The sequence below is a fragment of the Haliotis asinina genome, chromosome 15 (assembly GCF_037392515.1).
Source record: "Haliotis asinina isolate JCU_RB_2024 chromosome 15, JCU_Hal_asi_v2, whole genome shotgun sequence".
Taxonomy (NCBI): Eukaryota; Metazoa; Mollusca; class Gastropoda; order Lepetellida; family Haliotidae; genus Haliotis; species Haliotis asinina.
The window spans coordinates 25,678,876-25,823,054 of record NC_090294.1 but is presented as its reverse complement, the minus strand read 5'-3'; the positions used below and the strand labels follow the sequence as shown (position 1 = coordinate 25,823,054).

Sequence of the window (144,179 nt, the reverse complement as noted above, 5' to 3'; positions counted from 1 at the left end):
TTCAACTATTAACTGTACCTTAAGACAACATAAATATGTTTGCATCAAATAACCTTAACATTGTGGCGACGTAAGAATGACGCACCACAACGTCAGTCCACAACGTCAGTCCACAACGTCAGTCCACAACATCAGTCCACAACGTCAGTCCACAACGTCAGTCCACAACGTCAGTCCACAACATCAGTCCACAACGCCAGTCCACAACGTCAGTCCACAACATCGGTCCACATCAGTCCACAACGTCAGTCCACAACCTCAGTCCACAATGTCAGTCCACAACATCAGTCCACAACATCAGTCCACAACGTCAGTCCATAACGTTGTGACAACGTGAAATGAAGTCTACAGAAGATAATGACGAAATCGTACACATATCGTCTTGATAACGTGAAATTGTGAAGGGAAGGGATTATACACTGTACTTATTTGTTCGAAAGATAAAATCATTTGAGAATCATTCCTAAAATCAGCATGTCGCTCACTATATTTGCTGGACTTGAAAAATGAATAATATTAACCACGTATTAATACAGGACTAAACTTTAAGCATCATCTTTCAGATCTTACATTGAAGTATTATTGGTCACAAAAACGTTTATTACTGTATGGGAATGTTTCTGTCAGATTAAGTAGTGAGTGAGTTGAGTTTTACGCCGCACTCAGCAATATTCCTAGCTATATCACGACTGTCTCTAAACAATCGACTCTGGACCAGACAATCCAGTAATCAACGACATGAGCATCGATTTGAGCAAGTGGGAGTCGATGACATTTGTCAAACAAGTCAGCGAGGCTGACCACCCGAGCCCGTTAGTCGCCTCTTACGACAAGCATAGTCGCCTTTCATCAAGCGTGGGTTGCTCAAGGCCTATTCTACCCCGGGAACCAAGAACTGAGGGTAGGTAACTAAACTGGGGAACGATATATCATTTGGGTCAGAATTGGGGGAATGTTCTAGATGGAAAGGGTCCCACTTCATGTGTTAATGGGATCTGTGAAGGTTCGGGTTAGAATTTGTGTTCATGAATCAATGTGTATCATTTAGGTGGCTAAATGAATCGGGTATTCGGGCTCGCTGGATAGATCTCCACGATACGTTATTGTCAAGCTTTCCACTTCAAAGCTATCCGCATAGCTCAATCCTATGTTATTTGTTATACTTGTTCAAAAAGAATAAAAGATCTATTTTACATACAACTAAATATGATTTTCTTCGTACGAAACATTAAATTATTTGTAAAAAAGAAGACAAGTCATCAAAATTTCCCGCAATATCAAAATACTCTTCATGAGCACACACACACACACACACACACACACACACACACACACACACACACACACACACACACACACACACACATATATATTCTAATTACGATTGTGTCAAACGATCTGCTGTGTACATGGTAAAATGGAAAGAGAGGACTGAAAGGTTGTTATTTTGTGCTCCAGAATGGAGAACTACTATCAAATTCAGTCGAAGATAAAATTGTTGTTATGCACATACAACAAAATATTTTGGTCAGAATTCCAACAATACCGAAGGCACCAGTACACCAACAGACCGATCCATGTGCCAAGTTTGGTGAAAAGTTACAGTTGACGGTTATAGGTTTCTACTAAAAGACAACAACAGCAACCACTTTTTTTATGTCAAACGTGTTGCCAAGGAAATGCACAAAATATTTGTTCAGAATTCTACCAACAGAGGACAGTACCGCCAGATCTCTCTATGTGTCAGGTTTTCTCTCCATATGCCAAGTTTGATGAAGAAATAGAGAAGGGTTCTGAAATTCTGCTCCGGTAAAGACGAACGTGCAAGGACGTACGGACGGAGTTCATTTAAGCATTAACAGCAGATCTGCAAATTCAGATCAGAGACCAACATTCGGTAAATAACACCAGACACCTGTTTGTGAAGTTCATGTTTACATGTCCAACATTTTGTCACGATCACCTTAGACTATTTGTATAATTTAAATTATAAATTTTATATTGCTGAGCGCAGCGTTAAGGAACAAACAAAGAACATGATTCAAGGGATTGAAGTTGGGAGGGCACAGCTGAACCCTGACCAACATGGGGGATTGCAGACAAGGTCTTACTACTGGTCAGATTGTACAAAGTCTGTTGCAATGAGGGTCCCTATCCACGAAACGTTCTGAAGCTACGGCATTCATACGTCTCTGCTAAATTACTAGGTTACGAAATGTAAACATATCTTATATTTGGGATTGCACTTTCTTAGTGAAGTACAAATTCTAGGAATTTTTAGGTTGAAAAATTAGGTTGAAAATCCCGTCCGGGATTAGAACCCGCACCCTCAGAGTCAGACACCTAATCGTCAGCATAAAAGCTCAGTCGCCTAACCCGTTCAGCTACCTCGACAGAAAATGTGCAGAACTAGAAAGTGTACTCCCAAATATGACATATGTTACATTTACCCAGTTTCTAAATGGCATTGTGTCATTAAATATGTGTATACGACATATCGTAACGTACTTCAAAGATAGGGACTTTTGTCTGTGATGTTACTGTGAAAATTCAAGAGTCTGAGAGTTCACAGTGACAGCAGTGGAATAAACAGACTTGGACCAGCATACAGACTGCAGTCACAAAAGGTTGAACACATGTTTAATGACAGTGAACGCTACTGAACTATTTCCATATGTATATGAAATTTCTAACAAGGCTGAGTCAGTCCACACAAAACGTTTTGAAAGAACTGTTGGATTACTCGCAACTAGTCATATAGTAAGTGTGAGAAAGTGCTCTTTCTCACCACTAAGAACCCTTAAAACATAATAAAATGATAGTTAAAGATGAGGAGTCGCTGATGTAGTTTCCACCGTTTATTCTGGAAGTGTGACCATTACAACACAATACACAATACACATCACAAACTCAGATCTCTTCATTATCATATACATTTACCAATACACAACTCATTAACAATTACTTCCCATATCCAGTATCAAATATAATTTAAAAGATAACATTTCATTTTAAACATTCACTTTGTGTTATTCAATATAATACAATTGATGGTAAATGTAATTATGACTTGGAATATATTTATCACAACCCACCTGCAAATATGAAAGAATGAACAATTATCTATGATATTTTGTTAACCTTGCATTGGCATTTCAATGTAAAGACGATGACAGTTTTGTACACAGTAGCCATATTAATATTTACAGTTAGTTGGAATATTTACTAAGGGAGACAAGAAAGATAATTATAATGATTCGTCCCTTAATAAATAAAACATATATACATAAATAACGTTTCACACAAACATCAAAGACTGAAAATAGAACAATAACATTATACCTTCATATAAATTTATCCTGTCTGACTTAACAATATGTCAAGAAACTTAATTGATGATTGAAATAGACTAAGTTACGAAAGAAAACATAGTTGCTTACCTTAAGACATAATAAAATGATAGTTAAAGATGAGGAGTCGCTGATGTAGTTCCCACAGTTTATTCTGGAAGTGTGACATAGGTTGCACACAGACCCGACTTTTATAGGTCCTCACAGCTAAGCTTTAAGGAGACTGCGTCAGCAGACTCAGTTAAGCTACTTATAATTTAGACTTTTAACTTAACAATTAAACCTAACTACAAGCTTTTGTTAAACAATGGCATGGAGAACTCTGAAATAATACTAATTAATTGAATTGGCGGTTGATTAGGTGAGCTATATTAATCACAAGCTTTTTACCTGGCAACCTCTTGTTGTTACAAGAGATTAACGGATAAGCGTCTGCCAAACTTGAAACATATGACAATAAAAGTGAACAATATAAATATATACACAAATTATATTAAAATATTACAGTAAGATACTCTAAAATACTTGATATTAAAATATGAAAAGGGTACACATTTTGTCACTGGGACAAGTGCAAGGGACAAATCAAATGATTGGACATTAGGGCATTGGATGTTTGACTTCATTTCAAGGTATGCAAACACACCGAAATAACACGTGCAGATCCCCAACCAACCGCTTTGTCACATATGACGAAATGTTCTGGTGAAAAGAGTAAGGTTATGTCTCGTGTAAGCTAGCAATCTCTCTTTCTCCTTAACGTTCTGGCCATGGAACCCATTGGCCATGTGTATGTATTGTACGTGCAGATGTTCATGTATTAGAGCCTACTTGTTCTCCTCGTTGATTTGCTGCTGAAGGATATCTTGAAGCTGATTGGAGATTGTCCAGATATAAAGTCCCCTGCGCCAGTCGAAGTTTGCCACAAGGTTGTCAAAAGAAGACAACATAACAGAAGACACATACGAGTTGATCTGCCTGTGGTAAGTTTGTCTGAGATGTGATTATAGCACATTCATGTTTGTACGTGATCACATGAGCAATTCAGAGATTATAAGCATCTTGGAATTCAATTTACAAACAATAATTTGTCTAAAGTCATTATTAATTCTTTCTGCGTAAATTTGTCATGGAAATAATGTCTCTTTGAAACATGGTTAAAACTATTCTGTTATATATCTAGGGTTTTGAATATAGTATAGTTATGGAATCTATGAGCTTTCTGCGCAAAATTATTTCCGTCAAGTGAATCAATTGATTAGACATTGCATACATCATATGTAGAACTAGGAATGGTACCCCTAATTAGCCATATGAAATGTTGTAAGGTATGTTTCTGGGCGAAACCCATATTCCTCAAAGAACGGAAGTTGTCAAGAATCCTATACCAAACGTTACATACTTAAGTAATATATGTATAAACAATAGCATTTAAATATGGATAAAATATGTGGAAGCCGTTTTTAATACCGGCTACAAAGTCAACTAGCTGTCTTTCCTAATGAAATTAAATTTATTATCTCCCTGAGGTTACATGATATATTAAATCAAACATGGCGCACAGACCTCTCGAATTCTTCGCATATTCAAAGCTGAAAAATATGTTATGTATATCCCTGTCGTGACGGCTCTTAAATTCCTTTTGTTTAAAACTTCCTGCCATGGTATAGAATTGGGTAGGTGGTACAATCGTCCACTCGAAGAAAAAACGTGTAACCCCTGCGCTACGTGTGATGTTTTTTATGGATTTTGGGACACATGTCTCTGCCCTTTCTTAAAACATCGGAAAACTGATATCCCAAACAATTATGTAAAATACATCCAATGTATTAAAATGTAACAAATTGTTTAACTGGAAACAACTTAGTGTTTTCAAGAAAGCGTGGTATATTCTGTAATTATGATGACTGCACCACCTTCCATGTCAACCACCTCGTCATCTTCTCTCAACCATATATTTCTAACTTTTGTATCCTGGCCTAAGAGCAAATGTTACGTTGTGTTCTGCTGATATTGATACTTGACCAGCATGTTGCTTAGCGGGATAATGGGATTTAATAACACGTATTGCTAGTGATAAACCTCGCATATAACATATTAACCAAATCTGACCCAAATAATATATCGTTCCCGAGTTTAGTTATCTACCCTCAGTTCTTGGTTCCCGGGGTAGAATAGGCCTTCAGCAACCCATGCTTGCCATGAAAGGCCACTATGCTTGTCGTAAGAGACGACTAACGGGCTCGGGTGGTCAGACTCGCTGACTTCGTTGACACGTCATCGGTTCCCACTTGCTCAAATCGATGCTCATGTTGTTGGTCACTGGATTGTCTGGTCCAGCCTCGATTATTCACAGACCGCGCCATATAGCTGGTATATTGCTGAGAGTGGCATAAAACTCAACTCACTCACTAAAAACGAAACAAAAAAACCCAAACTTTATTACATGTGAGGAATAGTATTTTCTGTGTGTATGGGTCGTTTTCTATGTTTGTTTGGTAGATCCACAATGATGAAACAGGCAGGACTGATTTCCCATCTGACTCTGCTGATAGTAATGGCTATAGCTGATGCAAGCGAGTCCCCACCCACCACAGAACAGCTCAGATTTGCTTTGACTCAGGCCCAAACTGAGCTTGAGGCGGAATGGAGTCAAGAAAGTGCCTTTGCAGAAGCAGGTAGGACACATATCATATGGTAAAATATATAGTATGTGAGTTTCTTCATGAAATATACGACTGTTTCTATTGGTTATAGTACGCGTCATCGGCATAGTGAATATCAGCTCTTTAAGACGCTTGGTGTGTTTGCTTTTGACCGTTGTCTGTAACGCCGTTTATGTCTTGATGTTTATATTTGTCACATTAATCCTGTTAAAACTTGAGTAATAAATGATATATGAATAAATCACAACATCAAGAAAGAGGGTCCATTAACATCACATACAATTTAACTAAATCAGACACCTTGAACAGATCCCTTTAGCGTCCAGTCCAACATATGCAGTAGTCTTTGGCAAAGAATAAGAAACATGTACGGCACATATACATTGACCAATATTTCCTGTCACTGGTGTCGGCATTTAAGTCACAAAGAATGAATTTCTTCACAGAATTTCTTTGACATCATACCAGCACAAGACGTTTTCGGTTGTTTTTGTTTTGTTTTTGTTGACGCATGAAGACCATAGTTAAAATTGGTCTTTGGCGAGTAAGGAGCCAATGACGTTGGTCACTGGAGTGTATTTACAGACTACCATCCTATAGCTGAAATATTGCTGATCGTAACATTACATATCAAACCAACCAACCAATCAACAAAACAAATCCTTCTCCTCATCATCCTATTTCTGCTCCTCCATGTAGGACAATGAGCTACGGCTGCAACAAAAGAAACCAGTGAACCACAACATAACAGCCATTGCTGACTTCATATATTCATCGGTGGTGAGTGAGTGAGTTACTGAGTGAACGAGTGAGCGAGTAAGCCATTTTTAGGATCCTGAACATGCACACACCAGTTCACGTCAGTCTGGCGTTAGGTTTGAAGGGGTGCTAATCACACTATACTCATAAACTAAATATGGGTGGGCATTTCGATCTCACTTAAATATTCGCACATATAAATGCAGGTGTGTTATAGCGATATACACAGTGACGTTTGAACTCTTTCATGCTGTCACAGCAGACCCTTGTAAGTGATCGAATTATTAAACCACGAGTTCACAAGCAGTCTTGTGTATTCGCTGGTTTGAATCTTTTGAAAGGTATTAGCATGAGCAGGGTTGTGAGCATAGAATGTTTGAAAGAGTGGAAATGCCCACGTACCGGCCCTTTATCACATAATGTGTTCTTCTGTGTCAGTTCAAGCGTCATCTTCGGGCGTGAAATACAACTCAGCTGAAAAACCGATCACCTGTGAAAGGGGATCTTCTGACTGGCATTTTAAAGAGTGCAAAGCAGGTCAACTAAATCAGCAAGCCTTACCTTACGATCCCATCCCATTTTAAGAAATGCATAGGTTGGCGAATCTTCAGGGGTCTGTATTTGTGCCATGTGTCTGTAGAGAGTTATTGATAAATCAGCTGCCTGCGAAAGAACTTACAGACTCAATATCCTTGAGATGAAGGATACAATAATGAATACAATAATGAGAACCTTTAGGGACTTTAGGGACTTCGTAGACCAAACACATATTTGTGAATACATTGTATATGTGACGTCGTAATATTAATGCCTTTGGGCAAAACGTAGAATAGCATGCCAATCTGCCGCTCTTATATGGCAAGTTCCGACTTCCGTTTGTGTAACTTGTGTAAGATACCGTTTTGAGGTCGCATTTAACAGATCAGTACATGGTCTCAGTAATCTCAGAATCAAAGAATACTATTCCACAACAACGCTGAAACGATAAAAAATAGTATCTGTACAAACAGATTTAAGGTTTAAGATGATTATGAAACTTATAGACAAAATAAAAAATATGATGAAGCAAATATGATATGAAGCATTTTTTGATACAAAATGACAACACTTTGTATAAGAGTATAGTAATCCTTCGTTCACAGATCTTACGTTATTGTTAAGATGTACGGTTTTACAAATAATACAATAATTAAATCATTAAGTTCATTACTTCAAACGTATAATTTCAGTTCCATGTACTAGGTAGTAACATAAAATACTGCGATAAATATACACACAATCACTATAAAGTTCATTTTACATTACGTGTGGTGGGTTTTCATCTACGAAATGCCTGTTTAGATATCACACCGACTGACGTGAGTACAACTCGTACCCTTCAGACAATATAATATTTTCAGATAATTAGAGGAACGGTAATGACAAATATAAACCAGAAATATACACTCATGAGAAGTTGGAATAGTTTGAATATATCCCCAAAGTTTGGTTTCTAACACATTAATACAGCTTGTTTACATATATTTTGCTATATGGAAGAACTAATATTCCCCAAGCAGACATAACGACAAGACTCCGTCTTTCTAACTTTGGGTTATTACAGTTACTAGTCATAGATCATAAACTAAGTCTGTTTGCGGAGAGTCAGTTTACACTTTACAGCTGAATATCGACTCCACCATTCCTCACCTTTATCTGCAATGAGTAGGTTATGAATTTAATGATAGGTACGAACTTGAAAGAAGAAACTGAATAGAAACATCAATAGCTAGACTTCAAAAAAACACATGTATGTTCTGGCCCAAGAAATGAAACAGTCACAGATTGAACTCAAGGTAGTGTCGCCAAAATCTTCAGTCGTATTTGAGATCACATCATTTGAATGCCCAACAGCCTATTCATCTTATTATGTGAATACGCTTAAATGGACAAATTAACATTGCCAGCTGCTATGAATTGAATTCCATGTTCGTCTATCGCTAACTACATGGTTACAAGTACAACCATCTACCTTCCAGGTCAACGCTCTCTGGCAGAGAGCCATATAATATTCTACTACTGACATATAAAATATATCGCTTATGAATTCTCGATTCTGCTGACTCAAACAAAATTACCCCGTGCAAATAAAATTTAAGAATAGACACTATTTTCATTGTTACTTCATAACGGTTTTCTTTCATATCTGTACACAACAGATCGCATTAATTATTTATAAGTTTCAATGATATCTACAAAATTAAATTTCAGTTCATGGAAGCACCACTCGTGGTATTCACATCATAGCAATGCTAGCCAAACCAATGTCATTCAAGAAACGATTTAGATGTAGATCTTTACAAAACCTGGGACATGAGGAGTCGAAGAAACGCTTCTCACGACCTGCAAGTAGTACAATATTTGTAATTCATATGTATTGTGGGTGAATACGTGTTTCATGTTATTCACATGTAATGCGATAATACCGTTAGTAGGCCTATTATTTTCACTGATTTGATATCCTGCAGTTTGCAGACCACGAAAAGGCCGAGTAGTATTGGGATACAATTTCATCAAAAGAAACCCCATCTGCTCAAGTTAATTTGTTAACTGGAAAAAGGGTCTTCAGCGTTGGTAATGTGAGCGCCGAAATAGGAATTCAAAATGTGTCTTAAAAGGAATTGACACCTGATCAATACAGGACAGCCTGTATGATTTTTGTGAATGTTCATTTAAGACCGAATGTACTGTTAGATATAGAACATTATGCTTTCAAAAATACATACATAGATAAACAAAAACCGTCGACGTTAACACAATCAAGACGCAGAATTATTATTAAATATTTTTGCTAATTCGAATGAGACTTAACATCTAATAATTATTATGATTATTATTGTTCTACTTAACATATATTTATATCTATGACATATAAGTCAATATGTCCACTGTACCTTCTAATTTCTCCGTGCAGAATATTTTATATATGTTTCGGTCAAGCACTAACATTGCCGCCTTGTCAAATTGTTGCATGTTGCATACCTTTCCAAGCTTTAATGTCTGAGGCAGAATCTTCTTACATTCTCTGAAACGGAGATGTGTATAAAACTATTATTTGTGTCTGATACACTGTGATTTAATAACATAAGAACGCTTTAGACAGCAATTCACAATATCCTTGAATATGAACAAGTGGAAAGAGCCCGAAGTTTTTACACCCTTAAAGTATCACGCCATAATCATCTCCAGATGACATACCCCAGAAGGTGCTTTAAGTGCAATTTACACTTGAAGGTACAATCGAAACTTCGTTCATGAAAATATCAAATATTGAAAACTTCGCTTCACACAATGTAACCATGTTTGAAATCGAACCTATGTGTTCGTCGTGACGAGCGAATGCAACTACACCATCACCCAGATTCACAAGATAAATGATTGATTGATGTTCACTTATAGACAATTGTTTTCGAAAATGATTCCTCAAAAAGACATGGATACTTGTTGATTTATTATTGTTATATATATGTTGTCGATGATTGTTGAAGTCGTAACGTCAAATCAGTAGTCACTATATCGTTCACATATCGCAGTGTCAATTTATATTTTAATGTCTGGGAATATAATCTGTGAAACAATGTCCTTCACATGATTATTGGGTATCTCATTGCATTGTCTCTTAAACGCACAATGTCACTCCATAACAAAGGAATAGTAAACAATGCGATAATACTGCTAGATCACCACGACTTAGTTTAATATCACAAAGTATCGATCTTTTACATGACATGATGGGTATTCATGGATAATGATATCAACAGACAGACAAGCATCAGAACCTGGATCCACAACGGTACAGCACGACAGGGTCACATTCTCATCACTCGAAAGCATTGAGAAGGGAAACAAACATCGCATCTATGTCCTCCAGGCTAAACAGTTGCTGAAGATGTAAGTATAATTCACATTTGAATTATTCACTGTAATCCTTTTCTAAAAGGTAGCATTGCAATCATAAAGTTAGAATAGCCACAATTAAAATGTATGCACGTGTGCGTGTGCGTGTGCGTGTGCGTGTGCGTATGCGTATTATCTTCGTGTCATGAAGCTTGGATATCATTGGAAGCTTGGGGCATTGGTCTGGGATATCTGTAGCTGTGTCAAAGCAAATTGTGATATCTTTAGCTATGTGTCATGAAGCATTAAGTTGAATGTCATTATCTTAGTGCCTTTAACCTTTGATATTCCACTAAAGTGAGACGGTTGGTGAAGATCATGGTGACAACATGTAAATTTGAATCATAGATCAGAAGTCGATGAAGTTGTTCATTGCAGATCACAAATTATGTTCTGAAATATGAAAAGTTACGTTTTGACATGAGTTTCACAGATAAATGTTTTACTACCCACGTGTATACTAACCCGAATTATCAATTCAAAAGTCATCAGACTCGTTTCAGAAGGGCAATTTATTATCGTGATGAAGACTAACAGCTTTGTCCTAGCAATGTAAAACTATGATAAACAACACCGAAAACAGTAATAAACAACGTGATGCTCACAGCAGCGTTTCTTTTCATGGAACTGAAGTGTTGCTTGGTTTACTGATGCAGGGCGAATGCATCATCACCAACTGCTATTCTCCCGATGATGAGGAGTAGTGTTGCGCCAGCATTCCAGTGCCAACCAAGTCCTACCTGTGACCCGTCCGCCCAATACAGGGCAGCTGACGGTTCCTGCAACAACTTAGCGCACTCACGATGGGGCATGGCATCCATTCCAATGAGACGCTGGTTGACACCCGCATATGATGACGGTTAATGTATTCACATTTCAATCCTTTTCAAGTATAAACTGGGCGTGGACTGTCGTCCACGAATACCTTGAGCAACGATGCAAACTTTCGTCTTGCCAGAAATAACCGTGTGTTACGATTCCAGTATTACCACGATATCATCTGTGGGCGTGTGTGCACCTTACAGGGTTGGTCTTGAGGGATTATAAGTTGGGAAGCCATGTTAGTAATCGCTTTGATATCCTATTCTCGATGTTTGTTTCATTAATCAGGAATCTGCTTTAGGTATCTCCTCCCCACGAGAAAGAGCTTCTAATTTCTCCTCAAAGCTTCCCAGTGCACGACTGGTCAGCACGATCGTTCACACCCCGTCAACAAACGATGACCTGCATGCCAAGTTTACCCACATGCTGATGCAGTGGGGTCAGTTCCTGGATCACGACTTCACCAGCACGCCCATACAGCAAGCAGGTAACTGTGAAAGAGTTCTGTGTAATTATACAACCATCTCTATTAAAAGAGGGTTATTGTCTCAAGGTGATTGTTTTATTCATGTGCTTTTGATTAACACAGAGAAATATTACGACAAGGAACCATCTGCCCAAGACAGATGCCCAAGACCACTTTCTCACCTTCTGTACATGAATGACATTGAACTCGTTGACGGATGACGCCCAACTGTGAAGCATATTCTCATAGTCGATTTCTTCTTCCACTGACATGTCCTTAGTGCGCAACAAATGCAACATTCTCCGTGTGAAACCTGGCAAGGTAGAAGAGACGGATCGGTCCAACACGCCGACAGTCAGCCTAAAATGTAGAATACATGTGTCGTCTTCAGAAAATCTACTCTTTGTATCTGTCGATTACATGTAGCAGGAAGTAGCTGAGTCATATCAGACAATTTATGTCTCTATGCGACACATACATACATACATACATACATACATACATACATACATACATACATACATACATACATACATACATACATAGAGAGAGAGCACGTGTATTATGACTCATATGCAAAGTCCTCTGAAATATCCTCATAACAGTAAAGTGTAACAAAGCGCATCATTTAGCAGTGATCTAACCGCAACGCGTAACAGTAGAGCAAACCGAACGCAAGACAGTAAAATATAACGGTCGACCCAACACATGACATGTGGAACAGTTAGTTGAACATATAACCCTAACAGTGAAAGAAACAGTAAACTCTGATAGTAAATGAAACCCCTATAGTAGACTCTAATAGTAAACGAAACTAACAGTGAATGAAACAGTGAAACAGGAGATTGTTCGCGTGTCTGGGGATTTAACTCTGCCATTTCAGATTAATCTGTATGAACACATATCGATCATCTCCTCCAGGAGATAGGATATACCGTACGTACCATACGTCAAATATCTACATATGATATACCATGACCTACGCAGGGGATATTAAGTATTAAGCAGCAGATAGTATGTCCTACTATACGTAGGACTTAATAAACCCTACCTAGGCGATACTATGGCCCGTAAAGGTGATACTAAGGCCTGCGTGATACTAAGACATAGTATCTCCTACGATGGAGATTATGAGACTAAAACATTTTTCACTATGGCCCCACTACACTTCCGTACTCAGGCCAAAAACTGACCTTGTCTTTTTCCTAAACCACTGAAATAGCATGTCATTGAATACTCTGCTCCGTTTGACATTAATGTGATTGCCAAGATTCAGCAAACAGAAAACAAAAATACTTCGCTTGTTGGATGTCGGGCATGCATCTATTCCCAGCTGCCCGACTCCTAATTGTTCTTGGTGTCTTGGGTTTTTATACCGCCAAATCCCTTGACTGACATTGGGAGAGTACCTTGATCTGCTGTCAGGAACACAGTACTTCTAACACTCCCGGTGATATTAATGTTAATAATCATAATACAAATGTGATGGCATACGCCTCAGAGCTGTGGGTTTGTGTTGGGGAAATTCATTGCCCTGAACTAAACGAAGATCGATGGACAAGGACATTCATTTACATAATCATAGTAATATTGTCCATTGTACATTTCCGATTATCACTAGCGTGTCTTATTTTCAAGAAAATCCTTTGTTTTATAGGTTCGAATAGTTCTGTTGGATGTTGTGGTCCTGCTCGGAGGGGGAAAAGGCGCGCATCTGTGAATCCATTGTCATCTCCCTCCAACAGGTTGGCAAACTGGATTTATGTCTCGGGTCCAAGTTATTACAATATAGTCCGTATATGTTTTTTTCGCATTTCACGGAATCTGTTTCTATTGATGTTCTCCTTCACTTACATTAAATATCAACGCTCTGTACGATACGTTTGGTCTTTGTGATCGATGATTACGTCACCTAGGGTTGTTGTATCTTGACAATTTGTATTTAACGTACGGAGACGTACGAAACATAGCAAGTGAAGACTGCGAGGACCTTTGTTTTTACTTCTTATTAGACAGATTATGGTTACAGTAATACGATGACCATTGATGTGTATAAAATCCTAAGCAAAAGCGTCCGTGCCAAGCAAAGAAATGTCATTTTAAAACCAAAAATGATTCCTTGTCTTGGAGATATTCTGTGAATGCATTTATGAATTCAATATGATATTGTTATGTTACGCATATAGGCATGTCCTATTTTTGATCACAGTGAAATACGAACCTGACAAGCAATCACATTAGTTAAAGTTAATACATAAATTTGCCCTTCTAATTTTAGTGATATTTGATATATATGTGAACCGTAGCAGGTCCAGAAAAACCCTTATGATTCTTCAACTTCACAAATCAGAGCCGATCGCATTGTTGTTGCAAGTATCAGTATTCGTTTTTCAGACCCCAGTGCTTCCCCATCGCCATCCCTGATCGCGACAGACGCTTCACGTCCACCTGTATGAACTTCGTGCGTTCAGTTCAAGTAGCGAACGCTGAGTGTGAACCAGGTAATCTCTTCACAGACACACCGAAGCAGGTAATATCATCAGTGAGGCACAGGCAGGTAATAACATCAGTGACACACACAAGCAGGTAATGTTATCAGTCACACACACACAAGCAGGTAATATCAGTCACACACACAAGCAGGTAATGTCATCAGTGACACACAAGTACGTAATGCCATCAATGACACACACATGCAGGTAATGTCATCAGTGCCACACACACGCAGGTAATATCATCAGTCACAGACACACACAAGCAGGTAATGTCATCAGTCACACACACACAAGCAGTTAATGTCATCAGTCACACACACAAGCAGGTAATATCAGGCACACACACAACATGCAATGTCATCGGTGATACACACAAGCAGGTAATGTCATCAGTCACACACAAGTACGTAATGTCATCAGTGAGACACACACAAGTAGGCAATGGCATCAGTCATACACACATGCAGGTAATGTCATCAGTCACACACAGAAGTATGTAATGTCATCAGTCACACACACAAGCAGATAATGTCATCAGTCACACACAAACAAGCGGGTAATGTCACCAGGGGTACATACAAGCAGGTAATATCATCAGTCACACACACAAGCAGGTGTATCATCAGTGAAACGCACAATTCCCACAAACCAAATGTCATAATCAGTGCTAATCAAAGATAGGAACCAATGATCATATGATCGAGCAGCAGAAAGACAAACGCCCAATATTCCAACGCCATTATCTGGTTGTTCCAGTTCCTGTGGACCAGCTGAACCAGATCACAGCCTGCATAGACGCTTCAAATGTGTACGGGTCCTCACAGGCGGAGCAGAATGAACTACGGACATTTGTGAATGGTAAGGAGAGCGGTATTTCAGTTGGAAGAATGAGTTAATCCAATTCCAGTAAAAGATGACTAACTTGTTACACAGTCATCAGTCGAGCTTTCGCGGACAATGAACGTAAATATTATAGCATTCTTATAGACAACGTACACAGATGTTTTTAAATGGTACCTGTGGTAAAGTTATAGTCCATCCAAGTTTGAAACGTGAGGTAAGATTGGCGGGGATCTTGTCATCTCTTATGTATGATCTGTTGCTGAATCGACATTGAGTAAAGCCTCACACTACGTCATAGAATGACTGTGATAGTCATCTGACGCTTGTTTTAGAGAAAGCAGTGAAATGAAGCCAAAGGTTATTTCGAAACCATTGGAACAATATGGCATGAGCTAGGCAAAAGTCAAAAATAGTTTCCTATTGGCTATAAACGCCAAGAGAAAAATTAGCCTCCGGTATTAACTGTCGTAAAGAGAAAGGTGCTGTGAAACCTAGTACATAAATGGATCAATGAAATTCGCATATGATTATCGACACATGCTACATAAAGAAATAGGAAATGAATTAATTGTTTAAGTTAAACATTTTCTGTTACTCGTTCAAACCTTTATAGAAGTTTTCTGCATAAATACATGGCACCTTGTTGCCTCGTGCAATGTCATGAACAGTGACTGTGGTTACTATTATTATAGAGAACTACACTCATTTGAAACTTCCAAATTGTGTGAGCTAGCCATAAACCAGGTTGTAGTGAGTCCTGCCAAAAATAGTTTCTGGTTCAATTGGTTTTACGACTTTTGGTCATAGAATTGCAGTAAATGTTAACCATCATTTCAAGAAGGTTTTGACACAGATAGTTGGTGCTTTGTTGCAGGTGAGCTGAAGATGAGACGTTATTTTTTGCCTAAAGATTCGCAACCTAGTTGTGCCACACCAGACAAACCTAGCTTCTGTTTCCTGGCAGGTGAGTAGAGAGTGTGTAGCTTCTACACTAGCTTCTATCACTACTCAAGGAGGTAGGTGTTGACGACAAACATCCGTCGTCAGAACGTTCACGTTTGTGAATCAGTGCATAGAAAAACGGTAGCGTCACACACGTGTGTGGGTGATTTGGGCCCTCTGTGGACGATCCTATTTTCATGTCACTCTTATCAATTTCACTTGTCATTCAGTTGGTAATTACTTGCTTTCTGCCAACAATTGCGTATAAACTAGCAATGAAGCGGTTACGTACTGACGTGCTCGAAACAACGTTTGAAATCAAAAGGTAATTACATGTCAATGATATTAAGAATGTTAGATCATGTGATCCGAAACAAACTCAAAGGACGATTCCGAATGCTGCAGGCTTTCATAGCCATTACATAGTGTGTGTGTGCGCGCGCGTGCGTCCGTGTCTGTCTATGTGTGTGTCTGTGTGTGTCTCTGTGTGAGAGAGTGTGTGTGTCTATGTGTATGTCTGTGTGTGAGTGTCTGTGTGTGTGAGTGTCTGTGTGTGTGTCTCTGTGTCTGTGTGTGTACCAACAAAATACGAAATAAGGAACAGAAGCATGATACTTTTGGAACCTCTAGAAACCTATATTTTCATCTCTCAAGGCGATCATCGAGTGAATGAAATCCCAACTCTTCAGAGCATGCACACCATCTTTGTGAGAGAACACAACCGTATAGCTAAACAACTGCAGGAGCTGAACTGCGATTGGAGTGATGAGAAAACATTCCAGGAAACCCGAAAGATAGTTGGTGCCATCATGCAGGTGTGAATATTACTCTTTTCTAGATTTATCTTCATTTACGTCTCGAACAGATTCCTTAAATGAAATATATTTTGACTGATAAGATGACACGGTGATCTAATCTGAAAACCGATCCCACGTTTGCTTCGTTTCTTGTGTATTGCGAAATTAATGAACATGTACTAAAATTTGCATCGCATGTAACTCGAAATATACCGTGTATATTGAAAGTGTATAAATTTAATTGGGATTTCAGAAAATCACATACGATGAGTACTTGCCTATCATCCTGGGTCCACAAGCTATGAAGAAGTATCGCTTACGAATTGGATCTGGGACTGCTTACACCAACGTCTACAGCACAACGACAGACCCCAGCATCAGAAACGCCTTTGCTACTGCGGCTTTCAGGATGGGACACTCCATGATCCACGCCCTCTTTTCCAGCTTCAGCTCTTCACATAATTTCCTTGGCCAAGACCGACTAAGCGAGATCTTTGGTGACACGAATCTCATTCTGAACGTCATGAACAGGACGGTTGGTCATTACTGCAGAGGATTGGTAAAGGACAGTGCTCAGACTGTCGATCACAAACTGGCAGAGGCGGTAACAGACTTTCTGTTTCCTGACAGTAGAGGGGACAGTATGGACTTGGCAGCTCTCAACATCCAGAGAGGAAGAGACCACGGGCTCCCATCTTACACCAAGTGGAGGAAGTTCTGTAACATTCCAAAAGCTGAATCCTTCTCTGATCTCGCATCCACCACTCACACAACTGATGCGACAAACCGTTTGGATGAGGCGTATGAGTGAGTTATATTCAGATGGAAAAGCTTTGTATAATAATTGCATTAACTAGTGAAGTGCCAAACTGCTTTACAACTACTTCCTTTGTATACTGAAGCTCTAAAGACACTTTCTTTCCTGATTCCAAAATACATTCTCATGTATGTCAATTTTTCAGTTTTGGACTTGTGTGCGGTTTGTTTCATATGGCTCGGTACGTGCCTACGTACGCGCGCGCGCGCGTGTGTGTGTGTGTGCGTGCACGCGTTTGTATGTGATGCTTCATATCTTGAAGGAAGCCTATGAGTGGGTTATTTTCGGATTGGTGATTGAGTTTACTTTAAAGCCACTTGTAGCAATATTCAAGCAAAATCACGGCGGGGCACATACGAAATGGGCTTCACACATTGTACCCATGTGGGGATCGAAAACCGATCGTCCACGTGACGAGTTAAGGCTTTAATCACTATACAGCCCTACCAACCCCTCGCCAGACGAAAACAAACGTTTACTGCATTAGCTAGTAAAATACGTAAATTTGACTGAAGATACTGAAGCCATACACGACTTTTGTTTAATGATTTTTAGCAAATAGACATATCAGCGATGTATCTCCATTTTGCAGCTTGTGTGTGACTTGTATCATATAGTGCGTGTGCGTGTACGTGTGCGTGTGCGTGTGCGTGTGCGTGTGTGCCTGTCAAAGGTCACATTGATGGACGAGACAACAGTGTTTTCCCTTCATGCAAATTATTTGTACAAATAAAATTTAGAAGGACACATTTAAAGGCCAATAAAATAGGGATGGTTGTTTTCTCATCTCTCAGAGTTATCATCGATGAAAATCCCTACTTTGCATACCTTATGCGTACTGAGCGTAACGTGTGCAACGAAAGTCAAAAGCTTGCCCTAAAATGTTATCCAGTGTCACATATCTTGGATCACACTGATCAGTAGCTGTATCTGCCTCTTTCCAGTGACGTCCACGACATCGACCTGTTTCCAGGGGCTTTGTCGGAGACACCTGTTCCGGGAGGACTTCTGGGACCCACATTCACTTGTCTCTTGGGGAAACAGTTCCAGGCACTGAAGGAAGGAGACCGATTCTGGTTTGAAGAGAATAACGCCTATGTTAAATTCACTCGGAGTACGTCAACATAAAATACAATGTTTTTTAAACAACCTCGAACTATAGAGCACATTTTAAAAATCTTTGTCGCTAGTCGTTTTGACGTCTATTTTGTTTTTGTTTTAAGCCTGACTCAGAAATATTGCAGCCAAATGGCGGCGGTTTTAACCGTTTTGAAATGACTAAATGTACATGCCATATGCACATAATACTCAGCAATGCAGATTGTTCAAAAACTGACAGACAAAAACTGAGAGACGAATTCAGACTATATTACACAAATTACCGTTTTGAATGTAGAACTGAGTATATTTTAAGGACGTTAGTATGAATACAGAACCGCTGAAGCTGCAATTCCGAAGATGTTCCAGGAAGTTATACACGTAAAACGTGATGAAAAATGGTGATATTTTATGAATATACAACTTCTTTAGTCTGTGAGAGGCGACGTGTCGGCACAAGTTTTGACGTCCACATTAGAATCTGTCAAAACCTGTCAAACGTCAAACGAAGTTGTATATCTATGGCATTACCATAATTCTTCATCACTTCAACTAAAATGACCATCAAGGAAGTACAATGTGATTCTTGGAATCATAACGTATGGCTTTACCAACATGCACAGCTTCGAGGATTGACTTTTTCATCAATGGTTTTCGTGTTAATGAAACGAACATTTAATCGGTTAAAACCGCTTTGAGACATACTATGTATCAAGTGTACATCAGAAAGCTTGCTCGGTTAGGATAAAATATTTCCCAAATTTATTGAATTATTGTGATTTATTATCAGAACAACTGAGGGAAATTCGCAAAGCCAGTCTGTCGAGGGTCGTGTGTGACAATACCGATACCTACCAAATTCAGCGAAACGCTTTCATCAAGGGGTCTCCGTAAGTACATCTCGACATTTCGTCTTGTGAAAATATAATAATAAAAAAAAATGATTTATGATGTCGGAAAATGTATAACAATGTGAATTATTTCTTGGACGCTTCCAAGTTCACAACAATAAACACATCTTTAACCATCTACGTCCATAACAGAACGACTTTATAAAAAACCCAAAACCCAAAACAAAACAAAAGTGCAAAAAAACCAAAAAAAATAATAAAATAAAATAAAAATAAATACAAACATCAGACACTCTTACGAATCCAAATCTGTTAAGGACATGCGTCAATATCATATAGAGACCATGCTTGAATGTTCACCAAGATGTGAACTTAAAACGCCCGGAAACCAGTGACCTTTGGTTTCTTTTCCAGAGCAATGATGAACTAAAAATGGCAATAGTTTCCATACGACATGAGACATGTCATGACAAACCCAGTCCATATACGCTCAGGTTTCATCATAAGCATGTGTTTATGAATCACTATCAAATATTGATGAAATGAAGTGACCGAATATTATAGAACCTATACTTGAATCAGTTCTGTTTCTCAGTAATAGTGAATAAAAATGATCATAAGAAATTTCACTAAAATACAATAATAAAATAAAATACATTTCCATGTTTCTTTGACCATAGTATAAGCATGTGTACCGAAATCGCTATCAATTAGCGAAATAAACTGTTTGCGAAAATGGGATCATATCTCTCCAATCTGGCATTATTTGCTTACCGACTCTTCAAATTGCGCATGTCAGGCATAAATGTTTAAGTTTTACTGATGTCTTCAGTATTGAAAATTTTCCAGGGTCTCGTGCGATTCTTTGCGTGAAATTAACCTCAACAAGTGGAAAACAGAGTGCAGTTGGGGCATTTGGACTGCATGGGGGAAATGCATCGACGGTATTCAACGTAGGTCACGCAGCGGCAAAAACTGTGACTGCACAAGACGGCTCAGGTGTTCCTCAGAGTCTGATGAATCTGAAGAGAATGAGTCGAAAGAGAGAGATTCAAAAGAGAGCGGATCAAGAGAGAGAGGTTCGAAAGAGAGTGGGTCAAGAGAGAGAGGTTCAAAAGAGAGTGGGTCAAGAGAGAGAGGTTCAAAAGAGAGTGGGTCAAGAGAGAGAGGTTCAAAAGAGAGTGGGTCAAGAGAGAGAGGTTCAAAAGAGAGTGGGTCGAGAGAGAGAAATTCAAAAGAGAGTGGGTCAAAAGACAGAGGTTCACAAGAGAGTGGGTCAAAAGACAGAGGTTCGAAAGAGAGTGGGTCAAGAGAGAGAGATTCAAAAGAGAGTGGGTCAAAAGACAGAAGTTCACAAGAGAGTGGGTCAAAAGACAGAGGTTCGAAAGAGAGTGGGTCAAGAGAGAGAGATTCAAAAGAGAGTGGGTCAAAAGACAGAAGTTCACAAGAGAGTGGGTCAAAAGACAGAGGTTCACAAGAGAGTTGGTCAAAAGACAGAGGTTCAAAAGAGAGTGGGTCAAGAGAGAGAGGTTCACAAGAGAGTGGGTCAAGAGAGAGTAAGTTGAAAAATTGTAAGCCGAAAGGGAGTGGGTCACAAGGAAGTGGATCGGAAGAGAATGGGTCGAAAGAGAGTAGGTCGAAAGAAAGTGAGTGGAGAAAGTGTAAGTCGAAAGGGAATGATTCGAAAGAGAGCGGACCAAAAGAGAGCGGGTCACAGCAGAGAGAATCGGAGGAAAGGAGCGACAATTGGAAGTTTGGAAAGTGATATCACAGTTGAGTAAGCTTGTATCATGTATCTGGTTTTACTTGTTAGTTATCGAGGTTCTAAAAGCTTCTGTGTGATCTTCCTACCTGTATTCATAGAACTATGAACCATTAATCATTAAAATATATAAACAAAATCCAAATTAAATAATGCAGGAACGATGCACAGATTCGATAGCACGGATTCGCGTATCTTCAGTTTTGTAATGATGTCACATGTCCATGCTATTGTGAATGGAAACGACATATTGAAGGTTTTAGGCCACTCCAACTTGTAGCTTTATCAATAAAAACAAAAACTCGAAGTTGTTTTGGTTCGTTGTTGAACGCTGCATTCAGGGACATTCCCTGATGGCGGTGGTCTGCAAAGAATTGAGTGTGGACCATACAAGCCAGTGACCAACTGACCCACAACACAAGCATCACCCTACGCATATAGGGTACGGGGGCGCGTGTCTACGAAGCCAGCAAGGAGATCAGAAAGAGCATGGAGAAGAAGGGGAGAGTAAGAAGTGGACCATATTATTTCCGACATGGGTGTATGTATGTATGTATGTCTGTCTGTCTGTCTGTCTGTCTGTCTGTCTGTAGGTACGTACGTACGTCGTACGTACGTACGTACTTCGAAGGAAATTGGACAGATGACGGTGGATGAGTGAGTATGGTTTTACGCCGCTTTTGGCAATATTGCAATAAAATCACGACGGGGGACACAGATATGGGCGTCACACGTGGGGAATCGAACCCGAGTCTTCAGCGTGTAGAGCGAACACTTTAACCATTAGGTTACTCCATTGCTCTTGGAGATTCAGTCAGATACAGATAGAGATACATGCATAGAACCAGGTGAGAGCGACGGAGGAAGAAAGCATGAAGAAGAGGTAAAGAAGGGCAAAGATGACAGACGGATATAAATGTACAGAAAGGGGCAGCTTGCAGACCTGTTATAAGAGCAGCGTGGCCTCCCTCCCTGACGATATATCCCGATATATTGGTAAGGAACCTGCGAAACAATTATTATTCGGATACAATTGTGGAGATACGATACGTATCGTGATACAGTGCAGTTTCTAAGAAACATAGCATACATGATACAAGTAATGACTGAACTGTATTTGTCACACAGACACACACACGCGCGCGCGCCACGTATATTTGATATAGCATATCTAACATATATATCTGTGCACATGAACGTCTGTCATTACTGCAGATACTATGTGTGCGTGTGCGTGTGCGTGTGCGTGTGCGTGTGTGTATGTGTGTGCGTGTGCGTGTGCGCGTGCGCGTGTGTAATGTTTTATGGAGAAGATAATGTTAAACTAAACAAAAATCAACTGCTACTGCTATGACTGGTATTGCTGCTGCTACTACTACTGTTACTGCTACTACTACTACTACTAGTACTACTACTACTACTACTACTGTAGATTTTAAACTGAAATTTCCCATGGAAGGTTGTGTTTCTGCTCCAATGCTTTCACAAGCAATTCAATGTAATTTTTATCAGAATTTAGAATCACTCTTAAGTTTGCATTGTAATTATTATCCTTTCTTTGTCCTCTCCCTTAATAAACCTAAGACAGTCTACAGTTTATAGAGTTTGAAAAATGTTCTTTCACTTGTACACTAACTCCTTTGTTCATGTAACAAAGACAACAGACACGAAGTTCTATCTTTCAATATGTTCTTGAAATTCAGATTAATCATTTCAGAACTTACCTAATGCAATAAACCTTACAACTCAAGTAGCATTTAAGTTGTTTCAGTTGTTGGTTTCAACTGTATAAAAAGGGGATGAATAATTTACAGGGGATCCACATCAAATTCTATTTAGACGTGAGGTTTTCAAGAATGTTCTTCAGGAACAACAAATTGCATGCTGATACAACGGGCTCTCTCTCTCTCTCTCTTTCTCTCTCTCTCTCTCTCTCTCTCTCTCTCTCTCTCTCTCTCTCTCTCTCCTAAGAAATAGGAATATTTTAACGAAACGCCAAACTGAACCCGAGGTGTATGGCTGACTCTAAATGTTCATCTTTACAATGGAGGGTTTGTGCAGTATGTACATGACTCATGTTTTATGTTTACGTACAATGTACAGAATCCTCTTTGACACATTCCATAGCTAATGTTATAACCATAATAAATTACACACAACAGTATTTCCATTCACTGTAAGCCGTAAGTGGTATACTTCATAACAACTGACAAGAAATGATAACTTTTTAGATATACCACTACATAAGCGCTCCCCCGCGATTAAACAGTTTTTCATTCCGATCCAAATAGCATTATACATAAGACATAGATTCAAATACATAAAACATATTTTCAAGATATACATTTTCCGGAGGACTGGAAACGATGGTCGACGGGACATGAAAAAACTGTTCCCCACACAAAACGAGGATGTTCAATCCCTCAGTCCTATCACGCGTGAGTGGGCTTAGCGTGACGCTGCTCACAGCACTATGCCAGCAATATCATAGTTGGGGACACCATAAATGGGCTTCGCACATCGTACTCATTAGGGGAATCGAATTCGGGTTTTCGTCGTAACGAGCGAACTTTTTAAATAACTACAAGGCTACCCACAAATGTCTATGGGGTTTATTTGAGAGGGTGCGGTAAAGGGTGCTCGAGTCGACTTAATGCAACGTTGCATTGTTTCTTTTTTAACTTGATAATTTAATATCGTAATCTAAATATGTAATATTTTTGGAATAGATTATAAGGTAGCTTCCCCTGGGGTTGGTAGCTGAGCTGAGAGAAATGCTTTGTTAGTGCGGTGTCGTATAGTGCCCTGGAGGCCGTAAGATCTACTGAGAGAGGTTCAGGCGCTGGTATGAACTGTCATGTACAGCATTCCTACTGATGGATTTATCTGGGTTTGAATTTAAAAGAAAATGTTTCCTCCTCCATGAAAATACTATATCTCTGCATGGAGCATTCAAAGTGGAGATAGCTATGAATGTAGGCCCGGATCGTCTAAATAATCATGTCAGTATTGGTCGTGATAGAGTGATTTTGAAGCCCCTCGACAAATCTGACAAAGTCTTATCATAACAGTGTATATTAATCAAGTCATAAGAATGAAAACCATCGTGGGTGGGGGCCATCAGATCTGTTCTAATGGGCTTACCAAAGTCTTATGCCAGCTTTACTTACCATGAAGATCCAGGTTAGTCTTGATCTTCAGGAACTCCAGCTTGTCGTAGGAGGCAAACAATGAGATCGGGTGGCCAGGCTTTCTGACTTAGTTGACGCATATGTATCGTGTGTAAAGATTGATGCTCATGCTGGTGATCACTGGATTGTCTGGTCCAGACTCTATTGTTTACAGACCGCCACCACATAGCTGGTGTGTTAAGCCCTATAACTGGAACATCCATCGTCAAAGCATGTAAAAACAGCGTTGCATCCCAATCTGTCGACCACTAAATCGTGATTGTTAGTTTCCTTTTAATAACATCATTTTTAACGAATATCGTCGTATTAGTTTGATATTTCGCAACATTAATAACATTTAAATATATGTAATATTTCGCACACTAAGGTTCAAGCATTGATTTCTTTAGTTATACGCTATCGCTATTGACTGCAAGTAATCCTCCTGAATGTAGCGTTGCGTTTGTACAAGAAGGGTCGACATTCCCAGTGTGTGGTCCTTGGTACGATAAGGCTATATGTACGATGCTCAGTCACTGAATTGCCTGACTTACAGAGTGCGTGGCATAGGATGACTGCCGACGCGGCATATAACAACCAATACACAATGAGTATGGACCCCTCAAATATGTTCTATGTTATTTATACTCTATTGACTTGAAGTTAAGCAGCGATTCATATACTATACAATAGATACACGTTGTAAAACTGTGTTCTTCACTCTCGGTGACATAAGCTAGAAAACATTTTCCACACCCGTAAGAAACCTCTGCTAAAAGCGGATGCGATTGTACAATACTCTGTTATGAGTACATATTTGTTTCAGTAGTTTTACAGCTGTATGATGTTGTTTGTAAACAAATCGAGTCTGGATCAGTCGATCAAGTGTATGTCCTGATTCGAGACGATAACAGAGCATGTGTTTAAACGCCTCCATATGCTATGTAATTTATACACGTTTTCTCTGAGCTTTGCGTTCCACCTGTGTACCTTTATGTAATTATTCACCTCATGATAAATATCCCCGGACATATCTGTTACTTATCAATGATTGTACTTTCTCTGTAGGGATCTGTCTGTGTCATTTCGGTGCACGTGTTATCGTCGTGGTCCATATAGAAAAATCTTACGAGTTTCAGAAATATACGATTATGGGTTCGAATCCCAGGCCGTGTAGATTTGTCAGCACCTGTTTGAGAAAGCGAATTACAGGATTTTTTTCATGTTTTTTTCTGAAAAGTGTATGTATTTAATACACTATGGGAGATGTTTGATCATCATCTCCCGCACCTTGTGATCGGGGTGGGAGTGAGATGGGGTGGGGTGGGGTTTCGGGGACTTACGTGCACACCACCCTGTGCAATAAAACAGAAAAAAACAAAAGCAAAAACAAAAACAAAATAAAAAAACACCACCACCCCTAAAAAACAGTAAACTTGGACAAAGTACTGTGTGACTACGTTTCCAAGTCCAAATAGGTCTCTCGTACATGACGCCTATTAATTGGCTGCAGTTGTATGTGCCCAGGGAGTTGAGATTGATAATACGGTGTGCGCTGAGACTGACATCCAGTGATCGCGAACCCCCCCCCCCCCCCCCCCCCCAAAAAAAAAAAAAAACAAAACATCAGCGCCTTGAGCATGTACAAGTTGTGTACATATGTGCATTCTGTAGACATCCAACAACAAAACTAATACTAACATCAAAGGAGGCGTCACCTTATATTGACCCATATACGCAATGCGCAGCTCGTATCGTCTGTCAGTCAATCCGCAACGCCATCTGCAAGGTAAGGTATTCGCATTAGTGTTTAGGAAAATATATACTGATTAGGTATTGTGGTAGTTATTTTTACATTTGAGTATGATATACTCGAGCCGCAGAATAGTATTTTCGTACTTTGATTAAACATATGCCCATAGCGAATCCATCAGGGCCGAGAACACTCGCCAAGCTTCAAATATGTTTGGTAATGCTGGTTAGGTAATGCTGGCAGATAGAACACTCGCCAACCTTCAAATATGTTTGGTAATGCTGGTTAGGTAATGCTGGCAGATAGAACACTCGCCAAGCTTCAAATATGTTTGGCAATGCTGGCCAGGTAATTCTGACAGATATGCGCTTGAAATGTATTCAATCGATCTACGATCCAAGAAGTAGTTTCCTGTTGGTGACGACTCTCGAGTCCCTCGGGGCGTATATGGAAATCCACGAAAATACTTTAATAGCTTCCTTTTAAACCTTATGGAGAAGGGATACCGGACTCGGATGTATTCTTATTGAAAAATATACATGATCTTTTGTTACAAAAAATATTCATCCACACAATGTTATTACGTTGTTAAGGATATGCCCAGTGCCCATTCTTAAGATATAATAAAGAAGTATTTATAGATGTTTCGTCTTAGCGAGCACCTTTGATCTTGAAACACGTCTATTTTATAGCGTTCATGTAAGAAGAGAAAGCCCGTTTTGCCCGTACAGGTGGTAAATAAAGTTCTCATATTCGCCACGATGGGATACGTGTGACTCAGGACTGTGTAGCTAATTACAGCTGCTAAATAACATTGTGTCATAACTTTCGAGCATGGGAGCCATGACAGGCTCCACTTTCTGAGGGGTACACAGAGTACCTATGTTGATGACCAGTTTTAAGATATTTTGTAGAACTAGCGTTGTCTGAGTGGGTGAGATGGCTGACGTTGTATCATGACGCATTTGTTCCAGAGTGTGGTTCGCATCCATGATGAGACTCAACACAAAAAGGTCTTTCTTTACTGAGATGGTGCAATCCCACATATAATCTGCGGTACACACTGGAATTAATTCAGTGTCACAAAGGGCATACTGACGTGCTTAACGATTAGAAAATCGTAGATGCAAATTTTGTAACAGTAACTCCGTCGCGGACGAGGCTCATGTGCTTGTTAAATGCCATTTTTACAATGAGTCAGACATGAAGTTATAATAAACTAGATATATATGATGGGTCCTTTAATGTCCTACCTTCAGCTGATAAAGCATTACGCACTATCCAACAAATGTTATATAAAATCCAAAGCCGCAACTGTTTTTACCACGTTTTAAAAGAATGTTCACAATAGAGCCATTTAGTGATACCATTTCACTGGTCTTTGGGTTTTGCTTTATTTTACGTATCTCTTATCTATGAATATGTTTTGCAGTATTAATATTCTGACATAGTACTATTATGCACAATGTATCTTACATGTATTTAGAGTCTAATAGGTCAACTTTCAATGAGTGAATGAGCTTAAGATAAAATAATTTTCTTTTATCTTTCTTCGCCTTACAAAAAACAATAAAAAACCCAAAAAAACCCCAAAAAACAAAATAAACAAACAAAACAAAAAAAACCCCAAAAAAACCCCAAACACACACACAAAAAAACCCATAAAAACAAAACAAAATAAAATTAAATAAAAAACATACATACACAAAACGCGTGCACGTCTCTTAATTTATTAATTTATGTAAATGTCTGTAAATGTCCCGAGTTCTTAGATATCTGTAATGACGATAAATCAGTTTTACTTTTTAAACATCATGTATATTTCAGAGCCAAACCATGCTTTTATATTTTACAAAGAAGAAATCATTTTTCTATAGATAGATTTTATACTGTATACAACTATCCCATTGTTTTTTTAGTGCTTACAATACATAGCAGTCTCCTATAAGCCTTAAGGGTGGCCCACTTGTATGTGTTAATTTATTAATATATTGTTGTATGTGTCCGTTGTCAGGTAATACTGAAATAAAATATCTGTCTGTCTGTCGTGTACACATAGTGTTGTGTGCAATAGCACTGCATTGCTGGTGGAGTTTTATACAATGTATTCCTTTGAAATAGGCATTCCGCATGTACGGAAGGCCGTGCATAGTGGCATTTGGTATCTTTACTAAGTCAAATATACTGTAAACTCCAGATCCAAAAATGTCAGTTTTGTCTCTAACACAGAATAGTTACAGTAAAACCTATCCAGATTAAGGTTACGTGTGCCCGATTTTGTTGAACCCCATCCTTTTATATGACACACATTCTCCAGATCTCAGCTATCGTCACCTACCTCTCGCTGATTTGTCCCCAGACACGGATATGTCCGCGATGAGAAGCATGAGCCATCTGATTGGTGTTTACAGAGATATAAAATCCCTTAACGCAGGCTAGAGGCTAATACAGAAGACACCTGCATGCAAGAGTTACAACTCTGAGGTGAGTACTGTGTGTTTGTAAGTGAATGATTAGTTTGTACTATTTTTTTGGGTGGTAGTCTAGAAGTTGGTGGTATAGAGATGACAATACCTTATTGAGGATCAACTTCTTTAAATTGATCATTCATAAAGGTTTGTCATCTCTGGATTGTATTTCCAGGATTGCACAGTGTTTTAATTAACATTTGTACTTATGCATGTGCATGAAGGTATTTTGGACATGGGGATTTAAGGTAATTGTTATTAACGTGTGTTTGGTAATATACTCTTAAAAAGAGTAGGGGATCTTCTTTTTTTATTTACGATTAATAATATTTAGGAGATTTATCGGGGTCAAACAATGTTGATATGATGCTATTGAATGTTTTGAGATAGTTGTGGTGCGTTCGCAGGATGTCTGTCCTTGAAACGTTTGTTAACGTTTACACTTCCTATCCAGAATGGAAAGTTTATTACCCGTACGTTTTTGAAGAGTACAGTTTGGTCATACACGTATGTTAAGTATCTTCTAAACTGAAAGTTAGACATTTAGCTTTAGTATACATTAACAGTGCATCGTGTTCTTAGGCTTCATCGCATCACATTTATCATGTTTGGTGCTACACCAATAAAATAAGGAGAACACATCCATTGGGCGGGACGAGGGCTTACGTCTCATGAGAGGCGGTATACTGAACCTACTTTATAGAACATATACAAGAGTATCTGCTGCCGTTCTTTTTGATACCTTTCATTCATGAGAAAACGCTTTGACGTTCATGTACAGTGGCTATAGACTACAGCAAATAATAGGATGAATCAGAAAAAGGATCCTCGAAATTGTTTGCTTAAACTAGAGAAACAAATGGAGTAGGTTTAACCCAAAGTTCCTCGTGTGCTAAAATTAAACACATGGAGTCAATGTCAGTTTTCTATTTGACGGGAAACATTCAATGAATGTGTAAGGTACTCTGGAGTCTGCGGTGCTTTCTTGGATAATGAACAAGCTTATTGAAATATTTTGAAGGAAATAAGGGATTGCATGAAGCAACAAGTGTTCCCTTATCTTTTTTCAGCTAGGCTATGCAAGGCCCGTGAAGAAACCAGAGAAAGATTAAAGGAACACGTACGCTTTCATGTTTTCCTTACAAAACGTGCAATGACAACATTAGATACCAATACACTAACAACAAACATTACATGCATGTTGGCCCGGTCGCAGTGTCGACATACGGCAAATAGTGTGACATAACCACAGCAACATTCCAAACACACAATCTCCATCATCAGGTATGGAACCGCTGTCCGACACGAAAACCAGAGATCAAAAACTACATTCAAGAGAAAATTACTCTGGACCGTGTTCTCCCAACGAAAACCAAATAAGCAAATAAACGTATTCTGAATAAGAAACTTTAGTACATCATTAGGCTCACTTGCTAGATCGATCATACAAACAGATGTAAGTCAACTGTTTAAGCTTCATTAGAAGCTTCCTTCCTTCATATTCCGCATTCCGTATTATCATGACTCGACAGCCAAATAAACAAAAATAGTTATAGAATGACTCGTCAGTCTGAATCTGAATAGAGAAACTTTAATGCGTGATTAGGCTCACCAACCAACTCGACCATACAAAACACAGGTCGACCCGACAAGGGAAGATCCACACGCACGAGCATCACTCGACACGTCAGATGTACAATCTGAAAATAGAAATGATATTAATATTTTGTAACACTCACACATTTACAAAAAAATGTAATATTAACACTTCCGTCGTGATTAGGGAGAGAGGAGACCTATTGTCACACACCTCTTTATATAGTATTACCCCTAATTCTCCCCCAAGTAATTACCTCCCTTGACATTGCATACCACTAAGGAAGTGGTTTCTCTCTTATTCACAATGTATTCAACCGAGAGAAACATCATTGATCCCTTATGTTTTCCCAAAGCATATAGCACGATAAACTATTTTATGAACTGCATGAACTTGGTAGCTGAAGACATACATGGAACTTACAACCTTGTGTGTTTTTTTCTGCAAAAGTTACTGCTTGGATATCCTACAGTGGCGAACGATCCACTTGATTTTCAGTTTAACAAGGCACTGGCCAAGGCAAAATAATTTCTGCTTGATTTGTTTTTGTCAATTATCTTTTCCAGCCTTCACACATGGAAAAAGTGGCATGCAAAATTTCATTTCTTGGTCGTTAAGACACCTTGACCAGTAACAATTTTGTACAAATATTTGTGAAAGTCATTTACAAGCCTGTCAAAACGCAGACATTTCGCGGAGAACTTTGCAGACAATTCGCCGCTCCAAAACATGGGTATACAGAATGTCAAGTCACAAGAATACAAATTCGAAATTTCTCAGTTCAATATTGTGTATGGCCGCCCCCGCGCATTCACCACTGTCAAGCCCGATCTCCTCATCGACTGACTGATGCTTGTGAACATGTGGTTGGGATTCTGCGCCAATGCTCTTGCAAGGCAGCGCCAAGTTCCTGCACATTCTGAGGTTGGTTCCAAAGCCTTCTCCCAAGTACATCCCAAACATGCTCTATTGGATTAAGGTCAGGGGACATCGATGGCCTGTCCATGACGTTAATTTCAGCGTTTTGAAGGAAATTCGCGGTATGCGATCGAGCATTATCATGCTGGAACTGTAGATCTGGACCATGAGCCGCCATGAAAGGAACGACTTCAGGGGGGAGCACCCTGTCGTGGCAAGCAGCAGCTGTGAGGTTTCCACGGATGACCAGAAGTCGGGAACGGTTTTTCCCACACAACGCGTCCCATACCATGCAACTTCCGCCCCCGAATCTGTCGACTTCCTGTACACAACCTTGGGCATACCGTTCACGACGTTGTCTCAAGCCCCTATGCCACGAATCTGAGGGTAAACGTGGATTCATCGCTAAAAACGATTCAATTGCAGTCTCTCTGGTTCCATCGGAGGTGACGCTAGGCTCATAGCAGACATTGACTTTGATGAAACGGCGGCAATACTAGTCCACGATATGGACGTCGAGAATGGAGATTGGCAGCCCGTAACCGATTTCGAATGGTCTGTGAGGACAGTCGACCTCTAAACATCTCAGCCCTGGTTCGTGTAGTAGGCAGAAATCTGTCAGGTAGGTGACGTAGGACGATTTGACGGTCTTATGCTCGTGACGTCACACGTGGACAACCCGACCTTGGACGGTCAGAAGTGGTGCCAGTTTTTTGTAGACGGCCTCGCAAGTCATACAGAGTACGGTGGCTGCATCACATTGCTCTTGAGACATCAATAACTGATCTTCCCGCCTGTAACATGCCAACGGCACGTTCACGTTGCACATGTGACAACCGGGACATTTTAAGTACCGTTAGGACTGTGGTTTAAAACTGTTTCCAATTCTTGAGGCCAATGCAAACAAGTGCAAATGAAGGAAACTTCGATGCTAAGATCACATGATCAACTGCACATGCAAAACCTGATTTGGCACTATCAAATTACCACTGGTTTCCAGATGTTTGTAGATGAGGTTCAGGAGAGTAAGCGTAGCGTCGTCTGTACCCGTCTTTGTCTGTAGGCAAACTGGAGTGGGTCGAGTTGGTCTTCTACTTCTCGCATTAGTAGCTTTTTGATAATCCGTTCAAGACTCTTCATGGCAACAGACGTAAGGGCAACTGGACGATAGTCATTACACACTCTGGGATTTTGTATCTTCGGAAGTGGAACAATGTGAGATGTTTTCCATATGACAGGTATCTGATGTTGGAGAAGAGTTTTTTTGAAAACACATTGAAATGTGTCGCATAGCTGATCACAACATTCCTTAAGAATCACAGGAGCCAATTTATCTGGACCGGCACTTTTGCGACCGTTCAAGTTTCTGAATGTTTCTCTCACGTCGTCAGTAGAAATGTCAAGATGATCACTGACAGCCAGGTTATCCAGAATAACACTTCTTTCATCCGAGAAATCATTAACATCGAAACGCGAATAAAAGTCATTAAGCTCGTTAGCAAAAGCAAAACTGTCACTCACATTGATCTCCGATTGTTTCTTATTAGTTCCCAGAATGGTTTTGAGACATTTCCATCCGTCCCGAAGATTGTTTCCTCGGAATTTAGATTCTAGTTTTTCCTTATAACGAATCTTACACTCCTTGGAACAGCGTACAATATCCTTTTGCACTGATTTAACTCCAAGTTTGTCTCCAGCACAGAACGCACGTTTCTTCTCACACAACAAAGATTTCAGTTCTTTTGTCACCCATGGTTTGTTGTTGGGGTAGATCTTGATTGTTTTAGATGGTATAATAGAGTCCACGCTGAAGTTTATGTAAGAGGTTACAACATCACACAGTTCGTCAACACTATCTGAGTCCTGCTCGAATACATCCCAAGCTGTACTGTCAAAGCACGCTTTCAACTTACCAAGGTCTTCAGGGGAATATATTTTCACTGATTTCACCACTGGTTTTTCGGATTTAAGTTTCTGTTTGTAAGCTGGGATTAAATAAACAGCGTGGTGGTCCGATGTTCCTATAGGTGGCTGACAACACCATTTATAGGCATTCTTGATAGTCCCATAACAAAGGTCAATTGTTTTCTCACCTCGTGTTTTACAGTTCACATACTCATATAGGTGTGGTAGCGATGACTTTAGACTACAGCTATTAAAGTCCCCGAGGATAAGTTTGGGAGCATCCGCTGATAGCATATCCATTTTGTTCACAGACTCACACAATGATCCCGTTAGTCGCCTCTTATAATAGTCGCCTGTTATGGCAAGCATGGGTTGCTGAAGGCCTATTCTATCTCGGGACCTTCACAGGTCCGTTACGTGTGGCGTGACGCCGAGCAGGGCTGAAGTTTGGCAAAATGTCGGACACAGCAATCAGAGATGGCGTTACGGTCACTGGACCGTGAAAATTCTGTTTGTTCGACCCGGTGACACAGTTTCACCGTATTTGTTTTTTATCGGCGCTTTCGGCAATTATACAAAAACAGGGCGGGGAAGAGATTTATATCTCAGGACATTAACATAAGGCCTCAAATCTCTGAGGTCTTGGTAAGATTAAAACTGAACACGTTAAAACATTTTCGAGAGAACAGATTATTCCGTGTCTACTTCTTAATTATATGATCACATGCCACTGCAACGTGTGTACCACGTATAAGTGCTTGTGCAGAGTTGCGTTTCTTTGCTTCACCAGAACACTCTGACTGAAGGTTCGAATGAGTGAGTGATTAAATTTAGTTTTACGCCACACTCAGCAATGTTACAGCTATATGGTGGCAGTCTGTAAATATTCGAGTCTGGAACCAGACATCCAATGATCAACAACATGAGCATCGATCTGCGAAATTGGGAACCGATGACATGTGTCAACCAAGTCAGCGAGTCTTACCACCCGATCCCGTTAGTCGCCTCTTATAAACCAACCATAGTCGGCTTTTATGGCAAGCAGGGGTTGCTGAAGGCCTTTCGCATGTTCGTCCACCCTGATTATGTGTCTGAAAGTCAGCATAACAGTGGTAGCCTTGATGACTTCGTGCCGGCGACGTGGCAGGTGGTTGACTTCCTGCACTTCCCTAATGACAACTGATGTACTGCTGGGTGTGGCGTAAAACAGCAAACATTCTTACATCTTTACCTCTATTGAGATCCCTAAGCAGGAAACTCCAGCCAAAATGTCACAGGAACCTTTGCCTAATGCACAAATTACTAATCAAATCAAATCAATATGAGTTCACGACCAATCACAAAAATTAAAATAAAACAAATGATTCACTGCAAAAGTAGATACATATATAGTTTCCTGCAAATATGTCGAACCGAAACGTGAGGCTCATTAACCAATTCAGACGATGACCTACTTTTCAGCCAATCCCAAGTTTCTAGTGTATGAAAGTGAAAAGGGATGCTACAGAGAACCATGGTTACGCTGAATTCAAATTCATTGTTTAAAAGGAAAATCGTATTAACAAATGACTTTTAATTTTAAACCTTAAAATAATCGTTTTTAATTGTATGGAGAGATTTCAGCAGCATGGCGGTAACTAAGACGTCACGGACTGACCCTGTTCAAAGGGGTCATACAGTCATTCAAATTCATCTGGCTCATTGGCTACTCTTGTATGTGTCTCTGCGCTTATTAAGTGTACGTTTGTCAAATACAACGTGCTTGATAAAATATCAAGTCGCACCAGACCGCCAAACGTTTCTAGCGGCAGAACCTCGTTTTGAGATTGCCTAGATTTCAAGATTTCAGTTTGTAGCACGTAGCACGTAGCACGTAGTGTTGCAATACTACAAGTGATTAGATGTAATTAATGTTTGGACTTGGTCATGCCCCGCCAAACATTTACAATATGCAAACTGCCGGCGAAAACGAATGCCAGATCAGTGTTTAATGATGTATTAACATGAAATATATAAATACTTTTCATCGATAAAACGACTATATCAAACTCCTTATACATCGGGAAGTGACATCTTTCATATCATATAAGACAAGTTCTGATGTGTTCATCAGATATACGAAGCGGAATTGATTTTAGGATTAATGTCTCATGTGCTTAAAGGATTACAGAAACTGATTTGTTTAATCACCATTTTGATTGACGTTACACAATGATAGGCGGGAGTATTATTTTTTTTAAAAAAAATTCAATTTATCGACGTACGATAATCTTCTTCGTGCGACAGTTTGTAAACGAACAAAAACAGTATTGGACCAGATGGTTGACGACGTCAGTTGGTTAAATGTCCATACCATAAATTAAATATATAATTTCAAAATCTTCTTTGACAACACTTAATCCTGCCAGACGATGTCAAGTTAAGACAATAATTCCGTTGCAAATACAAGTTAAGATATAAAATTTATGTCAACACACCTTCGGTTGTAGTGTTCTTGTTTTTGTATGCAGCTGAATGATTGTGACCAGTAAATAATCAATCCCAGATGAAACAATCCATTGATTAATATCAAAGATGAACGCCCGAGGAATACTATGACACTTTATCATACAAACGCGCTGAACTGACCAAATCATTAATTTGATCGACTGCCTGCTGGTTGTCACAGAGGTTTGTTCCTGAGATCACTGTCACTAAACTAGTGAGTGAGGGAGTTTAGTTTTATTCCGCTCTCAGCAATATTGCAGCTATATGGTGGCGGTCTGTAAATAATCGAGAGTCTGGACCAGACAGTTCTGTGATCAACAGCATAAGTATCGATCTGCGCAACTGGTAACCGATGACATGTGTCAACCAAGTCAGCGCAACTGACCACCCGATCCCGTTAGTCGCCTCTTACGACAAGCATAGTCGGCTTTTTATGGCTAGCATGGGTTGGTGAAGGCCTATTCTACTCCGGAAAAGAAATACTAGAAATCATGGTAGAAGGATAGAGGTATATTTAGCAGCTGAAAGTAACTGAAAAAACAGACGAGAGACCAAGACCGTAATCATTTCTGACAAAGTCTGCCGATCAACCTAGAGCAAATATACAAAGTTAGCTACAACCAGTCTCTGACAAGTTCTTGGAAGGCATTTGCAAGTTGGGCGAACATATCTATGAATTTGTTTTAAGTTTCAGAACTAATCTCTGCTCCTTCATCATCATTCACCCGGTGAAGGAGCAAGAAGTATCTCTTATAAAGAATACCAGAAGTTGTTATCCGGAAAAACGGGTTGTGTATTCACATTTTCTGGGCAAGACAATTAACAAGATGCTTATATAAGGAGCAAGCTCTTATCTGTGGTTTGATTGACTCGGTGTTTAGTAGAGCGAGTAACCAGTGTGTTGTTAGTTAGGTACAAATGAGCACCAAGAGCAAAGATTGTTCAAACAACGGCGAGCGGGACTGGACCCGGAACCTTTAGGTGACTGGACCATGAAAAGCGTTGATTTATGACCCTTGACACAGGGGACAAAGCACATGTAAATCCACAGGGTTATTGAATTTTAGAGATAGCAAATATAATGTGAACATTTTATATATTCTTAAGATGTTTTGATTTGTGAAGGGATTTGTGATATCTATCTGTAAAGTTTAGCAGAAACAGTTGATATCCCTTATGTTCAAATATACCTGTCATCTTTGAAGCACGCATGCATAGTTCAAATCTCTGAAAACGCATATTCATTTACGGTAAATCGATAATATGCTGTTTGCAATAACATGCTGTTTGCATAATGCAGTTCAGTAAAAATGCACGTGATGTTATGAGCCAGTTCTATTTATTGTATTTACTGTATTATTTTTATCCTATTTGTTTCTATTTTTGAAGAGGTTATTTGCGTTACATTGTTCCTGATGCAGTTCATTCGAGCTCAGTTGTGTGCTAGTCGTTGTAGCTACTCGAGTCACCGCATGTTCTGGAAGTTTCTAGAACATCTGAAATATTCAAGCAAGTCTGTGATAATAAGTTGGAGAAAATTCTAGAATAAAACTTCAGAATTCTTACTGTACAAAACGGGTGCGCTCTTGCCTCAGTTTTCTCACATTCCATCCCACACTACAAAGGTCAGAAGAGTCACGATCTCTTATCACCCAGGATTACCAGCCTAGGTGGTATTTGATGCTAAACGCATTTGTACCGTGATCACCTACTTTGTTCCATTATTGTATTATCTGCTTTAAATGCTAACAGTGTTCTATTTTCATCACCCAGAAGCACAATGCTGAAGCCGGCAGTGCTAACTGCATCGTTGATTGTGTTGCTGATGGTAGCAAACACTGATGGAGCATTGTCCTCCCTAGAAATCGAAGCTGCGAGCGTCAACCTTGCCCCAGTCAAACAACAAGCTGCTCTCACTCAGGCTAACGTTCAGCTTGAGATGGAACGGAGTCAAGAAGATTCCTTTCTGGAATTAGGTAAGATTCCACTCTCTTGGTGAATCACTGTTTCCATCACCCAGTGTCTGATTTTGTTTGTTTGTTTGTTGGTTAACGTTTGTGTACTGGTTCAGCAATACTCCAATTTTATGGCAGAGGTCTTCAAATGATCTAGTCTGGAACATGCAGTTGGGTGATCAACAGCGTGAGCATCATTGTACGTTATCATCAATACTGTGTTTTACGGGTAGCCTTTGTTATGAAGTATTGAAATGTCACCCCTACAAGAATTGGCGCCTCTCAATATCAGTCTGGAAAACAATTGGTCTCGTGTGTTTGTGCGTTCCTATTAATCTAGCTGAATCTTGTAAACTAAGAAGGGATTGTGTACTACGTATAATTTCCCATAATGCATTGTTACTATTTACACACACACACACACACACACACACAGACACACACACACATATATATATATATATATATATATATATATATATATATATATATATATATATATATATATATATATATATATATATATATATATATATATATATATATTTCCTTATGAATAATGCCTCCCCTCGTCAATCTGAAGACCCAGGTTTCATTCCCCACATGGGCACAATGTGTGAGGTCCATTTCTAGTTTCTCGTGGTGACATTGCATGAATGGTGCTAGGATCTGCGTACAATCATACTCTTTCCTTCTCAACGCCATAGGGAGTATGCAACAATACAAATTGCCTAGTGGGGCTGAAAGGTTATCTCAGTTAGATGCCCATTCATAGCCAACAGAAGCATGAGGTATATAATAAGCCTACGTACAGTTACTACAAAATACATCTGTGCATATATGAGCCTTTTAGCAAATATGTTCCCTGTCTGTGCGTATAAAAATCTCTGATTGATAACATAAGATTATTAGGAGAAAACAGACCTAGTCATCGTCATCGTCATTATTTACAACCAGTCTAAAACAATCATTGGTATGTGTACCGTATTGTGTGCTTCATACACTGTATATGTTAACAGTTGGAAATTTAAAGCAACGGTCAAACTATATAATGTGTATTCATGAATATGTCTATCAACAGACCAAGCTGCATCAGAGCCAGGATCTACAGCGGATCAGCTCAATCAGTTTACATTCACATCACCTGAGAGCATTGAGAAAGGAAACAACCACCGGATCAATGTGATCCAAGCTACACAGTTGTTGCAGGCGTAAGATGCTGTAGTTGTTCATGTCCTAATCTACAATGTTGTTTACGGAACCTACACAACAAATGATTCAAAATTCAAAATAACATGCTTAACCAAATTCTCGATTCACTGGTGTAAGAAATTTACACATTGCGGTAAATGAAAGCTGAACAGAAAAAAATATTTATTAGATACAATAGTATCAACCACTGCAATGTCTAGAATGTATGGGGATACCTGAACTATTACTTATTTTACTCAAATTCTGCCCCTGAAAATCCGGGGTAGAATAGGCCCTCAGCAAACCCATGCTTGCCATAAAAGCGACCATGCTTGTCGTAAGAGGCCACAGACGGGATCGGGTGGTCAGACTCGCTGACTTGGTTGTCCCTAGTTGCGCAGATCGGTGCTCATGCATTGTCTGGTCCAAACTCGAGTATTTACAGAACGCTGGAATATTGCGGCGTAAAACTAAACTCACTCATTCACTCGCATACTGAAGTTCATAATGCCTTAGTGTTAAATTGTTGGTGGCTGTACTATCAAAGGGGACTGAAGTATTATAAAATTCTTATCCTCCTTAGAGGGTACGTAAGTCACAGCGCATTCATTGCAAATTAATACTTACTACTATTTTGAATCGTGATGTATATGCTATTTTCACATATGGCTAAATATGTCTAAATTACCAACGGCTGAGGGGATGAGGTAAATCCGGAGAAAGTCCATGCAGGAGGCAACTGTACTGTAAATCACCATGGTCCTTAGCATGCTGGTCTACCTATAGTAGTTAGCAATATATAGCCTGGTTTAATATTGTATTATCATTTATAGTTTCCCTGTTTTGGTGTTGGTTACATGGCTGAAATTGAAATCTGGAAAAAATATTTTTTAACTGTCCTTTTTTTATAATTTATCTTTGTTTATTGTCAAATTATCAATTGTTGGTAGTCACGATGTGGCTACAAAATTGCCGATTTGACAAAAAATCTTAACTCACTAATTCACTCATCATTGATGAATGTAGGGCGAACGTGCCCGTAGAAGCCGTTCCATCTTTGCTGAGGAGTCGTGTCGGTGAGAAGATCAGGTGCGAACCTTACATCAAGTGTAACAAGTACTCCAAGTATCGAACAGCTGATGGTTCCTGCAATAACCTCGCCAATCCAAACTGGGGCAAGGCATCCATTCCAATGAGGCGATACTTACCCTCTGCATATGATGATGGTGAATATGTCACACTGGACTTTTGTTCGAAAATATATCGGCCCACTGTGTAGTGTCCATTCGGCATGCCAGGTTCATCCTGAACATGCTTCAATGTCTGTTAGTAGCATGGCTCGGCTTTGAGGTTTCACTAAAATGTAAAACGAGTAAGATCTGCTTTAAATGTAACCTTCTTTCAACATTGGGCTGACACGGCATGCATGGAAAATGTTTTTTGTCAAATTGTGATTTATATGGATGCATGTAGGTGTGGGGCTCGCTGTGGCCCTGGAACCGTTTTCTCGAAACAAACTGAAGTATTTACTCAAATTTCAAACTTAGTTTGCGAGTTTGAAACAGTCAAAATTTTAACGCTACTGCATTTTAAAAGTACAAATGCTCAAACAACTTGAGTAACCTCACCAAACAAACCAAATATCGAATACAGTCCATGCTGGGAAGTTTGAGTAAAACCACTGAGTCCAAACTCAGAGTCTGTTTCGAGAAATCGGGGTATGGTTCCGTCATACAGGGTATGGATCATACCATGTTAAACTGGTTATGTACTTGTGATAGCACGGTACTTATCATCTCATTATTCGACTGACTTTAATTGGGAATCTGTTAAGGCATCTCCTCCCCACGTGAAAAAGCCTTCAAGGGGTGGAACGCAAAATTACCCAGTGCCCGCCTGGTCAGTACGACTGTTCACACCCCGTCCACAAACGCTGACCGCCACGCCTACTACACCCACATGTTGATGCAGTGGGGTCAGTTCCTGGATCACGACATCACCAGCACACCGACTCAACAGCTGACTGCCGGTAACAGTATAATTGTATTATGTGAAAGTGTATTAAATTACCACAGTCTTTGTTTTCCCCATTACCGCAGCCTGCAGCAACGTCTCAATATTTAAACATTCTTTTCAGTTGTAAATTCTAGTAGTTTATCGAATTGGTTGGTACATATGTTTATAGGGCTTATAGGGTTTACAACGGCATTATCCCTTGGTTCGTGCCTCGAAGTGAGCATACTCTAGATACAGATTCAGGGTTTGCCTGATAGTTTCGCATCCGAGATAAAAGCCGCACTCAGCAATATTACAGCCATAGGGCGGTGTTCTGTAAATAATCTACTCTGGACCTGACAATTTAGTAACCAGTATCAGCATCGAGCTACACATGTGAGAACCAAGTCCGCAATCCTGACCCCCTGAACCCATTACGATAAGCATGGGCTACTGGATACCACCCCTAGCCTGGCTCTTCCTGGTCAGAGGGCGCTGAGCAAGTGATTACGTTTCGATATTCATCTTCAGAACTATTATGCAGTTTAGCGATTCATCAATACAACTGTTATGCAGTTTAGCTATTCATCAATAGAACTATTATACAATTTAGCGATTCATCAATAGAACTGTTATGCGGTTTAGCTATTCATCAATAGAACTATTATGCAATTTAGCGAATCATCAGTAGAACTGTTATGCAGTTTAGCTATTCATCAATAGAACTATTATGCAATTTAGCGAATCATTCATGGAACCGTTATGCAGTTTTGCGATTCATCTCCAGGGCTGTTATGCAATTTATCTATTCATCAATAGAACTGTTATACAGTTTAGCCTTTCATCAATAGAACAAATATGCAATTTAGCGGTTCATCAAAGAACTTTATGCAGTTTAGCGATTCATCGCCAGAACTATTATGCAATTTAGAGATTCATCAATAGAACTATTATGCAAATAAGCGATTCTTCAAAACTGTTATGCAATTTAGCGAGTATAAGCGAGTCTTTAAATGCGACAAAGAAAACAAACTTCGTACATCAAAGAAGACAGATGTGTGATCCAACTTATTTTTCTCCCTTCCGAGATATTTGTGAGAAGGCACACGTACACGCGTACAAGAAAGAAGGAAAAAAGCCACTTATCTTATTATCTATAATATATTTACAATGCGTTACGTAATTCATGCATTTTGCATCAATAAGTGATCCATATAGATTTTATTTATGAATGTATATTTCGTCAGATATCTATGATTTCTTGTGAAATTATGAAACATTTCACATGTTTTTGCTTGGCTGGTTGGCTGTGTAGTTTTAGGGCGACGTGGGCCTGTAATACGTCTAGTAGAACCCAACACATTGACTTGACTTAATACAAATCACAGGTTATTACATCGCCAAAAGGAACTGTTTACACAACATAAAAGAAAGTATTAAGAAAAAAGTGAATGAAATATATCGATATACTGACTTCAGTATTTTGAAACTAAAACTTATGATTGCACAACACCATCTTTCGCTTGTGCAGGTGAAAGCAAAGAACCCAATTCTATGATCACGAGAACTCGCAGTCTCACATATGAAGAAAATATATTCAAGAAATCCCAAGCAAGTGTAGAAAATGTGGAATCTAGAATTCCACAATTATGAAGAAAGTCTCAAGGCTCCTTTTCATTTCATTTTATCTTTTCTACTAAGAACTTTTTAAAAATATGTTCATTTCAGAGACTGTCTGTTAGTCTAGAGAACTCGCTGCTAAAAGTCCATTGAACGATTCAGATCCAATCCTAGTAATCTTTTACATGATCAGCTGCAGTGTACCGTTGTACAGAGCTAAGGTGACCGTAACTCCCATTCCTTAACATAGACTTAGCACTGGTGTTTTTTTGCACAACGTCACCCTGATGCTTGATAGCCACTGGGAAGTTGGATCGCAACACAAGAAGGTACGGATTATTTATAACTAACGAAGTCTTGATAATGATAATCGATACAGGTCCGTACGGCGGAGGAGCTGTTGGGTGCTGTGGTTCTGGTTTTCATCGAGGAAAAAGAGCTGCTTCATTTCAACCATTTATACCGCCTGTGATCAACAGGTGGGTAATTCTCATTTGTATATAGGATCCAATACATGGTCTGTGTTTACATCTCCACGCGACGTTTTGGTCGGTTATGATAGAAGATAACTCCACTTAAAAAAAACTAGATTTTGGAACGATAGTGAGTACTAACTTGTAAGGTGGCTTTGTTGTTTTTTAAAAGAGAAAAACAACAAAATTAAAAACAAAAACAAGAAACGACCCCCCCCCCCCCAAAAAAACCCCAAAAAACCCAACAACAACAAAAAGCTTCTTGGCATCGCAGGAACAAATGAAATAGTTATGCATAAGTTATTCAAGTTTGTTTAAACATGACATCCTATTTTATGCATATTTTAAATTCGTATATTAACAATGTACTGGAATGTTGAAATAAGCGCCAATGTCTATTATTCGTATTGTATTGGACCTACAATGCGGGTTTAGACCTACTTCCCTTGATTATATTACGAGTTTTTTTAAACAAATGGAAAGGTCACTTACTGTTTATGCTTATTAATGTATAGTTACATCACTAGAGTTCAACAATCCAGTTTTTCACTTTAGAATTAGCAGTGGTGTTTGTTGTTTGCCATTCTCTTCCCGGAGAGGTTTCTTCTGTCATATCTTCCAACGTAACCTCTGTTTTATCGTGCGAGTGTTCTGGATTCGCGGTTGCTTGCAACCAAATAAATAGTTGTACAATCAGCGACGTTCAAAGGTGATCATTTGCAAGGTCTAGATATTTTCCGTATTCTTCTTGAGAGGTAAAAACCTCTTCCCCAGCCTTCGTCTAGACAGAACCCAGTCATGCAATCGCGGATCAGACAATCCAGTGATCAACAGCAAGAGCATCGATCTGCGCAACTGGGAACAGATGACATGTATCGACCAACTCAGCGAGCCTAGCCACCCGATCCCGCTAGTCGCCTCTTACGACAAGCATAGTCACCTTTTATGGCAAGCATGCGTTGCTGAAGGCCTAATCTACGCCGAATCTTCACGGGTCAGGAAATATTAGAACAGATGTTACGTAGGAAGATATGGCAGGAGTGACCTCTGTGGGAAGAGAATGATGGTTTGTGAAGTACAGTTTGTGAAGTTTGTTAGTGCAGTCTTATGTTAATGTCAGGCCATCACATTAATTAAAAGTAAAATGTTTTTAGAAATAAATTTCCTGGAAATGTTTAATTACATCTGCTGGGGATGTGAGCTAAACAGACCAGGTCTTAATGGTGGCATCCTTCAAGCTTCCACAGCAAACTTAAAAGCCTGAACAAATCATCCACGTTCATTCTGTGCTATGTTGTACTGGTCAGTGTTCGTCCTTTCAGGCCCCAGTGCTTCCCCATCGTCATTCCACCGAACGACCGACACTTCAAGTCAACCTGTATGAACTTCGTGAGGTCGGTCCAAGTAGGAAACGCTGACTGCCAGTCAGGTAATATAATCAATGACACATACAAACAGGTAATGTCAATAATGACACACAAAGCAGGTAATGTCATAATTGACATAAGCAAACAGGCTATATCACCAGCAAATGCATACAAACAGGTAATATCATCACTGACAGACACAAGCAGGAAATCTTATTAGTGACACGCATACTTATGAAATCTCATTAAGATTTTATGTCCTGATAGCTGCCTTGTTTGGGAAATAAGGGACACAGATCTGACAATAAATGCTGTGTTGCATATGCCAGTATCATATTTGATATGTGGTGTCGCCTAACGAATCCAGTAAGGACACGTAAGGACATAAATGAAAATGCATTGTGTCACACAGTATGAAAATGACAATATTGGCATACGGTTGTTTCAGTTCCTGTGGAACAGCTGAACCAGATTACAGCCTGCGTAGACGCTTCAAATGTGTATGGGTCCTCACAGGCGGAGCAGAAGAAATTACGGACTTTTGTGAATGGTAAGGAAACGTACGAACAGTCAGTTCCAAGATGGAATAACTTCATCTCCCAAATTTCCTCAGATATCACTCACGCTATATATACTCCATACATTTTATACACAATACTCATAATACTGAATACATCAGTGCGACAGTCAGTTTATTTCTGTAGACTGCATTCAGAGATGTTGGTACAGTTAACGTAACAGGGGAGCCCCGATTACTTATGATTACTAGTAATTATGATTATTACTGGATAAGACAGTGTCGGGTTCTTCAAAAACGCAATACACAATCGTCAAATACAAGCCCACACGTTCGCCAGAAATAGGCTCAATCTAGTACACGATTTAAATACGCGGGATTACTTTCATCGAAGTACTGCAATCATTATGCGTGTTCTGATTGGTTTGTCGTGTTTTCGTCCATCACATTCTTCGAGAGAGAGGTGAGTCTTCTTGCAGTTTACTTCTTGCGATTGGTTGGCGAATAGGCGTAATATAGCCAGTACCCATGAGCCACAACTAATCGTTTGAGCCATCTTCAGAAGGATTTTAACATTTTCGTTACATCCTGAAATATACAAGTCTTTATTCAAAGAAGCACAACAAAGGTAATCGATAATCAATCGAACACATCAAGACGACGTTGGCACGTTTACACTGAAATATGTTTCAGGTCGACTGAAGATGAAATCCCCATACTTGCCTGCCGATTCTCAACGTAGTTGTACCACGCCACAGCGTCCAAGCTACTGTTTCCTAGCAGGTATGAGTGAGTGAGTTTAGTTTTACGCCGCTTTTAGCAATATTCCAGCAATATCACGGCGGGGGAACCAGAAAAAGGGCTTCACACATTCTACCCATGTGGTGACTCGAACCCGTGTTTTCGCCGTGACGAGCGAAAGCTTTAACCACTAGGCTATCTCACCGCCCCCTAGCGGATGGAGTTCAATCTATGGAAAGGTGAAGGTAGAGTTCGTCTATCAATGTATAGTGGACAGAATAAGTTAGATATATTGCGAGTTTTAGGATTGGTATTTTATCAACGTGTCAATGAACAAATACATCGTTATTCAGAATATCAAAGTTTGCATATATCTCTATTTTTGTCCAGTATCCTTACTACCTGCAGTTAACATTGTGCATTCAAAATAATTAGCCGTTGTGTCCTTACAAGCTATTAGCATTGACGGCTTATCCTTTTAAACTCAGTATCTTGGAATATTTCGTCGCAAAACGTTGGAAATTGAAAACAAAATTATGACCTTGCGTGCTATTCGTCTGAACTATCTCATGAACTTTATGAATAACTGCAGAAATGGCATGTTCATACTGGCGGCAACTCTCGGTCTCGTCCTTGCAAAATCGATAACACCAAAATGCAAGAGGGACTACTTCAGCTCCCCGAAATACTTTTTTATCCGTACAGGTGATCATCGAGTGAATGAAAATCCAACTCTTCAAAGCACGCACACCATCTTCGCAAAGGAACACAACCGAATAGCTGCAATACTAAAACACCTCAACTGTCACTGGAACGATGAGAAACTCTTCCAGGAAACCAGGAGGATAGTCGGTGCCATCGCACAGGTGGGAACATTCTTGCCATCTTCAGTTACTGCTTTTCCAGTCCGGCTAATATCAACCCCTAACTAAATCATATCAACCATCTATATGACACAGGTGAAGCGTTCGATCTTTGAATATCGTTTATGCTCAAATGATTATTTTGGGTCTGCCTGTTCCACCTCGTAGATCTCAGGATAATATTCACAATGTGAATCTGAGTCAGTATAGACTTTCCTCAGAGCTTGAAATCAGTCTAAAGTACTGTTCATGTGTGTGTGTGTGTGTGTGTGTGTGTGTGTGTGTGTGTGTGTGTGTGTGTGTGTGTGTGTGTGTGTGTGAAAAGGAAAAGAAAAAGACAAACAAAACCAACAAATCCTGCACGCATGCACCTTGCATGGGACTCAACCACTAGAATCTGTACTTTACTTAGAAAGTGTAATCCCCAGTATATGCCAAATGCTACCATGAAGGACTGCGAAGGGAAATGCAAATATATATAAACTTCAATTCAGAAAATCACGTACGACGAATACTTGCCTATCATTATGGGTCCACACGCTATGAAGAAGTATGGCTTGTCAATTGGATCTGGAAGTACTTACGCCAACGTCTACAGCACAACGACGGACCCCAGCATCAGGAACGTCTTTGCTACAGCTGCTTTCAGGATGGGACACTCCATGATCCACAGCCACTTTACAAGCTACAGCTCTTCATATAGTTATCTCGGCCGGGACCAGCTGAGCAAGATCTTCGGCAACACGAGTCTCATTCTGAACGTCAACAACCGGGATGTTGGTCATTACTGTAGAGGTCTGGCCAAGGATGGTGTTCAAAATACAGATCACAAGCTGACGCAGGAGGTTACGGACTTTCTGTTTGCTGACAGTAAAGGCAACAGTCTGGACTTGGCAGCTCTCAACATCCAGAGAGGAAGAGACCACGGGCTCCCGTCTTACACCAAGTGGAGGAAGTTCTGTAACGTTCCAACAGTGACATCCTTCTCCGGTCTTGCCTCCACCACTCACACAACATCTGCGGCGAACCTTCTGAAGAAGGTGTACAAGTGAGTTCGGACCCTTTTCAAACAATCTGCTTTCGTTTATGTTTGGGTGTAACTTGACAATGTATATGTATGCATTTTATTATACTTCTTTCCTACTACTTCCTTTGATTGTAAACCTCGTGAAGGTCCCGTCGTAGAATAGGCCTTCAGCAACCCATGCTTGCCATAAAAGGCGACTATGCTTGTCGTAAGAGGCGACTAGCGGGATCGGGTGGTCAGGCTCGCTGACTTAGTTGAAAGATGTCATCGGTTCCCATTTGCGCAGATCGATGCTCATGCTGTTTGATTGTAATACATATTAAAAACGGAAACCACAAAGTTTATGAATTTATGAAAATTAATTTGTAGGTACATCAGTCCTCCTATGCAACTTTAAGACAAAAATGTTTGTTGCTTGCTTTATATGTGTTTGAACAGCCTCATTTGATGGTGTCACCTTGGGATATTGTTAAAACTATGACTACAAAATGATAATCAGTCGAATATTCCTGGTGTCTTGTTGGTAAAGTGACAATATCCCCTGTATTATAAATACTAAATCCGAACTTTGTGGATAAATGCTTACTAAAATAAGGGAAACAAATTGCACGTTTATTGTGTTCTTGTCCAAACAGGGACTTAGCGTCAGTATAGGTTGTGTCCACGCCCCACGAACATACGTTGGCATGTTCACCAACAACAAATGATGACAAGTACAACAGACATAACCTGTACATATCGGGATTAGAATTGGTCTTAAGCACCTTAAGGTCTTAATGGGTGTCATACGGGATCGGGTGGTCCCATTTGCCTAGATTTATGCTCATACTGTTGATCTCTGAGGCGTTTGGTCCAGATTGGATTATTTACAGGCCGCCGCAAAATAGCTGGAATATCAATTAGTGCAGCATTAAACAACAAACCAAACCAAATACAACTGAGACAGGAATTTGCTGTAGACTTTATCTATCACTTAGCGTAGATTTGAGTGGCGCCGATCCATAGGTATAATATATCTGTTACAGACACATCCACGACATCGACCTGTTTCCTGGGGCTCTGTCGGAGACACCTGTTCCTGGAGGACTCCTGGGTCCCACATTCACCTGTCTCCTGGGGAAACAGTTTCAGGCACTGAAGAAAGGAGACCGATTCTGGTTTGAAGAAAACAACGCTTATGTCAAATTTACTCAATGTGAGTTTAAATTTTGAAAACAGTGGTTTCTCATATCACCAGTGTTGGGTTTGGTGTATATTATTTCATTTTAAGCAAATCTTTCTGGCTGCATCAATACAGAATGTAATGTTTATAGAATAATACTCTATTTCCATTATTGTGGGTAGATGGTATAACCATTATGCGTAAGAAACAATGTCATTTATGTTCAACAAGAAGTAATGGTGTTTATACATTTGACAGCCTTCTCTGTCGATGCAATTTTGCTCTCGTCTTGGAATGATTACTGAATGCGGGCGATGAAAACTCATGAAGCGTAAGGCTTACTTTGAGCCTTACATGACAGGAAAAAAAATATTTTCTGACATGTAAACTGTGTCTTTTTTGAAAAAGAAGCTTCCACTGTAAAAAAAATCGCATGTTTTGAAACTGGCTGAACAAATATACTGTTCATGGCAACAATTTCATAATGGCATTAACTAAAACGTTCAAGCATAGTTTCTTTCATGTATACAAACAATATCTTAATGTGTTATTAGACTGTTAAATAAACGAACGTTCTCAGTGATGAGGTGCACATGGGTAAGCGTCCTAAGTCAAAAACCTATTACCCAAACTCTGAGCAAAAACATTTCACATTCTAAAGTTAGGCATATGGCCTATAACATATCATCTTTTCAGCAGCAGCCATTTTCAAATAACCATACAGCTGTTATTTCAGTGTGGCACCTTGAATTATAAAATATCATCACCTGATACATCACCGTGACTTGTTTTCCTGACCAGAGAATTAAGTGACAATGTGATGAATTATTTGAGTAACGCATCAGTTATTCCGCATGGCTTGGCGATTTAGTAGCATACATGTCTGCTTCAAACTTTAACAATGTGTATGTCAACAGACTTCTAATCATTATTACTCAGATTTGGCTTAAAAATAGAACAAATTGCAAAAACTGTCTGAAATCAAACCAGGTTACAATCTGTGGGGGTAGAAGACCAAACGGTGAGTAGCAAAACTATTGATCGATAGCCAGTTGCAAAAACATAAAACCCATGAAAATGACCGGTCACTTTATGTAGTACAAACAGCAAAGTATGGAGCCCAACTTTCAATTCTATCAGGTAACACTTCATCAGGAAGAATAATACTTTTTCTGACCTAAAACATCAACTAAAACACATCAGCATCCTTTTCTTCAGGATTACAAGATTCTGTCTTTTTTCCTTTATTGTTTCTAGTCCTCCATAAACAAAATGTCAGGGTAATCAATCACGGTATTTATCATCATAAAATTAGCAAAAAGAATATAACATGACTGTATTGTCGATAGTTCTCCCTCTTGACGGTGGGTCCTTTTGCTTTCTGCCTTTACCGGTTTTCTGTCTGATTTTCCGCTCCACTCTTACCCACTTGTAATAAGACACAAATGAGTAACGGATGTATAATACAATTCGATACATAAGTTACCATATAATTATGCTTCTTCGCGTAACAAAGATCTAGGACTAATCCAAATGTGATTACAAATACATTACCTAAGTCTGATAAGCTACTAACGTACCTTTCATTTGTACATCCATTCGTCCACCCCACTGAACAATCACATATTCATTTCATTATTCATATCATTCAGAGAGGAGGTCATATCTTTACCAACACGTACCTCATTATCAAGTAACAATGATAGACAGCTTAAGGATTAATGTTTAAAAATACCAGCACTTCTGGCCTCAGATGATATGGCATTTACGTTTTAAACCTTCGACAACTTTCGTTACCTTCTATAACGTATGTATCAGTTATTTTAGCATGCCTTGACCGCAAACTGGACCACCAAAGGATGCCCCAACATTGCTTTCCCGTTTGTTACGACAGTAGTTCAAACACACACTGACAATTTGAAAGAATTATACTTTGTAACATGTTTAACATGATGTCTTTAATAATGCATACTATCACTTGAATTTTAAACAACATTACCTCATAAAGCTGATGTGATTTCTCTCTCAAAATGTGTCTGCTGTTTGATGACTCGACACAAAAAGTAGGCATTGCATAAAATTATGTTGTTTTAATTCGGTACTCTCTAGTAACGTATGTATCGGCTACGCACGTATATTTTCAGTGGTTTTCAATTTGACTTTTGCAAATATAGATGCACTACTGATCGTAATATGAGCTATTTTACAATAATGGGATCACGTATTGTTGGTATAATGTTTTGCATGAAGTGGCACAAACCTTGAAGTAATTATTGACATGATAACGTATATTGATTTCAACAAATCTCTTTTTTTTGCGTTGAAAAGTACTTTGTCCAATACTGAACTACAGTTATAGTAAACACCTATCGTAATTAGATTGGTAAATGTTTTGACTATTGTTACGGTTAAGAATTTGCCGTGACAAATGATGTAAGAAACCCCCTGTGAACCAGCAAAACAGAACAAAGACAAGTAATTCAAGACAATGATTCAAATTTTGCATTATTTGGTAAAGAGAGCAAGTTATACAAGATCACAAGTCAATTTCACAATACTTATTTCAAATACAATACAAATGAGACAAAATCTAAGGCAATGGGTCACAAAATATAATAAAGCAAACTCATAAAAGTCTTAGTGCGAAAGAGAAACAGTTATGCAGAATGTAACACAGCGAGCGGTCTGACGGCGGCTATGAAGATGAAACGTTGGCAGCGATTGATGGTGTATATACTCCAGTAATGTGAATGTGTGTCCCCCTCCAACACGGCAACTAGCATTTATATATACGTACCGCTTAAATAATTCTCTGTGTGAAATGTGACCTATAATAACTAACACTAAAACCTTTAATATTGTGATCCACTTACAACTACCGCAGTAATAATTAATAACATCTCAAATCACGGTAAATACACTCGTAACACTATAAATCATCGATACTGTAAGCTAGAAAGGTACGTTGTGACACTGTCATCTACAAAAAAAAAACACAACGTAGGTATCGACAGTTTAGCGAAAAGGTTTCAACACTGTAACTACTCCGAATTGAATGGACTGGCTTCTTATTCTCAGTCCAATGGTGCGGACCCGTGAAGGTCCCGGGGTAGAATAGGCCTTCAGCAACCCATGCTTGCCATAAAAGGCGACTCAGCTTGTCGTAAGAGGCGACTAACGGGATCAGGTGGTCAGGCTCGCTGACTTGGTTGACGCGTGTCATCGGTTCCCAATTGCGCAGATCGATGCTCATGTTGTTGATCACTGGATTGTGTGGTCCAGACTCGATTATTTACAGACCGCCGCCATATAGCTGTAATATTGCTGAGTGTGGCGTAAAACTAAACTCACTCACTCACTCACTCCAATGGTGCGTAGTGAGTATGTTGTCCTTTAAGTATCCAAAACTCAAGCTGCAATTTCAAAATGACAGTACTAACGGTAGTGAATCGTCTCCGACATGGCGACAGTGATATATATACGTATCTTTTTGACTTTTCCCAATATAGATATAGCCAGGATAGAATACATGAAACAGTGTGTAATGGGTATGGTGAGTGTATGGCTTTGTGAATAATGCCAATACTGGCCATAAGATTTGGTCATTTGCGGAATTTGGACATGGCTGATGACATCAGTTGCACCTCAGTAGTGAGAACGGGCGTGAAACTGCTTTGGTTTTATCAAAGTACGGTATAATATTTATTACATTAAGGTAACCTCTGTTTACTGATGTGTTATCAGATCAGCTGAATGAACTCCGCAAGGCGAGTCTGTCCAGAGTAGTGTGTGATAATACGGACACCACAAAGATCCAGAAGAATGCGTTCGTCAAGGGACATCCGTAAGTATTCTTCAATAACATGTTTTTAATAAAACAATTATAAATGAATTTCAATTTCTATAGTTAAGTATACAGCAAACATGACTTCTTATTCCCCTTTTCCAGGGTTCCATGCAGCTCCCTGCCTGCAATTAATCTCAAACATTGGAAAGAAAAGATCTCATCCACCTGGGGATCCTGGTCGATCTGGGGACCATGCATCTTCAAACGACAGATTAGGACACGCTCCTGCAGGCCCTGTGGCTGCACTGGCACGAGTTCTCAGACTCGCACTTGTGGCGCGTGTAACAAAAGTTGGTCCAACTGGGGGACATGGAGTAGCTGTGTGTCTGGCAAAAGATACCGTTATCGCTACTGCAGGAGCATTACAGGACTACAGGCGGAAATTCTGGAGCCAGTCAGTCTCAGTCAAGTTCCAGTCCTTCCTTATGCTCCATGCACTTGTCCAGGCTCCAGCAAACAAAGTACATACTGTGGGTGGTATTATCAGACAGGTCCAGAGGAACTGGCGGTACCTCATGATTACATCTGATGAGGCCAAACATGTATCACGATACTGAGCAGAAATGATTTACAAATTTTGCACCTTCGATAATATTAAGTGAATGGAATACTTGATATGTTTCCCCAAATTCTCTCTTAAGCAGTTTTCCCCGATAGACACATGTAGTGGTGCAGGACAGTAATCAGGTGATATATGTCCTTGTCTATACAATGTCCAAAGAACTTGATTCTTGTAATACTGTAAAATGAGGATACTATACTAATTGAAAGCAAAGTGCATGTTGTATGTCTGTGGCCTGCTCGAGTAAAAAATATTTGCCAGTTGAGATGGCTCATTTGTCTTTTTCGCTGAAGTGAAGAGTGAGGTAGTAGTGAAGTGAAGTAAAGCTGCTAAAATTGTATTTTGGTCACATCGTGGCTAAACAGTGTGGTGCGAAAGTCTGAACAAACGAAACCTTTGTTGCTCATGGCAATCTCTACAAACACATGCTAGGTAAGTCAGTTCTTCGCCTGAAAACACCCCACTCACGTTGACAGGCTACAAGTCAAAACTGTGAATCCCACTGTACCAAAAACCTTTCTGAGAGCTGTAATTGGGCCTTTAACAGTAAGTTAAAAGTCTGATCAGTCAGTCTTTCTCGTTGTATACCGCTCTTTTGAATCTTCGTAGCTATTTTGCAGCTCTTATAAACGTTTTCAATGACGTTGAAACGTCAAACGTTCAAACACGATAGCTGACTGCTGAGACTTGAATCCAATAATCTTTTAACCTTTGACCTCTATGACACTCTATGTGTACAAAAGGACTCACCCCCACGTATTAGACGCCATGGTTTGCAACTGGACAAGTCATTCAAGTTCTTTTTGGTAGGATTTCTGTGTTGAGCACATGCCATTTTAATTTGGGAAACTCTATATTATAGAAACGCTCATCGCTCACAACGGGCCCTTTCGATGCTCTGGGTTGTAACGGCACAAGTTATTAAAATTCGTTTTGATAGGATTTTAGATTTTGAATTCACGTGGCATTTTAATATTAGGAACCCATATTTCCTGGTAAGTCATTGGTATTTCATGGGGCTGGAAACAATGGGATTCTGAAAGCAAATCCTTTCTTTGAAGAATCATCTGTATCTAGCAGAAAACATTTGAAAAAGATCATTTGATTTCACGACATAGTGCTTCTCTAAGTTTTTCTCTTTTTTTGTACATCCTCATAAGTCAAATCTTGAATTTTGTCTGAGAATGGTCACAGCGTGGAGTGTTTGAAGACAAACAGGTTTCTTAAATTGTCATGAAGCTTATTCATCCAAAAATATAAAATGTTCATACGTCAACATCGAATCCTTGGAAAGGCTACCCGTGATGATCCGGGTTAGAATTGATCTTCAACAACCCAGGCAACTACCGGGATCGCGTTGTTAGATTCTTCGACAGGGACACTAATTTCCGTTTGACATGATCTGGGCATCAGTGATATCACTGCTGGAGACATACCGTACCTATGTGAGGAATCAAAGCTGGGTCTGAGTATGCTGAGACATTCCCTCTCCGAACTTGGACGTATATGATAATATATCCTGCATACTGTCCTAAATCTATAATACCAACTTAATAAAGTCTTGATATATTCAGTGAACACAGAGAACTGTGAAAGTTCAATGCAGACGAGGCCTTAGTGATCGGTGTTCAAACGTTGATGCTAGCAGACAGATGATTGTAAATCCAAAGTCGTTATATTAGCAGCGACCCCTTAAATACCTATGCAGTTTTGAATATTTAAACAAAACCCGACGACACACCACCTAACTAGAAATTACCTGAATCCAACAGTCTTACACATGAGGCCGGTAGCATTACAAACAATGGGAGGTAACTCTAACTAGTCAGCGTAAAAGCTGAAGTTCAAGAAGCGTGTTAAAATCCACATTCAACGCTTTCAACTTTTGTGAACCATATCAGCTAAACTTAAGTCATCTACATTTAATTAACAACAAAACAACAACAACAAAAAAACAAACAAACCCCTCCAAAAAAAAACAAAAACAAAAAAAAAACAAAAAAAAAGAAAACCCCAAAAAAACCCACCCTCATAACAATATAAATGAAGAAATTGACTGAATGGATGAAAGCAAAAACACCATAATATAATTTCTCTTTCCATTTCTCTTCTGTTTTGAAAGGCATTTAGAAGCTGAACGGACATATATAATTTCTATCGAGTTAAATTGTCATGACGAGTGTATGTGCCGCTTTAGATTACATGAACACAGCCTATTTCATGTCTGACGTCAGACATGTTGTCCTCATTATGACACATGCGTGTATAATGTATGCGCACTTGTATGTGCCTTAATCATGTGAAATACAGTATGGCAGTGCGTCCTTGTCTTGTGAAATGCACTGTTGCAGCACATGTGCCAGTAAACCCCAAACATAAACAACAACGAGTTGAATAGGGAACTAAACTTTACTGCTTCGTACACCCTTTGAAGAAGGCTCCGGAGAACCGATATGCATGTTTGGTTTCGGGCTATGGCCGTCCTGAATACATTTCAACGCTAGTCAGCACTGACTCCATACTCGTGTGTTCCTGCACAAAGTTGTAGTGACCTGCCATTTCTTCTGTCCCCGCCGCGATACTGCTGCCGACAACCATACTCACTCACTCAGAGACCTGTATTCCAGCATTCCTACTGAATCTTGATCTGTCTGCTCGAAGCGGAGCCAAACTCACATCAATGAATCACTCACTTGGTGTTTGAGGTCAACTGTACTCAGGGACCTCTTCCAGATAAAACCGACAGACACTGAAACAGGAATGACAGACAGTATGATACCAGAGCGTTTAAAGGTTGATGCTGGTATATTATAGTTTACTATAGTTTCATAAACATATTATACATGAAGCCAAGTGTCATTGGTTGATGATGGTCTTTTCTGACTGAGGTTCCGTCGTTGGCCGATTGACGCTCGCACGGACAAATGCAAGCATTCACGTCAAAGTGAGTGATTATAGTTTTACGCCGCAATATCTCGGAGGGAGACACCAGACATGGGCTTCACCCATTGTACCCATGGATTCGAACCCAGTGACCTAGTCATTTCAACTTCAGATGCAAGATATTCAATTTCAGTGCATAACAACTCCTATACATAATAGACTTCTTGTTGCCCCCAGTCCCATCCGCACATGCACGCGCACATGGGCTCACGCAAGCGCACATTTCCGACAGATACAACTTCACGGACATTTTTCAAACCCAATCAAGCACAAAGTTTCCCACAAAAAAGTGTGTAACAGCCGTTATGTCGGTGAAATAAAAAACCCCACAACATTTGTTATCAATTTGTCTCTTGGTCATGCATCTAAATGGAAAGGACAGTTTTTGAAGTACTAATACATATCATATACATGCAGCTGTGAATGTACTGTATAATTTTCAAATTCGACACAGGTACACCTACATAGACAATCTCGATACTCAAAAATCGATAGTTGTCGACACAATGTATCAGATGGTAGTATTTCATCTGCCATCTGTGCGACCTGTTTTGTGCAAAATCTTTACTGGTCAAAACGTGCGTCAGTACACGTTGCGAGCAAAATGTCCACTGAGCGGCGACGAGTGGCTACAAGAAATAAAATGCTATGGACAACACAGATTGTTCCACTGACTCAGTAACCCGTGATTCGAGTTATCAGCAGAAGACTTGTCATTAGAGTCGACTAAGGCCTAGGCATCGAGTGGTCAGGCTCGCCGACTTCATCCTTGATGATCCGAGTTAGAGGTGATCTTCAGTAACTGCAGGGATTTATAGGACGCAAATGCCAAATACTTTTTGAAAAGTTGATCAAGTGACAATAAGTTATCTTTGAGTCTGAAACTAGTCGGGTTATGATATCATTTGCAGTTTAATTATCGCGATGATCATGATACACAATAGAATAACAGTAGTTGAATTGCAGCAGTATTATAACATTGTATTAACAATGATATCTAAGTGTCTGGGAACCCCATTTTATAGTCCAGGACCTCTGAATCTTACCATTATGAGTCCCTGGGAACCCCGAATACAGCACTCAAGGTAATTCCCTGCTCAGTAACCAATGTTTGTCGTCAGAGGCGAGTGGTCAGGGTCGTTGACTTGTTCGACACATTGTCATCGTATCCCAATCGCCTATATCGAATTCCATCTGTTGATCACTGGATTGTCTAGTCCAGGCTGCAATATTTACAGACCAACGCCATATAGCTGGAATATTGCTGGAATAGTGCGGTCTAAAACTTAACTCACTCACTCATGTCAACTTAACACCACTTCGTGAAAACAGAAAGTAGTTCAAGAAGACACTTTAACTAAACTATTCTGGATCCGAACCCACACTGTTTCAGTGAGGCACAAATTCACCTGTATATCTCGCCCACTCAGAAGTCGGTTCGTCCAATCAAACATGTTCATTTCGTAACCACGACTTAAAATGAAGATCCCGGTTAGAATACATCTTCAGCAATATATGATTGGTGTGCAAGGCGACTGAGGTTAACACCCGTCAACGCATCCCAAATGAAGATATCTGTTGGCATGATGCCAATCACAAGATTATCTGGTCCAGATTATTCACAGTTGAACATGGCTGTTAACCAAAATAAATTTGCCTATGATACTGTTTAAAGTTTGAAAAGGAACCAGGACAAGATACAGTGTTCCCAGAAATTATTGAGAAAATCTTTGTTTTTTTTTTCTAATGATGCTAAGATTGGAAAAAGGGCTTTCACTATGCACTAAGCATACTAAATAAGGGAGACAACTCTTGAAGGCTTAGAAGGCAGCTCATTACGTCAAGAGTTATCTCCCTTGTCTGAGCAGACGGCTTCCTGTGTTGACATGGCAAAATTTACAGCAAGAGAGAAAAGAAAGCTCATTCTAGATGATTTTGAAAGGGGTGAGGCTGATGCTAAAGTGTTAGCTTGTAGACATGGTATTCCTCTGTCTACAGTATACAGAACTTTGAAGAATATTCAAACAGGAACTGGGATAGAGCACAAAGCAGGGGCAGGTCGGCCTAGGAAATTCAGTGTTGTGGATCGCCTAGGACTTGGGCAGATTGTGAGTAGGGGCAAATTGAAAAGTGTTGAGAACATCAGAAATGAAATGATTAGCAGAGGAAGTCCTCAGGTATGCAATGAAACAGTTAGGCAGGAATTACAGCGACTTAATTGGGTGAAAAAACGTGGAATTCCCACGCCGTTGATGAAAGATGCACAAAAGGAAAAACGTTTAAACTGGTGTCGGGCTCATGAAAATCAAGATTGGGATAATGTTTTCTTTTCGGATGAAAGTTCTGTTTGGCTTTTCCCTAATTGTGTGAAAATTTGGACCAAAGATACTGTCAAACCTATCTACCAGCGACCAAAACATAGCCCGAAGTTTCACATGTGGGGTGGCATATCGGCTCGCGGAGTGACGCCATTGCGTGTTTTCACGGGAAACTTGACAAAAGAAAGATACGTTGACATTCTAAATGGTCACTTTCTTCCGACAGCACAAACATTGTATGAAGATGATTGGATTTTCCAGCATGATAATGACCCAAAACACACTGCGCGCTACACAAAACAGTGGTTGTCGGGCGAAAATGTTCAAGTTTTAGACTGGCCCAGTTACAGCCCAGACCTAAACCCAATTGAGAATGTGTGGGGAGTCATGAAGGACAGAATAAACCAAAAGGGACTGAGAAATAGTGTAGATATGAAGGCCGAGGTGGTCCAATATTGGGATACCCTGTCACACGATTACCTACAAACTTTGATGGGTAGTGTGCCTAGGCGTATTCAGGCATGCATTGCTGAGCGAGGACGTCTAACAAAATACTAAAACAAGACCGAGACTGTAAAAGGATGATGTTTTAACATGTTTATGTAAGTAAAACGCCAGAAGTTAATAAACGTAATGAGTTACATGACGCAACATGATTCTCAATAATTTCTGGGAATACTATACATTGTCTGCAATGGTTAACCCCAAGCCTATCCCCGTCGATGTTGTGAGCACCGCTGACGTCGTTGACGCAATGTGACTTGTAAGGGGAGGCATAACAGACCGTCGAGCATGAAGACGAGGTGCATGAAGACTATTCCCAATCGTCTACAAACTCACACTCGCTACGCCAGATGAAATCTTCAACAATTTGCTTTGCAATGTATTTGTCGGAACTGTGACGAAGTATTTTGTCACTATTAGTGAACTATTTATCGTTCACCAACGATCTGATTTAATCAATGTACGGCTTTTGTTTGATGATAATGCTTATCGCGAATGGTTATTACTCGAGTTTTATTATTATCAATCGAGTCCATTAGGAACGGAAACAAATGAGGAGGTCCTTGTTTTCCTGGATATTCGGCGACCCATTTCGCCAACTGCTGTGCTATTTAAGCGACCACAGCATAGACTGCAATCATCAGAGACATAAAACGTCATTTAGTCTCTTAGAAACGTCTCATTGCTATCAGGGATTTTCATAACTAATTAGATTTGTATTTTACCAGAGAACCTTTAGAGAAGTTTATTTCCTGTATGAAAACATAGGTCGAGATTATACACCATGAATCTATAGGTCCAAGAGACCTGTAACGACAATCAACAGGAACAATAACGAGAGTCAACATTTGGTCCCTCACAACCACAGTTGCATGGTTCACATGAACGTTCCCGTGTCTGGACATGCTTGTGACAGGCTCCCCATGCAGTCCACTCGCTCCATGACCCCAGCTCCTCCTTCCATGGGGTCAGGTCAACCGTGTCAAGTGAGCTACAGGGCACTCTGAAAAGAAGAACAATTACGTAGGATGGTACACAATGTACATGATTTTGCCTTAACCGAAACTTGTACTCGTATCTGCTGTTTATTCAGAAAGTGTTTCACAAATGTTACACACTGGTTCATATGCTCACGAAGATTTGGGTTAGAATTGTCTTCAGAGACGTTTGTCTTGAGAGATGTTTGTAGTGAAAGGTGACCAATGGGATCAGGTGGTTAGGCCTGATGACTTTAAAAGCATATGTAAAAGCAAAATCCATTTTCGGAATTACCTTGTTCTGTAGAGCCACATATATATTTCGTTTCGTAATTCATATTCAACTGTTTCAAGGTAATAAAAAAAATCTAGGCATATTCACCATAGTACTAAACCTAATACTGCTACTTTGGTGTATCAGTTTTATACAGAAATTCTCGTAATCTATTAACAATTATTTGTGAAACAGTTTCGAAATTTCGGAAAATCAAATTTTGATCGATACTTCGAATAATTTTTGTTATTTGTCGAAATGTTGGTATCTAGAATAGGTTTCATCTTAACAAAATCATTAAGACAAGAATATATTTGATGCAAGGAGAAACTTCGAAATTTCGAAAACAACATATTTTCTCTCAACCGACAGGTCTCAGTGACACTGGTTCAGTTGAGTAAAAGACAATATTATGAATATTACGTAAGGATAACTTACTTGTCACCCTTGATGAAAGCGTTCACCTGTATGGTGACAGTGTCAGTGTTGTCACAGAATATTCGGGACAAACTTGCCTTGCGGATTTCTGCCAACTGATCTGTAAATTAGATTGCGCTCTAATAGAAAACACACAATGATTGCATTTTGCATTCTTACCATGTCTGAGGTACTTCGTTAACAGATATGATTAATCACATTCCATGTGGTCTTTGTATTTCTTTACAAAAACTGGAAAGGACATCATAACAACACATGGTGGCGCTATGCTTTAATCCAGGAGCAATAAAAGAAGCCTGAATGTAAGGGAAACATTGGATGAATGAGCCCCTTGTGAATGAGTCTCTTGTATACGTGCATGCACAATAAAACACACTTGATCTAATATACAATGGCTTGATGCTAGGGTTAATACATTTGTTAGCGAGGCAGAAGAGACGTTTGTCGTGAAAGTTGACTAATGGGATCGGGAGGTTAGGCTTGCTGACTTGGAAAATGAAATTAGATTAAGCCTTTCGTTCATAACCGAAACTAATCGCGAGAGACCGATGAAAGGGGCGAGGTTTCCTATGATATCATTAGTTTGTTCCAGTATTTTCGGGAACAAAATAACACCAATATCCCATGTTTACAAGAACAGTTCACTGTCGGCGACCAAGGAAGTTAATACATCAACCATTACCTTTGCAGGCTACAGAATTTATGAAATGTAGTTTACATACACTCATAGTATATGCTTCCTTTCAAACGTACAGATTCACTTGTGTAAATATAGCCACTTACTTCAGGCAACTGTTGTAAACTAGATTTTGCAAAATATTCCACTATGTTCCGTTTACACATGATGTTTTGTAAAGTAAATTCGAAACGTTTAAAGGATTATTCTCATGCGTTCAATATATGATATGCACGATATTTACACATGAGTTTCGTGTAATGCATATACATAACATATATTGGGTGTTTTAAGTAAGTCAAATGTTTTAAAATGACGTATATATACTTAAAATGGATTTTAACAAGAACCCTAACAGTTACTAGGCTGATCGGCCATTATATGGCTGCTCTCTTGTTTGTTTCCCGTTGTAGCTTCTATCGAACATGGGTGTATATTACCCTTGCCCCGTAGTTTACATATCCAGGAAAATGATAAACTTGTTATAACCTGGAGTGAATCTAACGTAGTCATTATCTGACTCAAACCAGAATCGGTCTCCTCTCTTAAGAGCCTGGAACTGTTTCCCCAGAAGGCAGGCGAGCGTTGGTCCGATGACCCCTCCTGACACAGGCTCTTCACTTACAGCCCCTGACCATAGGTCTATGTCGTTCACGTCGCTGAAAATTAGTGAAAATTAGTTGGTGATGAGTCATGATAATGTACAGTACAATGCCCTCAGATGGAGTGAAATTAGAGAAACACGGACAGTGTCATAGTGGTTGGTTAATTTTCCAGTTACATAAATAATAATCACACATACTCACACACATACACCTTCCCGCCTGAACGCAGTTGTTTCGGAATTCGGATGACTCGATATACCCAGAGTTGGTCTCGTAAACTTCAACACAGTGGTGTTGGCTGTGCATAATTATTTACAGATCGTTATATGGCTGGATTATTGATGATTGCAGGGTTAAAACGCTACTTACTCGTATGCCATCCTCAACTTGTTCACTGTGGCGTTAGAGTGGGTCGTATTTATAAGACCGGAAAAATTAGCAACACTAGGCATTCCACAGAACGTCCTCCAAGCAGTGTAAGGGGGTAAGCCATGATCTCTTCCTCTCTGGATATTAAGAGCTGCAAGGTCCATACTTCTGTTACCATCAGGGAACAGGTGGTCTGTCAACTCTTGTGATATCTTGCAGTCAACTGACTGTACACATTCTGTAACCAAACCTCTTACAAAGCCACCGATGGTTCTGTTGTCTTCGCTTATAATTATATGGGTATTCTCGAACACTTCCCTGAGAGGTATTCGCCCAAGGTTGTCATAGTCTGGACTGTAACTTGCGAAGAATAGCCGAATCATGGAGTGTCCCATCCTATAGGCTGCTGTTGCGAACGCGTTTCTGATGCTGGGGTCAGTTGTGTTGTCGTAGTCGCTGGAGTAGCCTACTGGCACGAGACTCAGGTTGAAGGGGTCCATCATATCTCCGTTGATAATAGGTAGGTAGTCGCCGTAGGTGATTTTCTTGAAAACAAGATATAGACACGTGTGGCTTTAGAAACAGTCCAGCAATGTCATGGCGGAGGACACCAGAAATAGGCTTTACGCACTGAACCCTTGTGGTGAATCTAACCCCGGCTTTTGGCATGACGAGCGAACACTTTTACCACAAGGCTATCCTACCATCGCCCCCGCGTATTGAGAAGACCTTGCAGATATTACTAACTAGTTTTCTACTGCCGGCCACGTTTTACAAAGCTACAATGGTCCTAACCTACAAAAATTAGTTATGACTGCAGTTTATTTGGCATAGACGCGGTCTTTATGCCGTCTCGAGGCGCGGTTGAGTAGCCCAGTGGTTAAACCGCCGAGCACCTGCATTCGTGTCACTCACCCAAGGACTCAAATGGGCTGATGCTCTAGACACATTGCACGTGAAATGCAGAGAGCCTTCAGAGGGAGTCACCTTGAAAACCCGCGTCCCAATGTCTGTATCGTAGTGATGACTTTCTGGCTTCAGGCCCTTGTTTGATTAGATTTGATACAGCAACTACAAAGCATACAGATACACAGACAATGCAATCCTGTGAAGAACTGACGATGACTCGAGGCCAGACTGAGAGTGACACTTGAATGTTTTGAATTCTTTAACCAAGTTTGGTCGCTGTCATACCTAGTCTATCACTAGCTGTGCAACGGGGTAGCCAACGTATTAAGCCAACAATAACTATCAAAATTGCTATGTTGGAGCCAATAGGAGAGTATCGTTTCTGTTTTCAGACCAAACCTGTAATTTCTTATGTGCATGATGTTACAAATCACCATACAAAACACCTTTTCAAAAGTCATCACTACGAACACTTATCGTATTGTTCTATATATACGATAACACAGGGGGATGTAGCTTCGTGTTTATTTCATGGCCAGAGCCCAACTGCCGAACTTCGTTCGGACCTCCCGGGATATCCCTCCCCGCTTACCCTCGCGGGTCATCCCCGGGGTCCGGAGAGCTCAGCGCAGCTCAGCCTTCCTTATATTACATACATTGTACAGTAATGCAATCTGTCTAGTCTACACATTCACTAAGTTCTTAATTCTACGTTCCCTACTTTCTTCCACTACGTTTCATTTATATTTATACCAAGTACATAATAATTCATATATCTATAAAATCACTACGACACATATATACCTATAACATCTATAACACCTGTATATCTGTAACATCTATATAACATATATCTATAACATCTATAACACCTGTATATCTGTAACGTCTAAGTCATCACTACGATATCTGTCCCAATGTGACACGCCACTTTGCACGGTTAACATCCACCGTCCAGGGCTACACAACCGTTAGCAATATCAACATGTACGTTGAGATTCTGTTCAACATCCTTAGCTCTTTCTGAATTATGTGGGATGCCCTGTTTTCATGACTGCTTTTGACATGCTTCACAAGAGTATCAGACCAACAAAGAATAAAACCATGTCATAAAGTGCACGCACGTTAAACAAACTATGCACAATGTAGAATCCATAAATATATACGATTGGGGGAACAGTGAAGGTGCTGAGCTCTGTCGTATGACGATTTGTCCGGCTGTCGATACTTGTTTCCAATGAAATGTGAGAGGACAGGCACAACATAAGTGTTTGCACTTTGTTACGGGTGTTCAGCTCTGAACTCTTCCCGAAGTTTGCCCTGTATATGGATACAGTATGATTGGTAAGGTACACACAGGCCTGACCTTCCACTTGATCATCCCCAAAGTAAATTGGCTGGTGCCCCTTCTTCTGTCTTGCCACGTTTGAAATGAACAATGGTGTTTCGAACTCGAAGCACGATGTCATTGGGAAAGGGCTCAGTATAGGAGATTGTGTTTTTAGTGTGGATTCCATTGTTGTAAGTGGTATTATTGTTTTCACTCAATAAGAGTTATGCTGCACACGCTGTCTCGTAGATGTACATAGCTGTTGATCGCTTAAGGTGTCCATCAAGAACCGTTGCATTTGTCTCAGGCAGGCAATAACAGAGAGATATTATCTGTTATGTACAGTACTACATTTTTCACAGAAACATCGTACCTGCATGTAGGCCCCAACTATTTTCCTAGCTTCCTGGAAGAGTCTTTCGTCTCCCCAGTGACAGTTTAGTTCCTTTAGTCTGTTGGCTAAACGGTTGTGTTCCCTCACGAAGATAGTGTGCATACTCTGAAGTCCGGGATTCTCATTCACCCGATGGTCACCTGGGAAATTTGAACAATGTTTTTTATCTTACCTCAAAAATGAAAACTAATTATATTATTTTCAATGTATCCCGCTTACAGGCGATGTATTATCTTCAATGTACACCGCTGGGAATTCCGAACTCTTCTGGTGATTCATGGTAGTACTTCTTTGTCTCGAATAACACTGAATCACGCATGAAGCACGGAAATTACCGATGTTTTGCGATTGAAAATCGATGGAAGGGAGATAACTCTAAATCCGTTTACCTTGTGTCGTTTGCAAATGGCGATTCGCCTCGCATTCAACAGAAGTGCTTCAAACAGTTCAAAATTAAAATTCAGGTGTTCGGTTAGATAAATACGTTGTTGAGTGATCCCTCGGGGGCCATGGGCCCAAGTACCCTCAAGGTTTGTTTATGTTCCTCCAGCCCGCAAACCTCTAGGACCAGTGACCAGTGGACAACTTATAGTGTAATTGATCAGTCACGTTCTCCCGGCAGCAACTGAGGGGGGTTTCGGGTTAAGTAAGTAAGAAGGTGTAGTTATAAGTTTAAAAACAAGGTCGTTATTATGTCACGGCACTATGGGACCTGGGACAGACAGCGCATAATTGGTCCGGTCTAGTGAAGTTATATTTGGCGGTATCGCAATTTGGAATCAAGCCTGGTTCTTAAATATCTGCTTGTCACCGGAAATCTGAAAACGGACGTCGACTGGGTCCCGTCTGGCATATCACAAGTTGGCGCGCGCAAACGGAGCCGCGAACCTGCTTAATACCGGAAGTAGCGCATACGAGCGCCCAATACTCTAACATCATCGTGGCGGCGGACAATGGACATAAAACATTCAAGATTTCACCGAAGTCGTCAAGCTCGCGTGCCATGATATAACTGAAACCTAGCTCACTCATTCCCTACTATACTTACCAGCGAGAAAGCAATAATCTGGAGCAGTTTGTGTCCTGCAAGCTTCTTCATTCACCAAGTCAGGTGGCAGGAGGTCGTTGTCTAAAGTTGTCAGTTTTCCTGATAGTAGAGAAGTTCCTCGGTCACAAGTAGACATAATCGAATGCCAAAACGTATGTATTATTAGAGCACATGTTTGTTAAATTAAATTGACAGGAGGTTTTGTATTTTTCAATAATTCATACACAAGGACTGTCCACGGAATTCCTTTCTCTTTCCCTGGACGGTTGTGCGAAACATATTTTCTGATAAAGGAATATGAAGTATGTCATATGGGTGATTTTAATTATCTATCAAAGAATAAGTATTTGGAGCAGTTAAAACGAACTATACAGTCTGTTCTAAATAGCCTACCGTCAACAAATGCCCGTACTCTGGTCTGTTCGTCCTGTGATGACCCGTATACCTGTGATGCGTCTATGAACCCTGTAATCTGGTTCATCTGCTCTGCTGGGGCTGGGAATCAGTAAATAATACACAAGGACCATAGGTAAACCACGTTCCACAAACAAGCATGAAGTCGTCTCAAAACGTTTGTGATCAGATCAGGTTGCACATCGTCACATAGTGTGGACAGGAGGTTTAGATTTAGATTTAGATCAGGTGTACTGGTACCTTTCACTCACGTATTCTCACCCTTCCGTGACCATGATGTACCATTTCCCTGGGATTGTCATCCTTGATGTCATACAACTCAGTTATGGTCACATTTCACATTTCCTCAGTAATTAGGTATTTACTCCCTTCTGTTCAGGTATCGGTACTCTTAAGTTTAAGCATTCCTTCACTTTACTTCTGATACTCTCACCCTGTAGTAATACTCTCACCCTGTAGTAATACATTGGTACCTTGCTTCTGTGGTATTCACACCCTTCAGTACTACAATTCGTACTTTACTAAGAAAGTGAAATCCCAAATATGACATATGTTGCATTCACACCCTTCAGTTTAGATCTTCAACTCCGACATTCCTTAACTTTACTTCGGATATAGATACCATGCTGCTCAAGTACTCTTATCCTGTAGTCGTCCATTGGTACCCTGCTTCTGTGGTATTCACATCCTTCAGTTTAGATCTTCAACTCCGGTATTCTTTCACTTTACTAGATACCATGCCGCACAAGTACTCTCGCCGTAGGTTGGTACCCTGCTACTTACATATTTCTACATATTTCCAGCGTTCAGTGCAGGTACTATCACTCTTAACCTCGCCGTTATTCCGGCATTCCCCTGTTTAGTTCAGATATTGGTCCTTCTCCCCTTACGTATTCTCATCCTTCAGTGCAGATATTGTTACCCCCACACCTCGGGTACTCTCACCCTTCAGTGCAGAGATTGGTAATCTGATAACTAAGATATTTTCAGCCATTATTATTCGTACAATTATTTTAACCCGCGTTTGAGACTTTCTCAAACTTCAGTTTGGTATGGGTACACTACAACCCAGGTATTCCTTCCCATTAATTCGGGTATTGGTAACCAACTACTTAGGTATTATCGTAGTAGGCCCACGGTGAAAAATATTTTGGTGTCAATATCTCCAACGTAGGACTTCTTATCTCCTACTTGGGAGTTATTATTTCCTACGTAGGACTTTCTGTCTCCTACGAAGGTCTTATTATCCCCTACGTAGGACGTAGTATCACCTTCGGACTTAGTGACTTAATATCGCCTACGTAGGACACACTATTTCCTACTTAGTATTTAATATATCCTTTTAAAAGTTTTGATTATGAAGTTTGGCTATTAAGTCGAGAAATGTTTGGTTATGCAAGACACTGCATATTCATGGCACCGATGCAGTGTCACTTTACTGTGTTTTTGTGTGTGTGTGTGTGTGTGTTCCGTTAGGGTGACGTGGACCTTGATTGCAGTCATGGAGTTTTGGGTGTTCACACATACATACACATGCACGCACGCACACACAGGCAGAGTGAGGGGGAAAGGTTCTGATATGAAATTCTGGTTATGACATGTCCTCCAGAACTTTTACTTGTCTTCAGATACAACAATCTTTTACTTTTTTATATTTTTTTCTTGATTGCTTGACTAGGATGGAAAAGTGTTGAGTGCGGCGTAAAGCGCCTTTATGAAATTCACAAGGCAATAAATTGTGTAAATTGTCAGATTATTGTATGTTAACATTTGTCGATCATCTCCTATAGACACTACGTCCTACGTAGAAGATATTAAGTACTAAGTCCTTAAAGCATCTTTACGAAATTCGAAAAGGCAATAAATTGTCTATAGTTGTTTGTATAAGTATACACAAGTAGCTACACATAGACAGCCACCGATAGATTAAGACACGCCTTTGCTCGCAGATTATACTCATCGACCTCTGAAATATCCAACGTATGATAGAAAAGTGTAACAAAGTCCAAAATGTGAACTAACTGCAACGCGCAACAGTACTGCAGTCAAGTCCAGCAGTCGGTCCAACACATGACGGAAATGTGCAACAATACGTTGAACACGTGAGTCTAATGGTAAATGAAACAGTAGGCTCTTATAGTTAATTATAATGTAACACATGATAGTAGACTCTAATACTAATCCCCGTGTCTGGGGATTGACGTCGACCATTTCAGATTATTGTATGTTAACATTTATCGATGATCTCCTGGAGATACTACGTCCTACGAAGAAGATATTAAGTACTAAATCCTACGTAGGAGATAATGAGACTACTAATTTATTTTACCATGGCCCTACTTCAGTAATTATCCATGTTGGTATCAGTTCATCACGAAGGGAGAATAACCAAAAATGTATTTACACCTAATAGCCATGCAATGTTTGATGCCAGTTCAATGCAGCTGAGCACGTTACGACAAAAACACTTACCTGATTTACAGTTGGCGTTCTCGATTTGTACAGACCGCACAAAATTCATGCAACCATAATCGAAGCGCCTGTCTCCAGGTTCGATGTCAATAGCAAAGCACTGGTGTCTGTGGAAAACAAGTACTTGATATGAGACAGATACAGGTTTTAGGAGTGCCATACTGGCGCATCATATACACTTGTGACAAATTATGTTTATTATGAAACTGGGACTACACATTTATACAATCTTAAGAAACAATAGGGCGAATATTAAAATATCGGTACCAAGTGTTAGCACGAATGAGCTAATAATGAAGCATACTACTTTATGAATAATAACGTGTTGATTGCATAAAATAACGTTTCGGTGCAGATTCTGACACCGTTATCAAGCCAGGAGTGACAACGACTGGCGATCCAATACCGAAACGTCGCTATATACAATTATGCTTCATTGTACAGAGCAGGGGCCTTGGTGTAAAATATTGCCCATGCTACTCATTTATTCAACATTTTATACATAAACGTTTCCTATGAAGTATTTCAAAACCAAAACAAGTCACCTTTTGTCTAAAACGTCTTGCGATATGTTGGCATTTTCAACAAGGCCTTCACAACAAGCAATCATTGCGCCATGGATACCTGGAAAATCAAATTCAGATTTACAAAAAAATAATATAAATGCCAAATGGGATTTTCAAGAAAGTCAGTTGTGTGAGTAAAAGAAGTGGGGTCACCAAATACCAAACAGTGGATGGAACGTCAAAACGCAACTAAACCTCCAGATGATGGCACACTACCCAGACTACGATTCGTTATCTGGATGCCCATAGGGCAACGATGTCAGGAATTTTTTTAACGCTCAAGCGGACTTTACAATATACTGAGTGGAGATGACATTCACGTTGATACTATAGTTGTTCCATGTGTGCTTTTGTGACCCTCCACCATTTGTTGTTTATCTCATGTGGAGCCCCATCATCCATCACTCATTTGGCCTCTCTGTTTGCCTCATATTATGCCAATATAGGTCATTCATGCTCCATCAATCTCACCTTGTGAGTTCGATAACTCGTAAAGAACTGGTACTAGAGTACCATGGTTGTCGAAGGAGTTAACGAACAGGATCTGGTAATCGGGCTCTGACACTCACATTTTAAACTAGAATCATTGATAAAATGTGCACGTCGGAAAAAATATTTCTTCATGCCGTGATAGTTGTCCAAATACATAGACCTAGACGTTAGCATACCTACACTTCAAAACACCGACCAGTTTCAATAACAAGCTTTGGTGCAAAAGCATGGAACGCATGTCAATGCTCGGTTTGATACTTAGAAACCAACGAGTCACTTATTGATATACAACGTTATTTCCTTAAAAAGAGAAGTACCATTGATCATTTGATATCACAATCAGTCTGAAAAATGTCAATGACTGAGGCATGGCACTCTGGGAAAACACCCTCTAAATACGCTTTTGGTGGCTGAAGATACCGTGTCTGTTTCAATGTCTGTTTCCACAACCAACATTTCATAACTAAATTGCTACTTAAAATCACACATTGACGGTTATGGGTTGGAAGTATGCCTTCAGCTGGAACAAACAGCCTCCTCATGCCAGTCCACATCATCCAAGCGAAACCCGTGAAGATCCGGGTTTGAATTGATCTTCAGTAACCTATGCTTGTCGTAAGAGGCGACAGGTCGGATCAGGTGGACAGGGTCACTGACTTGGTTAACACGTGTCATAATACCCCAGTCGCGTTGATCGATGTTCCTGCTTTGATGACCGGATTGTGCGGTCCAGACTGCCGCCATGTAGTCGGAATATTGCGGCGTAAAACTAAATCCACTCACTCACTCACTCACTAAAAGTTCGATACATGTGGATGTACCCATCTACCCACTCTCCAACGCTAATAACGTCTTGCTGATCTCATAATAATGTGACTGTTGTATCAGTGAAACTGATCTTGGTCAGACAGATTAATATACTCTCGAGCAAGAGTACAACAGAATGGGTTCATTGATAACATTCTCTGGTTCATTTGAATTTAATCAATATTTAGTTTTCATATAACGATCTGGAACTTACATCCAGGATGCGATAGCTCTTGAATGGGTGTGCTGGTGATGTCGTGGTCAAGGAACTGACCCCATTGCATCAACATGACGGTGAAAAGGGGATTGAGGTCATCATCTGTTGAAGGGATGTGGACGGTAGTGCTAACTGTGCGAGCACTGGGTAGGTTCGCTCCTGTTGTGCTGTACTGCCTTGGGCTAGCTACACCTGTTGTCAAAGTAGTATATTGTATTAACTGCGTTACATGCACCTGTAACTTCACAAAATTTTCAATATAAACTGGGAAAAAATTAAAATACCTGACCGTTGTCAATGTTTTCCTTTAAGAGTTCGTCCCACGCCTACCCGTGAAAATCCGGGTTCAAATGCGTCTTCATCCACCTGTGTTTAAGTAGCGACGGGGTGGTCAGGTTCGCAGAGTTGGTTGATGCATAGCATTATATCCCAATATACTGAGGTTCATACTGTTGATCACTAGATTATGAAGTCCAGACTCGGTTATGTACAAACCGCAGCAATAAAACTGAAATGTAAGTGCGGCAACAACAATTAAACCCCCCCCCCAAAAAAAAAAAAACAAACAAAAAATAAACAAATATAAAAACAACAACAATAAAACAAATACAATCGAAACAAAAACAAGCAAACAAACAAAAACAATTGCAATGCCCTGCCAGTATGAAGGCTGTCAAACATCTCCTTGAAGGATTGGGTCGTAAATGGGTGGGCATACAACTTTAAAAACAACATTCCAAAACATTCTAGAAATTCTAGAAACACCAAAATGAGACACTCACCCAACCGACGTGACCAGTGAACGCGTTAAGCACTATCCCATCCGGTTGTTTGATCGACATTCTAGAAGTTGGTGACACATACAAATGAAATATACAGTTTTATGGAATACAACTTCTTATTTATTGCATAGGGCGACGTTTCGATGTAGCTTGATTACGATGTAAGAACCTACATCGAAACGTCGCTCTCTGCAATAGATAGGAAGTTGTCATCCATAAAGTTGTATGTTTCATTTTTTCACTAGCCAATCCGACATCCTCCTAACGATTGCAAATGAAATGACACCCACCGTCATTATATACCGGAGGCAGGAAGCGTCTCATAGGAATGAACGCGCTCCCCCATCTGGTATAAAAGAGATTGTTACAATGTCCATCGGCTGTCCGGTAGGGCGATTTCTCGTTGCAAGCGCGTCCTACATCACAGAAGACCTCGGGTCCAAATCCTTCCTCCAAAATAGACGATGGCACTGTTCCTAACGTTCGAACACTGTAATTATAAAAGTGGCAGAAGCGATTCCATAATGACGAGACAACCACACGATCTTTGTAAAACTGCAATACAGTTTGCTTAATCATAATGAAGGACGTCAGTGCAAAGAAAACCCAGTGTTGACAATACAAAGAAACAAATTCCGTTTGGTGTAAAGGGAAAATTTGCTGTGGAAATCCTATAAACAGATCTCTGAGAATCTCTGCGAAAATTGCACGTGTGTCATGTCCTACCGAAAGTACCCGTTATTCACAACATTTCAGGGGTGGAAATAAGCCATTGCCCGACGTCCCAGGCCAGCGTTTTTTTTCTGTCGGGCAAGCAAATTTGTACGTGATGCAGTACCAGTGTCCAGTTGAAAAAACAACAAGAAATTTGGCTGGTCTAGTGCAACTGTACCAGAGTACTGTATGAATTTTAATGTTATTTCCACCCCTGAGTATACCCTAAAATGGAAGTATTTTCTGCGGGACGCTGTGTGATAGAGCCTCACGGCTGTCTGTGAACGAACCAGACAATACTAGAGTGATCGAACAAGTGCAACGTCCAGAGTACCCAATGTGTATAAGTAAAATGCTTAAGAAATACAAGTTTTCTCTCAACACACTGAGTCAGTTTTCATGGCAGTTTTAAACTTTTCTTTTACTGTTGACTTGATATTTAAATATGCTAAAGAACATATGATGAATCTCAGGACCTTCAGCCCACCAACGCCGACTCAGTTAAGAAATCTTAAAGAGTCCAGATTCAAACTATCTTTATATCTGTGAATCACTATCAAAATGTATTGATACGAGGTGTTCACGTAAAGGCGAGAATGCCTTGCAATATCCCAACATCGGATCACAAAAACATCCAACGGCAAATCAATTAATCATTTAATAAACCTGACCATATGTATTTCTTTCAAATCATGACTACATGGAGATCGTAAGGCGATGGGTTAACACTGTGAATCGGCATTCGATCAAGAAGGAATAGATGAATAGAAATTTCGATACATGGAAGCTATTGCCTGTGAGTGACTGGTTCCGAAGTATCGATCACACACATATTCTGTAAAAGTAAAACAAACGATAAACCACGCCGACCAGTAGTATACAGTATCCTGGCTGGCTGATAATAAAGTGGGCGGCGATTGTTATCCATTGCTGTATCCGTATGTACATACAATTACACGTTATTATTAGGTATGAAGAATAAACTTTATGTTCTTCACATTGTTCATATTGGCTTATATTGATGGAATAAATTATGTGTTTATGGAGATATGGTATTTATGAAAAATAAATACTGTGTGTAAATCAGAGGATGAATGGCACATTCGAGTAAGTGATTGAGTTGGTCTTACGCCGCCTTTAGCAATATTTGAGCAATATCATGTGGGGTAAGAAAACCCAGGTCTTCGGCGTGACGAGCGGACGTTTTAACTGAGTGTATACATGGTAACATTCTTAGTGACGGTGAACATGCATTTTGAGTGCCATTTAGCACAGGGGCACTAACTACTATCACATAGTTCGTGCTTGACGGATCAGCTCGCAGGCAACATCTTACACTAACTCTTTAATAATGCAACTAAATAACAACAGCATCAGTACATGATTGTCAGAACACACAAGAAAGTCATCGAACCTATTCAGAGGATCGGGAATGAAGCAGTGCCCGAATTCCACATGTTTGGGACTTATGACGAAACTTCAACTGACTAACATAATGAATTTACAAGTTGAAGGAAGTCTTTTGCAAACATATCTACATGAACATGGAGTATTGAGCTGAACTGATGTCCTTTGGTGATGTGCAGTACAAGTACATTGTAACAATATCAGCAATTATTTGCATCCATGGGTCCAGTTTTGGTTCCAATACTTGAAGATGAGAATAAAGTTATCCCCATTTTTTCAAACTTTTCAACACGTTTAACATCTGAATTTTTTAGTTTACCAGATACCCTCTTCCCTTCCACCAAACATCAATTACACCCACAAATCTGAAAACACACGATGTTTAACTCCGACATGCCAAGGACAAATACACTACCATTATATTACATTGTTTCCACTTTTCAAAAATGTTGTTGTTCGGGCAAGCACTGACAAAACACTAATAACACACACACATCTGAAAAAGCATAATTGTTTTCCTTACCTCATACTTTCTGTGCATCAACATCAATAACAAGCTCAAGTCTGAAAACGCATAAGGCTTATACCGACCTCATACTTTCCAGGCATCAACATCAATTACAAGCTCAAATGTGAAAACGCATACGGCATACATGCATACCGACCTCATCCTTTCTGGGCATCAACATCAATAACAAGTTCAAATGTGAAAACGATAAAATAAATGCTTTCAAGTCCATCTTTCTTTCTGAGCAGCAACATCAATAACAAGCTCAAATCTAAAAACGCATACCGCTTATCTCCTTTCTGAGAATCAACATCAGTAGCAAATTCAAATCTGACAACGCCCAGGGCGTATCCGCTCATCGCCCCTTCTGGGCATCATTATTAATGATTAGCTCAAACCTGGAAACGCATAATGTTTATCAGCCAATCTTCTTTCCTGGGCATAAACATCAATAACAAGCTCAAATCTAAAAACGCATAATCCGTATCCTTAAACATTTTCTTTTGTGAGCATCAACATCAATAACATGCTCAAACAAGCTCAAACCTAAACACGTGTAACGCGTATCCATATCTCCTCCTTTTTGAGCATCAACATCAATAACAAGCTCAAACAAGCTCAAATCTAAAAACGCATATTGTTTACCCACACATCTTCCTTTATGGGCATCAGTAACAAAACTCTGTATACAGACAACGGATATCTCCCTAACGTCTAGGACAAACATACTCACTGTTCCAATATTAGCCTCGATAAAATTACGTTTAGCCGGTGTTCCTCTCCTCGACGACTGCTAATCACCGACGTGAACGTAATTGAGCTGTGCTGTTGTGTGGTAGAGCCAAGCCGATTGGCAGCTTCATCTACAACACAAATCATACGTATCGATTTAGGTTCTCGTCTGTCCGCCTTGTTGACGGTAGTGCTCTAGAAAATGTTCCAAACAATATAAACCTCCATTCCTTTCTTGAATATGAACATGAGTTGAAATTGTAGAGGGTAAATGGTTAAAGCGTTCTCTCGTCACGCCGAAGACCCAGGTTTGATTCCCTACATGGATACAATGTATGGAACCCACTGCCGGGTTCACCCGCCGTGATATATCTAGAATATTGCTATATTACATGAACATAAAACTACTCACTTACTCACTCACCTACGATTAAGCCACTGATCAGAGCCTTGTAAGAAACCATTATTGTTAAAAAAAATATTTGATAGATGAATCCGAGCACAGACGTTGGAGCGATTGAAAGATACGTCTGAGTTTGTTTGTTTGTTTGTTTTGTTATGTTTATTTTAAATTTTCTGTCATTAAGCAACATTTTTTTCAAAATGCTTCATAACGTTGTATTTTGTTAACCAAATCTTCAAACATCCTATCTATCAAAATATACAAATTTTAATACCGAACAAGGATTGGGTCATATTGTTGCAAATAAATCATTCTCTTACCACAGGTTTAGTTTGACTCCATTCGCTTTTAATTGTGAATGCAATAACTAATGATGGTTAAATGGACAAATCAAATTGAACATTTCCTCAAGACTTCAGTTGCATACAAAAAACACTGGTAAAGTTTCTTCTGCTCTTCGACATACATTCGTGAATACGACTTGACCAAGCTTTGTATTCATTCATCAAATGACAACAATACATGTATCTACGTATATGTACCTATATCTTCGCAGATGTGATCCAAGTCAGTTTCATTCCTCAGTATTTCCAAAGCTTGTACTTCGAGTTCTTCTAGTTTTGCGTCCGTCAGATTGAAATAATCCGCCAAAGCGCCGCCTAGTCGAGGATGAGCCGTAGCAACCACCAGTTGGCATCCAAACAGCAGAGGAAGTAACATTGCGCCCTGGTGTGAAGGACATACAGAGGAAAGCAAAAATTTTTTCCACCTTAATTAACTTCAAGACAAACAATGAGCGCGTGTTATATTATACATTTTGGTGGCGTGTGGTCCTGTGCACAGAGCTCAGATCACGACTCAGTTGAATTTAAGCAACGTTGAGCGCGGAGAGTCATTGGATGGGTGACCGTGTTTGGCATGTTGACTCCTGAGGGTTACTAGGACTTGGGTCCTGCCCCGAAACGAAGCACACGTGACACATGCGGTCTCATCTTAGGCAAATGAGTTTGTTCGCAATTCCGTTTGTTCACCTAGCAGAAAATGGGTACCCGGTGGAATAGGTCGTGAGACTAATAACCTTCTAGCGCCTCACCGGCAGCTTTGGTAATGCGGGGTAATAATGTGTTAGCGTATTGATCATGCACAACTGTGTGGAAAAGACCAGTATAAATAGCCATTATTATTATTTTTTACAGATTAAGACAGAAATGCAGCAGATAGGGTTCGGGTGATCCTGGCACAGTCAGGCCGGTAAGGCTCATCATCAGCTCAGGGCCCCTACACGCAGTTCAGACAGTGAATGGGACTTCTCCCAGGAAACACTGCCTACTCGAACCCACCAAGAAATTTCCAGAGAATATGGAGGCTCCCCAACATTGCAGCCTTCTGCAATATCCAGATTGTCATAAGGGCTGTGCTCCCGGTGGAGAACCCGGGCACACTCCTGATCTGCGCCGAGGTTCAGGAGGTACCAAACCATGGGGAGAATAATGGGGAGTTTGACGACAGTGTACTTGGTATGCAAGCGAGACATTTCAAAGGCGAGGTCCGCATATTTATCATGCTTTTCCTGAATCTTGCCAATCACATTGCTGTCAAAAGGGACAGAAAATTCAACGATGTGAATAAATTCATTGGCTTTAGGACAAGACCAGGTTTGTTGGCTGGAATTCGTCTCAGGCTGTATATTGGCCTATTCCAGAGAAGTTTGAAATCACCATTTTCCAGGACGCCCTGGACATGTTCAGGGTCGTACCATGGGTAGACCTCGGGGTCAAAGCCACGGGAATGGTGGAGACGATAGTGAAAGCAGCTAGCCATACCATCACGTCTTTAAAGATACACTGTTTGTACCAAGGTAGGGCATCCACTGACAAAGTGTTGATCAGTCTCTGTAAGTTATTATACATAGAAATTACTAAACGAGTGTCAGATACCATTTGTTGTACAACGACTTGTTTCAAAACGTATTTAACGAGCAAAAGACACATTTATCTGTTAATTACACGCTATAAAATCGCATCATTTATTATTTGAACAGATTCAAATTTCCATTTTTCTCATCGCTGATGCCCAGTAATACACAACACAATATTTATGGGTGAGTGACGTAACTAGACTTCTAATCATTGCCCCGGGAACCTCCATCAAATACAAATACATTTCTGCCACGTCTTCGCGTCATCAAGGCGGTAGTGATAATGCAAACTAGATAAGATCACAGAAAACGACGATGTTATAATATACATGTAGATGATTTTACCTCTTGCAAGCAAACAGTAATTAAGCGTGTGACGTTATCGTTTCTGGCTTCGTTAGTTCATATACATATTGGGGATCCGTACATGTGTACCAGTTTGCGTTCAGTGTTCTCACATAGAGACAGCTTGAAGCTGAGGTTACGTACGCTATCAATGAAGTACGGTAGGGGGTCGACTCTTCTCGTTTCCCCGAGCCAGAAACTGCCACTTGGAATGTTACTGATGTTACGATGTTGACAATGTGAAAAGTGAGTTGATTAACACAAACGGAATTTGCATTATTATGAGGAACATCTTGGGCAATGACTTATAAATGTAGACAGGAAACATTCCAACTATTTCGATTGATTCGAAAGGACGTGTGTGATCGCCATTTGTTCTCATGAATCCTTTAATACCCCTCATGGTTACTATTTGTGAAGGCCATTTCTGGTGTCCTCCGCCATGGAATATTGCTCAAAGTGGCTTAAAAACCCTCACTCACTCACTATTGCTGGAAAAGTATTAACTAAGACAGAAAACCTCGTTCGCTTGCTCGTAAACAAAAGTTAGTGAATTTAGTTTTACAATAACGAGGACAAAATATAATTGATATATTATCCGCATCGCGACAGTGAATAACTATCAACTTCCTCTTTCCCTTAGGAATATCTGACACCCAACCAACAGTATTAAAAGAATAAATTACGACTTTGTATTTCAGGTAGTAACATCTTTAAAACATATATCCAAGTAAAGTATTAAGTGATTTGGGTGACACACTATCTAACTTGAGTCACTGTAGACAATATGTAAAAGTGTCCAGCATATATCTTACCTGCCTTGATCGCAACAGATTACTTGGCAAATGAAGTAAACGTCACCTGCAAACCTGTAGTTAAATGAAACACACCACCTGTACTTTCCCGTGGAGAAAGCCATCTGTTCAGGGATGAATGAGATTGAAAATGAATTTATTAGTAACACAAAACACCAGTTTGGTTTAAGATTTTTGTATATGCACTTAACCTGTTTAGGGATGTAAGGGATATGTCAAAAACCAGTTCCGGATTTCTCAACGATTACTCAAAACAGCTAGACTCTCCGATTCTGAACAGAATACAACAGAAGGTTTGTTTACAAAGCGTACTAAGCCTAATATACAGAACCACTGCACTTTTGATCCCAAAGCCCTTGATGACAGTGCCAAGCAAACAAACCATATTATTCATTTTAACTATCTCACCTAATATATACAACTATATATTATGCAAGGTAGTTGAAATGAAGAGCAACCATTTAATTGTTTGGCTGTCCTATACAGTAAATCAACGCAAAGAAATAACAATAGTTTTGGGAAATTCAGGCTACTTGAATACATAATGAAATAACATTTCGAAGGTAAGTGACATGATTGCATTGAAAGCATGTGAGTGAGTTAATATTTATCGTCACATCGGCAATATTTCGGTCATATCGTGACTGGAACATACTTGACATAACTAAATAATATCTGTGTATCATAAAATATGTCTTCAAAGGGCATAAATGTACAGGGGTATCACAGTTTGAATTAAAACTAGCATGTAACAAAAGTAATAACCTTTCCCGAGCAATACAGAATATAAAAGCTACTAATCGCTATCATCTTAAAGGAGATCACCACCATACTACATATGGGTCCATGGGTGCCTTATGCTACGTAACTGGATTTACACTGTCGCTACAACTGGTGACAATTGTAGATAAATTTGGCCATATAAACGCAAGTAGCCTAGGTTAAAAAATATATTTTAAGCGTAGATTTACTTTGAAGGTTTGTTGACTTACGTAGCCTTAAAGGATTACCGTAATCTCTACAATACACATACACCTAAACCGCCTTTTGTGCCTACTTTGATATATAGGAGTTGCTTTACACTGGTAACATTCCGTTTTAAAGATATTAATTGAGTTAAACCTGCATTAATCAATTTAAAAAGTCATCTTACATCTGGATGGAATTGATTTCACCAGCTGTTGGAAAAAACCCAGTTGTATTCAAATTGTTAACATAGCATGTGTTTAATAACGACAATTTATACATCGTGCAACATAGATTTTAACACAGTATATGCATACACTGGTAAGTATATTGTGCACAGAAGAATACGGTTCTGACGTTGTAACTGAGTTCTCCTCAAATATCGTATTGTTTAAAGATAAAATACATAACAGCGACCTTTCATTTTTTATTTGAGAAGTCAAAAAAACGTACAAAAACATTTCTAGGTTTTTATACAGTTTTGTAGGCAGCAGCATTATTCGTGGTATTCTTTTTATCTGTTCTCGTCGTAGGCCAGGCTGATGAATACGCATACACGTGCACGTGCTGTATATGATAATGGGAATTTTGTTTTTGTAATATTTTTGATTGGAAGACTGGATCATTTGATTTAGATAAATTATTCCTCGTGGTGTGTTTTGATTTCCATTGCGTTTTGAGTGCTGGACACGCGAGTTTGAGGCTGAGTAGACACCAGGTTTGCTTATAAAAAGTTCGCCATCATTGACCTCGCAGTCAGCGATGTTGGCCAATCAGCATGACTATTCGAATAAGTGGTAGGGAACTTGCCTTTCGCTAGTGAAGAGTTTATGTCAGCCAACTGTGACAGTGATTTCTATTATTGCTTTTTGAGCGCTAGACGCGCGAGGTCGAGCTAGAGTTGATACCAGGTCAGCTGCTTATGACTTCTCTCCATCCACCCCACCACACACCCCATCTCTCTCTCCAATTGTGACAGTTAAATATTTTGCGCGATACTAGTGCTCTTCAAACTATTAAGTTTGGATGATATTTGACCACTTCACGAGGAGTCGTTAGCCTATTTGGTTTTGTTGGAGAGTTTGTGAGGTGTTATCAGTCTTCAGATATTTTGTGATTTTGAAGACTGATTTGGTAACGCCGGGGTCTGTAGAAGCTCTTCCTGAGAAGGGTGTAGACTTGCGTACTGGGAATGAAATTGCTGGAGGAATGTGTGGTTCGTCCTGTCATGAGTTTAGGAATTCGGAAAGGGGCAAAATCTTGAAAAAGAAAATCCGGATCTTTTATTGGTAGGCGAATTTCTTCAGAGAATGTTACGATTTGGCGTTTCACGATAATTGTCGTGGTGTCTCAATATTTCAGGGAAATATGACTGTTGACGCACCACTTCTGGCTAGGAAACAGGTCACGATCACTTGAATGAATATGTCAGACGATCGACTTATATGCTATTTTATCCCAGAATGTTTTGCTATTTTATTTGTAATCAAAACATTACTGACGTTAAATGAACTTGTTTTTTCACCTACACTTCAACACTATCTAATTTTTCGAAACGTATTTGAAATATGATAAACATCTCTATGTCTCAGCACTTAAGAAGTCGGATGAAAAGGGTATGTCACAAACTTGCATTTTCAAAATGGTAGACGGCTTTCGGTCGGAAAAATAAGCAGAAATGAAAAAGAAATACCATATGAACCTGTTGGAGTTATTTGTCTTATCACTTCTGGTGGAGTTGGTGAATGAAACAGGGGAGGTAACTGTCTAAGTTCCTTCACTCCGTTGAACCGGAAGAACAATCTGACATACTATGAGTTGCTCTTAAAATGTTTGTGCGCTTAAAATGTTAAATGAAATATATTTCATGGAAGTAATTATTAAATATGGGGTTGGAAATCTGAGAGCACAACCAAGTGAGGTAATGAGAATGTACCTTTGATGGTTACGATATTTCATCTTGACATGTAAAATATTTTTCGAACCGAAGCGAGGGAAGTACCTTACCAACCTGTGCTCGCTTTGCTCGCATACTAGTGTAAGAACACTGGTCATATTCTTTATGTTGCGCAACCCATAGTGCGCTACAGTTTGCCTGTGGTCCATCAGTAGGTAATAGATTTTGCACCTGAATTTCTCTCTTGTGGGTCCCAGTATACCTAAAGCCACAGACAAGTTTTAAATGTGATATCATTTAAATCTTTACTGCAGTTACAAATGACTTATGAGCATCATATAACACTTGCTGATTGTGGTGCTTGATCAGAGTTTAAACATTCAGAAAACCTCATTAGAGTTCGGAAAAAATGCTTCGAGGAAGACATTCAGTGGATATTTCATTGACAAGTGTCATATAGAATTCTCTGTTTTCGCGTGTTGGTGTTTCATGGGTTTCTTAAGGGTGAACAATGACTGACATGCCTTTGCACGTGTTTATAACAATGTCATGAAAGAGGCTTAATTTTTCTCTGTCACTTTACTTTTGCCAAAAGTGATCGTACACGTTTTCCGTCTGGGCATGTTTGGACCTTGGCAGGACAAGTGCCATGCCACAATGTAAAGAAAATGTTCAGTTTTCAGCAATATTCGTTCTAAGATACTGAGGTTGAAAAAAAGCCCCAATAACCTATGCGCATTGCATGAGGGATTATATTATAAGATCAAGATGAATACACGATGTATTCTGTAGTTAGGATCATAAGAAGTACTCTACTATTATACTTATACCTTTGAATATGTAACTCCAACGCACTCTCATACGTGCTGTGAACAGTAGGTAGGGCTATTTGTGTGATACAGCTACATGTATACGTACTTTACTAAGTCTTTAACAGTCGCAAGGCTGGTTTGTAGGCTTTATCTTCAGTTGACAGGAAATATCCTGACAAAAATAGTTAGGGATATTGGTAAATTTTGAAAGTGTGAATAATGACGTATTCATTCATTGACATACTGATAAAATATGTCATAAAAATACCAATATCGCTAACTTATCTTGTACAGTATATGTTTCCGAGTAATCATGGCAATTTTGCAAGTTGCACTGTACCACTGCGTGGAGGAGTGATGTTTCATTGATTCCCCAGTGATTGGAATTGTTGACTTCTATGCCTGTAGGCGATACTATCTATCATGCTAGATGATATCCCAGTTTTACCAGCATGTGGAAATTTCTACGTCAAATCTGTTCTTCCTCATTCGCAAAACAGTACTGTTAACGTTAATTGGAGACGCTAGAGGATTCATTCAGTATGCCATTTATGATATCATCTATTTAGAAGTAGGTCTTTGCTGCTTTGACCGAACGCACGAAGTTCATGCTGATGAGCGTGAATTGTCTGTCGGGTTGTGGAATGTCGAAGGGGAAGCACGGGGGCTTGAAAGGACGAATACTAACATATACCTAGTACAGGATGAACGTGGGCGATTGTAGACGATTCAAGGATTTCTTCTGACTATAAATGTGCCAAGGAAGCAATAATGATTAAATTGGATCAGTCCTGCTGTATTCGGTTCCACTGAGGAACTGAACAATTCCAAATACATTTCATGCAATATTTGTAACTAATGGGTTGGTTTGATAGACCTGCAATTCAAAGGACTGATGAATACAAAGAGTCCCGATAGTGAATTGAGATTTTAAAAGACGTGATATAAAAAAATACATATCCTGCCAGATTACATTACTGCCGAAACTTTCATTCGCCATACAGGAGTGGGCAACGCGTGACGCAACCCGCGACACACGCAATTTGGAGGGAACAAACTTTTGATCAAAGGAAAACCCATATTAACCTAAAATTGGGGGTCGTACATTGATTAAATATGTGACCCTCTATTTAGCTTCTCATGCCTGATATACACGCTCTTTTCCAAAGTACCAAGTCAGACCTGATCTCCAAATTCCAGTTTTCTAGGTTGCTGTGCTCATTTCTTGAGCTTAGTTCAATCTCCACTCTAAATATCTTCCACAGGCCTGAACACAGTTCAAAGAGCACTGTGTGGTCTTTTTGACAATGTAAGGACATAAGTGATACCATCATTGTTTAACTATAAAATCAAACGTTTCTCTTCAGGAACCATTTTGGACACTTTTTGGAAAATGTCCTTTGCAAAAATACAGGGGAGGTAACTCTAATCTCAAATTTCTTGTAAGGGTAAGAAGAGTTGCCTCACTTACACTGATAGCAAAATTTCATCATCAGAGTATCTCATGAATTAACATTAGAGTTCAAACTGAGATGAAAAAATCTCAATAATAATGAACTGAAATATATGAAAGACGAAAATAATCAATGGCGGCTTGACATAAGTTTATTGTACTGGTGACATCTTTCAGAACATCAGACGCAATCTCGGTGTCTTGAATTATCCAACAATTGTAGCTGAATCTATCCTGAAATAAATACAGGTTTGGTATTTTAAACGAACCAAGGACGTCAGTCTGCATGATCATTCAACACAAGATCTGGTGTCAGAGCAATCAATTTACAGATAGCATTTCTGAACTCGTTTTGCTCTGGTTATGTAATGCACTTTATGACCTTTTAAAGTTTAGAAGACCATAAATATAAATATGCGTGTTAGTTGGAATAGGTAGGTTCTAACCAGGCACAAATCCCTATCCAAGATGTTGAATTTGAACTTTACCATAAGGTAATTGTAATGGTTATAATAAAGCAGCAAAGGACAACACATTTTCACAAAACACATTTTCAACATGCACATGTGTACGCTTAGTGCAGGCAAATATTATGGGAACTGACAAATCAACCATGAAGAGCTACATGTCTGTAGAAGGTACTGTTTTGACAGTGCATGCAAGATAGATACATTTTTATGTTAATGTTCGCATTGGTTATGGAACTCCATGTGTGGTGACTGCTGGGTATCTTTGAGAAACATGTCAGGGGGCTTGGCGCGCAAGTTCACATTTGATACCATGTGATGAATTCAGAATGGTTCGCATGTTCAATAAAATTTCAAATGATTCATACCATTCTCTTCTGAGTACCAAGGAGTATGTAGGTCAAACATATCAGTAGTACCCATACCCACGATTACCAATTTGGCCAAAGTACAAGCACACATAAATCAATCATCTCAAAAGAATCTATGGAATGTATTGTCACCCCACCATCTGTCTTTAGGATTGAAGACATTGGTTGTGAGAGAGTAACCCTCACATTACCCCTGCATTTACAAGACTGAACCATGACCTCGTCAAAGGCAAAAGTAACGCATTGATGATATTGATACCCACATTTTAAAACAGACAGACACGTCAGAAGTATCAGATTTTCTTGGATATTTTAGTGTGAGCATAGATCTGATCGACACACATCACTTTACATCATGTCTGCTGACGGCAACATTACAGTTCTATGACCGTGGTCTGTAAATATATCGAGTCTGGACAATACGAGGCAGTAACTTAAATTTGATCATCCATCAACGCAACCAAGATAAGTCGATAAGCATCAACACTGTTGTCAAATCTAACAATCCGACCCCGTTAATCTCCTCTTTCGAACATCCTACTACTTCTACTTAGGTTCAATCTGAAAAGTTCAGTGTGATGACAAAATGTTGCTGTACAATAACATACATGTAAACTTCTCTCTGATGTTTCGGCTATGCCCGTTGAAGTAGCCAGAGATACAATAGACAATAATTATGATATTTGTATCATCCTCAGGATCGATTTCAGTCTGACAGATGAACAAAAAACCTCGGTGAAGTATTCTCTTTGTACATACGACTTCTCGCATATGAAGTTTGCTGATAAGTTGCATCCATAATCATCCCACGTGTAGCCCTTTGGTGCCCAGAGAGTTGCACAGTTTGAATTCGGCTCATTTCGGCCAGGCTGCCCTGGTGACCAGTCTGAGAAGGACAGAGTTTCCCCGTTAGGGGTCCACTGCCAGGATCCGATCATGTCGCTCAATCCTATCCATGATGTCAAGGAAGCCCCAGTTTCTGGCATCACAAATGAGAACATGCTCATCACAGTGAATGCGAACTTCACGAACATTTTTACCTTACCTCTGCAATGGATTTTGCTAGCTCATAATAAAATATTGTAAATTGTTACATGATATCAGTTTTACTATATTATTGCTATTGGGATATCCATTACTTGTAAACTTCTTTAAATAGTTCTTGATGAAGTCGTTCTCGGCCTTTGTTTCAATATGTATCAGATGTGCTCCGTAGATACCACAGTCACTCTATAAAAACAAACAAAACATTGAAGTTGTAGGTTGAGGTGATAGTTCGATTCTGTTCAGTAGTATACACAGGGGGCGTTATGAACCGTATGGGTGCACCAGGTCCAAGAAGTCCCAAACAATCCAACTCAGCTCCACACAACCACAACAAAATCCTTAGAGGTTCTGGAATACCAAAAGGTACCAGGAACCAGGAAACCAAGTTATCGCATGAAGTCTATGCTGAGACTAAGCCATTGGTCCCTTCGGGAAGTGAAGAGGAAATAACACATATCACAAGCGATACACAAGAATCCAAGGTAGTATAGATCCCGAACCACAAACAAAGACGACTTTTGACACGGACGAAGTCTTCAAGACCCTGCTGGAGAAGTGTTCCCCAACTATGTCAGACACAAGGACATGGAAACGTCAGCCCCTTTGTGCAAGGAACACCAAAAAACAGCATACATTCTGGAGGGAATCTGCACATGCAAAACGTTTGCCATAGCCAAACACAAAGGGAAGAAACAGCTGTTGTTGCTACTCAATTTGTACGACATGTGAAAAATGATTCTGGTGTACGGCTACAAAATACGAGAAATGGTTTGAGATGCTGGTAGAGTAGAATCCCTCCAATTGGTGGGTGGACCGTTTGTTAGCAGACTTGGCAAAATTCGCCCATATTGAACAGGAATGACAATTGAGAAGTCAAGTTGCAGATCTCCTGGTCCAATTTGTTTGGTGTTTGCTGCCAAGGACTGCGAGGGCTCTGGATCAGAGAGGAAGATGCAGGAACACTTCTACGGCAGGGTCTAGAAGACTTTAGCCATGTCAAAATTTGTTTTTGTTTGTGACTTGGGATCTATACTGTGTATCTATCTTGCAATATGTGGTATTTCCTCTTCACTTCCCTAAGGGACAAATGGCCCTATCAGATGTCGGTGTAGGCTTCATGTGATAGCTTGGTCCGTGTCATTTCTATATCCATACACTCTCTTGGAGTGCACTTATACTCCAGCGGAAATTGTTGGGACACTTTTTGTATTCCGGAATCTCTACTTTCTTTTGTGGTTGTGGGAGCTGAGTTGGACTGTTTGGAGACTTCTAGGCCCTGGTGCACCCATGAGGTCCAGAGTCCCCATTGTGTATACTACTTGTTTAGTTAATTGAACATCTGCACACTTTTCAGAAATCAGTAGATATGAAGGAGTATAAATCAGCCCTGGGAAGGCCTCACGTAAATCATTTCGTCTAATTTTGTATCATATGAGAATGTATGGGCAAAATAATTAAGATACAAACAGCTGCTTCAGTCCAGTCCCTTTGTGATGTGATGATGGTGTAGCAGGAGCTTCCATACCGCACCCATCCATCAGGACAACATGCAGCTTCTGCTGCAGCACCTACAGTTATACATAGTTAATGTGTACGATGCAGTGATATGAGTATTTCCCAAGGTGTACATGTTAAGTAACAGAAACAGGAAAAGTAACAATAACACGATGTTGGTGGATGCCTCCTGTCTGCCAGAGTCAGGTTCGCGTGAAGTTTCATTTTTCATTAATCATGCCAAGTTTATATACACAAAACATAACTCTTTCCTTGGAAGAATCTGTTAAACGAAGGAGGTTCTGAAAACATATAAAAACACAATAACATAAAACCATTTGACATTTACAACACAGTGCTAACCTGTATACAAAACTGAAAGCAGGAAAATCGCCTTGATCATGTTTAAGGGCGTCTCATCGGATGTGCACTGACAAAGGCCGACGCAGATATTGTATCTAAGACGAGTGAACTAACATATGCTGGTGTCGAAATTAGAAATACTGCACCCACATGCTGCATGTCAGGGCAGATTGCACTTGAGATGTACGGAAGGCATGGTGGAAGTGCAGTTTGTGTATTTGGGAAAATGATTCACTCAGGGATAAATTGCCGGTTTGATTCACGTTTTCCTCAAACTTGCATTTTTAAAGAAAATAGGTTCAAATATTCCACTGATACTTTAATGTACACTTCCAATATTACGACGTTTCTTTTGCCCCTCAGTATATATATGGACAATAATAATCCAAACTGAAACTATACTAGCCCAAATCATGAAAGCAAAAAACATATTGTGCTAATTTATTCCAGTGCTCGATTTAGGGACATGAAACGTATTTGCACCGATGCAGCTTTGTGTGACATGTGGTTGTACTCGTTCTATCATTCAAAGGACAAGACACCATTAAGCAGTATTGATACCAGAAGTAGTTGATTTTAATATTAGATTTAATTACATGTGACATACTCCCTGAATACATGATTACAAAAACCTAAAATACAGTGTATGAATATAACCAAAATAGGTACGCACATACATTAGTTTAAACACATCATATTCACACTCATAAATTGGACTGTCTCCCCTACACATCCACTATTTCACTCTCACCCGCATTGATCCATCGATCACCACAAAATAACATACAATCCAACAGCAAACTATGTCATGACAAGCAACAGGGTTTGTACAGATTATCATAAATCAAATTTGTAGTGCTCAGTCACCAATTTTCAGGAACTTTGAAACACTATAGACAGTGAGTGAATTTTGTTTCACGGTGCTTTTTTAAGCACTATAACGGCTGGGGACACCAGAAATGGACTCGACACATTGCACCCATGTGAATAAACGCTTTAACCTATAGGCTACCCCAACGACCCCGAAACACAGCACTATGTAAGCAGTTGAATACACACAAGGTTGGTCAGTTGTGGGTCCGGCCAGCGAGTAAAGTTTTTTTTTTCCATTTATCTATCTATAACATGCTGGTTATAATCTGTCTGAAACAATTTAGTGGTCCTGAAGCTTTTAGTGGTATATCTCAATCTGATTCATCTGTGGACAGATGGCTTTCCCAACAGGGGTTTCATGATCCATGCACATATGAAGTAAAACTAATCAATACATTATTTGACAATGCACCACATGAGCACATCAAAACACATGGGACATTGTCGTCTAGACAACGTGGGAGTAGATATGTTGTAACTTGCCACATAGGCAATTGGTTTGTTGCGATCGAACGGGTAAGATATGGGTTAGATATTTTCACAAATCTTGCTTCTTTTTGAAAATAATTTATGTAAATTACATATCGTATATTTTTCAAGTCATTTGACTATGATTCTTTCAGATTATAACACCTGAACTTATTGCTGTAACATGACTGGAGCATTTGTAAACTCCTGTAATTCTAAAGGTAATGACAGTCGCACTGAAGATTAACAATATTTAATGGACAGACAATTTCTTTATTGCAACAGATGCTACGTTCAGAGTGAAGCCTACCGAGTTAACAAGAAAATTAATTATTTATCTGATAACAGTGTTAGGAATAATGTCATCATCATACCAGTTTCTAAAGGCCACTTAAAGAAGGCATTTGCAGTCGAGATGTTGATAATATATGAATCACATAAACATATTTCATCGACGAGTGACAATAACTATGGTGATAATGTAATATTACAGTCGTTATATTAACATATTTGCTGGGAGTGGTGTTGTCACTCTTGGATAAACTGTTTTGGTGATTCATGTGTCACTGAATATGTTAAAGTTCAAACGTGTGTTACTGTTGCATGTACTGACGACATTAGGACCAATCGAGTGCTGCTACATGTAATTTTGAATTACCTCCTGATCTCAGGACTTTATGTCAGAAATCTGTGTTCTATTTCAGGCCGTATCTGAAAAATGCGCAAATTGTCAGCATACAAAAACAAATACAGTTTAGTGCTGAAACAGATATACCGTCCTGATATCATAACAGCTTTATAGTGCTTTTAGCAGAAATTTCATATGAATGTGGATAAGGTTTTTGTCGCTTCTGTATGGACAGTGCCCGTATATTCTGTGTTGCTAAAACCGATCTTTCAGTCAAGAGAATTTTGTGATGAATGTTGTCACTTGATCTAAGGTTTGCATGTGTGCACACACCGTTTTCCCATAACAGGCACAGCTTATGTCGGCTTGATTCATGGCCTCCATATGCCGCATATAACAGCTGTGCGTGACTCGACATAGTATGTCGACAAGGTCACAGACTTATTACGTATTGACAGACGTGTTAAACCCACCCTTTGCTGCAATAGTTGTCATAATATATTAGAAACCTAAATAATTCGGTTTCAACAATGTTGACGTGTACCTGCAATTATACAAAACAGAATTTATGCTTGTTGGTTTAAAGCCCAACTAGTCATGAAGTAATTTACACCCTGTTCAAGTTGGAAGCACTCTTATTTCGCTGTCTCCATCAGTGAAAGACTTAGGATTCACACTTGATCGTGGGAAGGATCTTGAAGGACAAGTTAATCATCTCATGCAAGTCTGTTCCCTTCAAATAAGAAATATAGGAACAATAAGAAATTACCCAACCAAAGAATCAGCTAATCAAATAATCCTTGTTTTGTCTCTTGTAATGTCTAGATTAGACTATTGTAGCAGTTTACTTGCCGTGGCTCCGAAAGTTCTAGTTTCAAAACTTCAACGGATCCATAATAATTGTGCAAGAGTATGTTCTCTATGTCCAAAGTCTAGCCATGTTACACATGTGGTGCAGAACTCGCCCTGATTATTTGTCCGCCAGAGAATTGCTTTTAAAGTTCTGTGCATCAGCTATACGTGTGTAACAGATGCTGCTCCTGATTATCTCAGTGAACTACTCAAGCTGTACACACCATTAAGATCTTTCAGATCTGCTTTACAGAACCTCTTGTGTGTACCCAGAGTCAGAAACACGACGTTCGGCCAAAGATTCTTTGTTTCATGCAGCCACGGAATGGAACAGCCTTCCCCACACTCTTAGACCTGCACCATCATACTCAGCTTTCAGATGAAATACAAAAATGTTTCTGTTTCAAAAAGCCTACCCTACATGCTGAAATGTATCATATGAATTTATTCTAATCCTGTGTAGTGTGACTTTGGACACTGGGCGCCTCAAGCATGCATTATGCGTGGAGAAATGCGCATTACAATTACTATTACCTGCGTGTTGGAAGTAGAGACAATACCTTTCGAAATCCAAGTTTTTCTAACTGCCTTATGACCATCAAGAAGTGAAGAAGGGCTCTATTCACAGTGACTGTTGACAGTTTTCTGTAAAATATATATTTGAGTTACATACTTGTCAATTAACGGCGATGGAATTCATCCAGTGTATTTAAAGGTTGGGCGGTTGCTTGGACATTCCCAATTATATACAAATAATTCAAACAAAAAACTTGTAGTCTGGGACAAATGCTGCAATACAATTCGAGAGGAACAACCTAGCCTCTGATCAGGATACTCTACCAGTGATAATATCTGCACTTTACAGGCCGTTATAAGTAAATACCTCTCAAAAAGGGCTCAATGCTTGTTTTATTGAGTTTTCAAAAGCATTCGATTCTGTGAACAGAAAAAGGTATGGTATCCATTCAAAAAGAACGGATTAGATTAAAAATGGAAACAGTGTTGCGATCTGTGTACCAAATTGTGAAAGTATATGTGCGTTCATCGAATAAGGTAAACCCAGAAGCATTTGAATGTCCTCTAGGGGTACGACAAGGTTGTGTTTTAGTCCATTTCTGTTCTCATTTTTCATTAGTGAATTGGTCGATGAAATAACGTCCACTCTTACAAATTGCATCCAGTTATCCCTGACCTATTCGATGTGTTCCTTCTTTTATTTGCTGATACGGTAATTGGACTCCAAAAAACAAATTGATATTTTAGAGAATGCGAAACATGAAGTCTCCAAGTAAATTTAAATAAGACAAGCATTGTTGTATTTAAACAAGGGGGAGACTTTCTAGAACGGAAAAATGGACCTACAGACTTGCCCCAATTGAAGCTTCATCATCTTACAGTTACCTTGGCATGCTCTTTACTAGAAATCTCACTTGGTAGGCATCTATAAACAATCTGACTCTTAAAGCTAGGAAGGCTCTTATAACCGTTCAGCGTAGCATGTTTAAGTTAGATAATCTCTCACATGAACTATATTTTACAAGTCCTGCCAATTCTGTTGTATGGTTCTGAGAAATGGGGTACTCAAAAGTTTGAAAGCATTGAAAAAAAATCAGTTTACAAACTTGTAAACGTTTTCTGGGCATCCGCAGATCAACATCCACAGATATTGTATTAGGTGAATGCGGAAGATACCAAGTGTATTTCTTGGCAATGAAACGTTCTATCCTACATTGGTTGAAAGTAATCTCAGTGCGTCCTCATCGTTACTCCTAAAACACTTATAAGATGATACTATATCTGATTTGAAAATGCCAGTGAGGCTAGAAATAAGCACAACTGGGCTATGTTAATCAGAAATATAACTGCTCCAACATGGATATGCATAGATTGGGCAGTGAGTTGGGGATGCTCGAGCATTTTAACTATAGTTCAAAAACGATGTAAGGATTGCTTCCAGCAAAAGTGGGAGAGAAATATTCAAACTGGAAAATGTTCACATTCGTATTCTTTGTTTAAACAACATTTTATGTATCTGTATTTGGCAGCCGTAAATGTCAGTAAAATAAGAGTATCGTTATTGCAGTTTCGATGTGATTAATATTGAAGTAAAGGGTACGATCTGAGGCCACTTTTACGCACACATTTCTAGTGTATAACAATACGGTCTCCTGTCTCATTCTTCAGGACTGCATTGGCTTGTTTCTCATCTGAAAATTAAAACTGGAAGATATATCAGTTGCTCTCTCTGGTAAGACTATGGTTAGACAGTAACGATGTCGATTTTAAGAAAGCTGGGTCTGAAGCGAGTCCCACTTTCCATTAAATGCTATAATTCGGACACTATCCTATAAAGCCCAAGATAGACTTAAATAGTGGTATGTTATCTTATATAAGCTATTTTTCAGACAACTGCTGCATTGTGACCCAGCATTTAGCTGAAGTGATTTAGCTAGACAGTCCCATACAGCTAGTTTTGTATCAGTGATTAGCCTAAATTGCTTTGTTTATTTGTCTTTTCCAGTGGAACCTGTTTTACGCTGAAGTGTAATTTGTGAACCTTGACCAGTGAAACATCCAGCCTTAACCAGAGATTCTTACCTTTCGTGGGGAAGGTTGACTCTTGGGGGACTAGGGGGCAGAAGGAAGCCGTTATTTTGTAATGTTTCTAACGATCCTGTTATTAGTTTTCAGTATTCGTCCTATATTTTTATTTTTAGGAGTCCTGTATTCCTATCCTTTGGAAGGTGCAAAGTGCTTGACACTTTATGAAGGTTAATACCATGTTTTAAGCGAATGGCAATTATAAACAAATGAAAGACGTCTTTGTAGCTTATGTTGAGCAGTTTTTGAAAACATCGACAATTGTACTGATAATGTACCCTTAATATTATCAAGAATTGACTTGCGTCTTCTTTCACAAACAATAGAAAGTGCATGCAGGGTATTAAATTGAAAGTTTAACTATTGTATTATCTTCAGTTATGTTACGCGTATGCATAAATTATGCATTCTATGCAAACGATTTACCGAAAAATAGAATTTAAAATGATTTCACGCAAAATGGACCAAGTTTTGTATAAACTGTACCTGGGGTGGTGACAATGATACTAAAATAGTTGTCTGTTATGCTGCCTGTGATAATATTGCAGGAAACCGATTCTCAAACCGATTCTGAGGTAACGCTTCACCGTTCTACGGGCAATTAAGAATATCTGCAGACATGTAATCCAAAGGATTACACTGACAAGGATTTGTGATAAACAAAAAATGTATATAGGAGCATATATAAGCTGAAAACCTAAGCCAGGGAGTAACAGCCGTGTCTCTGCTATTTCCTGACAAAACTCTTTGACAGTACAAGCGATAAGATTGCAGCTGAACAGCCAATAAAAAGGGTCGAAGAGCACCTTTAACATACAGGTACACAGTTTCCACTGTGTACAATGCAAAATAAATGGCATCCCATGAACGTCTGAAATCCGTATAGATGTAAATAATAATTTTGCTTTTCCGTGTGTATCCAGGGCACGATGTTACTGCCTCTGTTGTTTGGCTGTCAACTGATTTTTGCTATGGCTCATCATAGACTGGGCGGTGCTTTGGCGGATTATTTCAATCTGACGGATGCAAAACTGGATGGAATCGAAGTGCAGGCTTTGGAAATTTTGAGGAATGAAACTGATTTGGAGCACATCTGCGAAAGCATAGGTACATATACATAAATATTTCAGTTGCATGAGATGAGGCGAGTGCACATAACACATGACATGTTTCTTGGTCTAGGTGCGTCCAAATATAGTTGTTGGGCAGAATGATCTCAACGTTGTGCACTTTGTGTTAAAGGCACCAAACCTGGCACCCCTCTACATTCCAAACAAATATGAATCCAGCTTAGAAGTGCCACCTGCCTGAAATATGTTATGAGTATATTGTCATATTCAGTATTTATTTCAGGATTATTCGTAGAAGCAACGTGATTTCCATGGTGCGCATAAAAATCCAAGATGGCCGTCAAAAGTACATTTTCTCCCTTCGATAACTTAAGATGGCTGTTTTTATTACACGATGCATTTTTAGATTGTTCATGTCTCGGATATACTTTGATGGTAAGTATGAAAAAACCCATCAATCATCAGTGATTAGGATATCTGAATACAGAAATACACTCTAAGCACAAATACAGTGTTCCATAGTTTTCTTCTCTAAACTAACACAAGCGGCAACATATGTCATATTTGGGATTTCACTTTCTTAGTAAAGTATAAATTCTAGTACATGTTCTTGTTTTGGTTGAGTCCCATCCGGGATTCGAACTCACACCCTCAGAGTCATGCACTTAATCGCCAGGACACAAAGTCAGCCACCGCGACTTCCAATAAATCGGGAAATCCCAAACACGACATATGTTGCATTTGACCACTTTCTAAAATGGCATCGTGTAATCATAACATGAGCTGTTCACAATTCTTTGGCAAATTAATATAATACTGAGCAGAGTTCAAGCACTGAGTGTTTAATTTTGCCAAATTAAAGCATTAGGGGAACACTGTGATATAAATATATAACAAAATTACGCTATGAAATCTTTTCCCCTATTTATTATATTCCTGGTCACTCATTTTATATGAAGTCCTGGAGTGAAAACATGAACACAGATCTGTTCTATGAATGTCTTTCGTGTCTGAATGCTAATAAAGAACCTCTGTAATGCCCTGATGAATATGTTGCAAAACATCTGCTTCAGTTCTGCAAGGTTAATCCGCTACCATTTAATGTAACTATTCAGCACCTAGGCTGTGGTCCTGAGAATATGCTTGGTATTCATCATGCAGTATGACAGTGAATTACGTTGAAATAAAGTTATTTGAGATTAGAAACAGGCAATAAAGGATTGAATGAAGAAAGTAATGACCAAGGGTGTCTTTTCTGACCACACTGACATGTGTGTCGTTTGTGATGACACTGCTAGCACCGAAGGACGTCATAAAGCGCATCTACCTTTAATCTTGGTGTTAAAGTAAGAAAATGTGAAACAGAACTGCAAGATACAAGACTCATGGGAAAACTGTCAGCTTGGGATATGATGACAATCAATCCCCAGTACCATACAAGATGTTTGACTGTGCAATACAAATCTGAAGAGAGAGAGGGGGGGACATGCGTGCTGCATGGTATAGCCTTTGCTGAACGTTTCTCTCACACTGAAACATTAAGGAATTCATCTGACTAACAGTTGTGGTAAGACCTGTATTCTGCCTGGCAGATCTACGAAATCTTTACTCACGCTGACAGCAAGAACTTGGATTAGATTCTGCAACTCTACACATCACAGGACCAAAGAATCGAATGCAGTCAAACATTCCCGATCTGAGTGCAAAGATGCGTTACTGATATTTGAAATGAAGTTGATCCAGTTCTTAATGATCTCCAGGGTTTCATACCAACTAGAATTCTGATCTTGTCAGAAGGAAGCAAGAAAATGCAAAACGTCATGAACAGCAGCTGTACAGATGACATTTGCAAAGAAAGATTCTTCGCTTGTAAGTGAAAGGAGTCATTTGGGAAATCTTTTTAGAGGAAGCAGAGGTGATCTGGTGATAGTAGATAACAGGGACATACTTAGATAACAGTCAGGGAGTAATATCAGCGTTGGAGAGATTAGAATCAACAAAATAGCTCATAGTAAAGAATAAGCTGCCACCCTTCTCAAAACGGATGGCTCCACTCCTCACGTGTTGCATCACTTAAGGGCAGCTGTTTTCAAGGTTGTTCATAGAACTCCTGTCATCTGAGGAAAAAAGACACAAGAAACCATGAACATTGCTTCAGCCATGACAACCCTTATTGTCCAAAGATTGGAGAAGTTAGGTCTGGCAACAAAGAAGATCAGATGCCACTCCCAAAGTTCCTACAGTGACACTTGGTGGTGCCATAATTGTGCAAATGCTTCATCAAAACTCGACCATTTTAAGGTTATATCCACGATGTGTTGTGGTGAAGTTTTCTGGAATATTAGAGCGTAACCAGCAGCCATACACTAAACCATCCACCACAGACAAACATGGCGAATGTCTATGAATAAGAATCAAACTATCAGCAGTTGTGTCAAAGAACTGTTAAAGGTTCCTGAGCCGAACAAACAAAACTGAACGTTTTGCATTGCCAGTTGAACAGGTTACGTAAATAGATTTAGAAAGAAACCCGTTTTAAAGCACCTAGAGACACGAGTTTCCTTCTGAAACAGCCGACAAAAGACTAGGGGTGTGCTCACATGAATAAACCAAAGCTTATTTTGTGTTGCACCCATCTACTGCTTCACATAATGGTCACATAAGGGTTCACGTAGGCAAGCACACCAGATGTCTGTTTGAACATGAAATTGGAACTATCGTCGGTATATTACCATCAAACCTCTTGTCAGTATTTCATGTTGTCGTCGAGTGTGATGTCATTTCATTGTATTCGAGTGAGTGAGTGTGAGCGAGTTTGGTTTTACGCCGCTTGTAGCAATATACCAGCAATATCACGGCGGGGGACACCAGAAAATGGGCTTCACACATTGTACCCATGTGGGGAATCGAACGCGTGTCTTCGGCGTGACGAGCGAACACTTTAACCACTAGGCTACCCCACCGCCCCTTTGTATTCGAAGGAATACACCTTGATATACTTGGAACGTAAGCCATCTTGAGTTTTCATTACCACTAGGTGGCGAAAACATTGGGAATATGTACACCAATGTTTCAAGTAGTCCTCATAAAAATACAGGATATGACTAGATAATTATGATACATAGAGCATTTATTGCATTACAGAAACATTGGCGGTCGCCGTTGATTTTCCGCCACGATGGGGCATTGCTGAGCTGGATCATTGTTCAGAATTGTTCGGAGTGATTCAATATAAAAGTGTTCCAAGTTTGGTGCTTGTAGCAAAAGTGCACAATTTCTGCCTCAATCTGTTAGAGCATAGTAAAGTACGAGGGTGATTTTTGTAAATTGAAAGAATATTTAACTTGATGTCTTGTCAACGATCATTCATTCAAAAAAAGTTTTAAAAAACATCTGGTTCTCTTAAACCAGAAATGGGTCATACATTTGCAATCACAAGTATCCTTGTTCGTTATATGAATTTGTGCTGAAAAGAACAAAGTTGTCTATACTGAAACAAGTTGTGTGAGACTTGTCTCATGATATGTAAGTTGCCCTTTTCTAGTGGTTTATAATGTAATAATCAAGCAAATTATAGAATAACAAATACAACACTTAGAATTTTTTTTCTGCACAATATCTTACAGTAACTGAAAATATACATAATACAAATTTTTCGATTGGCTCTAAGTTTTGGTTCAGATACATTTTTGGAATACCGTTTCGCCTCTTATATGACTGACAAGGCCAATAACTGAGTGAGTGTTAACGCTTAAGATCAGAGTTTGGGTTTTTACCCATGAAGCTTTTGGGGTCCTGACTATAAAACAGCATTACTTTGAACATATAAAGTTGTTGATCCTCTCTAAAATTTACAGTTTCCGATATGTTACATGTTCCGATATGGTTGGTGTTGTAGATCAAGCAGCAAACCTGCTTGGCTCTACCTCACAACAGCACAGTTCCATTACGTTCACGTTTCTGGATAGCAGTCGTCGAGGAGCTGACCATCGGCTCAACGTAATTATATCACGGCTTATATTGGAACAGTAAGTTTATTTTTCCTTTACTTTGCATCGGGTGAGCGTTGTTTCAGATTTATGAGGTTCAGGTGTCGTTGTTTAATGCCCGGGTGATTAGCATTACGTGTTTTTTGATTGATTTAAGTGTCTTATTGATGTTTGCTCAATGTTATTACATTTAAAGTACCTGTTAAAAGAAAGACGTTTGAAACACATGGATAGGCATATTTGACTTTTTCATCTTTCATACCACGTACATACATGGATTATAATTCGAGTAGAACGGGTTGTTGTATTCCGAACCTCAAGAGAAAATGCAAAAAGGTGTTAGTTTGTATTTGTACTGTCTTTGTTTACGTCTCAGGAGGAAATCAGCTCTGTTCAAAACCTTGCTCATATTCAGATTCCAGCAAACAGCTTCCTTCAGTCCGTACACATCCTACTGACTCATTTAGGATTTAGAAATTACTGTCGTTAGAGTTCATTAATTCATGCAGTTGTTAAACACGCATACACTTTCAATCCCATTCATCTAAATCATCTGATGTCGTAATGTGTGCTATGTGTAGTCTGCCGCTCATGTGCCAACATTTTCTATTTTCTGTGTTGTCCACCATCTTGCTTTCCTGATCAAATGTCCATTCACAGTAATAAACTTTCCACAACGCCTATCAGTTTAGTTGACGTGTATCAAATGGTCCCATGTTTATCAAAATGACACTTGATTTACCTTTGCATGTGTTTGTGATGGGTGCCACTTATGGTGCAGTCAGATCTCACCTTCTCGGGAACACCTGGTATCAACACCTTTTGATAATGATTCGTATTCAGGAAAATCCTGTGGTTTCATATGATTATGCTAAGCGTTTGCATGCATACAGTCGGGCTCATCAGAGGCATTTCTTAAAATTATGGAAATGCATCTGTGGTTTACAATTACAGTGTTAGGACATTAGGAACAGTACCACCGTCTATTTTGGAGGAAGGATTTGGACCGGAGATCCGCTGTGATCGTGAATACACTTGCAATGAGAAATCACCCTTCCGGACAGCTGATGGACATTGCAACAACCTCGTATACACCTCGTGGGGGAGGTCGTTTATTCCAATGAGACGCTACCTACCTCCAGTATATGATGACGGTAAGTTATACGTGTACCTTTCAGTTCTAATCGCTACAGGGATGGCAACTGTAACTGTGCTGTAACTGTTCGATGGTTGGCTTTAGACGGTTGGTCTCTGAAATGAGCATTATTTTACAATAGCTAAAGGGATGTCATATGGACTGATGCTTTAACTGTTCGATGGTTCGCTTTAGACTAACCGTTACCTCTGAAATGAACATGATTCTACAAAAGCTAAAGGGATGTTATATGTGCTGGTGCTTTAACTGTTCGATGGTTCGCTGTAGACTAACAACTTGTCTCTGAAATGAGCATTGTCTTACAATAGCTAAAGGGATGTCATATGGGCAGGTGCTCTAACTGTTCGATGGATCACTTTAAACTAGCAGCTAGTCTGAAATTAACATATCTTTCAAATTAAAACAAACCATAATAAAAAGAAGACCATAGAGTTTCTTATGTAACTGAGATTCTGGTAAATTGTGTTGCCACACATTTCATACTTACACAGGCTACACTGACCACATATTTGTTTTCTGGTGTCTATGACAGACGGTGTTCACTTTTGTGACGTTACATGTGAATATGATTCATTTTATTTTGAGAACAGCCGTGTCCAGCCCGAGACAGAAGAGCAGGTCAGGAGCGGATCTGCCCAGTACTCGTACAGTCAGCATCACTGTCCACCCACCTTCATCAGCAGAAGACCTTCATCCCAATCTCACGGTCATGCTGATGCAATGGGGTCAGTTCCTGGACCACGACATCACCAGCACACCCATTCAAGAGCTGACGCATCCTGAATGTAAGTTCCAAGTACATGTTTAACCTTCAAATAGTAATGCAGGAGAAACAAAGTGAGAGAATGTTGCTCAGTGATCTCATTCTGTAGCAAAGTGTCCTGCTAACAACCATCGATCTGCCTGACCTAGACTAGGTGTTGTCCCCCGAGAGGGTATGTCAGTCCACATCATTCAAAGGACATTAAAATGCACCCAGGTTTTTAAATCATCGTATATATGTATATTTGAAGAAATAAACTTTGCGTAAAACCGCTAAAACTGAAGGGATGGGACAAATCCAGGTGGGGAACCGTGCAGGAAGTATAAGTAAGTCTCCACAGCATGGTGGCCTAGCTTGATCATTGGATGCAAATGATCTCTGGTCATTGTTATATTATGTTGTTTATTGGCAGTTTAACGTGTTATATGCTCTTAAACTAGTTTTAAGAACATTGTGATGATCTCGTTCTTTCATACTGCCCTTTAACAACATGATTTTTATACCATTTAGATATTTTTGTTATTGCCGTATATGTATCTGTTTGTCACGATATGGCTGATGTGCTGCCTTTGTGACGGTAAATTACATGATGACTGTTCCATTATTCCTTCATCAGTAATAACAAATCAAGCTCTGGTCCAGCTGCCATGTGTATGATCTGACAGCGATAAGCGGGTCATGAAAGAGTTCACGTGGTGGCGAAATAGATAGATGTGTCAAACCGTCAGAGTTGGGTGTTACTGCAATGCTATTAGATATGATTCAATCCTCAGGCCCACACCTTTATCGTTGAGATAAATAGATCTGTGAAATTAAAAATACGTATGTGGCTGATAGTTGCTCAAAATGAGACAAACAAGGGATTTTTATTTGAAGGTGATATATTTGTTACAGAGTTATCTTTTAGTCCTTCAGTTTGCAATGTTTATAGGACTGTTTCCAGTCATGTCGATGGCGGTTTAAATTGATTTGAAAGAGGAAGGTATATTAGGCTAACTTTTGTTCAGCATTTCACAATATTTTGTTTTCCATTATTCCTTCATCAGTAATAACAAATCAAGCTCTGGTCCAGCTGCCATGTGTATGATCTGACAGCGATAAGCGGGTCATGAAAGAGTTCACGTGGTGGCGAAATAGATAGATGTGTCAAACCCTCAGAGTTGGGGGTTACGGCAATGCTATTAGATATGATTCAATCCTCAGGCCCACACCTTTATCGTTGAGATAAATAGATCTGTGAAATTAAAAATACGTATGTGGCTGATAGTTGCTCAAAATGAGACAAACAAGGGATTTTTATTTGAAGGTGATATATTTGTTACAGAGTTATCTTTTAGTCCTTCAGTTTGCAATGTTTATAGGACTGTTTCCAGTCATGTCGATGGCGGTTTAAATTGATTTGAAAGAGGAAGGTATATTAGGCTAACTTTTGTTCGGCATTTCACAATATTTTGTTTTCCAGGCAGTGATGCATCAATGGTGGCTTGTTGTGTAGGCCTTGTCGAAGATGTCAACGTAACGCAAGAGGATTTAGATAAAAGGTACACTTCATTCTTTAACTGTGAAATGATAAGAAATTCTTCTTAAAGTGCTAGGTTGACACACTAGCATGCGACTCGTTACAAACGCTAGCTGATCGTGGAACTTATCTGAAATTTCAGGTATGGGTACGAAGTGATGCGGGTCGATACGTTCAGATACGATTTGTTGCGATATTGTCACGATCAGATCTCCGGTTCAAATACGATCGCATACGCTCTGATAGGATTGTCCCGAATCGGTCGCGATCTGACAGTATCATCGGGGTCTCCGAACTGGGACGATGTGGTACGTGTAGGTACGTTCCGATACGTTTATCACACACCGATGCACTGTGTTGCGATAGGATACGATTGTGGTCGAGATATCTTTCCCGATCACGATCGAAGTGATCACGAATTAAGCTAGGACTGGTCCCGACCTCAATATGCAGACCGAGTGACCATGGACTTTTCTGTTTCCTGAACTTCAATAGGGTGAACACAGAAACCCACAACCACGATTGATTCCGATCACCCCGAAGCAGTGAAATCCCTCTTTATTTTCTACCCTCAGGGAATGCCGATCTGTGGGAATCCATTTGGTTCTTCATGTTAATAATTCTTTACCAGTTGACAATTGAGTGAATCCTGAAAATAGAGATGTTAAGAGAACGCAGAGCGATGGAAGGGAAATAACTCTACATTTATATTGCTTGTCTGTAGTTATTGACTAATTGCTTAACGCCGGTACTCCCTGTCATGACCCGATACCCATGCTTGAAGCAGTTCAAAATAAACATTGAGGTGTTCAAAAAGATAAATACGTTGATCGCTGATCCTCCGGGGCCCTAATTCGTAGCCTTCGGGCTCAGGGAACATAAAAACGACATACAGGGTACATCAAACCATGCCCCCCTCCTGATCAGTGAACAACGGATGGTGTCGTCAACTCCTGCCCTAATTAAAGCTTGGTATTGACATTTATATCACCTATCACCTACTTTGTCTTGAAAGTAGATAAGTATGTACTCCCCATTTCAAAACACACATTAATATCCCATAATTGCATAGTGTGCCCCAAGATGGCGTTCCTAAAACCTGTATCTGTCTCATATCAAGTACCTGTTTTTCACAGACCCCAGTGCTTTGCTATTGACATCGAAGCTGGAGACAGACGCTTCGATTACGGTTGCATGAATTTTGTGCGGTCTGTACAAATCGAGAACGCCAACTGTAAATCAGGTATGTGTTTCTATCATAGCTTTCCCAGCTGCATTGAACTGGCGGCAAACATCGCATGCCTGTTAGGTGTAAATACATTTAAATTTGTTCGCGTCCACGGAAGCAATACCTTCATTGAAGGGTGAGAATACCGGTATGTGAATTGAGGTTCCTGGTATGTAAACTGAAATGGGAAATATTTAAGTACCAGGGTAACAATACATGCTCAGAAAGGTGAAACTACTGAAGTGACAAGACACCAGTGCGGTCTTGAGGGTACAAATAGCAAGGCCTGAAGTGAAAGGTGATTATACCTTATTTGTAGCTTAGCCATATTTGATATGAGGTGTGAAAATATCCTATTAGCATTGTACTAATGTACACGTTAATGTGTGCATCAGTCTGATATTACTTACTGATTATAGCAATATTTCAAACAAAGGTCATTTTGTACAATGATTAATCATACTCATACCTACTCATTGTCCAGACTCTGTTATCTGATCCTTATCTGATAATAACCATTTTGAGACGACTGGATGGTATATAGCTTGTGAAACGACGTTTACCCGGGTTCCTTCAATTACTATGTTCCAGTCCCAGTAGAGCAGCTGAACCAGATTACAGCCTACGTGGACGCTTCACAGGTATACGGGTCGTCACAGGACGAACAGAACTCACTACGGACATTTGTTGACGGTAGGGAGTCCGTATCACACTCATTTTGTCTCCTCCTAAATGTTCAGGGATTAATGTAAAATCGAAATCATTCATTTGGCATATTCATGTTTAAAATATGTTTGGCTCAGCCATAGAAATCTGGCTATAAAAAAGAAAATAGAAATCGGTTTATATATTGAAGTCCACGAACATTTCTGTCTGCAATATATATAGACACACACACACACACATAGGGAACGAGCGAGCGAGCGAGAGAGAGAGAGAGAGAGAGAGAGAGAACGTCCTGTCAAGGTATTTTAACTAGCATAACGGCAGACAACAAACATGCGCCCTTATAATGTTTAATTTGTGACTTGACTCATTCAGCAACTTCTCTGCTATCAGGGAAACTTAGAACTGCCGCCAACGACTTTCTGCCACCAGACTTGGAGAATGAAGGAGCTTGTAGGACTCAGACTGCACCAGATTATTGCTTCCTCGCTGGTTAGTACAGGAAGGCAGCAAGTGAACTGTATTTCTGGCATGGTCCGTCAGCTTGACATCTTTTGACAGGGGTTCATCTAGGCCATGGGATTGCGGAATACACGCTGTTGAGTCCTTACATCCGCAAACTGAAAAATCATTCAGCCATATCTCATGCCAATATAGTTGAGTTGGCTCGAGGTGAAGTAGAGCGAGATATAGTTGAAACAAACACTAACAATATCACAAACAACAGTTAAGTAAATAGTGTGTCAGTCATACACAGCCACTGGGGTAGCCTTGCGTTCACTTGTCTAGCTCAACACCAGGAGTCTATTCTTATATGGGTATAATGTGTGAACCCCATCCGTGGTGTCCCCCTGGCGTGGGGCATTGCTGGACTATTGATAAAATGAGCGTCAATCCCAAGTCACTCACTCACTTAGTATTACACTGTGACTGGTGACTTGTATTTTGAACAAAACCTGAAGACATCCCTATGTATCTTTGATCAAAACCAAGCATCTCCATTTGCTTTCCTGGATTCGTGAGAGAGCATACTCACTTTTTCTGGGAGTGGTCGAATGGTGGGATCATATAATTGTTAAAATCATGAAAAATGCTGGTCCTATCAGGAGCAGTTCCTGTAACGGTAAAGCATATTCAGAACAATATGTGATTGTAAATAGTAACTGAACGTTTTATGGTACTGTTAATGTATGCGACTGTTCTGCACACTGTGGTCTCTGTGGTAACTTATAACTCTGTGATTGGGCGAGACATGAGCGATAGGTCCATTTGGCAACCGTTGACCTCGATGGCCGACGGGATTGCCTTATAGTTCTTGGTATTGGCTTCTGACACAGGAGACACAGGTTCCCTTCCCGTCCAGAGATAATGTCTTAAAGACCGTATATCAAATAAATCACAGGTATGTAGTCGCTATCAAAACATTGTTCTATTTTTCCAGGTGACCATCGGGCGAATGAGAATCCCGGACTTCAGAGTATGCACACTATCTTCGTGAGGGAACACAACCGTTTAGCCTGCAGACTAAAGGAACTAAACTGTCACTGGGGAGACGAAAGACTCTTCCAGGAAGCCAGGAAAATAGTTGGAGCATATGCACAGGTACAGTTTTACTGCATTACAAAAGTATTGTACATGAAACAGTGGAATCTGTCGGAGACAAATCCAATTGTTCTTAATGAATACATCAACGTGTAGATAGATGGACTGAAAGATAGATACACAGATAGATAGTGGATGCACAGGTTTAGCACAATGACATTAAGGGACATGATATTTTAAGTCAGGTTTTTATTGCACATAAATCTGACATGCCGATGGATATAATACGAAATACGGTTCAAAACGTCAAGAAAACAAGCACGCTTTCCGCGTCTATAATACTTCCTATCGGAGGTTTAGACTCACTAGTGTAAACATAGCCACTTACTTCAGGCAAAATATTCCTTATCGTAAAACGTTACTGTTCACACATGAACTGAGCCCATTCGTACAGCTGATAAGATTATTGTCATGAGTTCAAGAAATTATAAAAATTAGAAAATTGGCGAATTCCTAACAAAACTTTAAATCCAAAGGCAGCGTGATATTTGCGCGTTTTTCGGCAACTTGGTGCACACACCCACACACCCACACACCCACACACCCACCTGCCCAGCCACATACACACGGTGAGTCTAAACCTGCATGCTACTATCACTACATTCATACAAAATGATTACCAGATTGTACATACGGATTACTGGCTATGATAAATCAATGATTACTTGATATTATAACATTCTCTTAAAGAAAATCACCTATGGGGACTTCTTGCCTGCCATCAACGGTGATCAGATGGACCCGTACAACTTGAGTCTCGTGCCAGTAGGATACTCAAACGTGTACGACAACACAACTGACGCCAGCATCAGGAACGTCTTTGCAACAGCAGCCTTTAGAATAGGACACTCAATGGTCCGGTCATTCCTCGCAAGTTATAGTCCAGACTATGACAATCTTGGGCAAACACCTCTGAGGGAAGGGTTTGATAATACCCATATAATTATAAGCGAAGACAACAGAACCATCGGTGGCTTTATAAGAGGTTTGGTTACAGAATGTGTACAGTCAGTTGACTGCAAGATATCACAAGAGTTGACCGATCATCTTTTCCCTGATGGTAACAGGAGTTTAGACATTGCAGCTCTTAACATCCAGAGAGGAAGAGATCATGGCTTACCCCCTTACACTGCTTGGAGGACGTTCTGTGGAATGCCTGTTGTTGATAATTTTGACGATCTGATAAATACGACCCATTCTAACGCCACAGTGAACAAGTTGAGGATGGCATACGAGTAAGAAATGTTTTCTTGGTTCTTTAGTGCAGAGAATCGGACTAACCAATGCTGCAAATTAACAAAATTAAAACAGCCTGTAAAAATTACCTTCAAACGATTAAGTTTTAGGAAAAAACGCGGAAAAATACGTAGAAATCCGATTTGCGAAAATAATTACTTAACAAGAAATACGTAGGTTACACCCTCGATATCTTCCTGGTATACGTTCCGATAAATCTACACAACACCCTAAATGCATCTACGGCTCGGACCGATAATGTTGTTGTCTCCTTGGCTGTCTTTTTATACAGTCAGGTGTCTACACTGTGACGTTGAGCGTACCAGTCACAACAATAACATGACTGATTGAACATGACAACACAAATCATGGAGAGAAACTCTGAAAGAGGTAGAAAGAGTTCTTGCATGTATATTTTTAAAATTGTCGGACAATTTGTCTGTATGATTTCCCCATAAAACTGAGTCGCACAATCCTTCGCAACTATGTGTGTTCACACTGGCAAGCTCGGTTGTAACGAGCTGATTGGTTACTGAGAATATGCGAACTAGCAAAGCAAAGCAAAGGGAGGTAAAACATGTTACCTGACCGAGCCATAGATGCATCCACTGTATGGTGGAGATTTATCGGAACGTACATCTTGGACATATCGAAGAGGATAAGATTAGGGACACGGGTAGTTCAGCTGAGTTGCGATCATTTTCCGCTTCAGAAACCAATGATTGTTGGTACGAGTAATGGTTTGTCCCAGTTATGTTTCTGGGTTTGTCAGCGCCCTATCCGTGCTCATTTGGTGTCACCAACTGAAACCTGTATCATTTCCTACCTCGCTACGATGGCAGGAATAATGAAACCCCAACCCTCTCTCTCATTCTCTCAGAATATATACAGAGCATGATATAACACGGGGATGTAGTACCCAACTGTCATTTTAACATGAAAGATGCCGTGGATGCCGAAGTTCATCCGTTGACATTGTTATGCTACCTGTCAAACGTTTAGACCAACTTACAACTATATGCTGTGTGTATATATGTGGCAGCATCGAAGATGAATTTCTCCGCTAACTTGGGAGGACCATCTGCAAACCCTATGCAGATGAACTGAACGAGGATCATGAATCACATTGCTGAAAAAGCATGTGCGAAAATCGTGCATGTGAACAGCTGCCTTTTGGTGAACAGGGTTGTAAAGAATTCGCCACTTTTCACCAGTTATGGAATTTATCATTTATGGAACTCATGACAATAATCTTTTCAACGTTACGAATTTGTTTTACAATTCACCAGCTCATGTGTAAACAGTACCTATAAACACTATGGAATGTTTTGCAATATCTAGTTAAGAACAGTTGACTGAAGTAAGTGTCTGTATGTACACGTGTGAGTCTACAGTTTTATGGGTAGTATATATTTTCTTATAACATACAACCAGATCAAATGATCATGACGTTTATTTTTCAGCGACGTTCACGACATCGACCTTTTCCCAGGGTCTATAAGTGAAGAACATGTATCTGGAGGGCTTGTAGGACCGACGTTCGCCTGCCTTCTAGGGAAACAGTTTCAGGCTCTCAAGGAAGGAGATAGATTCTGGTTTGAGGGAGATAATGACTACGTTAAATTCTCTCCAGGTTAGGTAAAACTAAATTCTACCATGATGTCAGTAGATACTGGATTGTGATTGCTTAATCAAAGTCAATCAGAGGTATATAATCACGTTATAAACCTCTGATTTTCCAACACATGATGTATTTTTTTTCAATATGAATAATCCAGTTATGGCAGAATGGACTGTGTTGGGAAGTCACAGGTATACAACGAAATTATGATTGTTGTACTTTTAAATTTAAATTTTTAAAATCAAATTTAGAACTATTATAATTTCGTTATATACCTCAGATTTTTCAACAGTATTTTTTTATCTTCATTTATCATTATTTTCGAAAGGTGTCAGATTTGATTTTCGAATAATCGAACTGAATATTTGCAGTCTTACAATGGACTTTGTTTCATACAGGATTATGGAATGTGTGACAGACGTTTGCAGAGACGTTTTCAGACTAGAAACCTTTAAACGATCTGTATACAATTTGATAATGTGTGCAGTTTTACTCAACGCATTTTCAAGAAAGTACATGCAGTCTCACTCACGAACAGACACACAGACACAATCTCTCTCTCTCTCTCTCTCTCTCTCTCTCTCTCTCTCTCTCACACACACACACACACACATACACATGCACACGACAGCACACTTGCCCAAGTCTATGGAATTCGATCTGTTCTGAGTTCATGTATTTCCTTAGGTAATTTTGCACAGGTGAAATAATGACGTCATATGTATTGACCGACGTCATTTAAAAATGACAATTGGAATATTCAAAGCTGCAAACCCCCAAACCTTCAGGAAATCATGAAAGATGTTTACAGGAATGGAAATTTATGTTACAGATCAGTTGGCAGAAATCCGCAAGGCAAGTTTGTCCCGAATATTCTGTGACAACACTGACACTGTCACCATACAGGTGAACGCCTTCATCAAGGGTGACAAGTAAGTTATCCTTACGTCGTTCATAATATTGTCTTTTACTCAACTCAACCAGTGTCACTGAGATCTGTCGGTTGAGAGAAAATATGTTGTTTTCGAAATTTCGAAGTATCTCCTTGCATCAAATATATTCTTTTCTTAATAATTTTGTTAAGATGAAACCTATTCTAGATACCAACATTTCGACAAATAACAAAAATTATACAAAGTGTCGATCCAAATTTGATTTTCCGAAATTTCAAAACTGTTTCACAAATAATTGTTAATAAATTACGAGCATATCTGTATAAAACTGATATTCCAAAGTAGCAGTATTAGGTGTAGTACTATGGTGAATATGCCTAGATTTTTTTTATTACCTTGAAACAATTGAATTTCGAAACGAAATATATGTGTGGCTCTACAGAACAAGGTACTTCCGAAAATGGACTTTGCTTTTATTTATTTTTCCAAGTCATCAAGCCTAACCACACGATCACCTTTCACGACAAACGTCTCTGAATACAATTCTAACCCAAATCTTCGTGAGCATATGAACCTGTGTGTAACATTTGTGACACACTTTCTGAGTAAACAGCAGATACGAGTACAAGTTTCGGTAAAGGCAAAATCGTGTACGTTGTGTACCATCCTACGTAATTGTTCTTCTTTTCAGAGTGCCCTGTAGCTCACTTGACACGGTTGACCTGACCCCATGGAAGGAGGAGCTGGGGTCATGGAGCGAGTGGACTGCATGGGGAGCCTGTCACAAGCATGTCCAGACACGGGAACGTTCATGTGAACCCTGCAACTGTGGTTGTGAGGGACCAAATATTGACGCTCGTTATTGTTCCTGCTGACTGTCATTACAGGTCTCTTGTACTAATCCAATCATGTCTGGAGATGTTTTTGGTCCCTGATGTCATATATATTAATATATTTCTCTGACTATATGCATATTTTATGCCTCTAACAAAGTACACATTTGATTATCGAGTTACATTGTAGTTAATGCGTCTGGTAGCTTAAAAGCTATTTTTGTCTATGGATATCAAAATATTAATTTTCAAGAGCATGCAGATATTGTATCTCTCACGCCGTATGTATTTTCCAGAACTTTTTGACGTTGTTTTGTTAACGACATGCCGGAGTCCCGCTACAAACTGACATGTTACTGTCAACTCGATTCTGTAAAACGGCGATGTATGCATAAAAACACATCCTTGAGTTGCCGTTTCTATCAAACGCTAATGCGTGATTATTCTCTTCCCACATAGGTTACTAATGTCATATCTTCCTACGTAACCTCTGTTTAATACGGCTCTTTAATGGTGTGAGAGTGTTCTGGATTCGTGATTGGTGGCAATCAGATTCAGCTGTGCAATCAGCAACGTTGTTTCAAAAGTGACCATTCACTCGCAAAGCCTCGGTAATTTCCGTATGCTTGGGGTAAACTAAAACCTCTTCTCGAGCACAATGCGCAAACGTTTCGTCTAGGCAGAACCCAGTCATGTAATGGGGATCAATGGCGTCTCCACCCCCTTCGTTGACACCGGTCAAGCTAGCCATTATATATCTTTAGCGTAACATCAACAAACACATCTTATAGATTTTTTCCTATACTCTCTGTTGCGCTAGGCTCTGCATTTCAGTTAAACATGAAATACCGAATCTATCCTTGGCACGTTCATCAACTAACTCCATATTGCCATACCGTACCTAAATCGATGTAAATTAAAACGTGATCGGATTGTATAGATAGAAAGGAGATAATTCATGTTAGGGGATTTTATGAGAGCTGGGAAATAATTTTAACAGAGGTTACGTAGGAAGATGCTACAGGAACCTCCCTGGGTAGAAAATGATGCACACTAATCCTATTCCACGCTAGGAGCGGTTAAATAACTCCGAAGATAATGCAGTGGCTCGTCAAGTCCAAGATCGCGGAAACCAATTTGTTAAGTTTGAGATCCGAGAGTCTGTATATTTGCTTCCATTACTTATGGACGAAGTGATTTAGCTAATTATCAAAGAGTTCGCTCGTCACGCCGAAGACCCGGGTTCGATTCCCCATATAGGTATAATGTGTGAAATTCTGCTGGTGTTCCCGTGGAATATTGCTTAAAGCGGCGTAAAACGTGTCTCACTCACTCAGTTACGGAGGTAGTTGAATATAAAAATAATCGAGTAAACCGATTTTCAAGATGTATTTACACCACAATATGTTCTTCAATTAAAACAGACCTTTGATGATATACAGTTCAGGTGTTGTGGTGCGGCTTTTTTGCGGCACGCGATTACAACTCACCTGCGTGTCGAATTGCTGAAACATTTCAGCAGACTGCTCAAGAATCTCGATGAAAGTGTTTATTCTTTATTATTTATATGAGGACAGCAGGCAATGAATGCAAGGGAAGTAACTCTAGGTGACCTACCGATCCCCTCTGTCGAGAGAGCTTTGCACTGAATCCGAAGCATATGACGAAATGCATGTTGACTCATGAATAGCTTCGTGAAACAAGCTATTTCATGCAACAAAATCATGTTAGGCCACATAAAATATGTTTTGTGGTTTCTCATTATCGCCCGACCCTAATTTGTTTAAATGTTTTGGCACAGGTAAATTTGCGTGTGTACAGCCGGCAAACTTCCGAAATCCGATCAGCTTCCGGCATTCCAAGTTTTCGACATTGCATGGAAAATCAGAAACAAAATTTCGAAAACGGAAAATAAAACCCGCCTACCCATTTTTAAAGACTAAGTATTGAGAAACAAGAAATATACTTTATGTCGCTTTGTCAAAGTACAAATATATTTTAAAAATAGCATCTTATTTTGTGTAAAATGTGTGGAGGAGCGTATGTGCGTGTGCGTGTGCGTGTGCGTGTGCGTGTGCGTGTGCGTGTGCGTGTGTGCGTCATAGATCATCGATGGGCCCATAGCCGTCACTGACTGCATGATTTCACAAATAACTGGAGGTCAGTGATCAAAGATGCAGACACATTGTTAGGTCAAACTATAAATGACATTTCATTGAGACATCGTGAAATACTGCAGGTTATCATTTAGGAGTAGACGTGGCCGTTCAGTGGTGCAAATGTGGCAGTCACAACATGGAAATGAAACGCACAATGTGTCGCGAGACGAGCATGAGCGGTCAATGGAATTCTCAGTGGGTAAGGGGAGGCAACTCGTACCGGCATGGTAGCAGTCGCGGACCTACCTGAGCCACGGTGGCCGAGCTTTTTAAGGGTGTGTCGTGATTACACAATGCGGAACAGACAGAAAGGCAGCCAAGAAACACAAGTCGGCATCGACTTGGGAATTACTGAATAATCTTGATGAGGTATATTCGTCGCATATGACGAATCATCAGATGTACATAATTTTGACAAATTATTGACTACATTAGCAAAACGGAAGCTTAAAATTGTCGTTTGCCCCAGTAACCCAAACAGGTAAACTTAGCACAATCACTGTGTTACAAAATCACCAGTTATTAGTTTTCTCAGATTGACGCCTGCATAGCTGATAAAGAAATTATGCAGAAACTGAAACAAGCAAAGAAACACACGCTATTTAGTCTGCAAGTGTTTAAGATAAATATGGATATATGTTAGCAGATTTTCGTGAGAAAGTTACAGGGAAAAAGGTTGTAATCGGAAAACCATGAATGACGCTTTGGAACATGTGCATTTTAAGCAAGAACCCCAACATTTGGCCATGATAAAGAAATGCTTGCGAAACATGCCCACTAAATAATGTGAATGGCACTTTACATTGTCATCTCCGAGTAATTTGTATCAAATTGGGGCTAGTCCAGTGTCCGTTGACATTCACTCAACTGTCAAAATCAGTTCTGACAAACCTCCGAGTTTTGGGTTACAATAACATTCTTCGTGATAATGACAAACCTATTTGTTCACTAGGATTCACTATTACAGTCCCTATCAGTTACTTTACAAGCCTACCGCACCTGAGATACTTTAAGGATTAGTTAACAAGTCCGAGTGCATGACAGTCTGATAGGTGACAAATTTAGCAACAACTTTAAGGTCTTTGTTGCGATGTTGTAAGGCTATTTATCGTGTAACCTTGTTAGGGATATGTCAAGCTGGACAAAATTATGTCCATGTGGAACTTATGAGATTGTTAGTCGTTCATCTCACTTCAGAGGTAGACCCCATGGGCAAGCAAGGGAAGAGCCGGCGGACAGCGTGAAAAGCGCGGGCAGAACATTAGAAGGCAAGCCAGGAACAGAAGGACGTACACTGGCCACCCCAAGTAACAGCCTGACATCTCCGCTATCTATAATAGAAATAATAATTGTCTATTTATCGTGGGCATTTCTTTATGCCCAATGCACACACGAAGCACCCATGTTTACCTCGGATAACACATGCTGCATGTGAGACGCCAGTGGTTACATGACTTTTTCCACCGGGTACCCACTTTCTGACGGGCGAACAGAGACAATTGTGAACAAAATCACTTGCCAAAGGTGAGACCACATTTGACAGGAGAGAAGTAATAGAAAGCCTCAAGAATCAAGCTGCCAAACACGGTCAGCCATCCACGAACCTTTCACGCCCAACATTGCCAATACTCTATGCACAGGACCACGCGACACCGTTTTCTCCTGGTACCGTCTGTGTAAGTTGTTCTTGCTAACTCACAAAGCTGTATTGCGAAATTAAAAACATCCATTCTTTGTACACCACTATGACCCGAGTTGTTTGAGTGTTTAAGTCATTACAATGTTACACAGAAATTGAAGTACTGAAGTTGTTTAAGTCATTACAGTGTTACACAGAAATTGAAGTGCGTAAGTTGTTTCTGTCATTACAATGTTACACAGAAATTGAAGTACTATCTAAGACGTGTCGCGAGTCCACTCTTTGTACACCACTATGACCCGCGTTGTTTAAGTGATTAAGTCATTACAATGTTAAATAGAAATTGAAGTACTATCTAGGACGCGTCACGAGTTCAAGGTTTGTGTTTCCAGTGTTAAGGTATTCGACTATGCTTTACAACAAAATTAAAAAAAAACAATTTTTGAATATTTTGAAAAGAGAGGCATACGTTTGGTTGACTCAAACCTGTAATGCTCTTTCGTTTAAAAAGAGAGACCCATACTTAGGAAACTCAAAACCTTAATGCTGTTTTGTGTCATTAGAGGGACAGAATACTGGTTGGCTCAAAACATCAATGCTGTTATTACCATTATGCTAATATTTGTATAATATCCAACTCATTTGCTCAAAGGAGCTTTGTTTGTCCCTATATCATTGGATGTCAGTCTCAAACGGCACATCGTATCATCAATCCCAACTCAATGTGGATCACACGACTCTTGCTGCCTAAGGTGCACCGAGTTAATGTGGCGTCTCCATCGTTACGAGGTACCCATTCACAGCCGGGTGGACTGGGACATACAGTGACAGTACTTAGTCCATGTTTACTGCATGTATTCATGTGGCCAATATCTGGGCATTTAACAATGTGTTCGTGGGTTCTTTTAAGTGCACAGGGTTGTCTACTGTACACAAGGGGTTGTGATAACGCCGAAAGGGTCAACGCACAAAGTTGCCTTCAGCGTTTTTACACTTGGTCACAGGATGGCACCTCAAGCTGACTGGATCACCAACCTGGCGCCTTAGACAGTGCTCGCCGCACGTTTCATTTAAATAGAGACATGTTAGTCCTAAACCTCAACGCTATTCCATTTCAATAGAAATACATATGTTTGGTAGACTTCATTCCTGAAGAGTTTTTCACGAAATGTCCGTCAGCTGTCGAGAAGTGGTGTCCGATATGTCAGATATATGATGATAGATATCGCACGGGCATTAGGCCGAACAATAACACTGACAAGCTCACTTCACTTCCAATAACCGATCATGACAAATGAGGGTTGATGATGGGAGAACGCAGCCGAGATGTCTGTTGGTGTACTCCCTATGCGTAAACTTGATTCTCACGTATAGCTTATAAGCTACGCTTTGTCAAAATGTGAAACATTCTCAGGAAATGGGAACAATAACAGTATGAGTTCTTTTTATTTCTAAGAAAGCTACACGAGAAGGCAATATGAGATAACTTCACGCCACCGAATCCACCAAAGGACGCCAAGGACCTGAAGTACAAACAAATAAAAACTGTAGTTAGGAGATTAATGCAAGATGGAAGATATATACACGTGGAAACCGGAATAGTTTGATAACTGAAATGTACATATTTGATTGCAGGAAAGTTGAAAATGATATTTCTATGACAAAATAATGTCCGATGCAGTTCTTCATGAACAAAAACATTTCCGTTTGTTTAAAAACGGTGACACCGGAGATGCAGGATGCGTACATGTAAATCCTTTCGAAACCACTTATATTATCAGTTTTCTACACTGAAGAATATTCTGTGCTCGTGCTATGTACTGACCTTGCTTTGGGTTATATGAGATATGTTATAGACATGGTAAGGGTTTTGTTGCATTTATAAGATAGATGAGATAAGATAAGACTTTGTGTAATTTCAGAGATTGCTGTTGTCTAGACTAGCCAAATATTAACGACGTGCACGAGATGACCTGGACGTATTTGTTTCAGAGTATTATTCAAAGAATAAATTAAATCCGCCCACTTTTCAATAAATCATTCACATTCTCCATCAGTCCTCGACACGCATATTTGCTACATTCAGACGTTCAAACTCCATTTTAGTGAGTATTGTTTTACGCCGCCTTTAGGAATGGTCTAGCTGCATCGCAGAGGACTCCAGAAATGGGCTTCATGCGTTATAGCTGGTGTACAATACCTGGTCATCAGGCGACCTGACTTCAATATTAAAAGTCACCAGAAATGGGCTTCAGGGGTATTGTTTCACGCCGCATTTAGAAATAAATGTTCCAGCTGCACCAGAAATGGGCTTCAACCGTTGAAGCCGTTTTAAAGCACTTAGCCACTTACAAAACGTGTTGAGGAGACCTTAAAAGCTCATGAGCGCCAGAAATACATTTTGAAACCCTTACCATAATGCTCAGTAAAGATATCTGCCGCCATAGTTGTAGTTGACGTCGACATATTCCGGGCTATAGTCATACCCATATCCATAGCGGACGAAGTTTTTGTTGCCGAGAGGGGTGTTGCCGTAGTAGTAGTTCCTGCCGCTGTAGGCGCTCCGTCGTCCAACTGTGTGGTAGGCATAGGTCAGGGAGATGACCAGGCTGATGACCAGCAGGATGAACACGTGCTTCACCATTTGGATGCTGAAATTGATGCCATGGTTTTGTAAATATTGTCTGGAAGCACTTTCTGTGTCAAAGATACCCTTGTCTAATAAATTGCTTGGGTTGTTTCTTGTTTAACGCTGCTTTCAGCAATATTCCATTTCTGTGGATTCGGTCTAAAAACAATTTAGTCAACCCAGTGATCAGCTGCATGAGCATCGAATTAGTTGGAATACGATGACAATAGTCAAACAGATCAGCGAGTCTGACCACCCGAGTTTATTAGGCGCCTATTACGACAGACATAATATGCTGGAGGCCAGTTCGAAACCAGGTCTTCACGGGTAATATTTTATGGAATAAATATGCTATTACTAACATTGCTAATGTATCAGTAATGTATCAGAAGTCCCGTTAGAGTATTTGCTCTATAAGGTCAACAGTAAAATCTTGTTTTGGATTTCGAAGTTTTCTTTATAACGAATTATACAAATTTTACTTTCCAGACTCCGCTTTAGAACACACAGAACACCATTCCATACAACACTGCTGTTGTAAATCAATAACCCGTACAGTCATTTATTTTATAGCCAAGTTCTATTATATTCTTACTTTCCAAGCTCAACATACGTTGGTATTGATTTTCACTGTTCTATATACCTTCTTAAATCCTTATGGTTAAATGCTAAATATGTTTGCCAGATGTATACTAATGTTTTAATGTTGTTATCACAGTCTCTGATGATGCTGTATCAATATTTTTCGACCTTGAAAGAGCGTATGATACACCATGGAAATATAGTATCTTAAAGGTCATGTGCAACGTAAAACACAACTTTGCTAAATCTGATACCTTTCAGTTATGCACTTACCAAAACAAATCATCAAGTATACCAATTCAACCTATAAAGCTGAAAAAAGCGCTATGAAAAAAAAGCCTGCGAAATGGGAGCCCAAACAATTCACTAAATGGTATAAATGGCAAAATATGATTAGATATTTGTGCTGTTTCACATTTACACTGTGAAGTGGCAAAATATGATTGGCTACTTGTGCTGTTTCACATTTGCACTGTGAAATGGCAAAATATGATTAATTTGGCTATTTGTGCTGTTTCACAAAATTCTACTGTGAAATGGCAAAATATGATTAATTTGGTTAATTGTGCTGTTTCACATTTACCCTGTGAAATGACAAAATATGATTGGCTATTTGTGCAGTTTCACATTTACACTGTGAAATGACAAAATATGATTGGCTATTTGTGCAGTTTCACATTTACACTGTGAAATGACAAAATATGATTGGCTATTTGTGCAGTTTCACATTTACATTGGCTCACCCGTACATGAAGAATATTATGCACACAGTAATGTTTATATTTTTGTCACGTATAAATTGATAGGTTCTGAACTAAAGTTATTTGGTGTTTTCAGATTCAAGGTTAATACACTCGACAGTGTGGCAGAAAGAGCATAATGACTAGAGTTATAATCCATCCACATTATTCAGAAACCTTCCTTCTTGGAGGCACTGTTGACTTTGTCCAGATCCGGGTCCTTAAATGCTGATAAGTCACCAAATCCCCATTCTTATTATTTACTTTGTTGATCAATGTTGCTCAGCACAATTTCCTTTTCACACGTAGTGTCAATTTGACCCGTTTGAGTTTAAAGAGGTTTGAAGGTTGAAGTTCCCTAGATCCCATTTTCCTCCCACAATCTGATTTATATTTAAAAAAAACCCAAAACACATTACTCGCACCGTCTTATGAAACCCCTTTCTTAAAGGCAATGTTGGCTCTGGCCAATTCGAGGTCAGACACAAAATCTCATTTCCTGCATCTGCATATTATAAAATGTTACTCATGTGATAGGCCCACAGCAGGATGTGTTTTCATGGTTACTTCTAGCAATGTGTGCTGAATACTGCTTGTTTCTTGTATTATAGATCTGATGCTGACCTGAGTGTGCTAAACTGACATTTGCTTTAGATAAAAACTTGCTGGTAAACTATGTTCCTTTATTGAAAATAAAGAATTATATATACATAATATACATATACATTCTTACAAGACTTTTGAAATATACTTAAATATTTAATTCATAATTATATAGGCTCGAATATGCTTTAGTGAAAAACGTATGATGGTCTATATACTGTTGTTTAAAGAGAGCAAGGGAAGTTATATTTTAATCTGTAAGCGTCGATTTTAAGATACGATGACATGTGTCAACAAAGTCAGCGATCCCGTTAGTCTCCTCTTTCTACATGCATGGGTTACACATTTCAAAGTTTTCTCTGTTCATTTTAGTGAAAACATTCTTTTACATTTATATATTGACATGAACATGAATATTTTTCCAACACTCTGCTCAATCTAGAACTTGACTGTTTATCTGTCTAGTGATGTAAATTTATGACCGCTTAACAGCTAAGGATATTTTGAATTACATACAGGTACTCAAAGAAGAGCCAACTATTTTCAGTTAGATACCAAGATGACCTACCTTTGTGTGGCTTCAGCTGTGACTGTCCCTTCTTAGCGATGGTACCAGTGGCATTACGTACTTTATACCATTCCCTTCTTATAAACAGCGCGATTCATTCTGCGTATTTAGCATTGATCTCATGGTACTTATAGAATAAGTGACGTTTGGATGAAGGGTAACTCAAGTTGATGTACACACTCGATACCTATAATCTGATTGTAGTATTGAATAAGTAAATGAGTCTGGATGTAGATGGATGTGCGAGACAGGTGATAATGATTTATAAGATAAGTTTCACAATACGAAGCAAGGGTATTGTTGTATTTGGTCCAGGTTACATAAAACCAACCATTTCCCATTGACTTCTATAGTGACGTTAAATATATTTTTTTAAATAATGAGTAAGATATCAACAGTTATCATATGTGTAAAAATATAAAATGAAATCTCAGGCAGCTCATTTTCCGAGAACAGGAACTGAAACAGACCATCCCCAGTTCCGCACAAAATGTCAACCGTTTGAGAATACTTTCAATCTGAGTCATCATGTAACAAGACAGCACTAACTATTAAGAAATATGGTCACTTTTAATTACGGTATAAGTGATGTTGAAATTGTGATCCACTTTGCAGATCAAGTTTTTAAGTGAAGTGTCATGAAGTGACAGATGCATATTGACGGTTGTTGCAAAAGGTTGTTGGCTGGCCCTCTTGATTGTTTCGCGAGGCGACCGAGGTTTTTGGTCGTTTGAAGGTGTGGTTTATTTCACAATCTGACTATCATACATATGTTTGCATTAAAATGTTATATTCGTACTGACCAAAATCTGTTTGTACAAATATCACATGTGTTATTAATATTTATACCAATATTTTAAATAAATGTTTGTATGCTGCATGTGGGCTACATTCGGAATAACAAACTTGACTTTATATTTAAAACCCCCCACAAAATCTTACACAAAATCACCCGATCAAAGCTGTCAGATGATTCAGTCCCCATTAAAGGCTCGGGACAAAATGTGCCTGTTAAAAAGTACGGATTCTCATTTGGTGTAACCTCTAGATGGAATACTGCCATAACCGATGGTGGGTCAGTGCTCTAACTACATCGATGTGACATACCATGGTGTATCTTTGATACTGTTCTTTTCCACAACTCTACAGAGAAGACAAATGACTTTATTGACATAAGCATATCCACGAAAGGTTGCTACAGATTTTTGCCTCGTGGAGATCCAGATGGCAATAAGTGGTCTTCAGCAATCATTGCTTGACGTAAGAGGCGACTAACGGGATCGGGTAGTCAGGCTCACTGACTTGGGGCTTCTTTCACGAAACAACCTTTACTAAGGTTAACTTTAACTTCCATTCTTTAACATTGCAGTAAGGTTACCTCAGACTTAGGGCGGCTTTGTGAAAGGAGCCCTTGGTTAACACGTATCATCGTATCCAATTTGCGTTGATCAGTGTTCATACTGTTGATCACTGAGTTGCCTGGTCCAGACTGGAATATTTACAGACTGCCGCGATATAGCTGTAATATTACTGAGTGAGGCGTAAAACTAAAACTCACTCACTCATACACTTTCTTCAAGATCATTACAATTTCAACGACAGTGCAAAAGAGATAGGTTAGACTTTGTTCATCATGTGACAATTCAAAGAATATTATTTTGTGGATGACAGTATATCTGAAAAACCGGCGACATATATATGCGACAGTCATTTGGTGCGTACATTGGATGAGTATTCAAACATTTATTGTTTACATGTGATACGTGCCCCTGACTACCAATGAATCATCTTGTGGCGGTCTCACCGTGCAAAATACTTCATCAGGAGATCTAGATACCCACAGGCATAACACTGGACAAGAGTTCCCAGCTGTTATATGGCGTTATGCATGACCAGGCAGCTTGCACCAGCACTTAATTAACTCGGACTATTAATCGGACACAGTGTCCGCCCGGGAAAGTCACATTTGAAAAATACCAGTTTCCGCTAAACACCAATTCTCTGTACAGCGGAGCCATTTATTGATATTGCTGTTGCTCTTAAACTGTAACCTCAGGAGTTGGGATTTGTATTTAAAAATATGTTTGCTGCAAAATGTCAACCCCTGGGGCATCGTGCAAAACGATAAATGGCACACCTTCGTGCTTATTGTACTATCTACAGATGTTCATATAGACTGATTCTATTACAAAACGCTTGTCGCCAGACGTGGTATCTATCTGTACGATGTAACCCCCGAAGGAATATCCTGAAAACGTTTTTGAAATAGCATTTATAAATATATCCATAATATTGTTCTCCCAAAAGAAAATAAAAAATGACGTCTAATAATTTAAAAAAAAATAGATTACTATTTTGCACATTGCCTCCAATATATGTGTAATCAACCTTACTGTTGAATTAACAATCTCTGGAACCTTCAGTTGTTATAATTTTCAACATGAAGTGAAATAGCTGAAGAAGTCATTAGGGACCTTTGTTAAAGTTAAACAGCCGATTACTGTAGATGCCTTTACACTTGTGTACGGCAGTCAGTACCATTTTGTTTCAAATAAGCGTCACCCATTCATCACAGTGGATTAAAATTGTTTTAGTGGTTTGTTTGTTTCGTTAACATATGTGGGCAGTTTTTTATTTTCGCTGAAGTTTTTAGTTAACATGTAATAGCATTAATTTTTTGTGTTTACTTTGTTCTTTAATCGTGCTTTCTCAACTTCTATTGTATATGTATTATCTTAACTCCTATGTCTGGAATCTCTTCTGAGATAGAATGGTACATACTTATGGGTCATTCTATTAGAGAAGGCAATTTCAGCCTCTGCTCTCAAGAATATAAATGTTATAAAATAATAATAATAATAAAATGTTTTGCCTTCATGCCAACTGCTTTGCTTTGTTTAGTTGGTGTATTGGGAAATCTAGAGTTGGTGTTACTACCACCACCACCACCACTACTACTACCATCACCGCCACCACCATTACTACTACTACGACGAATACTACTACTACTGCCACCACCACCAATACCACCACCACTACTACTACCATCACCACCACCACCACTACTACCATCACCACCACCACTACTACTACCATCACCACCACCACCACTACTACTACTACTACGACTACTACTACTACTGCTACTACTGCCACCACCACCCCTACTACTACTACCATCACCACCACCACCACTACTACTACCATCACCACCACCACCACTACTACCATCACCACCACCACCACTACTACCATCACCACCACCACCACCACCACTACTACTACGACGACGACTACTACTACTACCACCACCACCACCACCACCACTACTACTACTACCACCACCACCACCACCACCACCACCACCACCACCACCACTACTACTACGATGACTACTACTACTACTACCATCACCACCACCACTACTACTACCACCACCACCACCACTACTACTACGATGACTACTACTACTACTACCATCACCACCACCACTACTACTACCACCACCACCACCACTACTACTACCATCACCACCACCACCACTACCATCACCACCACCACCACCACTACTACTACTACGACGACTACTACTACCATCACCACCACCACCACCACTACTACTACTACGATGACTACTACTACTACTACCATCACCACCACTACTACTACTACTACCACCACCACCACCACTACTACTACCATCACCACCACCACTACTACTACTACCACCACCACCACCACTACTACTACCATCACCACCACCACCACTACTACTACCATCACCACCACCACCACCACTACTACTACTACGACGACTACTACTACCATCACCACCACCACCACTACTACTACTACGATGACTACTACTACTACTACTACTACCATCACCACCAGCACTACTACTACTACCACCACCACCACCACCACTACTACTAGTACGACGACTACTACTACTGCCACCACCACCACCACTACTACTACCATCACCACCACCACCACCACCACCACCACTACTACTACTACCATCACCACCACCAATACTACTACCATCACCACCACCACCATTACTACTACTACGACGACTACTACTACTACTGCCACCAACTCCACTACTACTACCATCACCACCACCACTACTGCCATCACCACCACCACTACTACTACCATCACCACCACTACTACTACCATCACCACCACTACTACTACCATCACCACTACTACTACCATCACCACCAATACTACTACCATCACCACCACCACCACTACTACTACCACCACCACTACCCCTACCACCACCACCACCACCACCACCACCACTACTACTACTACGATGACGACTACTAGTACTACCATCACCACCACTACTACTACCACCACCACCACCACCACCACTACTACCATCACCACCACCACAACTACTACTACCATTACCACCACCACCACTACTACCATCACCACCACGACTACTACCACCACCACCACTACTACTACCATCACCACCACCACCACCACCACCACCACTACTACAACGACGACTACTACTACTACTGCCGCCACCACCACCACTACTACTACTACTACCATCACCACCACTACTACTACCACCACCACCACTACTACTACGACGACGACGACGACGACTACGTCGACGACCCCATACTACTCCCACCTACTACAACCGACAGCAGATGGCAAAACGTATTTGCTATTATTGGGATTTAAACCAGGAGTTCCACAACAAGCATATTTTGAAGCTATACAATTCCCTTTCCAGTTTGCGTAAACAAAGTGAAACAATTATACTAGTACTACCACTACCATTATAACTGTCACTACCATTTCCAATGCCTCTACCATGGCTGTTGCTACTGCCACTACTACTACTACTACTACTACTACTACTACTACTACTACTACTACTACTACTACTACTACTAGTAGTAGTAGTAGTAGTAGTAGTAGTAGTAGTAGTGACAATAGAAGTCTTAATAGAGATAGTAGTAGTAGTAGTAGTAGTGACTAGTGACAATAGAAGTCTTAATAGAGATAGTAGTAGTAGTCGTAGAAGTTGTAGTAGTAGTAGTAGTAGTAGTAGTGCAACTATTACGACTACTACTACTATCTCTATTAAGACTTCTATTGTCACTTCTATCACTAATACGACTATTTCTAATAGGCATGTACCCAGCTAATACTACTTCCACCATTACAACTGATACTTCGATCTACTGCTAATAACTTTGGGTGGGGTCTTCCTGTAACGGAAGCCGTGCTATATATGTCGAAAACAACACCTCCATCACTCTCTCTGCCAGTAAATGTTACAATAAGCGTAAACACAGACCACATGTACATTCATCAAGTATAAGGCAAGGCCGACTTTATGCTGTGTAAAAGTGAGTTAATGCTGTTTCATAGCAGGAAGTTACATTGACATTAAGAGGTTTGCCTCATCTGTATAAACGATAGATCATACTGGCAATAACCTACTGTTGCGGGAAACGTGTTTGGCAGGTAAAAATTAAGGTTGATCCACCTGTCTATATTTAAGATAAACACGTCACTATATGACTTTTCTTGGTGCTATATAAATGGAGCGTGTTGTCGAAAATAGGGCAGATACTGACAGCTCGCTTCATTAAACATCCGGACACATCACTGAGGTAAGGGTTTTTTATAAAGAAAATGTATTGCTTGTTTTTCATACGGTTTCTAGTAATTAATTTGATATTCCCTTGTCATGAAGAAATTTATAGCATCGATGAGTGTTTAAATTTCTATATTTTCAAAACGAGAATATTCTTAAAACCTGCTAGGATTTATGGAAACTACTTTGAAACATTACGTGTGATTGTGCCACATATACATTTTGTATTGATCTTCAGCAACCCAAAAGGCGACTAACTGTTAGGCCCACCTACTTGTTTGACCCGTCATATTGTATCACTATTGCGTATATCGATGCTGACGTTGTTGATCACTGGATTGTCTTGTCTCGGTTATTTACAGACAACCATCATATAGCTATAATGGTGCTAAGTGCTGCCTTAACAACAAACAAACATGTCATAAAAAATGCATTTAATTTCTAGAACCCTTAAAATGAACGGAGCTGTCATCATTCTCCTCCTGGCCCTTGTGGCAAGTCCAGTCATCAATGCAACGACACTGTTCCCTCAACTTCTACATCCACGACCCCGTTTGCCAGGAGTGTATCGTCGGTCCTACCCTGGAGTTGTTCAACCATCCATCCGTCAGGTAATCCCATCTCGGATCTACAGAGAGGATCTGTACGAATACCCGTACGGTCAGAGGTCCGTTCTGGGAGGACAGTACGCACCAAGCGTGCTGTCCCCGTACCAGCCCATCTACGCTGACCCAAGGGAGAGCTACATTTACGAATTGTTTGATGCACAAGGTATGGTGTATATATTTGATACTCATTTGATAATCCTTTAATTTATATTATTTCAAGGGGCGATGGGGTAGACCAGTGGTTAAAGCGTTCGCTCGGCACGCCGAAAACCCGGGTTCGATTCCTCACGTGTACAATGCGTGAAAGCCCATTTGTGGTGTCTCTTGCCGTGATATTACTGGAATATTGAAAACTCAATCACTCCCATTTTATGGGTTATCAGACATTTACGAAAAATTCATAATTTTCAAAAGAAAATATCTGGACCATCGCATTCACTTTTATAAGATAACTTTACTTTAAAAGTTTACCGTCAGAATATGTACAATCTCTATGTGCTGGAACATCCCATTTCAGCGAGGATAAAAAAACAATAGCCATTATATATATATATATATACAAGTTCACATTTGTTAGTTTTGAGATGAGGAAAAGTTTAGGGCCTTGTTCAAGATTATTGATCATATTTGACATCAAACACACAGTTCGATATTATATCGGCCAATAGGATCTTTCCTGCTGTGTTACGTTTAATGTGGTACAGTGACTCTGACCCAAACGGCCGTTGTTTAGCATAGGTAATATCGAGACCCCGATACGATCCTGCTGTCCTTTAATGTTCTGTCGGTATGACGCTCTCAGGGACCGACACCCAACTTTTCCTTCTCCTGACCCACATGGGCATAACATGTGAAGCCCATTTCTGGTGTCAACCGTTGTGATATTGATGGAATATTGCAAAAGGCGGCGTAAAGCTAAATTCACTTAAATTCACTTGAACCTCACTTCTCCTGACTGTGGCTCTTTATACAAGGCCACTGGTGCTTTGACTATATTCCAGGAATATCACGGCGGAAGCACCAGAAATGAGCCTCACGAATCGTATGTATGTTGGAAATCTAATTCGGGTCTTCGGCGTAACGAGTGAACCCTTTAACCACTAGCCTTCCCCACCATCAGTCGACGAGATACATGCAACTGCATATCATGCGCGTGCATTCACACTGAAATGTAAGGGTATTATGTGGCTGCACACCCCCTGTCATATTTTCATATAAATACGACAAAGAGTATTCCAATGATTTAACGCACCAGCTCAGGTCTCTTGTCCCCGTTACACACAACTCTACAGCGAATGGGAATTCTCCCTGAAGATTATGTAAATTGTCCAAGTCCCCAGATTGCTCCCGGTGACTAAACAATGAAATCGGTCACGCTCTTGATGTGCGGCAAGAGACCAGGAGGTACCAAACCAAGGGCGCCGAGAACAATGGGGAGTTCATGGCAGTATACATGGGATGCATGAGAAACATGATAAACACGTGGTCTAAATATTAGTCAAGCTCATACCGAATCTTACTGATGACATTGCTGTCAAACACGACAGAGAATTCATTGAGAAGAATGAATTGATTGACTTTAGGAACCAGGACAAGATCGGACGTTTTGTCAGGACTTGCGTAGGGTGTATATAAACCTATTTCATATTATTAAACCCTCAATAATTTTATTGCCAGCAGTATTAATGCAGTGCAACCATAAATGTTTCAGCTTCTCGACGGGCAGGAGTAGCCCCTACACCTGCCGCCACAGCAGCCGTCAATCCAGTTAACGCACCGGCAGTCTCCCTGCCCGTCAGGGTTTAGCTCTGTCTGAATCAGGATGACGAGTGTGCTATTAAATGTTGGCTGTTTTTGAGTTTGTGTTTTTTTTGTCTATATCTCAGTGGTCGTGATCAAACAATTCACCAATCACTAATTTTGACTTCATCTGTTCGTCCCCGGGATTTCGTTCAGCAATTGCCTTGCCTTTGCATGTCTTCGCTTAAGATCCAAGGCGCCGACAGTATTTTATCAGGCAGTAAATTATACTTTTTTGCATGACGTCACACTAAAATGACATCTCTACACCATTTGTGTCTACCCTCCACCCCTCGTCATCAAACGTACCCTCGGTAACCAACCTCACGATGCATATGAGTTGTCATAGCCTAGTACAGCTTCCTACAGTAAACTACTCCATAGAACCCCGTTTCTTGGATTGCAGTTGATTCACTCGGCTTACATCATATTACGTTTACGTTTTCCGACTGATATAACGTCTCAGTTAAACTCACAAATAAACAGTGACCCTGAAATGCATCCGTGAGTGAGTGAGTGAGTTAATATTTAACGTCACATTGGCAATATTTCAGCCATATCGTAACGAGAACATTTTGATACTGAAATGAACTATGTATACATTATAAAAACCTGTCGTCAAAGGACAGTAAAACCACTAGAATATCACATTTACGATTAAAACTAGTGTGGAGAGTTAAAACAAATATCACTATTTGGACAATAAAACATAAAATGCGGGCTGTAGATCGCCAACAACTGAAGGTAGATCACCACACTTGGGACCATGGGGACTTACAGTACCTTTGCTACCTGCATGGACCCCAGATGGATTTACACCATCCCCTCAGCCATTGGCGATTATACTGAAAGTCAGCCATTATTATAAACAACAAATATACTACGATTAAAAGTTTCGAAATGTATCCGTGAAATGTCGCCTGACTAAAGTACTGTCGGAAACAGAACCAAAAAAATGTTTATAGGCTGTTACTCTGTATTCCCCAAATTTACACAACTGCATATATATATCGAAGTAACACACTTCAGCCTAATTGGGCAGTCAGTGGGATGCGTAAGAGGATATCCAGTAAAGCTGGTTTTCTCGTAAAAACGGGCAAAACGCAGAAAGGGGTCATTTCAAAGATATTGTGGGCTGTTTCGTGTGTGTTGAATATGTCTCATTTACTGATTGACATCTTACGTGTCTTTCTGTCATGAAGTTTATGTTAAAATATGTAAAAGAGTATGATACCGATACACAGAGAAACACGTCACATTACATGTCTCAAAATTTACAGGCAGCGTAACCCCGCGGAGATCGACATGACGATTTGTAAACTGTTATCATACGCCGGGTATTTTCCCACTTTAAATTCCCTAAAGGATTATCATAATTATCTTAGCTGATATCTGTATACCCTAGCCCGACCCAAGCCATTGTTTGCGACATCCGTCCTGGTTTTGCTTTTCCTTTTTATAGTGATAGTGAGACTCCATGGTAGCTACATCCTTAATAGTTTCAGCATGAACGTTATTATTTTTGACGACAGATATCGTTAATATTGAAGCTAAATTTCAAAACGGACATTTAAAACGTGCCCTCTATAATACCATATCATCGCACACTAATTTGCATAAAACCATAGTCTGTTCCAAATAAGTCGCTTTGGACTTTTAAAAATTCTTACAGCTCATTTCTGCACTAATCTCTCCTCAGTGGAGTCATTTTTTCACCTTTACCTTTCCTATCTCCCTACCACTGGAACTGTACTTGAACTTATTTTAACGGATGCTTCACATTTTCGCAAATCATCTGCATGAATTGTGGAGATAACCGATCTACTTTGACAGAAGAACTGCGCCTATAAAAACTTTTATCCTGTCTCATGTCGAGTTTCGATTGGTTCCTCGGTGCCCACTCGAAGTGAGAAAAGCGTGCATCGCAAAGCCTTTAGTAACGTGCGCTGCATTGAGATCAATCGATCAGCTGGTGTCAACATGGCAGCAAGGAATAAGAGTGAGTGAGTGAGTTTAGTTTTACGTCGCACTTAGCAATATTCCAACTATATGGCGACGGTCTGTAAATAATCGAGTCTGGACCAGACAATCCAGTGATCAACAACATGAGCATCGATCTGCGCAATTGGGAACCGATGACATGTGTCAGCCAAGTCAGCTAGTGTGACCACCCGATCTCGTTAGTCACCTCTTACGACAAGCATAGTCGCCTTTTATGGCAAGCATAGGTTGCTGAAGGACTATTCTACCCCGGGACCTTCACGGGTCAGCAAGGAATGAGAAAGGAAAGTCGATTCGTTACGTCCTGTTTTCTTTTGATTCAGTAAAAACATTCAGCTAGATAAATGTGTTATCACATCGTGTCTTGGGAAGTACGGGTATTTTATCAGTCCCTCGTAAAGGTGTATTCCCCTCACTTCTGGAATACATCCTTACTTGGGACTGATAAAGCCCCGTATTTTTCTCCACACCATTTGATAACTTATAATTTTTATACAAACCTTAGATACATGTAACAAATTAAAACTTATATACAAAATGATATGTGTATGTAGAGTGTAAGTAGTCGATTCTACATTAATCAAATATATGATACGTTATGGATACTGTTACGGTTAAGAATTTACCGTGACAAACTATGTAAGAAGTCCCCTTGTGAACCAGCAAAACAGAACAACGACAAGTCATAAACGTTCAAATTCTGTATTATTGTGCAACGAGAGCAAGGTATACAAGGTCAGAAGTCAATAGTCACAATACTGATTACAAATTCAATACAAATGAGACAAAATCTAAGACAATGGTCACAAAATATATTTAGTAACAAACTCACCAAAGTCTTGGTGTGAGAGAATCAACTATGCAGAATGTAAACACAGCGATCGGTCTGACAGCGGATGATGTAGATAAGGCGTTGATGATCGTTGGCGATGTAACTCCAGCAAATATGAATGAGTGTCGCCCTCAACACGGCAACCAGCCTTTTTATATGTACTAAGTCATTTCCCGAAAGTTCGGGCACTTACGAACATCGTCAACACTGTAGAATCCCCTCGAATAGGTCTCCCGGAAGTAAACACATAGAAAACTAGGAGGAGATAAATTTCCGAAAACCAGAATCCTAAAACGGTTGACCATTTGTTAAAACGAAATGTGACCCATCATAATTATTATTCAAAACACTAAATATTGTGAAACAATAATAATTATTGCTGAATTAATAACAAAATATACAGAAAACACACTCGTAACAATAGGCATTTCTTTATTCATCATGAGGTGACGTTTCGGTATAGAATCTTATACCGTTGTCAAGCAAGAGATAAATGAAGTTGTTATCCATAAAGCGTCATATTTTATATTATTACTCATCAACTTCTAAAATGCCAATCAAACAGACGATTGTACATCACAATGCGATCCAACGAATCACAACAAAATTTGAATTGTCAATTGTCGTACTGCATTTGGAAATTAAACAAGGGATGCCTTTCTAAACTGAAAATCAAATCGTAAACGATAATTTTTTCAGTTAAGGGGTAACACGGCAACGCGTAAGCTGGGTTCTGTCTTTACGTGTAGCAAGTTGTCGCAGTGCACATTGACTCGGGAACCAGACCGGAAGCGAGAAGTTGGACCGTCGCTTATATCATTATAAAAGGAGAGTTATCGCCCCTCGCAACAAAAAGATCGCCCATTGGAACGTGTGAAGCGAAAGAGAATTAAACCTCCACAAATCCAACACAAGTGCTATATCAATACACAAGTTAGATATGACTTGAGGTTTTTGACGCGGACAGGGACTGCTCGACTTCAACTACGCCACTACGCCACTACGCCAATGCGCCTCTACGCCACTACACATAATGAACTGGAGGTCGTGAACAGGGTTCCTCATTGCGTGAACTTATAACCTGTCCGTGGCCTTGTGGAATAGGACTCATGAAGATTCGAGGTAGAATGGGTCTTCACTAACCCATGCTTTTGGTAAGAGGCGGCTAACAGGATCTGGTGGTCAGAATCGCTGACATGGCTTACACATGTCATCATATCCTATTTGCGTGGATTGATGCTCATGCTGTTGATCACTGGATTGTTTGGTCCAGACTCGATTATTTACAGACCGCTGCCATATAGCTGGAACTTTGCTGAGTGAGGTGAGAAACGCATGAAGATCCGAGGTAGAATGAGTCTTCACTCACTCATGCTTGTCGTAAGAGGCGGCTAATAATATCGGGTGGTCAGACTCGCTGACATAGTTCACACGTCATCATATCCAAATCGCGTAGATTGGTGCTCATACTGTTGATCACTGGATTGCCTAGACTCGATTATTTACAGACCGCTGCCATATAGCCGGATAATTGCCGAGTGTGGCAAGACAATCTAAGTTTGCGGCATGGGATCAGTCAATGACGTCAGTGATAACACTGCAGTAAGAATTAAAACAGATATATTACTTTCTACATATCTACTGTCACGTTGTCTAATACAACTATGTCACACTTGAGTTACACTATTATTAGCTGGAATAGCGGATTGGGAATTCTTAAGGCTGCATAAAAACGATCAAATGTTTTGTTTTTTTTCAAAAGTGAGGTGGATGGTAGGACTTTTTTTTTTACATTTTTTGTAGATAAAAAAGTGACGCGGGAGAAAAACAATTTTTTTTATCTTAAAAAAAATACAGCTGGGGAAGTTTAGCAAGCATTAATGAGTTGTTGATTCAGACACACTCGTTCTTACAGACACTCATTCTTATAGTGGACAAATGGAAAATGGATGGTCGGGACGCGGCCAAGCAAAAATTATTTTTAAAAAATGTAAATAAACCACTGTTACGCGCATAAAAAAGTGACGTACCGATGCCCGTGAAAACTTTCACGTCTTTCTTTTTTTTTTTTTTTTTATTATCTATTCAACTCAGTAGACAGATACACAAATAAATGATGCAACAGCACAAGTACATAATAAGACAAAAGTTCATATGGATAAAAGTTATACATACTGGATATATGGCAGCAGTGGTGACCATTTTCTGTCAAATGGTAACATTTTATTATTCTTAGTAGCAATAAACTTTTCAGTTTTGAAAATATCACCCAGTATTTTTAGAAATGCATCCAGTGATAACTTGGTGTTTTTAATACTTGATACATGAATGTATTTTTTACCAGCAAGAAGTATATGGTTCATTAAGTCAGTATTATTTCCACCAATTAAGACTGTATATTTTGTCAGGGTAAATGTTTCTGTTGTCTTATTGTCAATATATTCTTTCAGTTTCAACCAGAATGTTTTCACACATTCACATTCCCAATAAATATGTATCAAATTTTCAGACACTAAGTTACAAAAAGAGCAAAGTTCATCATCAACTAATTTCATTTTCAGTAATTCTTTTTTTGTGTATATAATATTATGAATAAATTTAAATTGAAAGTCAATCAATTTAGTATCTTTTGTGCATCTTCTATAATCTTTAAAAATATATTCCCATGGGATTACAGTGTCAAAGAGTTGTTGCCATTTTTCACATGTAGAAGGGAAAGTTTCAGTACTTATAAGCTTATCATAGAAATATCTTGACCTCTTTGGTGCTGAAAGTAAACATATCAGTGGTGTGCTGAGATAGTGATTATGAACAATCAATAGATTATTTCTAATAGTATCTTTCCATTTTCTTGGTATATTTGAAAGAACCTGGTAGTAATCAAGAACTGTGCCTTTGATTTTGTAAGTTTTCTTAAGTTCATTAAATGACAAAATACCTTGATCATTACACAAGTCTCTTATAGAGTGAATACCCTTAAAATACCAATGTCTTATAATAAAATTACTATTTTGGAATTGATGGTTGAACCAAAGGGGTTCAGATAAGATTTGATTAATATCTGTAAAATCAGTTTTATGTGTTCTATAAAATATTCCCCATGCTGCCAACACATCTTTCCAATAGGGATTAATTATTTTCACATAATTTTCAATGTTGGCTCCAAGCAGAAATATATCCTTGAATGGAAAGGTACTAGGGCTAGTGTTTTTATTTTGGAGATATTTATTTAATACTGACAGTTTTAATGAGTAAATGAATACCTCTACATTAACCATTCTTAGTCCCCCTTCTTCATATTTTCTAATAAGTGTTGTTCGCTTTATCTTATCGCGCTTATCATTCCAGATGAATTTATAAAATATATTGTTTAATTTATCAATGAATTCCTTTGGAGGATTTGGGAGTGAAGTGAATATATGCACTAATGATGAGAGTGCTAAAGTTTTAATAACCGTTATTTTCCCTATTAATGTCAAATTTCTTTTTCTCCAATTCCCAAGAGTTCTATTAATAATTTCTAGTCTTTTTCTTGTATTAATTACCCAAAGGTTATTCAACTTAGGATTAAGCTTTATTCCTAGTACATCAAAATCCCCACTGTGCCAATCAAGCTTAAGATCCTGACATAACATCATGTTACTACCTGCCATTGAGCCTATCCATATTGCTTTAAAATTAGTCTTCTCCACGTTTATTCTTAAACCAGACATTTTGTAGAAATTATTTAGGGTGTCAATTGCTATGCTTAAGCTTTCTTCACATCCATCAAGAAATAATTCAGTATCATCTGCATATTGTCCAATTTTATGTTCAGTATTATTCAACGTCATTCCTTTTATTGCACTGTTGTTACGGATCATTGTTCCTAAAATTTCTGCCACTAAAAGGAATATGTAGGGAGAGACCGGGTCGCCTTGTCTACAGCCCCTTTCATTGTGAAAAAACTGAGATAGATGACCATTTTGTATAACACAAGATGTAGGATCATTGATTAATATTTTGATCCATTTTTCCATATTAGGTCCAAAGCCAAATTTTCCTATTGTTAGAATTATAAATTCTTTAGAGACAGTGTCGAAAGCTTTTTCAAAGTCAATAAGTAACAACAGTCCCTTTTTACCCTGTAATTTTGCTTCAAACATAATATCATATACCAGTCTAATGTTCTCACTAATACATCTTCCAGGGATAAAACCTGTCTGAGTTTCATGAATTAGTGTATTCAAAGTTTTTTTAATTCTATTGGCTATACATGTACTGAGTATTGGAAATTGGGCGCCAGTTTTTTAACAACTGTCTATTTTTGTTAGCTTTTGGAATGCATGTGATGACGCCTCTTTTGATTGTTGGACTTAACATATTTTGCCTGAATGTTTCTGATATATATCTACAAACCCAAATATGGAGATCTTTCCAGAAAAATTTAAAGAATTCTATTGGGAAACCATCTATTCCTGGGCTTTTGTTATTTTTCATTGATTTAACAGCTTGTGTTATCTCATCTATTGTAATGTCACCCTCAAGAGTTTCAGCTTCAACAGTTGTTAGTTTTGGTGTAATAATATCATTGAATATCTCAATATATTTACTTGCTATTGTACCACCTGATGCATATAGATTTTCATAAAATTCTCTCTGCTCATATAGAATAGCCTTACCATCTGATATTACTTCTCCTTTGTCATTAATGACACTATTCATAAGCTTACTGGCATAATTTCTGTTTTCGAGATGACAGAAATATTTGGTTGTTTTTTCTCCTTCCTCGTACCACTGAATTCTATTTCTTATTTGTATACCTCTTATTTCAGCTTCTTTTAATTTTTCAAATTCTAGTTTACATTTGGATAGTTCAGCAAGTTTAGTTTCACACACTGTTTGGAAATTTTCTCTGATTTCTTCTTCCATTGCAGAGATTGTTTGTTCTAAATTTTTCATTTTTTCAGTCTTGATTTTTTTTAGGTAGGAAGAGAATGATATTGTTTTCCCCCTCACTTTCATCAAAAATGTTTCTAAAAACAATGTGTCACTTATTTTAAGTTGTAATTTTGAGTCCTCAGTATGACCTAGTTTATCCTCAGTGCAGTTACAGTATTCTAATTTTGTTTCAAGAAGCATGTCCTTGACCATATTTACATAGTCTTGATTATATAGTAATGATGTATTTAATTTCCAGTATCCACCACCCCGTTCCTTATGAAGTTCACTGGAAAAGGACATAGTAATTGCCGAATGATCAGATTTATATCCTGGAAGTATGGAACAGTCACTTGTCATGTTTGCTAAATCTTGTGAAACTAAAAAGAAATCAAGTCTGGACTGTTGTTTCGGGTTTTTTTTCCACCATGTGTACTTTTTAACATCGTAATTTCTCTCCCTCCAAATGTCTATCAAATCATACTTTTCTATATTATCTAACAATACCTTTCTTGCTTTTGGATTATTAATATGTTTATAATTTTCTAAGTCAATGGAAGGATTAAGAACTAAGTTCCAGTCTCCACATATCACAAGAGATTCATTTTCAAATTCTTCCATATTGTGAAATAAGGCATGATAAAATTCGGGTGCATCTTGATTAGGACCATATATATTAGTCAGTGTGATTCTTATTCCTTCTATAGTTACATCTGCTATTATATAGTTTCCATTGGTGTCAGTCTTGAATTTGTGGATATTTACTTCCAAATTATTGTTAAATAGGATAGCAACCCCTCTTGCATTTGATTTATATGGTGCTATAATGCTTTGAAGACCCCATTCATTTCTCATAGTAATATCATCCTCTTTGGCTATATGAATATCTTGTAGGCATATAACTGAAAACTTTCTTTTACGCCAAAGGTTCATTATTTCTTTTCGTTTTCTCTTTTCTGCCAGGCCTCTACAATTGGCTGAAGCTATTCTAATCTTATCACCCATATTGATTCATAATGCGCACACTGTTACTATATCTCAACTGTCTACTGAAATGGATGTTTTTATATTTTTTAGTGAAAACAAGATTATAAAAGACATTAGAAAACATAAAACACAAAGAAAAAGTGTCACCACAAGTCAAATCCATCCTGTACTATATAATAGACAATAAAAAAAAAGGCCACTGTATCAATGTGTCTAGGTAACACCTACCATGTCTTCTGTTGAGAAACACATAGAGGAGAGAAATACACAAGAGGTGTCCAAAAACTAGGTCAGATAAGGGAGGCTACTACAATTCTGCTCAGTTGAATAACCATATCCGACGAATTTCACGTGAAAATATGTTTCAAAACACAAGAATTACAGCCAACAATAATATTATGTTCTTATGTACATAAAAACAATCATATATAAATATATATCACAAACTCACGTTTTTAGACCCAACTGCTGACGGGCAGTGGGGTGAACAAGTGTCAGTTTGATAGTCTCTCGACACAATCAGTGTAAGTCACGTGATCGGTGACCAAACCACACATCGGTTTATAAATACGGCATATGATTCACATCCTTAAAATGCTAATCCTGCATAAATATAACGTTCAGAAAAAAATTGATATTGATAATATCGATAGAGATATCTATATATAATAAACATCATGTTCCTTAAAACAGCGACGTCAAATGCATTTCACTGTCAGCGAGGTAGCGAATGTCAACAATAGTCACATGATCATGCCCCCACGTGGGTCTAAAAATAGACCTGTAAACAAACTGGTTACGGGAGCTGTAGGAACTCTGTGTGTATTGATTAATATCCATGGCAATATAATTCCGATTGCCAATCTTCAATTAAAAGTATTGTTATATCATCTTTGCATTGTTGTATTAGAGGAAGTTCAGTCTTGTGAGTGTATTAAAACGGTATAAACAGAGGCCAGAGGAGACACCATGCAACGTTTTCGCACACAGTTGACAGTAAGTATCCTACCACCCGACAAGTTCTTACAAAAATGCTTGATCCATGTTATCCTCAAGTTTGACTGTTTTCCATGGTCGATCTGAGTTTTTTCTGCACTGCAAGATAATATCATTTCCTTTTTCCTGAATACGTGTTTGGACCATATATTTCTGCCTCAATTCGTATGCTTTACTGGCCAGTTTTCCTCGGATCTTCTTCAAGGGAACCGGGAGATCGGTGCGGATAGACATGTGTCTGTCTCGCAGTAGGGCACTTTTACGAAAACTAGCTTCAATAATAGCTTGCCTGTCACACATGTTGACAAATTTGGCGACAATAGGCTTTGGTGAAGCAGCTGTACGGGGATTTGTACTCTGGCGGGGCAGCCTGTGAATATTCATAATGTTTATGTCGTGGGCATTCGAAATTCCCAAATCTTTGAAAAGGTCTCTGCAGGCTGACTGAGACTCTGGATCTCGTTCATCAGGTATGCCATATATCAACAGATTATTCTTACGAAAATAAAGTTCTTGTGTCAATAGTTTTGTTTCCGTGTCTTTACGTAACTGGTCCATTTCGTCCCTGAGCTTTTGAATCTCGGCTTTGTTTACATTTATTTGTTCAGCGTTAAACTCAACTGATCGGAGCATATTGTCCGTTTTTGACTGTAATTTGGCTACTTCGACATTCACTTTATCGATTTTCGAAGTGATTTCATTTGTTTGCGTTTGTAATGAGTCTCTAATGAAAGATTTAATTTCATCGATCATGCTCACCGACATGGCGGTCGATACATTTTCCGGTGTCGAGGTAGCTCCAATACATGTTGAGGTTTTTTGCTTAGCCGACGACTGGGTGTCCAGAATTAATTGCTGATCTTGATTTGGGGTTTCTGCATCTGCTTTTCCTCTCTGACTTTTTCTTGGATTGGCCATGATGTTACAGATATGGATGGATTCGCTCGGGAGATGTTATGTGCGACCTGTTGCCATGAGCGCCACCGGAAACAGTCCTCACGTCTTTCTTTATTTAGTTTAAGAGTCATATCTACAGTGAGCGTCATGACAAATTTCCTTCCGGGTATTTTATCATTGAAATTCCACCAAGGCAGTATTGATTCAGTTGAAACACCATCCTGCTAACGTCTAAATCAAGAGTGACCGGTTTCCGCTTCGGATACTATTCACCGAAAATCACAAAGACGAAAAGAGAAACCATTCAGACTACGACGTGAACCTGCCCATTCATAATCTGGTCTCTTGCATTGGGATCGCTGAAGATAGGATTACCTTTGTCTCTTCTTTGAGAGGCATTTTAGATGTTGAGAAAATGAAGGAAAATCAGGTGATCATTTGATTGCTAATGGTGTTAGTACCTATGCTAAACCGACACTTGCTTGATAACGGTGTTGGTATTAAAGCCGAAACGTCACTTGCTTGATAATGGTGTTTGTATCTACACCGAAACGTCACTTGATTGACAACGGCGTTAGTATCTACACCGAAACTTCACTTGCTTGATAACGGTGTTAGTATCTACATCGAGACGTCACTTGATGGATAACCGTGTTAGTATCTACACCGAAACATCACTTGCGTGAAAACGTAATTAGTACCTACACCGAAACGTTACTTACTTGATACTGGTGTTAGTATCTACACAGAAACGTCATTTGATGAATAACGGTTTTAGTATCTACACCGAGACGTCACTTGCTTGAAAACGTTGTTAGTGCCTACGCTGAAACGTCACTTGTTTTATAACGGTGTTAATATCTACACCGAAACGTCACTTGCTTGAAAACGTTGTTGGTGCCTACGCCGAAACGTCACTTGATGGATAACGGTGTTAGTATCTACACTCATTGCAATAAAGATGTTGACTATCCGTAGAACTTGATGCTACTTTACCCCAGTCTCACTAATGACTGTATACAGTTGAAGGTGCATTGTGGTGTTCAGATATTATTGTAACTCGATGCATCCCATAACGTAGTCACTACCGACGGCGTTGAGGGGTGCTCCATGTCAGTCACTAACTGTTCTGAACGAGACTTGATTATTTGCAGATAAAGATGATAAAGTTTGAAGTTTGACTGTGGGCGTGCACATAGTTACCAATTCGGTTTGGATACGTGGCGTTATGATAAACTCACTTATTTATAATGGTCTCGAGAAATGGCACTGGGTATTGGTTGGACACACATGATGCCTGACTTCATTTTCCAAATGCTAAAGACCTTCGTACGAAGGTTAGCGTTTGATAGTAACATTATCAACCAATTATGTTACTGGAGATCGCTTAGTTACACGGGTGACCTAGACTACAATATCATACGACTTGCATTCCGCAGATTAGAAGATTAGAATTACGTTCCAGAATATGATTTTCCGATCCCAGATTCACCGAGAAAATATGGTATCATATCCGTGTTCATGAATTTCACTAATGCGCACAATACCCACAACCTCGGCCTTTCCTCCTTGTTCAAGCTGACGCGCAATGAAATACCACATACCTTGGTGGCAACTGCGTCAAAACACCAGTCCATGTTGGTGTTTTCTTAAGAAATCAAGATGGTGATGTAGCCTAGTGGTTAAAGCATTCGCTAAGCATGCCGAAGACCCGGGTGCGATTCTCCACACCGGAGCAATGGGTTAGTCCCACCTGTCCGGTTTGTTTGATATGCCGACAGATTATCCCGTACGGGGAATTACCGTCTTGTCTTTTTGATGTACCGACTATAGTCTGTATTGGAAAGTCAAATACTGGACAAGGGGAGCAATATAAAGTTCTATCTTTTTTTACTTCATTAATTAACAATGCTACATAACTTGACATTTTGACATTCATAGCAATACATATATATATACAAAAATTTCTAAATTAACATTATTTTACAAAATGGGAAACCATGTGGTTCCTGTCTATCTTTGTGATTTTGCTCCAGAGAATGTTTCTGATAACAGTAACTACAATCTTAGGAATAGTGAAAATTATCAGACTATAGGATGCAAATCTACTTCTTATGCCAAACTGTTTTTGCCATCGGATTACCTCACCGGACAAGTGGGACGACCCGGTGCAATATATGAATCCCATTTCTGGTGTCCCCTGTTATGATCTTGCTGGAATACAAGAATTGCTGAAAAAAAAGAAACCCGCAAAAGTGAGCTCACCCACTCACCCGGCTTGATTCCTTAAAGAATCTTAAAAGAATCAAACCGAGGGCGCATGGACTCTTTATACGGTGTCTGTGGCAACAACATTTGATGATGTACATACATAAGGTTACATGTCAGGTGATGATAAGCAACATCGGATGCGGCGAGTAGTTCGATGGGTGACAGTGTTTGTATGACTGCTGCCCGTCCCACACATTAAAGAAATGTAGCACATGTGGTGTGTTATTTTTCACTATGATGACATGGTCATACATAAAATAGTAAAGCATATCCCATATCTGATGTTGTTTATAAAGGAAACAGTCATGAAATCTTTATTCCATGTCTGTGTGTTTGATCCGTGTATAAACGTTTTCTTTTGGGCCTTACGTTTTTGCGATTTTTCTCTGGTCCTTTTCATCTCAGTCACTTTTTATATATTGGCATTTTTTGAGAACCCACTTTTCAAGTTTACTCTTTAATTTCCTCAGTTCTGCAGCTTGTGATAGCGCACAATAAACACAAACAAAATGTCTGTTCTCTTACTCCTTTATTGTAATGTTTATCATGTTTGTTATCTTCACAAGTTCGCGCCGACCACGGCATTTGGATCCAATATGCTCAATCTGAAATAAAATCCATATTCCAGTCAAATCAATCACTTTAAATAATATATATATATATATATATATATATATGTGTGTGTGTGTGTGTGTGTGTGTGTGTGTGTGTGTGTGTGTGTGTGTGTGTGTGTGTGTGTGTTACATTGTAGAGTAATATTATGCACATCATTGACATATATGCATACATTACATAAAAAAGTATTGCGTATTTTTTGGTCTTTCTTATAAATATTGAAAAGGGGTCATGATGGGTTTAGAGGAGCTCTTGATTCCCGTTAAGTTGGATGCCAAAATCGTGTTCTTGTTGCTTTTACAGGGATCAGAAAATAATGTTAAGATGGATTCAATGGTGATTTATTATATATGGTCACATGCCTTATATGTTGATTGCCCTCTTGTAGGAAAATTGGTAGGTCTATATTCTTCATGAAAGAAGATCTATCTACCACAGTAATAGCTGATAAAGTATATGTAACATATGTTATATCAGGATTACTCTTTGCAGTCATGTTCTGAGGTAACAACACATGGTATCCTAAAAATGTTACGTTTTTCAGTTCAAAGGTATTGTTTCGTGATGAACGCATGGCCCTACAATCGCAGGACCTAGCGTACAAACTCACAAAACAATAAGTTAAGGATATTTCTTTACGTCATGCTTGTGCAAAACAAGAAAATGCGTGAGTGGGTATTATTGCACGCTTGTTTGAAAACATTTGAACAATATCGCAGGTGGGGGACACCAGAAATGGGGTCCACATATTGTACGCACGTGGGGACTCGAACCCTTCGGCGTGACGAGCGAATGTTTTAACCCACTAGGCTACCCCGCTACTCCACACAAGAAAATGAGTTTGGTTTAACGCTGTTTTTGATATGATTCTAGTAAACATCTTTGCTGAATATGAGAGACAAATCCTAAGTGACTGAGGATGGAGATCAAGAGCAAGGAAATGGTGTTGATAAACATAGAAACACAGTTGGGGCAAATCTGGATTTGAACCCACTTTCCTAGCTTCTTAACGTGCCAACGGGAAGCAACTTTGCAGAGCAGATTGCGGCGCCTTTCACGAATCGCACAACCAGTGCTACAGGAAATAAATTTCGCAATCCTTTTTTTCAAATATACGTGAATCACTCTGAATAAATCATACAACCAACTGACAGAACGGATGATATATTTCGAGAATATTAGGAGTGAGTGAATGAGTGCTTTTAGCAGTATGTTGGCACCGAAACGGGGTCTTCAGCAAGACGGGCGAACGTTAATCTACCCTACCACCCCTAGAATGACATGGTATAAACCTACACCATATAACAAAAAGCTACTTACATCTTCCGTAAAAACCAGGTCCACCAAAGTATCCACCGTAGTTATCGTACCCGTAGCCATGTCCGTCGTAACCTCCGTATGAGTTGTACCTGACGTATCCCCTGTTGCCGGCATAGTCACCGTACTTGTACCCGTAACCGTATCGCAGAGGAAAACCATAACTCTTGTACCCGTAGGCGTAGTCGACGGGGTCGTACCCTTTGTAGCCATAGCTACGGTACCCGATGGCAGAGGCACAGGCTATGGCAGCCATACATGCAAGAACAGCGAGGACGAGAAGCTTTGCCATTGTAGAGTTCTGAAAATGAAAGTGCCGTAGGAAGAGGGACCTGATACAGCTGTTAAACTCTATGGAACGATTTCTGCTAAGGGTACCTAAGATGTTTGAAAGGTTAATTTCACGAATGTTTGAAATCATATTGGACATATGTCGACCAAAATTTAATTAATTTTGAGGTGTCATGACGGTTTCTGCTAAGGGTACCTAAGATGCTTGAAAGGTTAATTTCACGAATGTTTGAAATCATATTGGACATATTAATGTTTTATGCGAAAAAAAAAACATGTTTAAAATGATTTTAAAAAGTACTCAACGGATAGCGATATCGTATCGTCTCTTTGTCTGATACTTATTCATATATAAGGCAATATTTCAGATCTCAACATGCCTCCATCGAATGGGAGTTAAACCCATAGAGACACAAGGCTAAGGCTTCTATTACTTTTTCTGATACCAGTTAAGGAAACCATGCTGACACATCGCAATGATAGCGAATATGGGATTCGAACCACGACCGCAGTCCAAAGGGAATGAACCGTTTCATAAAAACCCACGGTACCAGTATAGTAGTTATGTACAAATATGGCGACTAATACTCCTAATCCAACATCAATATATACGATATGCATGTCCTAACCGGTGTAAAGTCTAATCATGGTTGTAACATTGATATTCAACAATTTCAAATTAAAATATAAAATACTTGAAATACAATCTGTAAAAATATATGAAACAGAACACCAAACTAACTGACATTTTTTACCGCTTGTGTGCAGGGTATAATTGTCTTACATTTGTCTTACAATTAAGTTCCCAATATGCTCAAAAGTTACAGAACCAACTTAATCCGATCGAATAACCAGGTAAACTGGGAATGTTATATTGGATAACAGATATATCTTCAATTATAAGGAATGCATAATTGAAATTCTACGAAAGAATGACCTCAAACAATTGTTTTTCTTCCCCTGCTGCATTGTTTAAAGGACAGCCTTCGATTGTTGTACAAAGCAAGTGAATTAAGTTAACATGGTTCTGTAACCTTTGAGCATATTGTGAACTTATACAAATCTTAATTGCCAGACAATTGTAAGACAGTTATACCGTGCATACATTCGTTAAAATGTTCATCTAAAAATTCATGGGAACATAAGCATCATGTTTGTTCAGTACCTTGAGAAGCGAAAAAAATACAACAAAATGACAGGGGAAAAGTAACACTCAGTTCCTCATTGGTGTCAAAAGAAAATGTTATCCCGATACAACATGGTACATTTGACCATTTACAATTTATCTTTTATTATGATTTACATCGTAAGAACCATTCCGCAGAAGGTTAAACCCGTTTATAGCAGTCTAAAGCCAATTTTCATGAGTTAGAATGATGCGTGTGAGCTTAAATGTTAAAATTAATGCAGTTCAGGAAAATCGTTAAATTATTTTACAACTGTCAGTTCTAACTCGTCAAAATGCGTGTAAAATACGTCTACTTACCGGTTACAAGACGCAACGATTGACCTGTGATTGAAACACTTATCGTCCCTTTATATACAATCATTTTACAATGTCCATCGTAATCAGACGCTAGTTCAATATTTTAGCAAAACTTACAAAACAAACTATCATGAATTTACATATTGTAAGAATAAATCCAAAAGCGATGCCATGGTGTCAATTAATGCCTGAAACCACCCTAGTACCACAACCTTTTCACTTCAGACAAACACTCAGGTGCATTTAGTTTCAAATCGGTATTAGGAAAACGATCAAGCAAATAGGAGAACGGTTGATGAATAGCAGTGATCAAATATTGAATGTTAATTAGCTCATGGTGGTCATAAGCGTCCATCACTGTATCGTCAACACCGTGTAACTGTGTAATGATGGATTTTGAGCGTGAGAAGGCTGTTTGGAGATATTTAGCTGATCAAATAGAGCCTGTCAACACGCATGGATCAATGTTAATGCAATTACGACACGGTATTCGGTCAAGGGTCAAACATTTGTATCGTGTCTGGCGCGGTCATCCTGCTCTGTCATGTTTGGTTACATGTGCAAATATCATAGGTTAGTAATTCCGGGGGATCTGGAATGGTCAGATTTTTTTGTGTTGGCCATTCATGTACAGATCTTGCGTGTGATATAAATGTACCAATAATTTAATTTTAATTTTAATGTATTATGTATACTGTAAAACCAATAAACATGCATTAAGTCGAAGATGGGGTAGCGGAGAATGTTTCTGGTTAGATTCCGACCCTCACTCACTCGCTCACTCCCTCGATGAATAAACAATGGATATATGTAGTTCTATGGATATACAACTTCTTTTTTATGGATATGATAACGCCGTTATCAAGCATGTGAAGTCACTCAATGAATCACTCACTCGTACATATGGATGCACGCGGAAACTTACAGACATGTAAGTCGTGAGTCTCGTAAAAGATAAGAGATAAAAAGCTATTTTCTGTCAAACAAATAGACATTCTTCTGACAAATGCAGCTTATAATTTCATAATTTTGTGTAATTTGAACAACAAGGTTATGCGAATATCTTAACGGGTGTTATGATATTCCAACTGGTTTTGAGTAAATGCGTTCAAGTTGACTCATGC

At 39.4% G+C, this 144,179-nt stretch overlaps 6 protein-coding genes across 6 annotated transcripts; 4 read left to right on the top strand and 2 right to left on the bottom strand.

The window, feature by feature from the left end:
* Positions 1-5,859: 5,859 nt before the first annotated feature.
* Positions 5,860-21,607, top strand: LOC137264938 (myeloperoxidase-like). The gene is made up of 13 exons (XM_067800290.1): positions 5,860-6,028; positions 10,576-10,705; positions 11,368-11,570; positions 11,835-12,026; positions 13,657-13,744; positions 14,394-14,500; positions 15,251-15,352; positions 16,212-16,301; positions 16,934-17,094; positions 17,330-17,883; positions 18,838-19,007; positions 19,782-19,881; positions 20,692-21,607. The coding sequence occupies exons 1-13, from the start codon at positions 5,860-5,862 to the stop codon at positions 21,605-21,607; spliced, it is 2,982 nt and encodes a 993-aa protein (XP_067656391.1).
* Positions 21,608-28,980: 7,373 nt separating this feature from the next.
* Positions 28,981-53,487, top strand: LOC137265239 (myeloperoxidase-like). Its single transcript, XM_067800593.1, has 14 exons — positions 28,981-29,011; positions 37,676-37,878; positions 38,939-39,068; positions 40,075-40,274; positions 40,883-41,077; positions 43,043-43,142; positions 44,459-44,565; positions 44,952-45,053; positions 45,714-45,803; positions 46,467-46,627; positions 47,119-47,672; positions 48,677-48,846; positions 52,558-52,657; positions 52,763-53,487. The coding sequence occupies exons 2-14, from the start codon at positions 37,683-37,685 to the stop codon at positions 53,187-53,189; spliced, it is 2,532 nt and encodes an 843-aa protein (XP_067656694.1). The 5' UTR covers positions 28,981-29,011; positions 37,676-37,682; the 3' UTR covers positions 53,190-53,487.
* Positions 53,488-59,806: 6,319 nt separating this feature from the next.
* Positions 59,807-77,001, bottom strand: LOC137264937 (peroxidase-like). The gene is made up of 14 exons (XM_067800289.1): positions 76,804-77,001; positions 76,064-76,247; positions 75,120-75,249; positions 72,048-72,247; positions 70,973-71,167; positions 69,439-69,517; positions 68,894-69,000; positions 66,401-66,502; positions 66,008-66,106; positions 64,939-65,099; positions 62,327-62,871; positions 61,842-62,011; positions 60,677-60,776; positions 59,807-59,990 (listed from the first exon to the last, which is right to left on the bottom strand). The coding sequence occupies exons 1-14, from the start codon at positions 76,999-77,001 to the stop codon at positions 59,807-59,809; spliced, it is 2,454 nt and encodes an 817-aa protein (XP_067656390.1).
* Positions 77,002-83,861: 6,860 nt separating this feature from the next.
* LOC137265241 (C-type lectin domain family 6 member A-like) lies at positions 83,862-87,569 on the bottom strand. Its single transcript, XM_067800595.1, has 5 exons — positions 87,470-87,569; positions 87,080-87,180; positions 85,705-85,795; positions 85,325-85,544; positions 83,862-83,961 (listed from the first exon to the last, which is right to left on the bottom strand). Exons 1-5 carry the CDS (start codon positions 87,507-87,509, stop codon positions 83,934-83,936), a joined length of 480 nt encoding a protein of 159 aa, XP_067656696.1. The 5' UTR covers positions 87,510-87,569; the 3' UTR covers positions 83,862-83,933.
* Positions 87,570-88,840: 1,271 nt separating this feature from the next.
* Positions 88,841-109,600, top strand: LOC137265240 (peroxidase-like). The gene is made up of 14 exons (XM_067800594.1): positions 88,841-88,858; positions 93,815-93,998; positions 97,860-97,989; positions 98,905-99,104; positions 99,697-99,891; positions 101,332-101,410; positions 102,525-102,631; positions 103,208-103,309; positions 103,676-103,774; positions 104,724-104,884; positions 105,575-106,119; positions 107,584-107,753; positions 108,574-108,673; positions 109,326-109,600. The coding sequence occupies exons 2-14, from the start codon at positions 93,821-93,823 to the stop codon at positions 109,507-109,509; spliced, it is 2,250 nt and encodes a 749-aa protein (XP_067656695.1). The 5' UTR covers positions 88,841-88,858; positions 93,815-93,820; the 3' UTR covers positions 109,510-109,600.
* A 14,409-nt stretch (positions 109,601-124,009) lies between these two features.
* Positions 124,010-126,497, top strand: LOC137266395 (uncharacterized). Its single transcript, XM_067801894.1, has 3 exons — positions 124,010-124,050; positions 124,480-124,805; positions 126,354-126,497. Exons 2-3 carry the CDS (start codon positions 124,490-124,492, stop codon positions 126,446-126,448), a joined length of 411 nt encoding a protein of 136 aa, XP_067657995.1. The 5' UTR covers positions 124,010-124,050; positions 124,480-124,489; the 3' UTR covers positions 126,449-126,497.
* Positions 126,498-144,179: the final 17,682 nt, after the last annotated feature.

Excerpts from the sequence above, each read along its gene's own strand:
- LOC137265241 (XM_067800595.1), bottom strand. The coding sequence starts at position 87,509 with ATGATCAAGGCGATTTTCCTGCTTTCAGTTTTGTATACAG. Across the intron at positions 85,796-87,079 it reads GGGACTGGACTGAAGCAGCT|AGTGACTGTGGTATCTACGG; the intron begins GTTTGTATCTTA and ends TTGTTTTTATAG. Across the intron at positions 85,545-85,704 it reads CTATTTAAAGAAGTTTACAA|AAACTGGGGCTTCCTTGACA; the intron begins GTAATGGATATC and ends TTGTGATGCCAG.
- LOC137266395 (XM_067801894.1), top strand. The coding sequence starts at position 124,490 with ATGAACGGAGCTGTCATCATTCTCCTCCTGGCCCTTGTGGCAAGTCCA. Across the intron at positions 124,806-126,353 it reads CGAATTGTTTGATGCACAAG|CTTCTCGACGGGCAGGAGTA; the intron begins GTATGGTGTATA and ends TAAATGTTTCAG.
- LOC137265240 (XM_067800594.1), top strand. The coding sequence starts at position 93,821 with ATGTTACTGCCTCTGTTGTTTGGCTGTCAACTGATTTTTGCTATGGCT. Across the intron at positions 99,892-101,331 it reads AGAGCTGACGCATCCTGAAT|GCAGTGATGCATCAATGGTG; the intron begins GTAAGTTCCAAG and ends TTTGTTTTCCAG. Across the intron at positions 104,885-105,574 it reads TAGTTGGAGCATATGCACAG|AAAATCACCTATGGGGACTT; the intron begins GTACAGTTTTAC and ends ATTCTCTTAAAG.
- LOC137265239 (XM_067800593.1), top strand. The coding sequence starts at position 37,683 with ATGCTGAAGCCGGCAGTGCTAACTGCATCGTTGATTGTGTTGCTGATG. Across the intron at positions 43,143-44,458 it reads ATACCGCCTGTGATCAACAG|GCCCCAGTGCTTCCCCATCG; the intron begins GTGGGTAATTCT and ends TCGTCCTTTCAG. Across the intron at positions 45,804-46,466 it reads AAGCTACTGTTTCCTAGCAG|GTGATCATCGAGTGAATGAA; the intron begins GTATGAGTGAGT and ends TTATCCGTACAG.
- LOC137264938 (XM_067800290.1), top strand. The coding sequence starts at position 5,860 with ATGATGAAACAGGCAGGACTGATTTCCCATCTGACTCTGCTGATAGTA. Across the intron at positions 15,353-16,211 it reads ACTACGGACATTTGTGAATG|GTGAGCTGAAGATGAGACGT; the intron begins GTAAGGAGAGCG and ends GCTTTGTTGCAG. Across the intron at positions 16,302-16,933 it reads TAGCTTCTGTTTCCTGGCAG|GCGATCATCGAGTGAATGAA; the intron begins GTGAGTAGAGAG and ends TCATCTCTCAAG.
- LOC137264937 (XM_067800289.1), bottom strand. The coding sequence starts at position 77,001 with ATGGTTTGGTACCTCCTGAACCTCGGCGCAGATCAGGAGTGTGCCCGG. Across the intron at positions 76,248-76,803 it reads ATTCACTGTCTGAACTGCGT|GGCGCAATGTTACTTCCTCT; the intron begins GTAGGGGCCCTG and ends CCTTCACACCAG. Across the intron at positions 66,107-66,400 it reads AGTACGGGCATTTGTTGACG|GAAAACTGACAACTTTAGAC; the intron begins GTAGGCTATTTA and ends CTCTACTATCAG.